Source organism: Lutra lutra, chromosome 2, assembly GCF_902655055.1.
Source record: "Lutra lutra chromosome 2, mLutLut1.2, whole genome shotgun sequence".
Lineage (NCBI taxonomy): Eukaryota > Metazoa > Chordata > Mammalia > Carnivora > Mustelidae > Lutra > Lutra lutra.
This window is the reverse complement of record NC_062279.1, coordinates 54,130,838-54,275,016: the sequence shown is the minus strand read 5'-3', so window position 1 is coordinate 54,275,016 and position 144,179 is coordinate 54,130,838. Positions and strand designations below refer to the sequence as shown.

The window sequence follows — 144,179 nt, the reverse complement described above, 5'->3', positions numbered from 1 at the left end:
AGAACAGGGTGCCTGAAATGATGGTGTGCTAAAGCAGTGGAGCAGAAAAACACTTTATGATAAGCGAGCCCAGGAGGGACTCTCAGTTCTAGTCGCCATAAACCTCCAGCCAGTCTGGTAGGGAGACCACTTTTTGTGGGAGCACTGGAAAACATGTGGGCTGGTTACCATCCACTGGGAAGGACAAAATGTCTCTGCCCATAACTAAGCAGCAGCTCTCAGGGTGGCAGTAACCCCAGAAAGGACACTAGGGCAGCACCCAGCCATGCCTGGGAGCAGTAGAGCAGGGTGTGGTCACAAACTCATGAAGGCTCACAGTCCCAAAGACACAAGCACATAGAGGCATGGATCTTGGAGACTCCCCTGGGGACAACTGTCTAGGGCATGAACCATGGGAGTCTGCGAAGGTTGTTGCATGCAGAAGTTGAGATGCTTTGACCTGGAGAGTTTATTGAAGAGGCGGGAACCACAGTCTTTTGGCTCTGGGCTAGAGATCCAGTCACAGCCATTTTTGCTCTGACCCTCTGAAGAAGCACAGAAAGCCACTAGGGGGAAAAAGCCACATAGAGGACCAGCTTACATTAAGCCCATCCCCGTGACAAGGGGAGGTGAATGACAAGCATATAGATCCTGGGAGACTGTAAAACTCCAGCACCAGGGGAAAATAGTATATTGAGCTAGAGGTGTTTCCTCCGGACTCATTTATTCTTCAGTCTAAAACTTTCCATTTTTTTTCTTTGCTTTTTTCCCATTTCAACCAGATACTTATTTCACCAGTTTGTGTTTTTAAGTCTCTTTTTAACTTTTTTTTTTTTACATCTACATTTTAAAGATACTTGCTTCACTCTAGACCTTTTTCTATTCAATTCTGTTTTTCATATCAATATAAATTTTGCTCTCTTTACAATTTTGGGATGTAGTGTCTTCTAACACACAGATCAAAATTTAATCAGGAACAAGCAGACCACTCTGCTTTGTTCATTCTGTGAAATTATAGTGTCTCACCACTCCCCCCCTTTTTTATATATAGTTATGTTGCATTTGGCTATGTGTGCTTTTATATGATGGCTCTGGTCACTTCAGATTTTTCCAGGATGCATTTGGCTTGGGTTGTGGTTGATATTTTGGATTCAGTTCATTTGCTTACCCATCCTTCCCTATGCAGAATGACTATAAGGAAGAACTCACAACAAAGAAAAGAACCAGAGGCAATCTTCTCTGCCACAGAGCTAATCTATATGGATATATATAAGACGTCAGAGCTGGAATTCAGTATAGCAATTATAAAGTTGATAACTAGATTTGAAAAAAGCATAAATGACAATACACACAACTAGACTTGATTAAAGCATAAGTGAAAATACAGAAAATACAGAATCTCTAAGGGAGATCTAATCATGATGAACTTTAAAATGTTATGAATGAGATGCAGTCTAAATTGCATGCTGTAACAGCAAGAGTCAATGAGGCAGAAGAGAGAATAAGTCCTCTAGAGGACAAGCTAATGGAAAGGAAGGAAATGGAGGAAAAGAGAGAAAGACAACAGATATCCTATGAAGAAAGGCTTTGAGAATTTTATGATGCCTTGAAATGAACCAGTGTCCATATTATCAGGATCCAAGAGGGGGTGGAAAGAGAGAGAGAGAGAGTGAGCTAGAAGGTATATTTGTGCAAATCATGGCTAAGAACTTCCCTAATCTGGGAAAGGAACAAACATGCATGTCCAAGAGGTAGAGAGGACCCTTTTTGAAATCAATTAAAATAGGTTGACACCCTGACATATAATAGTGAAGTTTGCAAATCTTAGAGCCAAAGAAGTTATCCTGAGAGCAGCTAGGGAGAGGGGGTTCCTTATGTATGGAGGGAGGAACATCAGAATAACATCAGACCTATCCACAGAAACCTGGGAAGCCAGAAAAGGCTGTCAAGTAATATTCAGGAAACTAAATGAGAAGAACGTGCAGCTGTGAGTACTTTATCCAGCAAGGCTGTCATTCAGAATGGAAGGAGAGATAAAGAGCTTCCAGGACAGACAGAAACTGAAAGAATATGTGACCTCCAAGCCATCCCTGCAAGAAATATTAATATTACAGAGGGATTCTGTAAGTGAGGAGAGACCCCAAGAATAACATAGACCAGAAAGTTACAGAAACAATCTATAGGAACAGGGACTTTACAATCAATACAATGGCACTAAATTTATATCTTTCAATAGTTACTTTGAATGTAAATGGGCTGAATTCTCCAACCAAAAACACAGGGTATCAGATTGGATAAAAAAGCAAAAGCCATCCATATGCTGTCTACAGGAGACTCAGTTTAGACCTGAAGACACTTCCAGACTGAAAGTGATGGGGTGGAGAAAAATTTACCACACTAACAGACCTCAAAAAAAAAAATCTAAGGCCCCAATTCTCATACCAGACAAATTAGGTTTTAAACCAAAGATTGTAGTAACAGATGAAGAGGGACAGTTTATCATATTTAAAGTGTCTATACAACAAGAAGATCTAATAATTGCCAATATCTATGTCCCCAACATGGGTGAAGCCAATTATATAAACGAATTAATAACCAAGGCAAAGAAACACATTGATGATAATACATTAATGGTAGGGAATTTTAACACCCACTCACAGAAATGGACAGATCATATAAGCAGAAGATAAAAAAGAAACAAGAGCTTTAAATGACACACTGGATCAGATGGACTTCATAGGTACATACAGAACATTCCATCCTAAATCAACAGAATACTCATTCTTCTTGAGTGTACAGGGAACTTTCTCCAGAATAGATCACATATTGCATCACAAATCAGGTCTCAAATGATAACAAAAAATTGAGATTATTCCCTCTATTTTTTCAGATGACAGTGCTTTGAAACTTGAACTCAATCACAAGTGGAAATTTTGAAGTAACTCAAATACTTGGACGTTAAAGAGCATCATACTAAAGAATGAATGAGTCAACCAGGAAATTAAAGAAGAGCCTTAAAAGTTCATGGAAACAAATGAAAATGAAAACACCGCAGTTCAAAACCTCTGGGATAGAGCAAAGTCAGTCCTAAGAGGGAAGTCCATAGCAATACAAGCCTTTCTCAAAAAATTAGAAAAGTCTCAAATATACAAGCTAATCTTACACCTAAAGGACCTGGACAAAGATCACCAAATAAAGCCTAAACCAAGCAGGAGAAAAGAAATAATAAAGATTAGAGCAGAAATCAATGAAATAGAAACCAGAAGAACAGTAGAACAGATCAACGATGTACAAGCTGGTTTGTTGAAAGAATTAATAAGATCCATAAACCTCTGGCCATATTTAACCAAAAGAAAAGAGAAAGGATCCAAATAAATAAAATCATGAGTGAAAAAGGAGAGATCACAACCAACACCAAAGAAATGAAAACAATTATAAGAACATAGTATGAACAACAATATGTGAGCAAATTAGACAGTCTGGAAGAAATGAATGCATTCCTAGCAATGTATAAACTACCAAACTGAACCAGGGAAAATAGAAAAGCTGAACAGAATCATAACCTTCAAGGAAATTGAAGCAGTCATCAAAAAATCTCACAACAAACAAGAAACCAGGGCCAGATAGCTTCCCAGGGGGAATTCTACCAAACATTTAAAGAATAATTAATTCCTATTCTCCTGAAACTGTTTAAAAAAAAAAAAAAGAAATGGAAGTAAAACTCCCCAAACCAGACAAAGACCCCATCAAAAATGAGAATAACAGACCAATATCCCTGATGAGTATGGATGCAAAAACTATCACCAAAATACTAGCCAATGGGATCCAATAGTACATTAAAAGGATTATTCACCATGACAAAGTGGGATTTATTCCTGGACTGCAAAGTTGGTTCAACATCCACAAATCAATCAATGTGATAGAATACATTAATAAAAGAAAGAACAAGAACCATATGATACTGTCAATAGATGTAGAAAAAGCATTTGACAAAGTAGAGCATCTTTTTTTTATTAAAACCCTTCACAGTGCAGAGATTGAGAGTACATAGCTCAATATCATAAAAGCCATCTATGAAAAAAAAATAACAAATATCATTCTCCATGGGGAAAAATGGACAGCTTTTTCCCGAATGTCAGAAACACAGTGGGGATGTCCACTATCTCCACTGCTAGTAAACATAGTACTAGAAGTCCTAGCCTCAGCAATCAGACAACAAAAAGAAATAAAAGCATCTGAATTGGCAAAGAAGAAGCCAGACTCTCACTCTTTGCTGATTGACATGATACTTTATGTGGAAAACCCAAAAGACTCCACCTCAAAACTGCTAGGATTCACACAGGAATTCAGTAAAGTGTCAGGATATAAAATCAATGCACAGAAATCAGTTGCATTTCTATACATCAACAATAAGACAGAAGAGAGAGAAATTAAGGAGTTGATCCCATTCACAATTATACCCCAAACTATAAGATACCTTGGAATAAATCTAACCAAAGAGGCAAAGAATCTGTACTCAGGAAAGTATAGGATACTCATGAAAGAAATTGAGGAAGACACAAAGAAATGGAAAAACATTCCATGCTAATGGACTGGAAGAACAAATTTTATGAAAATGTCCATGCCACCTAGAGCAATCTACACATTTAATACAATCCCTATCAAAATGCCATCAACTTTTTTCACAGAGCTAGAACAAATAATCCTAAAATTAGTATGGAATCAGAAAAGACCTCAAAGAGTTTGGGTTTCTTTTGACATCTAGTTGAATGATAGATGTTTCTCATCCATTCACTTTCAATCTGCAGCTAACTTTAGGTCTGAAATGAGTCTCTTGTGGGCATCATATATATGGGTCTTGTTTTTTTTATACATTCCATCACCCTATATCTTTTGATTGGAGCATTTAGTCCATTTATGTTCAAAGTAATTACTGTTAGATATACATTTATTGTATTTTGTTACTTGTTCTGTGGTCATTTTTGTAGTTTCTCTGATTCCTTTTTCTCTTGCTCTCGTTCATGTTTTATTTTTATTTTTTTATTTTTTGGATCTCTTCAGTGATATACTTGGATTCCTTTCTCTTTATTATTTGCCTATCTGTTATTGATTTTTGATTTGGGGTTACCATTAGGTTTGTATATAACATTTTCTTCATATAGCAGTCTATACGAAGTTGATGGTCACTTAATTTTTAGCCCATTTTTTATTCCCCCTCCTCATCCCCAACACACGTTTTAGGTCTATAGTGTCAATTTTACATTCTTTTATTCTGTGAATCCCTTGACTGACAATTACAGAAATACTTATTATTTTCAAAGATTTTATTTATTCATTTGACAGAGAGAGATCACAAGCAGGCAGAGAGGCAGGCAGAGAGAGAGGAGGAAGCAGGCTCCCCACTGAGCAGAGAGCCTGACGCGGGGCTCGATCCCAGGACCCCGAGATCATGACCTGAGCCGAAGGCAGCGGCTTAACCCACTGAGCCACCCAGGCACCCCAGAAATACTTATTATTATTATTTTTTAATGTTTCCTACTTTTCATACCCTCACTTACAGTCTTTCCATTCCACTCAAAGAGTCCCCTTTAATATTTCCTGTAGTGCTCATTTAGCGGTCATAAACTTTGGTTTTTATTTGTCTGAGAAACTCTATCTTTCCTATTCTGAATTATAGTTCTTCTGGATAGAGTATTATTGGCTGCATATTTTTCCCTTTTAGCACTTTGAATATATCAAGCCACTTTCTTCTGGGCTGCAACATTTCTGATGAAAAATCCACTGATAGCTTAATGGATTTCCCTTGTATGTAACTGTTTTCTTTTCTTTTGCTGCTTTTATTTATTTATTTATTTATTTATTTATTTATTTTCTATAGTGTTACTTCTTGCCATTTTCATTACTATGTGTCTTGGTGAAGATCTCTTTGAATTGATTTTATTAGGGGATCCCTGTGATACTCTGAATCTGGATCTATTTCCTTCCTCAAATTGTGGAAGTTTTCTGCTGTTGTTTCTTCAAATAAATATTCTACCCCATTTTTTCTCTCTTCTCCTTCTGGGATCCATATAATGCAAATTTTCTTATGCCTGATAGAGTCACTGAGTTCCCTAAGCCTTTCCTCATTTTGCACAATTCTTTTTTCTTTCACTTGCTCAGCTTGATTACTTTCTATTACTCTATCTTCTGTGTCATTAATTCATTCCTCTAGCCTATTATTTAGTCCATCAAATATATTTTTAATTTCAATTATTGTGTTCTTCATCTATGATTGGTTCTTTTATTACCTCTGTGTTAAGGATCTCACTGTCTTCCACTCTTTTTGTAAATCCATTGTGTATCTTTATAATCATTCCTTTAATTCTCTATCAGGCATATTATTGTTTCCCTTAGGTCTCTTGCTGTGATTTTGTCCTATTCTTTCATTTGGGATGTATTCTTCTGTCTCCTCATTTTGCCTAACTCTCTGTTTCTCTGTGTTAAAAAATTCAGCTATGTCTCTTGCTCTTGGAAGTAGTGGGTGGGTGCACACTTTTAATAAGATGTCCCTGGCCCTCTTCCCAAAGGATGTACAGCTGTTGCCACCAAACCCAGGTTGGCCTGGGCCACTCCACAAAAAGCATGTGAGTGAGGGTGTGGTACCAAAAGCTGTGCATGCAGGCCCTCTCCCACTGGGGATGTACAGTAACTGGAGAGACTAGGCCAGCCAGGGCCACTCTTATGAACTGTGGGCAAACAAGTCATGGTTGCCATTTTAACGCATACATGCATTCTTTCACAGGAGGTCAAGAGATGCAGTGTTGGCAAGGTTTGCATGGGTCTTCTGGGGAAAAGGATGTGTAGTGCCAGAACTGAGGCAGGCCTGCTGGAGGTGGGTGGGGGGTAGTGTAAGCAAGTTAGGTTGGCAGCTCCCTACAAGCAGCTGTGTGTTCATACTGGGAGATGGGGGACATAAATGGCATCTGCCAACTTCTTTTTCCTGGAGAAATCCATGAAAAAACTATGAGATTAGTAATTATCCCTTTTGTGTACCTTAGGCATTTTTCAAACTGCTCCTTCTAAACTCTATCTCCTTGGGCTGTTTGTTATGCTGTCTCTTTAACGGTGGGGACTCAGCTTTCCGTCACACTTTGGGATCTCTCAGAGCCAAGCCCACTGATTTTTAAAGTTCCAGGCTTTAAGTCCAGTTGCTATAAAACTCATGATTTTAGCCCCTTTGATTTTCAAAGCCAAATGGTGTGGGGATCTGTCTTCTCTGTCCAGGTTCCTTGGTGTGATAATTTTTTCTTATTCCTCCCCACACCCACAACTCCCTCTCTTCAGTGGCCAGGCCCAGGGGGTTAAGATCCCCACCACTCTCTGCCCTTCCTGCTCTCCTTAATGTGGTCCCTTCTCTACATTTATTTGTGGAGTTTGTTCTGTTGTTTGTTCATAAGAAGCAACTCCTCATCTGCTAAAATATTATCCTAAGATTGCAGCAATTTAGTACATCTTCATGGTCCATTTATAATTTTATTTTTATTTCTAGTTCCACCATATCTGTAATTACTTCCTCCACTGAAGTCTTGAACTCTTCAAAGTCATCACCAAGGGTTGATTAACTTCCTCCATAATCCTGTTAATGTTGACGTCTTGATCTTTTCCCATCATTATGAATGTTCTTAATGGTAATCAGATGTGGAATCCTTTCCAGAAGATTTTCAGTTTACTTCATCTCGATCCATCACATTGATCACTATCTATGGTAGCTAGAAGTATATTATATGTATTTCTTAAATAATAAGACTTGAAAGTCAAAATTACTCTTTGGTTTATGGGCTGCAGCATGGGTGCTGAGTTAGCCTGCATGAAAACATTATTCTCCTTGTATATCCTCATCAGAGCTCTTGGATGATCAAGTGCTTTGTGAATGAGTGTTCTTATCTTGAAAGGAATCTTTTTTCTGAGTAGTAAGTCTCAACAGTGGGCTTAAAATATTCAGGTAACTGTGTTATAAAGGGATGTGCAGCCTCCAGACTTTGTTATTCCCATTATAGAGCATAGGTCAAGTAGATTTAGCCCAATCCTTAAAAGACTTATGGTTTTCAGGATGACAAATGAACATTGGTTTCAACTTAGCTTCATGTCCCTTAACAAGAAAGTCAATCTGTCTTCTGCAGTTTTGAAGCCAGGTATTGACTTGTTTCTGTGAAAGTCCTAGATGACATCTTTTTCCAATAGAAGACTGTTTGATATACATTTACGATCTGTTGTTTAATGCAGTCACCTTCTTTTACTATCCGAGCTTGAACTTCTGGATAACTTGCAGCTTCTACATTAGCACTTGCTGTTTCATCATGTACTTTTATGTTATGGAGAAGACTTCTTTCCTTAAACTTCATGCAACCTCTGCTAGCTTCATACTTATTCGGCAGCTTCCTCACTTTTCTCAGCCTTCAAAGAATTGAAAAGAGTCTGGGCTTTACTCTGGATTAGGCTTTGTCTTAAGGGAATATTGTGTCTGGTTTCATCTTTTATCCAGACCACTAAAACTGTCTCCACATCAGCAGTAAGACTCTTTCACTTTCCTTTTTTTTTTTTAAGATTTTATTTATTTGACATAGAGAGAGAGGTCACAAGTAGGCAGAGAGGCAGACAGAGAGAGTAGGAGAAGCAGGCTCTCCGCTGAGCAGAGAGCCTGATGTGGGGCTCAATCTCATGACCCTGAGATCATGACCTGAGCCAAAGACAGAGGCTTAACCCACTAAGGCACCCAGGAGCCCCCTCTTTCACTTTCTTATTTGCATTCATTGGAATAGAACTTTTCATTTCTTTCAAGAACTTTTCTTTGCATTCACAGCTTGGCTAAATGTTTGGTCCAGAGGCCTATCTTTTAGCATATTTTGGCTTTTGACATGCCTTCCTCACTAAGCTCAGTTATTTATAGTTTTTGATTTAAGTGAGAAACGTGTGACTCTTTCTCTTAGTTGAACATTTGCAGGCTATTATAAGATTTTAATTGTCCTAATTTCAGCATTGTTATATCTCAGGGAATAGAGATGCCAAGGAAAATGAGAGAGATGGGGGAATAGCTCATCAATGGAGCAGTCAGAAGGCATATGACATTTATTGATTAACTGTCTTACATAGCTACAAATTATGGCAATCCAAAACAAAAACAATAGTAAAAATTGATGATCATTAATCAGGGATCACTATAATTAATATAATAATAATGAAAATTTTGAATTATTGCAAGAATCACCACAATGTGATACAGAAAAACAAAGTGAGCAATGCTGTTGAAAAAAAAAAAACAACGATGCCAATAGATTTGCTTAACACAAGGTTACCACAATACTTTAATTTGAAAAAAAAAAAAAAAGTATCTGTGAAGAAAAAAAAATGGTAATAAAATGAGATGTGCTCTATTATATTCAAATTGCAGGAAAATAAAGACAAATAGAAAATCTTGAAAGAAGCTGGTGTACAAGGACACCTTACAGAGGAATTAGGTTAAGAAGGACACCCAGTTTCTCTCCTAAAATAGTGTATCACAAAAAGATAGTGAAGTCAAATATTTAATATATTGAAAGAAAAAAATAAATGCTGCCAACCTAGAACTCTACACACAGCAGAATTATCCTTCAAAAATGAAAGAGAAATATCTTCTTACCAAAAAAGAAAAGATGAAAAGATGTTTTGTATCATATGTCATCAGAGAAATACAAATTAAAACAACAATAAGATACCACTGCACATCTATTAGAATGGCCCAAATCCATACCACTAACAATACCAAATGCTGGTGAGGTTGTGAAACAATAGGAACTCTCACTGAGTGTTGATAAAAATGCAAACTGATATAGCCACTTTGGAAGACATTTTGGCAGTTTCTTACAAAACTATACATACATTCACCAAACAATTCAGGAATTATGCTCATTGATATTTACCCTAAATATCTGAGAATTCATGTATGCAAAGTCCAGCATATAGATATTTATAGCAGTTTCATTCATAATTGCCAAAACTCAGAAGCAATCAAGATGTCCTTCAGTAAGTGAATGGATAAATAAACTGCAGTAAATTCCAACAAAGGAATATTATTCATTGTTAAAGGAAATGAGCTATCAAGCCATGGAAAAAAACATGGAGGGACCTTCAAGATTAATTACAAAGAACCTAGTCTGAAAAGTCTATATACTTTAAAATTCCGACTATATGGCATTTTGGAAAACACAAAACCATAGACAGAGTAAAAAATTTAGTAGTTGCCAGGTATTGTGGGGCAGGAAGGATGAGCTGGCAGATCACAGAGGAATTTAAGCCCAGTGAAAGAAACTATTGTGTATGATACCATCATAGTGCATACATGTCATTTTATATCTTTCAAAACCCATATAAAGTATTACTCCAAGGGCAGATCCTAATGTCAACCTTGGACTTTGCATGATAATGCTGTGTCAATGTAGCTTCATCAGTTGTAACAAATGTACCACTCTGTTGGGGAATGTTAATAATGGGGGAGGCTATGCATGTGTAGAGGCAGGGATATAGGGGATATCTGTAGAGTTTTCTCTTAATCTTGTGAACCCCAAATTTCTTTTAAAAAGTCTATGAATTATAAAATACCATTTACAAAACACCCAAAAAAAAGTATTTGGGCATAAATCTAACAAAATATGTGCAGCAATTATTTGTAGAAGTCCACAAAAAGTTGATGACATAAATCAGAGAATATATAAATATATGGAAATATATTTCACATTCACATATCAAAAGACCCAATATTATTAAGCTTTCAGTGTTTTTCAAAAATATGATCTATAGATTTAGTGCAACCCTCATCAAAATCACAGCAGGGGTTTTAGAAGAAAGGTACAAACTAAATCTAATATACAGAAAACAAAAGACCAAAAATAGCCAAAACAAGCCAGAAAAGGAAAAACAAATGTGCAGAACTCACATTAGTTGATTTTAAGAGTTACTATTTTAAATAAGACAGTGATTCTGACAAAAAAATAAATAGATAAAAAGACTCATTGAGCAATGGAACATAATATAGAATTTAAAAGTAGACATACACAAATATTGTCAACTAAGTCTGGCAAAACCACAAAGACAAGTTGATGAAGGAAAATAATGCTGGACCAATTGGACATCAATATGCAATAATAATATTAATGATATTAATAATAATAATAATTCAGAGACTTCTACTTTATACCAAATCTCAAAATGGATCATATACCTATATGTAAAATATAAAGCTGAAAAACTTCTAGGAGAAAATCTGTGATTTTCATGGGTTTGGTGATAAATATTTAGGAGCAACACAAAAAAACACAATGCATGAAAGAAAAATTGATAAAACTATTTAATTTAAAAACTGTTATTATAATGAAGACAATGTTAACAAAAGTTTAAGACTGAGGGGAAAAAAGACACTTGTATATCATATACCTGATAAAAGATACATTGAATTTATACAAAGACCTCTTGCAACTCAACAACAAGAAAACAAACAACTAAAGATCTGAGAAGACACTACACCAAAAAAGAAATACACATTGCAAATAAGAATGGAAAAAGTTGCACACATTAGTTGTATTGGGAATATGCGCATTAAATATACTTTAAATATAGTTTTAACATCTGACCACCAATTATCCTTCTAGGCATTTAGCAAACTAAAAACATATGTCCACATAAAGTGCAAATGCATGTTTATCACAGCTTTGGTCATAATTGCCAAAACCTAAAAGTAACAAAACTGTCTTTCAATAGGTGCCTGGTTAAGCAAACTATGATCCATACATACAATGCAATCCTTTTCGGTGATGAAAGTAATAAACTATCAGTCCATGCAACAATGATGAAACTTAAATTCATAATACTGAGAAATGGAAGTCTCAAAGGGAACACATCACATGGTAGTCTAGTCTAGTTTATGATATTTTGGTAAGTCAAAACCATGCAGATGGAAAACAGGAGTGGCTTAAGAACCCAACTTATGGCTTCGCTTGGGTGGGTGATATTAAAACATGAAAAATAAGGGATTTTTTTTTTTAACACAATGAAACTATTCTGTATGACATTATAATGGAGGATACATGATACTTGAATATATCTCACTCTCATGGAACTTTAATGCACAAAGAGTAAAATTTAAACAACTTTCAAAAATCAATACTAAGTTATGGAATTCTGCAATGGAATGCAGAGAGTAGCAAAAAAAATTGTATTCCAAATATGACATAATTTCATTGAAGTGAGAAGGAAAAAAATGATGATAACTTAAATAACTTTTGAAAAAGGTAAAGAAACTGTAAGACAAACTCTGTGTGGTAAATTGTTTCACATGAGGATAAATGTTATTAATTCTGAAACCATTGCTTATAGAGTGATACTGAGCAAATAAGTAAATAAACAGTGAATGCTATAAGTGAGATCCCTCATCAAGAGGTAAAGACTAGAATAAAACCCATGGTAGTAGAGTAGAATGAAACATATCAGCACATCAGAATGAACTAATTTGTAGTTTAATATAGATTAAGTTAAAATATCTTTATATGTGTGGGTGTGGGGGGAAAAATGAGTGCATCTTATAATATCTGAGTAAGGAAATGCTCATATAAAAAATGACTTTCCTATGGCAAAGGGACAGAGCAACTAACTGAAAATCTTTCAATGGCCAAAGCCAGAACAAATTGAATGACAAAATGTAAAGCAAATATCCTTAAGTCCATACTGATATGGATAAATTACTGAAGAAATAAGTAAAGGGGGAAGGACCAATCTCCTATATACCATAATTCTGAATAATTTATATAGATATTACCCCAAGGAGTTGGAACATGTCTCTTCACCCCACAACTGTAGTCTACATATAGTGATTGCTTTTCAAAGGGTACAGTGCAGAAATAAGGTTAAAGGAAGTAACATCTGTAGCAACCAAAGGCAAATAAAGCAAGATGATTAAGGTTAACACCATCACCGCTAAGTCCTGCTGATAGTAGATACTCTTAATAACATTGTGATGAAAATGAAAGTATACCTCTGTGATCCTGCTCCTTAAAATATAATCCCAGTTGAATAGGAAAAAAAAATCAGACTCAAACCCAAATTGAGAGACTTTCTTTTTTTGATTTTTTAAAAAAATTATTATTAAGTTAACCACTGCATAGTACATCTTTAGTTTTTGAGGTAGTGTTCAGTGATTCATTAGTTACATATAACACTCAGTGCTCATCACAACATGTGCCCTCCTTGATACCCATCACCCTATTACCCCCTCTCTCCACCACCCTCCCCTCTGAAACCCTCAGTTTGTTTCCTGGAGTCCATAGTCTTAATGGTTCATCTCCCTCTCTGATTTCTTCCTCCCAGATTTCCCTCCCTTTCCCTATGCTCCTCCATTCTATTGGTTATGTTCCACATATGAGTGAAACCATATGATAATTGTCATTATCTGTTTGACTTACTTCACTTAGCATAATCCCCTCCAGTTCCATGCATGTCAGTGCAAATAGTGGGTATTCATCCTTTCTGATGGCTGAGGAATATTCCATTGTATATATGGACAACATCTTTATTCATTCATCTGCTGAAGGGCATCTTGGCTCCTTCCACAGTTGGGCTATTGTGGACATTGCTGCTATAAACATTGGTGTGCATGTACAGATATTACATCTGTATCTTTGGGGTAATGTCGTGGCCGGCACGACAAATCTATCAGGAATGTGAGGGTAAGAGGATGGTGAAAAGAAATTAAGAGACAAAGAGATGGGGGCAGGAGGAGCACTGAGGAGGATGTCCAACAGTGCTAAGTTTATTCAAAGCATTAAGGCCATATATATAGTGATATTACAATAGGAGAAGCAATACATCTGTGTCTAGTTAAACAACCACAAGTTCCTCATGGCGCCAAATGGCTGATGCTAGTACAATTGTTCTGTATTGATACAGCAAACTTGAAAGTAATTTACGGGTTGTACTAGGGCAGCAAGGACCAGCCATGAACTTATGACCCTAACCGAATTGTTCTCATTTGTTTAGCAAGCGTGTGGGAAGTCACGTAGGTGAGCGCACAACACATAGCACAGACCCTTTCTCAGTGCTACTCAACTTTTCCCATCCTAAACCTTTTGTTAGGTTATTCGGACTTTAAAGGAGGCACAAGTCAGGGCCTGGTTTGGTCCTCATCTCAAGCCTTATTGTGGCCTCCCACAGGGTAAATACCTAGTAGTACAATTGCTGGGTTGTAGGGTAACTCTATTTTTAACATCTCAAGAAATCGCCATACTGTTTCCCAGACTGGCTGTATCACCTTGCATTTCCACCAACCGTGTAAGAGGGTTTCCCTTTCTCCACATCCTCTTCAACACATGTTGTTTACTGTCTTATTAATTTTGGCCATTCTAATTGGTGTAAGGTGGTAGTTAATTGTGGTTTTGATTTGTATTTCTCTGATGCCAAGTGATGTTGAGCATTTTCTTCATGTGCCTGTTAGCCATTTGTATGTCTTCTTTGGAGAAATTCTGTAACTGGGTTATTTGTTTGTTTGTTTGTTTTTTTGAGTGTTGAGTTTGAGAAGTTCTTTATATATCTTGGATACCAGTCCTTTATCTGTAATGTCATTTGCAAATATCTTCTCCCATTCAGTGGGCCGCCTCTTAGTTTTGTTGACTGTTTTCTTTGCTGTGCAGAAGATTTTATCTTGATGAAGCCCCAAAATTCATTTTTGCTTTTGTTTCACTTGCCTTTGGAGATGTGTCTTAAAAGAAGTTACTGTGGCCGATGTCAAAGAGGTTCTCTTCTAGAATTTTGATGGATTCCTGTCTCCCATTGAGGTTTTTCATCCATTTTGAGATTATCTTTGTGTATGGTTTAAGGGAATGGTCCAGTGTCATTCTTCTATATGTAGCTGTCCAATTTTCCCAACACCACTTATTGAAGAGGTTTTTTCCATTGGATATTTTTTCCTGATTTGTCAAAGATAGTTGATCTGTTCCATTGGTATATGTGTCTGTTTTTGTGCCAATACCGTGCTTTCTTGGTTATCACAGCTTTGTAATAGAGCTTGAAGTCAGGCAGTATGATGCCCCAAGAATTGTTTTTCTTTTTCATCATTCCCTTGGCGATTTGAGGTCTTTTCTGGTTCCATACAAATTTTAGGATTATTTGTTCCAGCCCTTAGAGAAATGCCAGTGGTATTTTATTTTTTTTTATTTTATTTTTTATTTTTTTTATTTTTTTTTAAAGATTTTATTTATTTATTTATTTGACAGACAGAGATCACAAGTAGGCAGAGAGGCAGGCAGAGAGAGAGGAGGAAGCAGGCTCCATGCTGAGCAGAGAGCCCGATGCGGGGCTCGATCCCAGGACCCTGAGATCATGACCTGAGCCGAAGGCAGCGGCTTAACCCACTGAGCCACCCAGGCGCCCCAACCAGTGGTATTTTAATAGAGATGGCAATCAAAGTGTAAATTGCTCTGGGCAGCATAGACATTATAGCAATGTTTATTCTTCCAATCCATGAGCATGGAATGTTTTTCCATCTTTTTGTGTCTCCCTCAATTTCTTTCATAAGTGTTCTATAAATTCTAGAGTATAGATCCTTTACCACTTTGGCTAGGCTTATTCCTAGGTATCTTGTGGTTTTTATTGCTATTGTGAATGGAATTGATTCCTTAATTTCTCTTTCTACAGTTACATTGTTACTGTATAGAAAAGCAACCTATTTCTGTGCATTGATTTTGTATCCTGCTATATTGCTGAATTGCTGTATGAGTTCTAGTAATTTAGGGATAGTCTTTTGGGTTTTCCACATAAAGTATCATGTCATTTGCAAAGAGGGAGGGTTTGACTTCTTTACCAATTTAGATGCCTTTTATTTCTTTTTGTTGTCTGGTGGCCTAGCTGAGGCTAGGACTTCTAGCACTATGTTGAACAATAGTGGTGAGAGTGGGCATCCTAGTTGTGTTTCTGACCTTAAGAGAAAAACTCTCAGCTTTTCCCCATTGATAATGATATTCACTGTGGGTTTTTCATAGATGGTTTTTATATTGAGAAATATTCTTTCTATTGCCATACTGTGAAGAGTTTTAATCAAGAACAGATATTGTATTTTGTCAAATGCTTTTTCTGCATCTGTTGTGAGGATTGTATGCCTCTCGTCTTTTCTTTTATTGATGTGCTCTATCACATTGATTGATTTGCAAATGTTGCAAATTCTTACATCCCAGGAATAAAACACATTTGGTCATGGTGACTAATCCTTTTAATGTACTGTTGGATCCTATTAGCTAGGATATTGTTGAGTATTTTGGTATCCATGTTCATCAGGGATATTGGTCTGTAATTCTTCTTTTTGATGGGGTCTTTGCCTGGTTTTGGGATCAGGGTATTTCTGGCCTCATAGAAGGAGTTTGGAAGTTTTCCTTTTGATTCTTTTTTTTGGAAATCTTCAGTAGAATAGGTATTATTTCTTTTTTAAATGTTTGGTAGAATTCCCCTGTGAAGCCATCTGGCCCTGGACATTTGTTTTTGGAGAGGTTTCTGATTATTGCTTCCATTTTGTTACTGGTTATTGGTCTATTCAGATTGTCTATTTCTTCCTGTTTCAGTCTTGATAGTTTGTAAGTTTCCAGGAAGACATCCGTTTCTTCTAGGTTGCTTAATTTATTGGCATATAGTTGCTGGTAATAATTTCTAATAATTGTTTCTATTGCCTTGGTATTAGTCATGATCTCTCCCCTTTCATTCATAATTTTATTAATTTAGGCCCTATTAATTCAAAGAACAAGCTTCTAGTCTTATTGATCTGCTCTACGGTTTTTCTGGTTTCTATTTCATTGACCTATGTTCTATTCTTTATTATTTCTCTTCTCCTGCTTGGTTTAGGTTTTATTTTCTGTTCTTTCTACAAGTTCTTTAGGTATAAGGTTAGGTTGTGCATTAGGGATTTTTCTAATTTTCTGAGAGAGCTTGGATGGCTATGTATTCCCCTCTCAGGACCACGTTTGCAGTATCCCATAGGTTTTGGACTGAAGTGTTTTTGTTTTCATTAGTTTCCATGAATTGTTTAAGTTCTTTAATTTCCCAGTTGACCCAATCATTCTTTAGCAGGATTCTCTTTAACTTCCAAGTATTTGAGTTCCTTCCAAATTTTTCCTTGTGATTGAGTTCCAGTTTCAAGGCATTGTGGTCTGATAACATGCAGGGAATAACCCCCATCTTTTGGTATTAACTGAGACCAAATTTGTGACCCAGTATATGGTCTATTTTGGGGAAAGTTCCCTGTGCATTTGAGAAGAATGAGTATTCTGTTGTTTTAGTTGGAATGTTCTGTATATATCTCTGAAGTGCATCTGGTCCAATCTGTCTTTCCTTCTTTCTTTTAAAAGATTTATTTATTTATTTATTTATTTGACCACAAGTAGGCAAAGAAGCAGGCAGAGAGAGAGAGAGAGAAGCAGACTCCCTGCTGAGCAGGGAGCCCAATGTGGGGCTCGATGCCAGGACCCTGAGATCATGACCTGAGCTGAAGGCAGAGGCTTAACCCACTGAGCCACCCAGGTGCCCCCAATGTGTCTTTCAAAGCTCTTTTTTCTTTGTTGATCTGTTTACATGTTCTGTCCAGTGCTGAGAACTCAGTGTTAAAATTTCCTACTATTAATGTGTTATTGTCAATCTGATTCTTTATTTTGGTTAACAGCTGGCTTATGTAGTTGGCTGCTTCCATGTTGGGGGCATAGATATTTACAACTGTTAGATTTTCTTGTTGGTACACCCTTTAAGAATGATACAGCATTCCTCTGGATCTCTTATTACTATCTTTGGTTTAAATTATAATTTTTTCTGATATAAGAATTGCTACCCCAGCTTTCTTTTTATGTCTGTTAGCATGAAAAATGGTTCTCCATCCCCTCACTTTCAGTCTGGTTGTGTCTTTAAGTTCAAAACGACTCTCTTGTAGACAACATATGGATGAGTCCTGTATTTACATCCAATCTGCAACACTGTGCCATTTCATGGGAGTATTTAAGGTGATTCACATTGAGGGTTAATGCTGGAAGATATGCATTTATTGTCATATTATTGTCTGTACAGTCTCTGTTCCTTTGGATTGTCTCTGTAAATTTCTGGTATATATTACTCTTGTGGTCTTCTTTTACAGAATCCCCCTTAGTATTTCTTGCAGGGCTGGCTTGGTGGTCACATATTCTTTCAGTTTCTGTCAATCTTAGATACTCTTTATCTCTCCATCTGATTGACAGCCTTGATGAATAAAGTATTCTTGGCTGCATGTTCTTCTCATTTAGTACCCTGAATATGTCTTGCCAGTTCTTTTTGGCTTGCCAGATCTCTTTAGACAAGGTCTGACATTATTCTGATGTCCTCTCTCTACACATAAGGAATCTCTTCCTCCTAGCTGCTCTTTGGATGGCTTCTTTGGTTCTAAGATTTGCAAGTTTTATTATTACATGCCAGAGCATTGGTCTGTTCTACTTGATCTTGGGAGGGGTTCTCTCTGCTTCCAGGACACAAATGCTTATTTCATTCCCCAGATTAAGGAAGTTCTCAGCTATGATTTACTTAAATATACCTTCTAGTCCTCTCTCTCTCCCCACCAGCTCAGGGATCCCAATAATTCTGACACTGGAACATTTCATGGCATTGTTAGTCTCTCTAAGTCTGTTTTCATGGATTTTAAGCTGATTGTCCCAGGCCTCCTTCTGTTCCTTCCTTTCTATCAGTTTATCTTCTAAATCACTAATTCATTCTTCTGCCTCATTTACCCTAGCTGTTAGAGTATCCAGGTTAGACTGCATTTCATTCATAGCATTTTTACATTTGGCCTGATTGGCTCCCATTTCTGTCCTTAGAGATTCTATATTGCCTCTAATCATTTTCTCAAGCCTAGCTATTGACTTCATAATTGCTACCCTGAAGTCTACATGGGCAAGGTAGGGTTTTCATTTTTTCATGGGTGTATTTTGCTCTCTTTGTTAGAGAACACTACTTCCCAGCACTACAGGGAAAATAAAACTGGTGTATATATAAAGGTAATATGGAATAGCTAAAAAAGGACTTCTTTGAAGCTTATATCTATATATAATAAAGATACGTGAAAAAGTGTAAGTTAAACAGCTACTATGAAATATGTTATATTAAACATCTAGTTAAAATGAGAAATAGGTAAAAAGAAAAAGCAGAAAAGAAACATGAGAAAGAATAGGAAAAAAAAAAAAGTTGTCTCTGAGAAATACACAAGCTGGAGGCAACAACCTGGAGCTCAATATACTATTTTCCCCTATTGGGGTTTTACAGTTTTATGGGGACCCTATGGTTTTTGCCCTCTTGTTCTTCCAGCTTGTCTTCAAGGGGAGGGGGCTGCCAGACTGTTTTTCAGGCAATCCTGCTTGGGCATCATTGCCCTGCCCCCATCAGGGGACTGGGCTCTGTGGAAACCAGTTTTTTGGGCTTTTGTTCTCTGGCAGCTTTTGTGTCTCTGGAGGCTTTTCTTGCCTATTCAGAGGATCATAACAAAGGAAAATGTCCACACACAGGCCTCTGCCCCAGGGCAGAGAAGTCACATTCTGCTCTTCTCTGAACTCTCCAGAACACGCAGTCTCCCTTTCTGCAAGTGCCATTGAAAACTGCTGCCTCCCATGGGTTGTGTATGCCCCCAGCGACCCTCTCAGCAGTCCATGCAGGCCCCTGCTTATCTCTACCCTCTGCACTTCTAAAACCTGGGTCCTCACAGCAGCTGAGGCCGGCCCTAGGGTTGCACTCCCCATCAACTCCTGGATCCTGTTATCAGGCCATTCCCATCTAGCCACTACCCTCTGCAAGTTATCACTGGTATCCCCCTCCCCCACTCCAGTGTAGGATGTTTTTGTGCTCAGGTGTTATATCACTTTCCAGGGGCCAGTTTATGGGGGGTGTGTCTCCCCCTTTTTTGCTTTTCCAATATCTGTCTGGAGAATCACAACTCCCTATAAAGTTGCTCCCACCAGTGATGGTAAGAAAAGATGCTACAAGGCAAATGGATCCGAGAGATGAACTTTATTGCAAGCACCCTCCGGCGAGGTTCTGCGACTCACAGAAAGAGAGATAAAGGGGAATAGTGAGTCGGGGAAGTCGCACTGGGAGGGAGTTGGTGGGGCTCTTTTATCGGGTTGAGGTAGGGCATAGCCTTGCACCCATTGGGTATATGGTGATTGGAAGGTATGGGGTGAGGGTGGTCCATGATGGGCAGTTCTCAATCTGGAAGCTCCTGGGTGGAGAGTTTCAGTCTCCTGATGGTGACGTGGAGGCCGCAGTGAGGGTGGCAGGAAAGTCCACCATCTTGGAGAGGGTTGGCGGGAAGATCCGCCATTTTGGAGCCCCAGTTTCCCAGCCAGCCCATCATTCTGACCTCTTTATATTTATATTGGTGTCAAGGGGTGTCGACTTTGCTCTGGCTGCTTCCTGCTGGCAGTGGGACATCCTCGTAGAGGCCACTGTATGTGGGCAGGCAGGAATAGGGCTGTAGGAGGCGTTGGTTGACTGATAGCCTGGTCATTTCCTGCAGGCACTCCTGTAGGCAACGTATAAGGCAGGGAGCGATAGAGATTAACAGGAGGAGTACACAGAGGGGCCCTGCCAAAGGGAGGAGCCAGGTTACCCAGGCTTGGGGGTTTAAGCCCCAATTAGAGTCATCTTGACGCCTTGCTCAGATCCGGTCCCTGAGTTCCTTGACTTTGGAGGTCACTATGTCCGACTGGATGACCAAGTAGCAGCACTTCTCATTCAAGTAGAGGCACATTCCCCCTTTCTCAGTGGTGAGGAGATCCAGGGCCTGTCGGTTTTGCAAGGTGACAGCGGTTAAGCTGGTGACTTGAATCTGTAGGGCGGTGAGGGAGTCTGTGATTCGTTCCATGTCCTCCTTGAGTGCCTGGGAGAGCTTATAATAGAAATTTGGAAGTTCCCAGCCCTACCGCCCCAGTTGTTAGTCCTGCCCCTATTAAGAAGGGGAGGAAGGCAGCCCTCCTCTTCTGAGAGGTAGGGAACAGCTGAGATAAGAGTTGTTCAGATAAATAGATGTTGGTGGTTGGAGACAGAAGGATGAGAGTATAATCCAAGGAATCATTGGTGGTTAGGCAGCGATAGATCCCTTTTGGGCAGGAGAGAAAGATTCCCGAGGGGTGCAGTAGGGGAGAGTGGAGATGTTATGGGTGGTGTGAGGTGTGGAGGAGGTGAGGTTCAGGATCGGTATGGAAGCGCCGATGGGTCTGATGTGGACTGTCTTAATGGAGAAACTGGGTATAGGCCAGGAGTTAGGAATTGGTATCCTGATGATGTTAGTGAGGGAGGAAAAATGAAAACAGATCCAGCAGTCTTGCCCCCCGGAGACATTTTTCCAGAGGATGTAGCTGGAATTTAGGAGGGTTAGGGTGAGCGGTTCGGTGGAGGGTGCCCCCCATAAGGAGTCAAGGTTGATCCCTTTATATTTGGGTTGTGCTTGTACCCGATTTAGAAGTTGTTGTACTTTCTTTTTTTTTTTTTTAAGATTTTATTTATTTATTTGACAGAGAGAGATCACAAGTAGACGGAGAGGCAGGCAGAGAGAGAGAGAGAGAGGGAAGCAGGCTTCTTGCTGAACAGAGAGCCCGATGTGGGACTCGAACCCAGGACCCTGAGATCATGACCTGAGCCGAAGGCAGCGGCTTAACCCACTGAGCCACCCAGGCGCCCCCCCCTTTTTTTTTTTAAGATTTTATTTATTTATTTGACAGAGAGAGATCACAAGTAGACGGAGAGGCAGGCAGAGAGAGAGAGAGAGGGAGTTGTACTTTCTTGAGGGAGTTGTTGCGGGTGGCCTGGTCCTGGAACCACCCCCCCATCAGAGAGTCCTATTTGGGCCAAATAGGTCCAGCAGACTTTTGCAGATTTGGGGTAATTAGTATGGGGGGCAGGAGGTCTGAGAGAGTTCAGAGGTTCAAAAGGTCTTTCCCGGGGCATGGGTCGACGTGCAGAGGGTTGGTGTTTTCCCTGGTAGCAGGACTTGGGCATAGAGGTATAGGCCGAGAAACAGTGTGAGGTAGCTGAGCCTCTCACGCAGTCACATGACTCCGCCTGGATCTGGGGACTCAGGAAGAGTAGGAGAAGGAGCCCTAACCAAGTGGAGTTTGGTGGGGCCCATCATCTGGGAGGTCCACTTACTGTCAGTGGGGGCCCGTTTAAGGTTGTTGATGTGCACCCACGGCTGGTAGCCCAGTAATTTTATTGCCGCATTTGGGGTGGTGAGGATGACAGTGCTGAGTTCCGTCCACCGCGTCTGTAAGGGACCGGGGTTGCGACTCCTAGGGAGAACATGGTCACCCGGGAGTAGTTTCTGAGGGAGGAGTCTCATCATCCTCGGGATCGTTCGGGGCTGGGGTGACTGAGTCAGCATGAGCTCTCAGGAGGGCCTGAAGGAGAGTGAGGTAAGGCAGATACGAGAGAAGGGGTGGAGGAACAGCCGGGAGATTGTGATCTATGAGGAAGGGATGACCGTAGAGGCGTTCCAATTGGCTTAGTCCCGAGGGTCCATGGGGGGCTGCCCTAAGCCTGGTGAGGGCTAGGGGCAAGAGGGTAGGCCAAGAAAGATGGGTTTCCAGGGTAAGTTTGGAGAGTTGGGCTTTAAGTAGGCCGTTGGCCTTTTCTACTTTACCCAATGACTGAGGATGGTAAGGGATGTGTAGTCTCCAGGAGATGTTGAGACTTTCAGCCACTTGCTGGGTTATGCTGGATATGAAGATTGGCCTGTTGTCCGACTGGAGGGTTCGGGGCAGTCCGAAACAGGGAATGATGTGTTCAATAAGGACTGCAGCCATGACGTCTGCCATCTCGTGGGCCATGGGATAGGCCTCTATCCAGCCTGTAAATGTGTCAACCAGGGTCAGTAGGTAGCGGAGGGTTTTATGATGGGGCATGTGGGTGAAGTCCAGTTGCCAGTCTTCTCCCAGCTGGTGGCCCCGCAATTAGTGGTTAGGTCCTGGCCTGCAGATCCCACCTTGTGCATTGACAGCTGAACAGACAGTACATGCCCTGTGAACGGTTTCAATGACCTTGGACAGGGAAGGGTGATAGAAGAGAGGTTGTAAGAACTGAAACAATGCCGTGGGGCCGATATGGAGCGACTGGTGAATTTCTGTGATCAAGGTGTGAGCCAGGTTTTCAGGCATGGCAATGCGGTTCTGGATGTGGATCCATCCTTTGTCCCCCAGTTTGCCCCCCAACTTTTGTAGTGCTAGCGTCTCTTCCTCAGTGTAACAAGGTTGGTGTGCAGTGTTGAGGAAGAGTACAGGGGCAGGAATGGTGCTAAGGGCCGTCTGCCTGGCCACCGTATCAGCCTTGTTGTTGCCTAGGGAGATTGGGTCAGGGGTAGTTTGGTGTCCCCGGCAGTGCACAATGGCGACCTCGGTGGGTAGGTGTAGGGCCTCAAGGAGCCTGGCAATGAGTGGCCCATTTGTGATAGGGGTGCTTTTGGTAGTCAAGAATCCCCTTTCTTGCCAAATAACTGAGTGAGTGTGGGATATGAGGTAAGCATATTTGGAATCAGTGTAAATAGTGACTCGCTGTCCCTTGGACAGGTGGAGCGCCCGGGTTAGAACTATTAGCTCTGCCTTCTGGGAGGTAGTCCCAGGAGGAAGAGGGGCTGCTCTGACAACCGCCTCAGGGGTAACTATGGCATAGGCGGCGCGGTGCTGGCCATCTAGGGTCAGAAGGGAGCTGCCATCCACAAACAGGATGCGGTTAGGGTTAGTCAGGGGCTGATTGGAGAGTCCAGGGTAAGAGGGGGTAAAGTCCTCCAGAAGTTGAGGGCAAGAGTGAGGAGGGTCAGAGGTAGGTGAGGGTGCAGGCAGTAGAGTTGCAGGGTTTAAGCAGGGGGAGACAGACAAAGATATCTGAGGGTTTTCAATGAATAGCAAATGGAACTGCACCTGGGAGGGAGTCAACTGGGCCAGGAAGTCTGTGAGTCGGTGGGGGGAGTAGACTGTAAGAGGCTGTCCTAGGGTCAGTTTTAGGGCCTCCTTAGTGAGGGAGGCCGCGGCAGCCAGAGCCCTGAGACAGGGTTGCCAACCCCGGGTGGTGGGGTCTAACTGTTTGGACAGGTAGAGCTTTGAAAATCCATGCTGGATTGAGGTAGGATCAGTTAAGAGACCCTGGGGGGATTCCTTGGCCACTTGGTATAAAGGCCGGGCCAGGATAGAGAAGTTCGGAATCCAGTGTCTAACAAAACCCACAAGTCCCAGGAAGGAGAGTATCTCATCTGCACCCTGGGGAGCGGGGGGGCGTTGCAGTTCTCAGAGGAGGCGAATATGGTCCCCAGTAAGGGATTTAGAGGTAGGAGTCAGAGAGATCCCTAGATATGTGACTGATGGGGTACATAGCTGGGCCTTAGATGGGGTGACTCTATACCCCCTAGCGCCCAGGAAGTTTAGTAGGGTAGAGGTATGTTCCTGGGAGGTGAGGAGGGAAGGGCTACAGAGAAGCAGGTCATCTACATACTGCAGCAGGGTACTGGTCTCCAGGAGGCATTCCTGGAGGTCCACCACCAGGGCTTGGCCAAAAATGTGGGGGCTGTCTCAAAACCCTTGTGGTAGAACCGTCCAGGTAAGTTACCCAGAAACATGGGTGTCAGGGTCTTCCCAGGTAAAGGCTAACAGGAAATAGGAGTCAGGATGCAGGGGAATAGTAAAGAATGCATCCTTCAGGTCGAGTACAGTGAAATGGGAGGTGCCGGGAGGGATGTGAGACAGCAGGGTGTAGGGGTTGGGGATGACGGGGTGGAGTGGGACGACGGCTTCATTAATGAGCCGTAGGTCCTGTACCAGCCGATAATCCCCTGATGGCTTTTGTACAGGCAGGATAGGGGTATTGCAGGGGGAGTTGGTAGGAATGAGAAGGCCCTGCTGCTTTAGGCGTTCTGTTATAGGTGTGAGACACCGACGATGGATAAGGGAGATGGGGAACTGAGCCCTAGAGGAGTATGTGGAGTTATCCTTTAACCGGATATGAACTGGACTCTGGTGGGAGGCGTTGATGGGTTTGGATGTGTCCCAAACTTGGGGATTAACAGCGGATAGGTTTGTTGGGATGGGAGTTGGAGGAGAGGGAAGGAGTGGCAGTAGGAGGCACTCCGAGGCTGAAGGAGAAGGAGAGAGGCGGATGGTGGCCTGCAGTTTTTGGAGGATATCTCCTCCCAAAAGAGGCACTGGGCAGGTGGGGATTATGAGGAATGAATGAGAGAAAGGGAAACCATCCAGGCTGCAAGTAAGAGGTTGGGTCATCCTAGGGGAAGAGGAGGTACCATTGATTCCCATCACAACGACTGGTGAGGCATGTGTGGGTCCCGAGTAGGATGGCAGGACTGAGTAGGTAGCCCCCGTGTCCAGCAGAAAGGAGATGGACTTACCTGCCACCTGGAGCGTTACCCTGGGCTTGGCTTGGGTGAGGGGGCTATCTGAGTCTGGGCTCCATCAGTCATCCTCCAGCCCGAGTAGCTGGAAAGCAGGACTTCCCAGTTCAGGGTTTCACCCCGCTTAGAGGTGCTGAGGATCCCCTGAGGCTAGGACAGCCAGACTTCCAGTGTACCTTCAGGTGACACTGAGGGCACAGCTTTGTGGGTGCCTTTGGGTTAGGACATTGACGGGCCCAGTGCCCTTCCGCACCACATTTAAAGCATGCCCCGGGAGGGGTACATCCGGTTACCCCCCCCCCCGCCCCGCCCGTTGCTGATTCCTGGAACCAGCTGGCCACAGGGCTGCCAGCAGGGCCTGGGTTTGTAATTGGACCTTCTGCTGGAGTCTGGCTTGCCGTTTGAGTTCGGCTGCCTCCTCTCGGGAGTTAAAAACCTTAAAGGCCATTTTCACCAAGTCAGAGATGGGGGTCTAGGGACCCTCCTCTACCTTTTTAGATTTCTTTCTGATGTCGGGCGCTGATTGGGAAATAAAGTGGGTCGCCAGGACTGTGGCTCCCCCTGGGGAGGCCGCGTCTAATCTGGTGTACTGTGTTAGAGCCTCAGTCAACCGGTTAAAGAACAGGGCGGGTTCTCGTCTGGGGCTTGGATAACTCCCTGATCTATCGTAGTTAACCGCTTTGTTGGAGGCTGCCCTCATGCCGGCGTTAAGGCATTGAACCATGCGGTCTCGCCGCCGGCGGCCATCCCGGCCATTCTGATAGTCCCATCCGGGCTCTACATCGGGGACCACCTGAGCACCCACCGGCATGGTGGCGTCTGTGAGACGGACTTGATTGGCATGTGCTTGAGCAGCGGCCTGGATGCGTTCCCTCTCCTCGGTGGTGAGGGTAGTGGTCTGAACCACGTGTAAGTCATGCCAGGTAAGATCATAGGCTTGGGCCAGGTATTGGAAGTCTTTTATGAAATTGTCCGGGTTGGCCGAGAAGGAACCCAGGCGTTTCTCAATTTGGGAGAGGTCCTGTAGGGAGACGGGCACATGCACTCGGACGACCCCTTCGGCTCCAGCCACCTCCCTTAAGGGGCAAATTAAGCTGAAGGGCGGATCTCGGGAGCGCGTCTGGGCAGAAATGGGAGGGGAGGTTGGGAAGTCCGGCAGAGACTCGGCTTGTGCCGGGGGTGGGGGCTCGACCTCGGAAAAGGCTGTTGGGGCCTGCGGGGGTGTTGGGGTCGCCGATTCCCCGGAGGGCTCAGGGGGCGCCAGAGGTTGAGGAGGGGGCTGATAAGGAGGAGGAGGGGGTAAGGTGGGAGCTCGAGTTGGGGTACAGAAAGGTCTTGGGGCGGTTCAGAGAGAGAGGACTGAAGAGGAGCGTCTGGTTCGCGGGTGCGGTAGGGGATGTGCGCGGAGTGGGGGGAGCGGCGTGAGCAAGGAGGACTTGAGAGGTCGAACAGCAGGAGCACAAGGACGGCCGAGACCGTAGGGTCCAGAAAGCTTGGTCATAGGGAATTTCGGGCCATTTGCCCTGACGCCTGCGTAGGTTGTCGAGATCTGTGAGCGCCTGATAGTTAAATGTGCCCTGGGGAGGCCATTGCGATTGGTTGTCTAATTTGTATTGAGGCCAGGCAACGGGGCAATAATGTATAAGGCGTCGCCTGCGTAAGTCCTGGTCTAACTCCAATGTACGGAGGTTGGCCAGAAGGCAGCCCAGGGGCGTTTTGGAGTCGAATTTGGATTGGGAGGCTCCCATGGTCCCCTTCATCTACCCACTCAGATTACGGAGGAGAGCGTCCCCTCGTCCGTGCACTGGGTCACCAGAGGGACAGCAGTTTCCGCGGAATGAGGACGTCTCCCGATTCCTTGGGACTGGCGGGGCCACCAGGTGGCCGAAGGTCTGCCCAGGCGCCGCCGCGGCTAGGACAGGGTGACCTGGAAGTGGATCAGGGGCCAGGAACACTCACCACAACAGGTTCTGAAGTAAGCCTTCTCGAGGTGGGCGGCGGGAGGTTTCCGTCCGCAGGTGAGGAGGGAGCCTCTGTGCCGGGCAAGGGCTCAACCTCTCTCCCAGGTTTGGACTTCCCACTCACTATCCCCCCTCGCCTCTTTCTGTGCGTCGCGGAACCTCGCCCGAAGGTGCTTTTAATAAAGTTCATCTTTCGGATCCATTTGCCTCCTACCCTCTTTTCTTACCATCGCCGGCGGGAGCAACTTTACACTCCCTAGTTCATATTTGCGACTGCTGATTTTCTGCTTGTAGGGATCCAGCTATATATTCTTACATCTCAGGCTGATTTCGTTGGTGTTCAGAATGGTTTAGTAGGTATCCAGCTAAATTCAGAGGCCCAGTTGAAACGGAGTCCCCTATTCCTCTGCCATCTTGCCCCCTTCCCCCCAAGGGACTTTCTATAAGATACCAGAGACAATGCACCTCAAAAATATCAAGGTCATAAAAAATAAGGAAAGTCTCAGAGAGTCACAGCCAAGGGGAGTCTAAGGAGATACGACCCTAAATTGAAGGTGATATTTCTTACAGGAAGCTGGAACAGAAAAAATAGGTAAAATTAGACTTTCTTTTAATATGGACTTTAATAAATAATATTGTATCAGTGTTTTTAAATTAGTTTTAAAGAATGTACCAAAGTAATGTAAATGATTAGCAATAGGATAAACTCAGCATAAGATTTGGTTTCCAGGAACTCTGAACTATCTTTGCAACATCTTTTGTATCTGAAATTATTATTGAATAATTTATTTAAATAAAGAAACAGAAAATAAAAACAAAGTTTACCTGAGCACTCTCACATAGAAGTAGGGAGTCAGATCACAGTTTTATGTGTCAGTTTTATTCTCAAGACTGCCTTGGGGGAAATAACTGGTAACGTTTGAGTTATCACTTAATGCCATGCATGTTCAGAAATGACACTGCCTTTTAATCTTTCCTTTACATACCCTCCGTGTATGATTTTTGTAGTTTTTAAAAAATCTCCGTGATTATTTTAATTAATTGATTGATTATTTTAAACTAGATTATAATTGTTTTTAAAAATTCAAACTCTCTACTGTATGCTTTTTTGAAATCATAACTATTATAGTTATTAAATTTTAGGATTAAAGAGAAATAATGAAAGTCATGAGATTGATGCTTGCAAAAATAATTAAAGTTTATTAACGAAGTTATTAAATCATACACCACTGTTGCATTATTAAAGGAAATACATGTATCATTTTTACAGACACTGAGTCTATATGACAAAAAGTAAAATATTCACAATTATTTTTCTTTCATTGTTATTAGTGTAACAAACCAATGAAAAAGCTAGATTGATATTTAGGCAGCTATTATATGAGGTAAGCATATTCAGAGGTCAAATAGTGAGACTATCAAATTTTTGTTTCACATTTTGCTTGGTGGTCATGTGTTTGGTACAATTATTCCAAGTACAGTTGACCTTTGAACAACATGGGAGTTAGGGACACTAACCTCTTGTGCAGTAGAAAATACACAAATAACTTCCATTTTTCCAAAAACTTAACTATTAATAGCCTACTGTTGACTGAAAGTCTTACCCATAACATAACTAGTCAATTAGCACATATTTTGTATGTTATATGTACTGTATGCTGTATTCTCACAGAAAGAAAGCTAAAGAAAAGAAAAAGTTGTTAAGAAAATCTTAGGGGCACCTGGGTGGCTTAGTTCGTTAAGTGTCTGCCTTTGTCTCAGTTCATGAGACAGAGGTTCTGGGATGGAGGGCCATGTTGTGTACCCCCCACCAAGGAGCCTGCTTCTTCCTCTCTCCCTGCTTGTCTGTTCTCTCTTTTTTTCTCTGTCAAATTAATAAGTAAAATCTTAAAAAAAAAGAAAATCTTAAGAAAGAAAATCATAAGTACTATATTTATCAAAAAAAATCTGTGTGTAAGTGAACCCATGTAGTTCAAATCCATGTTGTCCAAAGGTCAGCTGTACTATATCCTCTTCTAACTTCTAATTTTCCTGATGAAATTCCCATTATATAACTACATTGCTAAGTTCTTGAATTTAATCATACTATTAATAGTACAAAGAATCCCTTCTGTAAAATTATTGAATTTAGAACAAATAGGATTTATTAATTGCTGGAATAATTTGCAATGATTAATTCCCTATTTAGAAAAAACAAAAATGATTTTAAAATAATTAGACAATTTTTATTTTATAAAGAGTTCCTTTCCCAAGTCAATCTTTGTTTTATTCAAAATATCAGTGGTATTTAATTAATGAATCCTGCTAACTTAAGTCTTTTGTTCTTAATATTCAAAAATTCTCCCCTCTGCACTCTCTAATACAATCCCTATTATATGTTTAAAATTAAATTCACTTTCATTCTATAAAAGGACTTTCCTAAATGATTTTTACCATTTTTCTTTAGTTCTCCCATTTGTTTCTTACATTTTTTATTTTAATAGTTAAAATTATATACTTTATACACACACACATATACAATGGAATAAATGAGGCAAAAATTCCTGCGTACCCTAATGTGATATATGTTTTTGTATTGAAATCACATATTTAGGGTAAAATTTCGACTTTTATTTGTTTCTAAACTAAACAAAGGCAAGAGGTTAGAGCCATTAAGCTTGGCCTTGAAGCAAATAGGACAAGGTTTTCAGGAGATTTTGTTTGAAAACTTAAAAAAAAATCTAAAATATCAAGTGCATTGAATTATTGTTTTTAATTTTTATTAAAATGTAATATGCACTAAAGAATGAATGTATCACAAAGATATAGATCAAAGGATTTTCAGGGTGAAACATGCCTATTTAAGCAATATTGAGCTCCAGAATCCTAAAATTAGTACCACACCAAAGACATCCTTCATATTTCCTCTACTTTTTATCTCTCTTGAAGAGTAGGCCCTGTCTGATTTCCAAGAACATAGAACAGTTTCACTTATTTTGTGACTCATATAAATGGAATCATACAATATGCATTCTCTTGTGGCTGGTTATTTCACTCACTATTTTGTTTGTAAAATTCATATCTTTATATTTTATATCATTCTTTCTCAATCTTGTATATTAATTATCCCAGCATTTGTATATATAGCACAAGTTACTTATCTAGGCTACTGTTGATGTACTTTTGATAGGTTCTAGTTTTTTGACCACCATACTTAGTATTTCTATGAACATTTTATTATGTGTCATTCAATAAAAATATGGAGACATTTCCACTGGGCCTATAAACTTGGATTGAAATTGCTCAATTGGAGTGTGTACAGTCAAGCTTAGTAAATACTTCAAAAGCAGGTTTCTAAGTGGAGACATGCTTACATATCTAACATCAATATATGAGCATTCCAATTAGTCCATATCTTTATTAAACAGATGACCACTCCAAAATTTATTTTAGTCATATTGGTGTAGGTAATATGGTATCAATTGAAGTTTTAATTTCCATTTCTTTAACTATAAAAGTTAAGCACCTTTTCATGTCTATTGGCTATCAAGAAGTGGCTGAGTTATTTGCCCAATATTGGCCAATATTGTATTGGCCATATTGGGTCATCTTACTTTTACATCATTGGTTCAAAGTAGTTCTATATATTATGGATATAAAACCTTTAAAATACATGTTTTGCAAATATATACTCTAATGGCTTGTATTTTCATTGTTTTGATGAAAGTTTTTGATAAAGAGAATCTCTCAACTTCAAAGTGTGATTAAGTTTTTCTTTCAGATTTACAGATTTTCTTTTTATTTGAATAATCTTTGCCATTACGAAGATTATAAAGTTGATCTGTTTTTTTTCCCAATAGCTTAATTTATCTCTGGCATTTAATATGAAATTCATTTGGAATATACAGTGTGAACAGAGAAAAATGTATATCATTTCCATGTGGATATCAAATTGACCCAGAACAAGTTATTGAAAAGACTATTTGGTGTCTCCATTCTCTTTCTTCGACCATTGCCACATTCTCTTAATTTCTATAGTTTTATCATAGTTCAGGATATCTGGTAGTATAATCCCCTGTTTTCTTCTTTTTCAAATTGCCACAGGAGTGAAAGTTTGGATTGTTTGTGTCAGAAGCTCAGTGTACCCTATCACCAGCACACCAACCATGCATCTAGTGAAAGCTTTTTTTATTTTTTTAATAAATTATCTGGAATTTGCCTAGGGAAATATAACAACTGGAGAAAGATTTACCCATAAAACATATTAAATCTTTCAAAGAATGCAATAATCTGTGGCTTTTGAGCTACAATCTCTCACCCTTCTCTCCCAGATTTTGCTTTGTAAATTCTATTCTGAACATGTGTGGCCAAGATGATGGTGCCTACTTTAACTCTCAACTCCAAATCTGGAACTCTGGTTTCATCCACACAAATGCAAGCTACTTATGAAGTATTGTGGAAGCTCTACTCTGGGTGGCCATGGCCCAGCCCAACCATCCAGCTCCCATTCATAGGTTGAGGGTTCTGCTCCAGGTAGGCAGACCTAGGATCTAGAAGATGTGGTTTTCCCTGTCTCAGATTGCTCATGCCAAAATTTCATGCCAGGACTAGCAAGTCGAGAAGACCAGAGTATACTAGGCCCTCTTGTAGAGTGTAAAAGTCACATCAGAAGAAGTAGGCCATTATCCCAAACATCCAAACATCAAGGAATACATGTACTATCCATACTATCCAGGGGAAATTTGGCCATGAGAATAGCTATTCTTGGAGAGACTGACTTAATTTAGAACAAAATGTTTGTGAGTATGGGCATTGTCACAAACAATGGAGATTTGGGTAGCAAGAAATTAAGAGGGAGCTAATAGTTCAGTGAACTGGGTAGCTATAAGCAATGACAGACCAGCCAGAACTTTAGCATAAAGAACCAGAGAAAGAGATAGCAAACAGACTCACCTTGAGAGCACGCTCATCCTTAAGAGTCTGAAGGAGTACATTTATGTAAGGCTTCACCTATTCAGTAGCAATCAGATAATGACTGGTAGAATGGTAGATCTGAAGCCTTTTTAAAGCCACATATGTTTCCATGGATGAGTGTGGCAATGTTTTCACCATCTGAGGAGCAACCAAGAAAAGAACTTTAGTGGTACTGGTCCCTAGAGGAATACAGGACAAAATCATAATTTCCCTGAATTGTGAAAGCAGTTTTCAAATCACACACACATACACACACATACAAACACAATAGTAGAGTGAAAATCTGAATCAAAGGTCTTGAGTACAAGCTATTTTATTTTATTCATTATTATTATTATTATTCTTAATTCCAGTATAGTTAACATGCAGCATTTTATTAGTTTCAGGTATACAATATAGTGATTCAACAATTCTATACAGTGCTCATTACAGTAAGTATACTCTTGGTCCCCTTCACTTATTTCACCCAACCCCCTCTCACCTCCCCTCTGGCAACCACCAGTTGTTTGTTCTCTATATTTAGGAGTCTGTTTTTCTAGTTTGTGTTTTTTTTTTCCTTTTGTTCATTTGTTTTGTTTCTTAAAATCCACATATGAATTAAATCATAGAAGACATACAAATAAGGTAGCAAACACATGGAAACATGTTCAACATTACTAATCATCAGGGAAATGCAAATCAAACCCAAAATGAGATATCACCTCACACCTGTCAGAATAGTTAAATCAAAAACACAACACAACATGTGTTGATGAAGATGTGGAGAAAAGGTAACCCTTGTGCTTTGATGGTAGAAATGCAAACTGGTGCAACCACTGTGAAAATAGTATGGAGACTCCTCAAAAAAATTAAAAAGAGAATTGCCATATTATCCAGTAATTTTGCTACTGGGTATTGTTCAAAGAAAACAAAATACACTAGTTTAAAAAGATATATGCAGCCCTATTTTGTAATGCAACATTATTTACAGTAGCTAAGATGTCCATCTTAACCTAAGTTAGATGAATGGATAAAGAAGATGTGGCATATATATATATATATATATATATATCAGCAATAACAAAGAATGGCATTTTGCTATTTGCAACAACATGGATAGGTCTAGAGAGTTTAATGCTATGTGAAAAAAGTCAGCCAGAGAAAGGAACAAACTATTTTAACTTAACAGCTTATGCTGACTTAGATGCCAGAATTAGCAAAGAATTCAAAACAACTATTATAAATCTGCTCCAAGAACTAAAAGAAACTACTTTTATGAATAGATAAAAATGTAATAAGAACTCATCAAATAGAGAATAGTGATTAAAGATAAGTATTATCAAAAAGAGCTATATGTAAATTCCAGAACTAAAAAGTCAATAAACCCAGTGAAAAATCCCTAGAAGAATGCAACAGTAGATTTGAGTTTGTACAAAAAATTAAGTGAACTTGAATATGTATCAGAAGAGGGTATATAATATGAACAAAAGAAATAATAAAAAATGAAGAAAAATAAATAATGCAACTAAAAAATGTAGGGCACCATGAAATGCCCCAGCATACCATGGTGAGAGCTTCAGAAGCAGATGAGAAAAAGAAAGTTGGGAAAAACAGATATTCAAAGTAATAATGATTGAAAACTCTCCAAATTTTAAGAAAAACATTAATCTACATATACAAGAAATTTAGTGAACGCCACATGAAATAAACACAAAAGATCCATCTGCAGAAACATCATACTAAATGAAAAGTGTATGAAAAAAGTGTATCAAAGTCATACTAAATGATAGTTAAAGATAATAGAGAAAATCTTGAAAGCAACAAGAGAAAAATGATTTATCAGATATAAGGAAAGCACAAGTTTGACAGCAGACTTCTCATCAGAAAAAAATAAAATTCAGAAGGCAGTGAAATGACATATTGAGCATGCTGACAGAAAATAAAAATCAAATAAAAATACTACATCCAGCTAAGATACCCCCTCAAAACCCAAGGATAAACAATGATGTCTCAGATTTAAAAACACCAGACAGCAATTCATTTCCACGTGAAAAAAACAAAAACAAAAACAAAACAAAACACAAAGAATACCACTAAAGGTAATTATTTAGATAATAAAAGATGGTCTAGCTACATATTTTTCCTCCTTTATATTTTGATTTAAAAATCATTTGCATAAAACATTAAATTATAAAGTTCTGTTTTTGAACCAATAACATAGAAATGTAATATATTTGACAATAACAAAACAAAAAAGGAAGGTAGAACAGAAGCTGTATTAGAATGAGGATAGACATCATTTCAAATACACAGGAAAAAAAATGAAGAAATCCAGAAATGGAAATAATAGTTATCAGTCACCTCTGGCATGTGCATTAACATTTTTATGGCCACCAAACTAAAACTTAAGATGTGGGAGGATTTACTGGGTTTGGGCAACTGCCTTCAGCTCAGGTCATGATCCTGGAATTTTGGGATCGAGTCCTGCATCAGGCTCCCAGCTCCATGGGGAGCCCACTTCTCCCTCTAACCTTCTCAGCTCTCATGCTCTCTCTCACTCTCAAATAAATAAATAAAATCTTAAAAAAAAAAAAAAAGGATTTACTGGGTTTATTTTCTGACCTTATAAATTTGTTCTCTTCTTCCTTATAGTACATATGAACTTGTTTGCTTTTCTTCCTCGGGTTATTTTGTTCACTTTTTTAAAATGGAAAATAAACATAAAAATAAAAGAATCAACCAAAATGGCAGCAAGTTTACCTTCTTTTTCAGGGGTTGGTGGGAGGGGGGAAGACAGCTATCAGCCCTAACTCCATTTCCTTTCTTGTCAGTTTAGCAGCATTGACATTTATTGTTTTAGATCCCCCTTGTGTTATAGGTCTGACAATCACTTTTCTAAAAAGGACAAATGGAGCTACATCATATGAATGTAGATGTATTTTGAACCACATTCTGTGCCATCTTTCACTTCATCAATATTAGATATGGTCATACCAAAATGGTAGTCTGTATCCCAGCACTGAAGTGAGTCTAATGAATAGTAGAATGTTCTCTTAAAAAGTGAATTCCTTTTTTTTTTAAATTTCATTCTGAACTCTTCTATATGGGATATCGTAGAGAATACATTTTACATATGTAGAACCATGCATACCACAGTTACTAAAACAATAATTTTGGGTATTTATTTCCTTGTTGCAACTTTAAGTTGTACTTTTTGTCCTTTGACCAAAAATCTCCCTATGTTGTTTATCATGATTATTACATCTCTTTTCATAACAGTAGCCCAACCCGTTCATGGGATCCTGTCCTGCACATACACTTCTTCTGGACACTGATAATATGTCCCATTGCACCACTCTGGAAAGTCACATCCTTTGTCTTCTTTTCTACAATTTCATCTGATGGCATGAACTTTCAGTCTTTGCAACAAAACCCCAAAGCATAATCAGCCTCAGGACTCAGAGGGCAGTTTGAAAGAATACATACCTTTAACACAATGCTCTGAGGATCTGATCTCTCCTTAGAGAGATCTCTTCAGTCTCCTTTCCTTCAATTACACCGTTCCCACTGTGCTGTAGAAAGATGTCCCCTGGATTTTAAGAGTTGTACATACATCCTTTTTATGCAATGGTGTTATAAAATAAACATAACTATTTGCTGAATCTACTGGTCTTTAACTTTGTTTGATACATTATACACACTTTTTACAAATATGTATGCATTTTTTCAACATGTTTCATACCCAAACTATGACTGAGTTCATGAATCACAATGAATGCAAAATCTCTCAAATCGACCCCTCTGATTTTCAAACACACAATCAACTTGATGCTTATATATCCCTGCACACGTTGATACTCAAAGTAACACCAAAATTTTTATTTACAAAAAGATGAGAAACATCAAGATGTAGGAGAATTAAAGCTTATTATCTTTGAAGTGCAAAAATCCTTCAGTAGCTGCTCTTTTTCATCTGTTTACACGGGGTTTTCTTGACTCTAGATCGCAACCCCTAATAAAACCACATCAGTTGCCAGTGAATCAAAATAAGAATCGGCTATACTGATTACAATGCAGATTTCCTCTTGTACCTTTGAAATATTACTTTCTGAATAAAGGAATCAATTGTGGTCCTCCACCACTGTCAGTTTAATAAAATACACGTGGTTCTACCATCCCTCATAAGAACTGTCTCAGAGGGGAATTACCACCCTCATAAAACTTTAATTGTTGTTCTGCTTCTTCTGTTAAGGTATATTTTGGGGGTGGAAAATTTGTCTCCTTACTGTCAATCTTACACTTCAGATGCTTATATGTAGTAAAAAGCCTTTTGGGCTTGATTTCAAAAGCAATATCATTTATCTATAACATTTCTCAAAAGTCACCAATACAGGAGCCAAGGGCAACCAAGGATTTCAGGTCCATCTTCACATAACGACAATAGTAGCATTCATGTTGGACCAAAGGCTGGGCATTGAGACAACCTTGGTCTGTGTAAGTGAGCATGGGGAGGTGTCTAGACAGCAAAATCTTCTTAACTTTCAAATGAAGAATATGTTTCAGGCCCCCAAAACACAGACTATAAGAATGACATCCTAGAGACTTCATGCCTCTACCATTTCTAGTTACCTTCAAGGGAATTATGACTTCTGACTCCCGGAAGGCAGAGGAGGAGAACTTAGAACTTAGTTTTGTCTGGCCCCTGGATAGATACCAAGTCATTCTGAACACCTGGGAACTCAACCAGAGATCTAAGAAAATAATTGATGCAATTCTACAAGTAGAAAAAAGAGGAAAGTTTCACTGAAAGTTACCACTTTCAGAAAGGTAGGAGGTGTGAAGAAGTGAATCCAAGGCAATATATTGGAAGATAAACTGTGGGAGGGAGGAAGCCTCCATAAGCCAGCTACCAGAAAGTGATGTAGTAGCAGAGCATAAAATTGGAACTTTGAGAATTCTGCTCTCATGAGGGACATCTCTGCCTAAAAGGTATTCAGGTGGTAAAACAAGGTGGAATCCTAGGTGGGACAGTGTGGTCTCAGGATCCCTGCAGTCATGGAAAGAACAGGGGTGTCTGAGGGTAGCATAATTCCCAGGCATCAGAGTGGGGAAGCTGGTTGCAATCAGCAAGCCCAGGAGTGGGCTCTTAGCTTGGTGTTGCTATAAACCATAAACCGTGGCATGGTCAGGCAAATGCTCACCAAGCACAGGCCCAGCAATTGGCAGAACCATAGTGAGACTTCCCTTCCTCCATACCCTGGGGGAGTGTGTGAGTGCACACTGCAGGAGTCTGTAGGATTTGAAGACTTGAGATGGGGTCATGTTCCTGAGATAGAAGCACTCTGTCATAGGCTGGGTGAGCACGGAGTGTGGACAGAGATCAGCCAGACAGGAGTGATAGTCTGCTTTACCTTGAGGGTGCACTGAGGAGTGGGGAACATGAGCCTTTGATTCCCGGGCTGGAGATTGAGAGGGTGTCATTTTCATTCTCCTCCTCAAAAGCAGAATGGAAAGCTTTCAGGGAACAAAAGCCACATAGAGCAATCTGGAGCCTGGACCCTGTCAAAAGTGGTGTAGTTCTACCTGGTGTAAAGACACTTAAAACAACACAACAGGCCCCTCCCCTGAAGATCAGCAAGAACATCTTGCTAAGAACAAGTTTACACAGAACCATAATTTCCAGTGCTATGCAAAAATTTATATAGAATTCATGTTTGTTTTTCTCATGAATCTATAGCCTTTCAATTTTAATTTTTTCTCTTTCTTTTTCAACCAATTATTTTACCAACTCTTTTTTTAAGACTTTTAAAATTTTCATTTTTACAGTTATATTCTATCCTTTCATTGTATTTGATCTTATTTTTATACATTTATAAGTTTTTCTTTCTTTATAATTTGGATCCAGTTTTCTAACAAATAGAACAAAATAACACAGGATCCACTGTATTGCTCTGTTCTGTTCATGTGTCTGACTATAGTCTCTCTTTCTCTTTTTAAGAATTTTATTTACTTATTTATTTATTTTGGGTTTAGGTCTCTTCTGGTTTGCTTAGTGTATATTCTAGTATAAATGAGGCAGAAGAGAGAATTAATGATATAGAAGACAAAATGATGGAGTATAAGGAAGCTGAAGAAAAGATAAACAGCTATTGGATCATGGGGAGAGAATTAGAGAGATAAGTGATACTATAAAGCCGAACAACACTAAAATACCTGGGATCCCAGAACAAAAGAAGAGAGGGGAGCAGAAGGTATAGTGGAGAAAATTATAGCGGAGAAGTTCCCTATCTGGGAAAGGAAACAAGCATTCAAATCCAGCATACACAGAGAACCCCACTCAAAATCAATAAAAACAGGTCAATACCTTGACATATAATAGTGAAGCTTGCAAATCTCAGAGACAAAGAGAAAATTCTGAAAGCAGCTTGGGAAAAGAGGTCCATGATACACAAGGAGGGGGATATTAGACTGGCAGCAGACCTACCCACAGAAACCTGGCAGGCCAGAAAGGACTAGAATGATGTACTCAGGGTGCAACAGGAGAAAAATATATGGCCAAGAATACTTAATCCAGCAAGGCTGTCATTCAAAGTAGAAGGAGAGATAAAATGCTTCCAGGACAAACAGAACTAAAAGAATTTGTGATCACAAATTAGCCTTGTAAGAAATATTAAAGGCAATCCATTAAGTGAAGAGAGAGCCCAAAAGTAACATAGACCAGAGAGGAATAGAGACAATATACAGAAACACTGACTTCACAAGTAATACAATGGCACTAAATTCTTATCTTTCAGTAGTTACTCAGAAAGTAAATGGGCTGAATGCTCCAATCCAAAGACACAGAGTATCAAATTGGCTAAAAAGAGCAAGACCTATCCATATGCTGCCTACAAGAGACTCATTTTATACTCAAAAACACCTCCAGAAAACCATTTACCATGGGAATGGACACACACACACACACGCAAAAACTGAGGTGACAATCCTCATTACAAAGAGAATGGTAATTAACTATAGGTTGATAATTACTAAACCTAGAGAATGGACATATATGGTTTCATTATACTGCTCTCTAAATATATAAATATCTGTGAACATTTCCACAACCAATATTTAAAACAAAAAGGTCTTGGGGAAAAAAATGAACATAAATGTTGGCTTTCTGGGGGTATTTCAATTTGTATGTTGACTTGACATAAATATTCATAATTTTTCCATTGAATTTCAAGTGATAAGTTATTTGGTCCCACTCCTCAAGAGATGTATATATGAGAAACAGTCATAAGTTATATCACAAACTCTTTCACGGTAGGTCACACATACTACCCCACAGCACAATTATTGCTTTACTGTTTTTCCCCCTGTTTTTCTCTTCTAATTCTGTCAAACTGCAAAGCATTAATTGCAAGGTCTCAATTATTAGTATCCACTGTAATGCTTGGTTAGTTCAATTAACAATAAACAATGATGGAGTCTGAATGGGAAATATTTTGAGGTGAGAGATATTATCAAACTGTGTTTACAATTGATTTCTTTCCTAAGAAAAATAAAGTATGAAGTCCTGTGGCCATATAAAATATAAAATAAATTAAATGAATTAGGAAATAGTTGGAGATTGAGAGACAAAAAGATGTGGCTTTAGTACTTATGAGGAAATTAATAAATCCAAGAAGGAAAGAGAAAAACTGGGAAAGGTGAGATTATTTTTGTGAGACAAAAGCATTAAACTCTCTACATTTTTAAAGAGATCAACCTTCAAATATATTTACCTCAGATTTGTGAAAATGAAATACCTGTACTAACTAGCACATTAGCTAGAATACTCTTTTGTTACATTCTTTCTTCATTAAAGAATTAATAAAACCACATAATGGTGCAGACAGTACTAAACACTTGGTAAAAATAAATGAATTATGTAGGCCTAAATAAGTTAATGGCCAACAGCCAAATTTGGGTAGAATAGTTGGGATATGAATAGACTTGAAGGGCTTATAAAATTGCATTCCATAATTTACATATAATGTGCCTATTTTATTTTTGTAGAGAGGATCCAATTTCTATTAGGTTATAAAGATATGAGATTATTTAAGGTAATGACAGTAAGCACCTCTGGTCCAGTTAAAAAAAAGGAAACAGAGGAAAGAGAAGTCTGTTATGAGAGATCTAAAACACACTGATCAAATATCCCTTCTTATAGAAGGTAATAAAAATGAAAATGCCTGATTCAGCCCCTATAACCTCCTGAATGCTTTATTAATGTCTGCTTACTTTTTCTACCTTGATTCAGTATGCCTTGACCTCTTTTCTCTCTGGGATAATTTTCCTGTCTCTTTCATAAAAAGCAACACCAACTGCCTTTCTACTCACACTTCTTAATGAAGAACTATTTGTTCTTAATTCTACTTAATTCTACTAAAACTTATATCTCGACAATTTTGAAGACCTGCAGAGGGGAAGATTCTTATTGTCAGAATCCCCATGTGCCAAACAGACTAGATACTTGGTCATAGTTTTCTTTGATTGCCAAATTTGCTTCCAAAAGTCTAAACTTGGTAGCCATTTCATTAAATCACTATTTCCCTTTTTAATATACTTTTACGCCCCTAAGAATTTCATCTCTGATTTATAAATTTCTTTTCCACAATCTTATCCATATTCTTTGTTTAGCAAGCAAGTGGACAACCTATATAACATTTGTTTTATTTTGTTTTTACCTTTACAACTCACCTTGAATCTGCGGCCATGACCTGTATTGCATTATCACTCTTAACCATCCTGGCTCTTCCATCTTAAACAGACCACAATTTTTATTTTTATTTTTATTTTTTTAAAGATTTTATTTATTTATTTGTCAGAGAGAGAGAGAGAGCGAGAGCGAGAGCGAGCACAGGCAGACAGAGTGGCAGGCAGAGTCAGAGGGAGAAGCAGGCTTCCTGCCGAGCAAGGAGCCCGATGTGGGACTCGATTCCAGGACGCTGAGATCATGACCTGAGCCGAAGGCAGCTGCTTAACCAACTAAGCCACCCAGGCGTCCCACAATTTTTATTTTTAATCTAAAATTATTCCTCAAATTCATAGAGGACTCAAATAACTATTCTTTCTATTTTATTCCATTTTTTCAATAACACATTCTTTTCTCTTCCATTCTCATGTAGCCTTGTTCTGAACTCCATTAATCCAACCAATATTTGTCTTGTTTCTCAATCTAAAATGAATGATTCCTCCACTACTACAACAAACTGCTATCACTAATGTGGAAAATGTCATACTCTGTTTAGGAGGATGCTTAAAAGAAAGAAACACAATCAGAATCAGAAGGAGATACCCTGACTTCCCAGTCAAAAGATTGACATGAATAGATGTTTATTTCAAACATTCTTATTTAGTATTATGTCTTTTGTTGTCCACAAGTTTAACTTTCTGAATTTCTTCATTAATGCACAGAGCACTTCACTGAAATTCTACATTATTCTTGTTTTCACAAGGTGTTAGCATTGATTTTCAATCATGGTTGTTTAAACGTTTAAGCCAAGAATTCCTCATTACCCTTATTTAATACAGAATTAAATATTTATATTAAACTTTGCTATCAGGTTGCAGATAGGAAGAAAGGACTTGTTTCAAGCTAAATATTATCCTCATTATTAAGGTGAAAAGAATACATAGTTTATGTAAGCACTGTCCAGGTACTAATGGGTAGGCATGACAGGAAATTTCAAGAAAAATAGAAAATAACTCAAGATCACAATATGAAGCCTCTGAGGATACGCATCTCTAAATTGTAAGTAAAATCCCAATTTGTTCTTTTTGTTTTTATGATATGCAATTGTTCCATACTTGCTAAAGAGTCCTGAACATCATTGTGCTGGAAAAGGATTACTAACAAATAATATTGTATTGTTGTAAAGAAACATAACCTATATAAAATTTTGTCAGAATTTATTCCTTACACCTCAATTTGGGATCAGATAACAAGAGGAGAATAGATGTCAAAGAACCTTCGAGTCAGACTCTTTGTCCTCATTAATTATTGTATTTGATGATTCCAGAAGCCAAAGTTTCTGATAGTGCGTTTTCCTTAATAAGTGTAATATTTCCAACTAATAGTTTAGTGACTTCAGGTTACACTGCCAGACTTCCTATGCAACTTGTATAAATGCCTTTTCCTTCCCAGTCTCTTCAAATTCATCAATATCTGTACCCTCATTACAACCTCCCTCTTATTCTCATTCATAGCCTAAATCACTGTTTTCTAAACGAAAACAACTTCCTAAAACACATTTTTGTGGATCTCAATGAAATAAAGTACAACCAAATAGGCTATATTAAAGGGAATGAATCCTAAACAAGATACGAACACTCGGCTAGAAAGAATCCTATTATATGTGTATATGTGCATGTGCGTGTGGTTTGTGCATAGAGTCATGCATGCACAAACAGTGGGTGCTTCTCTCCTTTACAGCTAAACTTCTTAAATGAATTACTAATAGAAAAATTAGTGAGGTTTTCATGATCCTCTCTAAGTATAGCTCTTAGCTTACAGTTTCTACCGCCACTGCTATGTACATAAAATTTTATTGGCGATCTCACATGACAAAGGGAAATATAAATATATTATCTTGTACCTCTCATTTGATTAAGATCAAGATTTAGCTTCCTAGCAACAAGACTTTCTCAGTTTCACACACCATGGCAGCTTCCTAAAGTCCCTCCCAGCTGTGGCTTCACCACCCGCATCCAAGCTTTACTTCTTTGCAATACGAATAAATCCAACTAGCTTTCTTATCTTCATCTTACTAATATGCTTATTTAAGCATTTCAGCTTCAGTATTTTCACTCATACTGTTCTCCTATTCCAAGATTGTTTCCTTAACAATGAATCATATTATAGAACACTTGAAGGTTTAGAAAGAAGGTTTGCCCCCAGTATCAAAACTTCTCTAAAGAAAACAGACATCAATAATCATCTCTACATCTCTTTTTAATATCAAATATCTCAGAGACTTTAAGTATCTATACACACAAATATGCTTCACTTCTAAGGGAGAACTGTTGAATTGTCAGCAAGAAAAAACAAAAAAAATCAGATGAAAAGAGAGATGAACAAAAAAAGTAGTGCGGGAGTAAATTTAATCAGTAAATGGACTAGCTAGCAGTTAAAAATGATAATCTGGGAAGTCTGTGTTTAGCAGTTTGGTTGGGATAAATCACAGAAACAAACTTAGCTATAATCTTTGAGAGTTCAGCTTTAGGGTAAGGGGGGGATTTTCTCTGATATTGTTTGCCATTATGATTGGACAGTGTCTTTCCTTTACATTTCCATCTCAATAAGTATAGATCTGTTCCTTTTCCTTACTTGGACTTTCTCATTTTTCCACAGCTTTGGTCACAACCCATTCACAAAGGACAAAATTGGACCATGAAGGTTTTAATCTCTTTGGCTTAATTTAATGGCTCTATAGGAACATACAATTACCTAGATATTAGGTGGGTAGGAGTGTTACATGCATGAGAATATCAATATGCACTGTGCAAAAGATTTGGCTCTATCCAATTTTTTATATACTCTATCCTTAATCAGATGGGTAAGACTAAGGGTTAATTTGACTAACTTTATTTAATAACATGGTTTTCTTTTTATAATTGATTGTTTATTTCATCTTGTTTGCAAGCCTTTAACCAAGTATAAGAGAAGTACTAGTTATTTTTTGTTTTGGTGACCAATAAATAGTTGAGAAATATTCACTTATTTAGGATTTTTAAAAAATATTTTATTTTAGGGAGTGTGTGTGAGCAGGGGAAGGGCCAAAAGGGGAGAGAGAAGAAGGGAATCCCAAGCAGACTCAACACTGAGCATGGAGCCGTGGTGGGGCTGGAACTCACAACCCTGAGATCATGACCTTAGCCAACACCAAGAGGTGGATGCTCAACCAACTGAGCCACCCAGGTACCCCAAGCCTATTTAACCATTGATTTAATATGTGTCTCTTCAGTCTCTTCAGTCGTTATAATTTGTTTCATTTTGGTGGGGACAGTCACAGAAATCATGTATCATATATTTTGATCTAGGAACTTTGGACCAGAGTAAAACCTCAATACAGAGAGATAAAATCTAGTGTCTTGGGTCACTCTTGTTAAGTAATTATGTTTGGCTCTTAATAAATGTGAGTTAATGAAAGAGTTATGTAAGTACTTAAAATGACCACCTGTCCATATACAGAACACATTTTTATGTGATAAACACAAGAAGCCCTTTTGAATAGTTAAGGAGTATATTGGAGGAGTTTTATACTGAGGAGGAGATAAAAATGTTTGCTTATGGCCACAATAAGAATAATTACCTATATTTAATAGGTTTGATTATGGAGGAAAAAAATCAATCTGGAGGAAGTTGAATAAATCATGTAATCGTTTTTTATGGTTTCCTAAAAAAAAATTGGGCTCTAATTTCCATAATTAATTTCTTGTCCCTTTATTTTCTGATGTCTTTGGGTTTCTTTGAAGACCATGGAAATTATTAGTCATCAGATAATTTTAGGAACATATAGATATCTATATAGATATAGATATAGATATATATCTACCACCTCTTTATCTATCCATCCATCCACTGATGGACACTTAAGTTATTTACATGTTTAACTTATTGTAATTAATGCTGCAATGAATATGGGAATGCAAATATCTCTTTGACATAGTGTTTTTGTTTCCTTTAGATAAATATAAGTGTGCCTTAGAGATATTCTGGGTTCAGTTTCAAACCATCACAGTAAAGAATATATCACAGTAAATTAAGTCAAATGAATTTTTTGGTTTCCTGGTACCTATGTCTACAATATCTTATAACCTATTTAAAGTGTGCAGTAGCATCATGTCTAAAGAAAATAATGTATATACCTTACTTTGAAAATACTATATTGCTAAAAAAATCTAAGCATCATATGACCTTTCAGTAAGCAGAAATTTTTTTGTTGGCAACCATGTTTAATGTAATATTCTAAGTCCTTTGTTATTCACCAGAATTAGATTCCATCTTAACAAACCAATTTCTTTGCTCATCCATAAGAAGCAATTCTTCATCTCTTAATGTTTTATCATGAGATTACAGCAATTTGAATATTACAGTAATGAAAAAGTTTGAAATATTGTGAACATTTCCACAAATGTGACATAGAGACATGAAGTGAACATATTCTGTTGGAAAATTGGTGCCTATATTCTTGCTTGACTCAGGGCTGTCACAGCTTTAAATTTGTAAAACACACAATATCTACAAAGTTCAATAAAGCAATGTGCACCAAAACAAGTCATACATATACTCAGAAGTGGAATTGCTAGATGAAATAGTAGTTCTATATTAATTTTTTAAAGAACTTTATGATGTTTTCTATGGTAACTGCATCAATTTACATTCCCACCAACAGTCAGGAGGGTTGCCCTTCATACACATTCTTGCCAACAATTTCTTTTCTTTCTGATAATAGTCATTCTAACAGATGTTAAGTTGATACTCATTATGGTTTTGATTTGTGTTTCCCTGATGATTAGTGATATTGAGCACATTTTCATGTGCCTGTTGGCCATCTGTATGTTTTATCTGGAAAAATACTTGCTCTGCTTAATTTTTAAATGATTATTAATTTTTGTAATTGTTTGAGTTCTTTATATATTTTGGATTTTACTCCTTATCAAATACATGATTTGCAAATATATTCTCTCATTTGGTAGCTTGCTTTTTTTTTTATTTTATTGGTTTCCTTTACTGTAGAGAAGCTTCTTAGTTAATTTTATCCCATTTGTTTAATTTGCTTTTGTTGCCTTTGCTTTTGTTGTCCACACCCCCCAAAAAAATCACTGCCAAGACCAATGTCAAAAAGCCTACCCTCATGTTTTTTTCTAAAAATTTTATGGTTACAAGTCTTACATTCCAGTCTTCAATCTATTTTGAATTTATTTTTATGTATGGCATAAAATATTCAGTTTTATTCTTTTGCATGTGACTGTCCCACTTTTGCCAGCATCATTCATTGATGAGATTATCCTTTCTCCATTGTATATTCTTGGCTATTTGTCATTGATTAATTGACCATTTATCTACGGATTTACTTCTGTCCTATTTATTTTGTCCTATTGATCTGTGTATGTTTTAATGACAATATCATATTGTCTTTATTACTATAGTTTTGTAATATGATTTGAAATCAGGAACTGTGATGCCTCCAGGTTTGTTCTTCTTTTTCAAGATTGTTTTGGATATTTGGAGTCTTTTGTGGTTCTATACAAATTTTAGGAATGTTTGTTTCTGTGAAAAATGTCATTCAAATTTTGATAAATATTGTGTTGACTCTGTGGATTGCTTTGGATAGTATGTTAATTTTTTAAAAAGATTTTATTTATTTATTTGACAGACAGAGATCACAAGTAGGCAGAGAGGCAGGTAGAGAGAGAGAGAAGGAAGCAGGCTCCCCACTGAGCAGAAAGACCGGTGCAGGATTCCATCCCAGGACCCTGGGATCATGACCTGAGCCAAACACAGAGGCTTTAACCCACTGAGCCACCCAGGTGCCCTGATAATTTGTTAATTTTAACAATATTAATTCTTCCAATCCATGAGTACAAAATATCTTTCAATTTGTGTCTTCTTCAATTTCTTTCATTGATATTCCATAGTTTTCCATATACAGGTCTTTCACCTTCTTGGCTAAATTTATTTCTAAGTAAAGTTATTTTTATATGGCTCATTTAAAATTTTTCTTCAGATAGCTATTATTTCATTAAAGAAAAATTATTTTTGCATGTTGATTTTGTGTTCTGTAATTTTACTAGTTTATTAGTTTTAATAGTTTTTTAATAAAGTTCTTAACGTTTTCTGCAGATAATGTTATGATATATGCAAATAGAGACAATTTTACTTGTCCTTTTTAAAATTTGAATGCCTTTATTTCTTTTTCTTGGTAAATTGTTCTGACTAGTAGTTCCAGTATTATGTTGAATAGAAATAGTGAGAGTGGGCATTCTTGTCTATTCCTGATGATTGAGGAAGAACTTTCAGCTTTTCCCCATTAACTAGGATATTAGCTGTGGGCTTGCCATACTGTTGAGTTATGTTCCTTTTAAATCCACTTTGTTGAGAGCTTTCATCATGAATGGATGTTGAATTTTATCAGGTTTAATTATTTGCATATATTGAACCATCCTTGCATTCCACGATAATCTCATTTGATCATGGCAATGCCTTTTAATGTGCTATTGAATTCAGTTTGGTAGTATTTTGTTGAGAATTTTTATATTTATGTTCATCAGAGATAGTAGCCTGTAATTTGCTTTTTTGTATGTATGTGATGTCCTTAAATATGATATACCACATTACCAAAATAATGGACAAAATCTTATGATCATCTCAATAGATGCAAACTTTCTGTTTTTTAAATTCAGATTCCTTCACAAAATGAGTTGAGTGGGTGCTGGTTATAGCTTTCATTAGATTGAGTTCACATGCAGTTAGCTCAACTACTAATCTCTTGCAAAGGACTGAATTTATCAACTAATCTCATTGATGTTTGAGTTAGAGGTGGATGGGTTCTGGTTTTAAAATGTTCTTGTTTACTTTGCATTCAACTTCAGCAGAGCCTAGGAATTCAAGCACTGTGGGAATGTGAACTCTCTCCACTTATCAAAAGTGTTTTTTGGCTGCTGATTTCTTAGCAATTTTGGGGGTAGGATGTAGGTCTAAGTCACATATATTTCTGTAACTGGAGTCCTTGTAAACCCGAATCTGTTCCTCTAGCTTGTAGCGTTGGCAAAGTCTCAATTGGTTCCTTTCCTTTTTTTTTTTTTTTTAGATATCATTGACATATAACATTAGTTTAAGATGTACAACATAATGATTTGATATGTATATATTGCAAAATGTTATGTTTGATGCTGCTATAAATGAAACTATTTTTTTATTTCATTTCTTTATCCTTTGTTGCTGATAGCTAGAAATTGAGCATGGAAACTGACCTTTTAAATAAATACTGACCTTTTAAATAAAAACTGACCTCTATTAACTTAATAATTCTAATACTTTGTATTCTTTAGGTATAATTTCTTCCATTCACATCATTTTATCATTTTACTTGTATTTCTCATATTATTCTGTCTAGCACATCCAGTAAGAAATGACGAGGAGGTGCCATTTCTGTTTCCTCATCAATGTCCTTAGAAAGTCTTACCGAATTCCATTACATATGATGTTTCCTATAGGTATTTTTTGGTATTTTTTTTCCTAGAGAAACTTGATTATATTTTTATATAATTTATATAATTTTGTATTTAGAAAAACCCCCTTGGAACCTGCTTCTCCCTCTCCCTTTGCCCCAGCCCCCACTTGAACTCTCTCTAATAAACAAATAAAATCTTAAAAAATATATTAGATTAACTCTTAGAAAATAAATTGCTTTGCCAATTTTCCCAGTCATGTTTGGGAATTAAGATACCCTAAGACTCATAAGGAGGGTTTTGAGCTATTCTTTTTTTCCCTTTAAAGTTCTTATAAAATTAATGGCATATGTTTCTTATGTTTTTGTAATATTTGACTGAAAAAGTTGTCTGGGACTGGCCAATTCTTTGAACACCAGTTCAATCTCTTTCATATTTATTTCTAATGTTGACTTGGTAATTAAGATTGTTCAGTAAATTTATTTATCCAATTCATCAAGTATATTGGCAAAATATTTCCTAAGTTTTCGTTATATATGCTCTTTTGTGAAATCCCCTTTTCATTTCTGCTCATGGTAACCTGTATTTTCTCTATTTTCTTCATGAGTCAAATGAAGGTTTCACAATATTTTAATTCTATGAATCAAATTTTATCTTTGCTAATTTTTTCAATTGTGCATCTGTTTTAATTTCATTGGCTTTTTTTCTCCTAGTTTTATTATAACTTTATAACTACCTTAGGTATAAAGTGATGCTATTTTCCTAGCTGTCTGACATGGAAAGTTAAGTCAGTGCATCTTCAGTCTTTTCATTTTTTTTTTTTTTTTGACATAGGCATATAAGACTACATTTTCCTTAAGACACTGCTTTAGTTGAATATATGTAACTTAATATATTGTAGTTATTAGTATTTCAGTTCAAAAAATTTCTTAATTTTTATTTTTATTCCTCCTTGACTTATAGATTATTAAAAATATATTCTTATATACATATACATATATATATATTCTTTTATTTCCAGCTGTGATATATTATGATTTATAATAAAAATAAATATTTGGCCTTCGTTCTTATTTTTGGCAGAGCTCCTAAACCCTTAAAATTTCCTAAGTGAGGAGACCAGTACAGTTGTCTTTTGGCTATGTTAATGAGGCTACTTTTGGAAATCACATGAGGATGGTGGCTGGCTGCCAATGTAGCCAACAATGTGATTAGAGAGTTAGAACTTTCAGTCTCACCCTGTCCCCCACCACCATTTCTGTGGAGGAAAGAGGAGCTGGAGATTGAATTCAGTTGTCAATGGCCAATGATTTAATTATGTAGGTAATGAAGGCTCCATAAAACTCCAGAACAAGGTTTGGAGAGCTTCTGGGTTGGTGAATACATGGTGAGGCACAGAGAGTTGTGTGCCTGAAGAGGACATTAAAGCCTCTTTCCCCTTCCCACATACCTTACCCTTTGCATCTCCTCCATCTAGCTTTTCCTGTATTATATCATTTTATAATAAAACCAAGATCTAGTAAGTAAAATGTTTCTCTGTAAGCTACTCTAACAAATTAATCAAGCCCAAGGAGGTGCTCATTAGAACCTCCAAACTATAGCTGGTCTGTCAGAAGTACAGATAACAAATTGGGGAACAAGTAGTCTTATAGGCCCGAGCCCTTAATCTGTGTGATCTGGTGCTATCTCCCAGTAGACAGTGTTAGAATTGAGTTGAGCTGTAGAATAGCTAGCTGGTATAATTGGTTGTGATGTAGAGTTCCACTACTGTACAGGAGAATTGGTTGCAAAATCTTAGTTGGTAATCAGATATAGACCAGTGCCAGGATTGTACCAGGCAACTGGAGTTTTTCTAGTTATCTTTAATGAGATTGACTTCTACGTTAAATATATAAGGTTTAGAGAAACTGCTCTTCTTGATTAAAACAATATGAAACTTGTTGGGGCTTTCCTTCTGGCTGCTCTGTAATAGTCTATGTGCAGATGAATCCAATTTAGCCACTTTTGAGTTTAGTATTCCTTTTCTTTATATATATAATGGATCTAGTTTATTATTTATGTATTGAAAATATTATCCTGCAGATTTACTGTCTGTGTTTACTATCACTATTAAGAGAATTGGGTTAAATTCTCCCTCTTGGTGATTGTGGATTGTCTATCTCCATAATATTACTTATATATTTGAAGTTATATTAGTGGATGCTTACATATTTAGGATGTCCTATCTCCCAATGATTTTTTTTTATCATTACAAAATATTCCTCTTTATTTCTTTCTTCCTTTTTTTTTTTTTTTTTGCTTGAACACTTTATTTAAACATATATTTTTATCCCCAGGGGTACAGGTCTGCGAATCGCCAGGTTTACACACTTCACAGCACTCACCATAGCACATGCCCTCCCCAATATCCATAACACCACCCCCCTCTCCGAACCCCCCTCCCCCCATCAACCCTCAGTTTGTTTTGTGAGATTAAGAGTCACTTATGGTTTGTCTCCCTCCCAATCCCATCTTGTTACATTTATTCTTCTCCTACCCCCTTAACCCCCCATGTTGCATCTCCTCTCCCTCATATCAGGGAAATCATATGATAGTCGTCTTTCTCCGATTGATTTATTTTGCTAAGCATGATACCCTTTAGTTCCATCCACGTCGTCGCAAATGGCAAGATTTCATTTCTTTTGATGGCTGCATAGTATTCTATTGTGTATATATACCACTCTTCTTTATCCATTCGTCTGTTGATGGACATCTAGGTTCTTTCCATAGTTTGGCTATTGTAGACATTGCTGCTATAAACATTCGGGTGCACGTGCCCCTTCGGATCACTACGTTTGTATCTTTAGGGTAAATACCCAGCAGTGCAATTGCTGGGTCATAGGGTAGTTCTATTTTCAACATTTTGAGGAACCTCCATGCTGTTTTCCAGAGTGGTTGCACCAGCTTGCATTCCCACCAACAGTGTAGGAGGGTTCCCCTTTCTCCGCATCCTCGCCAGCATCTGTCATTTCCTGACTTGTTCATTTTAGCCATTCTGACTGGTGTGAGGTGATATCTCATTGTGGTTTTGATTTGTATTTCCCTAATGCCGAGTGATATGGAGCACTTTTTCATGTGTCTGTTGGCCATCTGGATGTCTTCTTTGCAGAAATGTCTGTTCATGTCCTCTGCCCATTTCTTGATTGGATTATTTGTTCTTTGGGTGTTGAGTTTGCTAAATTCTTTATAGATTTGGGACACTAGCCCTTTATCTGATATGTCATTTGCAAATACCTTCTCCCATTCTGTCAGTTGTCTTTTGGTTTTGTTCACTGTTTCCTTTGCTGTGCAAAAGCTTTTGATCTTGATAAAATCCCAGTAGTTCATTTTTGCCCTTGCTTCCCTTGCCTTTGGTGATGTTCCTAGGAAGATGTTGCTGCGGCTGACGTCGAAGAGGTTGCTGCCTGTGTTCTCCTCAAGGATTTTGATGGATTCCTTTCTCACATTGAGATCCTTCATCCATTTTGAGTCTATTTTCGTGTGTGGTGTAAGGAAATGATCCAATTTCATTTTTCTGCATGTGGCTGTCCAATTTTTCCAACACCATTTATTGAAGAGGCTTTTTTCCATTGGACATTCTTTCCTGCTTTGTCGAAGATGAGTTGACCATAGAGTTGAGGGTCTATTTCTGGGCTCTCTATTCTGTTCCATTGATCTATGTGTCTGTTTTTGTGCCAGTACCATGCTGTCTTGATGATGACAGCTTTGTAATAGAGCATGAAGTCCGGAATTGTGATGCCACCAACTTTGGCTTTCTTTTTCAATATTCCTTTGGCTATTCGAGGTCTTTTCTGGTTCCATATGAATTTTAGGATTATTTGTTCCATTTCTTTGAAAAAAATGGATGGTACTTTGATAGGAATTGCATTAAATGTGTAGATTGCTTTAGGTAGCATAGACATTTTCACAATATTTATTCTTCCAATCCAGGAGCATGGAACATTTTTCCATTTCTTTGTGTCTTCCTCAATTTCTTTCATGAGGACTTTATAGTTTTCTGAGTATAGATTCTTAGTCTCTTTGGTTAGGTTTATTCCTAGGTATCTTATAGTTTTGGGTGCAATTGTAAATGGGATGGACTCCTTAATTTCTCTTTCTTCTGTCTTGTTGTTGGTGTAGAGAAATGCAACTGATTTCTGTGCATTGATTCTATATCTTGACACTTTACTGAATTCCTGTACATGTTCTAGCAGTTTTGGAGTGGAGTCTTTTGGGTTTTCCACATATAGTATCATATCATCTGCGAAGAGTGATAGTTTGACTTCTTCTTTGCCGATTTAGATGCCTTTAATTTCCTTTTGTTGTCTGATTGCTGAGGCTAGGACTTCTAGTACTATGTTGAATAGCAGTGGTGATAACGGACATCCCTGCCGTGTTCCTGACCTTAGCGGAAAAGCTTTCAGTTTTTCTCCATTGAGAATGATATTTGCAGTGGGTTTTTCATAGATGGCTTTGATAATATTGAGGTATGTGCCGTCTATCCCTACACTTTGAAGAGTTTTGATCAGGAAGGGATGCTGTACTTTGTCAAATGCTTTTTCAGCATCTATGGAGAGTATCATATGGTTCTTGTTCTTTCTTTTATTAATGTGTTGTATCACATTGATTGATTTGCGGATGTTGAACCAACCTTGCAGCCCTGGAATAAATCCCACTTGGTCGTGGTGAATAATCCTTTTAATGTACTGTTGAATCCTATTGGCTAGTATTTTGGCGAGAATTTTTGCATCTGTGTTCATCAAGGATATTGGTCTGTAGTTCTCTTTTTTGATGGGATCTTTGTCTGGTTTTGGGATCAAGGTGATGCTGGCCTCATAAAATGAGTTTGGAAGTTTTCCTTCTATTTCTATTTTTTGGAACAGTTTCAGGAGAATAGGAATTAGTTCTTCTTTAAATGTTTGGTAGAATTCCCCCGGGAAGCCGTCTGGCCCTGGGCTTTTGTTTGTTTGGAGATTTTTGATGACTGTTTCAATCTCCTTACTGGTTATGGGTCTGTTCAGGCTTTCCATTTCTTCCTGGTTCAGTTGTGGTAGTTTATATGTCTCTAGGAATGCATCCATTTCTTCCAGATTGTCAAATTTGTTGGCGTAGAGTTGCTCATAGTATGTTCTTATAATTGTCTGTATTTCTTTGGTGTTCGTTGTGATCTCTCCTCTTTCATTCATGATTTTATTTATTTGGGTCCTTTCTTTTTTCTTTTTGATAAGTCTGGCCAGGGGTTTATCAATCTTATTAATTCTTTCAAAGAACCAGCTCCTAGTTTCGTTGATTTGTTCTATTGTTTTTTTGGTTTCTATTTCATTGATTTCTGCTCTGATCTTTATGATTTCTCTTCTCCTGCTGGGTTTAGGGTTTCTTTCTTGTTCTTTCTCCAGTTCCTTTAGGTGTAGGGTTAGGTTGTGTACCTGAGACCTTTCTTGTTTCTTGAGAAAGGCTTGTACTGCTATATATTTTCCTCTCAGGACTGCCTTTGTTGTGTCCCACAGATTTTGAACCATTGTGTTATCATTATCATTTGTTTCCATAAATTTTTTCAATTCTTTAATTTCCTGATTGACCCATTCATTCTTTAGAAGGATGCTGTTTAGTCTCCATGTATTTGGGTTCTTTCCAAATTTCCTCTTGTTATTGAGTTCTAGCTTTAGAGCATTGTGGTCTGAAAATATGCAGGGAATGATCCCAATCTTTTGATACCGGTTGAGACTTGATTTAGGACCAAGAATGTGATCTATTCTGGAGAATGTTCCATGTGCACTAGAGAAGAATGTGTATTCTGTTGCTTTGGGATGAAATGTTCTGAATATATCTGTGATGTCCATCTGGTCCAGTGTGTCATTTAAGGCCTTTATTTCCCTGTTGATCTTTTGCTTGGATGATCTGTCCATTTCAGTGAGGGGAGTGTTAAAATCCCCTACTATTATTGTATTCTTGTCGATGTGTTTCTTTGATTTTGTTATTAATTGGTTTATATAGTTGGCTGCTCCCATGTTAGGGGCATAGATATTTAAAATTGTTAGATCTTCTTGTTGGACAGTTCCTTTGAGTATGATATAGTGTCCTTCCTCATCTCTTATTATAGTGTTTGGCTTAAAATCTAATTGATCTGATATAACGATTGCCACTCCTGCTTTCTTCTGATGTCCATTCGCATGGTAAATTCTTTTCCACCCCCTCACTTTAAACCTGGAGGTGTCTTCGGGTTTAAGATGAGTTTCTTGTAGGCAACATATAGATGGGTTTTGGTTTTTTATCCATTCTGATACCTTGTGTCTTTTGATTGGGGCATTTAGCCCATTAACATTCAGGGTAAGTATTGAGAGATATGAATTTAGTGCCATTGTATTGCCTGTAAGGTGACTGTTATTGTATATTGTCTCTGTTTCTTTCTGATCTACTACTTTGAGGGTCTCTCTTTGCTTAGAGGACCCCTTTCAATATTTCCTGTAGAGCTGGTTTGGTATTTGCAAATTCTTTCAGTTTTTGTTTGTCCTGGAAGCTTTTAATCTCTCCTTCTATTTTCAATGATAGCCTAGCTGGATATAGTATTCTTGGCTGCATGTTTTTCTCATTTAGTACTCTGAATATATCATGCCAGCTCTTTCTGGCCTTCCAGGTCTCTGTGGATAAGTCTGCTGCCAATCTAATATTTTTACCATTGTATGTTACAGACTTCTTTTCCCGGGTTGCTTTCAGGATCTTCTCTTTGTCACTGAGACTTGTAAATTTTACTATTAGGTGACGGGGTGCGGACCTATTCTTATTGATCTTGAGGGGGGTTCTCTGAACCTCCTGGATTTTGATGCTTGTTCCCTTTGCCATATTGGGGAAATTCTCTCCAATAATTCTCTCCAATATACCTTCTGCTCCCCTCTTTCTTCTTCTTCTGGAATCCCAATTATTCTAATGTTGTTTCATCTTATGGTGTCACTTATCTCTCGAATTCTCCCCTCGTGGTCCAGTAGCTGTTTGTCCCTCATTGGCTCAGCTTCTTTATTCTCTGTCATTTGGTCTTCTATATCGCTAATTCTTTCTTCTGCCTCATTTATCCTAGCAGTGAGAGCCTCCATTTTTTATTGCACCTCATTAATAGCTTTTTTGATTTCAACTTGGTTAGATTTTAGTTCTTTTATTTCTCCAGAAAGGGCTTTTATATCTCCCGAGAGGGTTGCTTTAATATCTTCCATGCCTTTTTCAAGCCTGGCTAGAACCTTGAGAATCATCATTCTGAACTCTATATCTGACATATTACCAATGTCTGTATTGATTAGGTCCCTAGCCTTTGGTATTGCCTCTTGTTCTTTTTTTTTGTTGTGAATTTTTCCTCCTTGTCATTTTGTCCAGATAAGAGTTTATGAAGGAGCAAGTAAAATACTAAAAGGGTGGCAACAACCCCAGGAAAATATGCTTTAGCCAAATCAGAAGAGATCCCAAATCGTGAGGGGGGAGAAAGGGAATTAAAAAGGGGTTCAGAAGAAAAAAAAAAAAAAGAAACTATTTAAAAAAGAAAGCCGATAAAAAATATAAAAAGAAAAAAATATATATATATTAGATAAACTATTTAAAAAACGTTAAAAAAAAGAAAATGGTAAAAGTTAAAAAAATTTAGCAGAAGAAGAGAAAAACAATTGAAAAAGAGAAAAAAAAATTAAATTAACTGCAAGGCTAAAGAATCATGGGGAGAAAGCCATGAGTTCCATGCTTTGCTTTCTCTCCTCTGGAATTCCGCCGCTCTCCTTGGTATTGAAACTGTACTCCTTGGTAGGTGAACTTGGTCCTGGCTGGGTTTCTCATTGATCTTCTGGGGGAGGGGCCTGTTGTAGTGATTCTCAAGCGTCTTTGCCCCAGGCGGAGTTGTAGCGCCCTTACCCGGGGCCGGGCTGAGTAATCCGCTCGGGTTTGCTTTTGGGAGCTTTTGTTCCCTGAGCGCTTTCCGTAGAGTTCCGGAGGACGGGAGTGAAGATGGCGGCCTCCCGGTCTCCGGCCTGGAGGAGCCGAGAGCCCGGGGCCCCACTCCTCAGTGCGCCCTCAGAGAACAGCGCCCAATGACTCCCGTCACCCTGGCCTCTGGCCGCGCTCCGAGCTGACCGAGCCTGCGACCGGTTCAAGGTAACCCCGAGTTTAGAGCTCACTCCTTGGCTCTGTCTCTGTAGCTGGCTTCCCTGTTCTAATACTGGTAAGCTCTGTGACACTCAGACACTTCCAATCCTTCTGTGACCCTGTGGGACCTGAGGCCGTGCTGACCCCGCCTGGGCTTCACCCCAGTTAAGCTTCTGGAGCGATGTCCCTCAGCGGAACAGACTTTTAAAAGTCCCGATTTTGTTGCTCCGCCGCTCGCCGGGAGCCGGCCCCTCCCCCCGCGGTCTATCTTCCCGTCACTTTGGATTCACTTCTCCGCCAGTGCTACCTTGCAAAAAGTGGTTGATTTTCTGTTTCTGGAATTGCTGTTCTTCTTCTCTTCAATCTCCCGTTGGATTTGTAGATGTTTGCAATCTTTAGATAAGCTATCTAGCTGATCTCCCGCTACCTGAAGTAGTCTCAGCCTGCTACTTCTCCGCCATCTTGACTCCTCCTCCTCCTCCTTATTTCTAGCAACACTTTGGACCTCAAAGTTTTCATTATTGGACAATAGGAATTAACACTAAATTAATTTTAATATTGCATAAAATTATTTTCAAATTTTTATATCTCTAGGTCTTTATTTTTAAATTGTTTTTAGAAAAGAGTATTCTACTAGATTTTATACTTCTAGATTTTTACATCATGAAATATGTCAGTCTTTTACTTATTTAATGTAATTTATTTTAAATAGGCCTTATATTTACCATAGTTGTTATTTTTCCCATTTTCACATATCTGCATTGTTTCCCTCACTTTCCTATATCTACAGTAATCAAATAACATTTATTATGCTTTTTTCTTCAATTTCTTATATTTCATAATCTTATCATTTTCATAGTTACCTTAAAAGTGGTGGCATGCATTTTCAATGTCACGTAGCACAATCCATATCATTAATTTACCTCTTCCCAGTACTGCTAGCTGCTTAGACCTGTTAACTTAATTTGCATGCCTTCCAGCTTTTGTGATAAATATGCTTGCATTTTGTTCTGTACATATTTACAATCCATGAGATAGTATTGTTACATTAATTTAAATTATTTTATCCACATATTTAGTGTTTTTTTTTGTGTATTTTATACTCCCCTGCACATTCATGCTTCTTCCTGGTATCATGTTTTTATTGACTGAAAAGAAACATATTTCTTTGTGTGGTAACTGCTGGCAATGATTTGTTTACCAAAAGAAAGTTTTGTTCTTTATTCTTGAAGGTTGTTTTTAAAAACTAAAGAATTCTAATTTGGCAATTATATTTATAGAATAAATATCTTATTCGATTATCTTCTGCATTCAGACTTTTTGTTGAGGTCAGCCAACTATTTAATTGTTATTCCTTTTAAGATATGATATAATATATCTGGCTGCTTTTAAGATTTTTCAGTGTCTCATTTTCAAGTTTGACTATGATATTTTTAGGTGTGTGTTTGTGTTTTTATACTGGTTGAAATTCACTGAGTTATTCGAAGTAATGAGATGATGTGTTTCCATGTTTCTGAGGAATTCTCTGACTTATATTATTTCTATTCTATTATCTTTCTCCTCCTCAACTGGAGACTCTAATGATTTTAGGTTTATTGATATGTTTTACATATTACTTATCTTAATCTTTAATATCTTATCTTAATTACTTATCTTAATCTTTGATATTTTTGTGTAACTGATGTGTGTAACTGATTTTTTTCAATGACTATTCTTCCAGTTAACTGAAAGTTAATTGAACAATGAAATCTATAATTCCAAGTGCTTACCAATTTCCTAAATTTAGATATTTTATTTTTCCAGCTCTAGACTATGTATTTGATAACCTTGAATAGATTCTAATTTCCTGGTGACATGAATCAATCTTCTTTCACATAGTTAATTTGTTTTTCTTTCAGTTTCTTTAAAATAGTAATCATGGTGGGTTTTCGTTCATTATCATCTTTTCCACTCTCTGGATCATCTTTTAGTTAGATGACTTCTAGCTTCTCTTTTATTGCTTTTTTGTTGTTTTCTCTTTATTATTGGCCATAATGACTTCCTCTTCATATATGTGATTTTTTAAAAAAATTTATTTATTTACTTGAGAGAGTGAGAAAAAGAGCATGAGAGGGGAGAGGGTCAGAGGGAGAAGTAGACTCCCTGATGGGCAGGGACCCTGATTCAAGACTGGATCCTTGAGACTCCAGGATCATGACCTGAGCCGAAGGCAGTCACTTAACCAACTGAGCCACATATGTGCCCCAGTGTGATAATTTTTATTGTCTACTACATGTTATATATAAAGAACCATAGGAGTATAAGATAGAGTTAACTTTGACTTCATAAGTTTTAATCTTTCTTATGTTTGGAAAATAGTCTGAGCGATTAATAATTGCAACACAATTAGCAATTGAGTTTGGTCAGAAAATATTGTAGTTTTAGCAAGATACATATATCCTACTGTACTTTCTATTGAGAGCCCATATGCCTCTATTTTCTCAGCTATAAAATCAATTGGTGATTGATTATGTTCTGATACTCAAAACGTCCAAACTCAATTCTCTACCCTATATTCCAATCTCCTTCAAAATCAGGCTAATATTTTAAAGGGAAGGCAGTACATATCATTTAGGAAAATTCCCTTCCACTAGGTCTTTGTCCCCTGAGTACAACAGATTATAGATATTTCTTCCTTTAAAGGCTTCAACCTGTCTCCCTAGCCTCCCACAGAGGACTTAAAATCAGCAGATGTGATGTAGAGAAACTTATTTTGAATTTGATGTCTGTTAAGTGTCAAATCTATCAACCTGTTCTTTTATACACTAGAGTTTTCAGATTTCTCTTTCTTCAACAGAGGTCTTCTAACAGGGATGGCCAAATTGATCTTTACTTTTTATTCAGACTAATCACATTATTGGGAACAGACACTTTTGTTTGAGGGGAAAAAGTATTGACATTTCTCACTGTTTTCCTTTCTTTGTAGTTTTTAAGTCTTTTAGCCTTCATTTCCTTCACAGTTTTCTGATACTTTAAAAATATAATTAAAAAATGTGTTTGGTATTATACAATTGTTTTTATAGTTGTTTTCTGAGGGGGGAAAAAAAAACAAAACACTTATCTCCCAAGACCTACCTAGAATTGAAAGCATTCTCTTTATCTCATTTCATAACCTAAGAAACCCCCAAATTTGAGAGACAACTGTTATTATCATCTTATCCTGTCTTTTTTTGGTTGGAAAATTGCAATAAAAAATTTAAGTAATTTACTCAAGGTGGTAAAGGTCAGTGGTAAAGAAAATCTCAAACAAAAATTTCTGACACTTCCTCACTTTCATTTCCCTCATTATACCAAGATTAGTACTGTCACAGTCAGGAATCGGTCAGAAAAAGTAAAACCACATCAATGATTTTAGAGGGACAGAATTAAGTATAAGAATTGGGTAAACATATATGGAAGAACAGAACAAGTTTAGGGAGACATTGTCCTGCTAACTGGCAAGTGGCCATGAAATATTAACTGTAATTTCATTCAAAGAGTTGAGGAGCAAAGGGAAAAGCTTAGGGGTTACTTAAATCTAAAAGACTGTAGGGCTGACTGCATGGATCTGACACTCAGAACTCTGAGGGTAGGTTCTGCTGAGCTGGTAAAGATTTGGGATATTAGTAGAAAGCTCAAAGATCTGAGACTCAGAACTCTTGAGGATGACACACCAGACAGCTATGCTGGTATTTCTCAGGCTGACAACGAGTTGAACTGGAGAAAATTAAAATATATTTAAATATATATACATAAACAAATGTTTTAGTTATATATATGTATGTATATATATATATAAAATACATAATATATTACATATAATAATATATTATATATGATAATATACATATATATATGAACTAAGTATAGCTGCTAGTGTAAAACCTTATTGAGGCAATATTGACACATGGAAAACAAATAAGATTCCCAGATTTCCAAACTCTCACTCATTCTCCCTGTTGCAGATCTCTATGGGAAGTGGCCTGGTACAGCAGGAATGTGGCCCAAGCAATGCAGTGTACAAAATAGGAAGGGGATTTGAAGCTGAGAAGCAATAACTTAAAAAATTGTACACAACCCATGTGCCATGTTTTCTCCCAGAAAAATTTTTTTTAAAACCCAAATTTTAGGAAAAATTAGTCTTCTAATTTCTTAATATAATGAAGAGTAAGTAGAAATATTCCAGGGATTCCCTTTTTTTAATGCATAATTATTTAGGTGCACTTTTTACGCTTGATGACTTTTGTTTCCCACTTTGACTCTGGCGAACTGATATGCTGGATTGACTCTGAACATTTTGCTGTGGTTTTGCAGTCTGACTCGGAGACTTTGGAGCCTTTTGAGGTGTCTTTTCAGTCCCACTCGGAGCCTTTTGCGCTGGCTTTGCAGTCCCACTCGGAGCCTTTTGCGCTGGCTTTGCAGTCCCACTCGGAGCCTTTTGAGGTGGCTTTGCAGTCCCACTCGGAGCCTTTTGCGCTGGCGTTGCAGTCCCACTCGGAGCCTTTTGCGCTGGCGTTGCAGTCCCACTCGGAGCCTTTTGCGCTGGCGTTGCAGTCCCACTCGGAGCCTTTTGCGCTGGCGTTGCAGTCCCACTCGGAGCCTTTTGCGCTGGCGTTGCAGTCCCACTCGGAGCCTTTTGCGCTGGCGTTGCAGTCCCACTCGGAGCCTTTTGCGCTGGCGTTGCAGTCCCACTCGGAACCTTTTGCTCTGGCTTTGCAGGTTGAGTCGGAACTTTTTCCTCTTTCTTTTTTCTCTTCAGACAAAGGCAAAGAAGACAACATAATAAGAGAAGCAACCAAAAAAGCGAGAACCATAACACATAACTTTTGTTAAACTTGTCTCTCTTAGGGGGTGGGCCACTATCAACGCTACCTCCGTTGCCCCTTACTAGGCAGTTGGGTGGGTCCCACATATAGTTGCAATGGCAGTGATGTCTGTTGTTGCAAATGCCCCTCATGTTGCAGAACTCAGGTGAACAATTACTATCCAAGTGAGATATATGGACACACTTCCTGTCAATGCAGAGGTGTTCTTCACCACACCCTGTGCCATCTTGTACTTCACCAATATCAGGTTTGGGCATCCCAAAGTGGTAGTCGAGACCCCAGCAGGTGACCTCATTGAAGTGATACTGATGCACAGTAGAATGATCCCTCAAAAGGGGAATTTCTCTCACATTCGTACACTGAACTCTCCCACACAGGATGTCTGAGATATTACATTTTACATATGAAGACTGGTTGATACCACAGTTACCAAAACGGTCACCAAGGGTGTTTACATTTTTGTAGCAATTTTGACTTGCACTCTTTGCCTCCGGGCCAAAAATCTGCTTACACAGATCATTGCGGTCATTACATCTCTTCTCATAGCAATAGGCACTTTCATTACAAGGAATTCCATCCTCCACATACACATCATCTGGGCACTGAGGAGATGATCCATCACACCACTCTGGAAGGTCACATTCATTGGCCTCTCTTCTACACATTTCTCCAGATGGTAATAACTGACAGTCTTTGCAACAAAGTCCGTGAGCACAAGTAGACCCATAAGTCATAGTGCAGTTTGATAGACAACAGGCATCTTTTGCACAATTCTGTAAAGGTCCACAGTCACACTCCTCTTCTTCTTCAACAATACCATCCCCACAGCGCTTCTTTGAAAATATATCCTTTGTGTATATCTCGTAGAGCATACATTTTGCTTCGTGTATAGTATATAACCAAAAAAAAGAAAGACTACAATTGCTAAATGTTGTTATTGGTGGGTTTGAAGTATGCATTATACATCTTAAGTGTCCACATGTACAAAAATCACCATCATGAAACATACCCAAATTATGGCCAATATGATGAGCTACTGCAATTCCAACCAAGGTCAAGGATCTGTTTAACATAGTAACAATTGCACAACTATAGCGTGGTTGACACATCCCTCTAACATAACCTAAACCACTCATTCCTCGTACTGGTTTATGCATAAAAAGATGTGCAGTATCATGTGGCAGGCGGGGAGCAAGGTTATCATTTTTCCAAATGCAAAAATATTTCAGAGATCTCCTTATATCATTAACTTCAATGTAGTTTTTTTTAGTCCAGAACTCCATACCAAACAATAACAATCTAATACCTAATATCTCATAAATGGAATCTGCTATATTTATGATAGTATATAGCTCTTCAGTATACTTTGAAATATTCTTTTTTATATGAAGATATAGAGTATGGTCCACCACCACTACTAGTTCAACAATAAAAAAATGGCGCCACCAGCTCCCATAACCAGTTTGCTTCTGAGTGAAATTATTAATCTCTTGAGACTCCAGTTGGGGTAAAATTTCCTCTAGCACAAAGTCAGAGTTCATTTCTGAAAACTGAGACTCCTCACTCTCCATTTTATATATCAAATGTTCAAATTTAGTAGAAAAAGTCATGGGCTTAATTTCATAAGCACTGTCATTTATCTGTAACAATCCTCGGAAGCCACCAAAACAGGAACTGAGGGCAACCAGGGATTCTGGGTCACCCTCCACATAACCGTGATAGTAGCAGTCATGGTGAACAAAGGGTTGGTCCTCAAGGAGAGCACCTTGGTCTGTGTAGGTGAACACTGGGAGGTGCCTGGACAGCAAATACTTCTTGACCTTTATGTGGACAATGTGTCTCTTGCCCCCAAAATGCAGGCTGTAAGAGAGCCAGTCTGAAGGCTTCATGCCTCTGCCAGTGCCAAGTATCTTCAAAGGAATCACCACTTCTGGGGGACTATGGTATCCAGAGTGATCAGCCTCAGTGTGTCCACAAAAGGACAGAAACACCCCAAGCCAGTACAGCAGAAGTATGATACTCATGTCCAGCAGAGCTTTAATCATAGTCATTATAAAATCACCACTATGTAAACACTAGTCCAGAGAAGAAGGCAGGCAAAACTGACAGTCATAGATGCTCTGGCTTCTTAGCCTGAGCTGGTCAGTGTGCAGGGCTAATTACTGAGGATCTGTCTTCTGGCAGAGTTGAACCATTAGAATATCATCCCTGTAAGTAAAGCATGTGGATGAAAGTGGTTATGCCTGGTGGAGAAAAAGAGAGAGGCACAAAATAAAAGTAATTAGTGTTTTGATCAAGGAATGATTCAGGAAACTTCCTAGATTTGTTCTTACATATTGACAGAGCAGAGAGGGGCTGAGGGTATGTAAAAGAATGAAAACTGGCCATAGATTTATAGTTAGTAAACCTAGTGCTTTTGACCAGAACACACACTATCTTGATAATAATAACAATTCAGTGTGTGAACACAATGTGAAAGGAAAATAAGGTTGGGAATGATGATGGGAAAATAAGGATTTATTGTGTTACTATATAAATATGCATATCACGAACATTTCCAAAATAAGTAATTAAAACAAAAGGGTCTTGAGGGTAAAATGATCATATATTGCTGAGATTGTTTCAATTTATACATGTTAAGTTAGCATAAGTAATAATACCTATTCTTTTTTTCAAAATCAAGGGATAACTTACTTATTCCATAGGAGACATTTTTTTTTAAGCACTCTGATGTTATTCTTTCATCTCCTTTATGGTGCTTACCATACATCACCCAAGAGCAAAAATGTTTATCTCAATTTCTTTTTTTTCTTCCCTTATTCTCCTTACTAGGTTTTTCAGACTGGAAATACTCGAGAGCATTATTGTGTCTTTCACAAATGTTAATATCTTCTATAATGTCTGTGTTAATTCTTTATATAACAAAAATGATTGACTTGACTTTTATTGTTCCTTGGAGTGTTACTCAAAAGTGTTTATTACTGGGCGCCTGGGTGGCTCAGTGGGTTAAGCCGCTGCCTTCGGCTCAGGTGATGATCTCAGGGTCCTGGGATCGAGGCCCGCATCGGGCTCTCTGCTCAGCAGGGAGCCTGCTTCCCTCTCTCTCTCTCTCTGCCTGCCTCTCCGTCTACTTGTGATCTCTCTCTGTCAAATAAATAAATAAAATCTTTTAAAAAAAAGTGTTTATTACATTTTCAATGCAAAACATTGTTTGAAAATTGTGGCCAATTAAGTTTGTGGAACAAGATCATATAAACTCAGTTTCCTTGTTTATTGCCTCTAAATTCAACTAAGTACCCTGAAAATAATTCAATGATAAAAAGTAAAACAACCTCTGAAAGCTAAAAATCAAAAGGCAGATTGGCTAGAGACCTCAAGGCTTGAGGAATGATAACCAGGTGAATTCACTGAGTTTTCTTTTAATTCCTCATATATAGACCAAATTGGGTACTGGGGAGGTCTTTAACATAGAACCACAAGCATAGACCAAAAAAACTCAAGAACAGTTTGCTCTTTCTGAATGAATGACAGAGAATGAAAAAAAAAAAAAAACACAATAAAAAGCCAAAAAGGTATTCTAGCACCTGCTCTTGAGCCAAGACACATGTGTGATTCAGAGTGGCAACTTCAAAGACTTATAGGTCAATGCAAAATATAGTCCATAGTCAGTGCACTGGTGGACTGTTTAACCCCCCTACTTTGACAGTATAATAGCCCTGAAAGGCAAGCCTAATCCTCATCAATATCCAGGTAACTTCAGAGGCAGCAACAAAATCCCAGGAATCTGACCCAATTTCAGCTCAAAAACTAAAGCAGAAAATAGGAGTCTCCATTATAAAGCTTGGTATCTCCCACCTCTCCACCAAGAGACATAAAGAGACAGAAATTCTGGCTTCTGTTCCTCCTGTCTCCAGGTCTAAGCATGGCTCAATGACACCAGGTAGTCCACAAAAGGCATCAGACTAGATCAAGCAGAAAAAAAGGATCACTGGACTCCTACAGGTCATGGCTAATTATTTAGTCAAAAGAGAGACAAAGACTGGAAAAGAATGAAGAAAATAAATGACTTGTAGAACACCAGCAAGAAGACCAAGATATATGTGATGGAAGTACCCAAATAAGAAGAGAAAGGACCAGAAAACTCATTCAAAGAAATAATGGCTAAAAATTTCCCAAATCTAAGGAATGAAATGGGCATCCAGATGCACAAAGCCCAAAATATCTCAAATAAGAAGAACCAAAGAAATCCATCCCAAGACTTACTATAATCAAATTACAAAAGGTCAACACAAAAAATTTTGAAAGTGGCAAGAGAGAACAATATGCCACGTTCAAAAGAATCACGATAAGACTATGCATGAAATTTTGGGGCGCCTGGGTGGCTCAGTGGGTTGAGCCGCTGCCTTCGGCTCAGGTCATGATCTCGGGGTCCTGGGATCGAGTCCCGCATCGGGCTCTCTGCTCAGCAGGAAGCCTGCTTCCCTCTCTCTCTCTCTCTGCCTGCCTCTCCGTCTACTTGTGATCTCTCTATGTCAAATAAATAAATAAAATCTTAAAAAAAAAAAAAACTTTAATTCTAAAAAAAAAAAAAAAAGACTATGCATGAAATTTTGAACAGAAGTTTTGCAGATCTGGAGGCAGTGAAATGATGTAGTCAAAATGTTTAAAGGAAAAAAACCACAAACCTGTCAGCCAAGAATACTATATTTGGGAGTTTATCACTATTAAAACTGCCTTATGAGAGATGCTAAAATGAGTTTTTCATGTTGGAAAGAAAAGGATGCTAAATAGCAACATGAGAGGGTAAAGAAATGAAAGACAAATATATGCATTCATATCCATATATAATATATATATTAATATATACATACATATATTCATACATATACATATATATGAATATGATATTACTCTGTAGTGAGTAAAGCACTTTTAACTCTAGTATAAAAGAGATAGAAGTATTCAAAATAATTATAACTCTAAACCATGTCAAAAGATACACAATAAGAATAGATGTAAACTGTGGCAATAAGATAAAATGCAAGCTGAAGGAAAGATAAAGTATAGAATTTTGGTATGTGATTGAGCTTAAGTTATTATAGCTTAACATAGGCCACCTTAACTATAAGATATGTTATATAAGCCCCAAGGTAACCCCCCCAATATACACATTATAGAAATTACAGACAAATAAAGATAAAGAAACCAATGACCATAAATATGCAAACAGAAAATCAACAAAACACAATGGAAAATGAGAGGAAAAGACCAAAAAAAAAGTAAAATTAATAGAAAAGTAACAAAATATCAATATTAAATTGTTCCTTATTGATAATTTAAAATTAAACTCCTCATCAGAAGAGACAAAGTGACTGAACGGATTTGTTTATTCATGACTGAATGGATTTAAAAAATAAGGCTTAATGGCAACCTCCTTGACCTCAGCTGCAGCAACTTCTTCTTAGAAACATCACCAAAGGCAGGGGAGGCAAGGGCAAAAATGAACTATTGAGACTTCATCATGATCAAAAGCTTTGCGCAGCAAAGGAAACAGTTAACAAAACCAAAAGACAACGGACAGAATAGGAAAAGATATGTGCAAATGACATAACAGATAAAGGGGTAGTATCCAAAATCTATAAAGAACTTAACAAACTCAACACCCAAAGAACAAATAATCTAATCAAGAAATGGGCAGAAGACATGAACAGACATTTCTGCAAAGAAGACATCCAGATGGCCAACAGACACATGAAAAATTGCTCAACATCAGCCAGCATCAGGAAGATACAAATCAAAACCACAGTGAGATACCACCTTACACCAGTCAGAATGGCTAAAATTAACAAGTAAGGAGATGACAGGTGTTGGTGAGAATGTGGAGAATGGGGAGTCCTCCTACACTGTTGGTGGGAATGCAAGCTGGTGCAGCCACTCTGTAAAACACTCTGGAGGTTCTTGAAAATTGAAAATAGAGCTACCTATAACCCAGCAATTGCACTACTGGGTATTTACCCTAAAGATACAAATGTAGTGATCTGAAGGGGTGTGTGCACTCCAATATTTATAGCAGCAATGTCTACAACAGCTTCACTATGGAAGGAGCCTAAATGTCCATCAACAGAAGAATGGATAAAGAAGATGTGGTATATTTATACAATGGAATATTATGCAACCATCAAAACCCCCCAAAATCTTGCCATTTGCAATGATGTGGATGGAACTAGAGGGTATTATGCTGAGTGAAATAAGTGAGAGAAAGACAATTATCATAAGATCTCACTGGTATGATGAATTTGAGAAATGAGACAGGGTATCATAGGGGAAGGAAGGGAAAAATGAATGAAACCACAGAGGGAGACAAACCAAACTCTTAATCTCAGGAAACAAAATGAGGGCTGCTAGAGGGGAAGGATGGGGTGGCAGGGTGATGGACATTAGGGAGGGTATGTGCTATATTGAGTTCTGTGAAATTGTGTAAGACTGATGAATCACAGACCTGTACCCTGAAACAAATAATACATTATATGTTAATAAAAAAATAAGGCTCAATATATGCTGTGTAGAAAAAAAAACTCATTTTAAATTAAAAAATAAAACACAAACTAAAAGTAAATATGGATAAAGATATTCTATGTAAATGGTCACCAAAAGAGAGAGAAAATGACTACACTTGTATCTGATAGAAGAGAGTCTAAGTCAAAACTGACATAAGAAATGCATACATATATACATATATATGCATCTAAAGTAAATATTCACAGAACAGAAGGAAAAGTAGATAGTGTTACAATAATAGTAGGACGCTTCAATACCCCACTTTCAATACATGACAGAACCTCTAGACTACATATCAACAAGGAAATAAAGGACTTAAATAGCACCACTAACCAAATCTATCTAAGAGACATATACAGAATATTCTACCCAATAGCAGCAGGATACACATTATTCTCAAGTACCCATGGATATTTCTCCAAAATAGATTACACATTTGGTCACAAAAATAATCTTAACAAATTTAAAATTTTGAAATTACACTAAGGTATATTTTGTAATCATAATGGAATAAAACTAGACATCAAAAGCAAAAGGAAAAGCAGAAAATTCACAAGTGGGTTGAAAAATTAAAACATATTCTGGAACAGCATGGGTCAACAAAGAAATCAGAAAATAAACTAGAAAATACCTTGAGACAAATAAAAATGAAAACACACATACTAAATGTTATGGGATGCAGGAAAAGTTGCAATAGAAGTAAAATTCATAGTGATAGATACCTCAAGAAATAAGGAAAACCTCAAATAACTTAATTATGTACCTCAAGGAACTAGGAAAAGAACAAACAAAACTGAAAGCTGATAGAAGGAGGGAAATAACAAAGGTCTAGAGCAGAAATAAATGAAATAGAGACTTAAAAGATTATAAAAAAGATCACTGAAACTAAGAGCTGGTTCTCTGAAAAAATAGGCAAAGTTGATAATCCTTAAGTTTGACCCAACAAGAAAAAAAAGAAACAGGTTCAAATAAATAAAATAAAAAATGAAAAAGATGTTACAACTGATACTACAGAAATACAAAGGATCATAAGGGACTATTATAAACAATTATGCACCATGATCAAGAGGGATTCGTCCTGGGATACAAGGGTTATTAGCATATAAAAATCAATTACAGTGATACACCAAATTTAAATAATTAGGGATAAAGTCATGATCATCTAAAAAGACCCAGAATAGGTGTTTGACAAAATTCACCATACTTTCATGATAAAAACTCTCAAAAAACTAGGAATAGAGAGTAATTACCTCAGCATAATAAAGGCTGTAAAGTCCCAGAGCCAACATTATATGCAATTTGGGAAAAAGGAAAGATTTTCCTCTAAGATCAGGAGAAAAGCAAGGATGCCCATTCTCATTATCCCTGTTCAACATACTATTGGAAGTCCCAGCTAGAGTAATCAGGCTAGAAAAATAAATAAATAAAAGGCATCCAAATTGTGAAGGAAGGGATAAAATTGTCTTCTCTTTGCAGCCAACATGATCCTATATACAGAAAACCCTAAAAATTCTATTTAAGAAAAAAGCTGTTAAAAATAATATAGGAATTCATTAAAGGTGCAGAACACAAAGTTAACGTGAAAATCAGTTGCATTACCATGCACTGACAATAAATAATCTGAAAGGAAATTAGGGAAACAATCTCATTTATAGTTGCACAAAAGGAATAAATACTTAGGGATAAATTTCAACAGATGAAAGACTTGTACACTGAAAACTATAAAACATATTTACCAATAGTAAATCATGATTTGAAAGAGAAATGACAAAGGATGCCAATATTAAGATAAATCATATGCTAAAATTATCCGACCAGAATTTTAAAGCAGTCATTATAAAAAGAGCTTCAATAAACAGTTACAAATATCTGGAAACAAATAAAAACATTGAAAAATCTCAGCAGAGAAGTAATAATAAAAAAAGAACAACTGAACATCCATGGGTAAATAAAATGAACCTCAACTAAAACATCTTTAACAAACAAACAAAGATCTCAAAATTAATCAAACACTTAAATGTTAAATGAAAAACTATAAAACTTTAAGAACAAAATGTAAGACAAAATCTTCAGGGTGCCTGCCTGGGTGGCTCAGTCAGTTAAGCATCCGACTCTTAATTTTGGTTTAGGTCATGATCTTGGGATCAAATAAGTAAGTAGTAAGTAAGTGAGTAAATAAATAATAAATACATTTCTAGGCCAAAAATTCAGTTAAGGATGAAAAGAGACATTACACACTGGAAGAAAATATTTTTAAATTACATATCTGGAAAAGAAATTACATTTATAATATATAAAGAATTCTCAAAGTCAGTATTATAAAATAAGCAATCTGATTACAAAATGGTCAAAAGGCATAAACATTTTTTCAAAGAGGATATACAGGTGTATAATAAGAACATAAAAATATCATCAACATAATTAGCCAGAAGAAAAATATTAACTCAAACCAACATGAGCTATCATTATACACCTATTAGAATGGCTAACATAAGAAATTCATCTGGACTATTCTGTGATTTCTAGATCCCTCTTTCACAAAAACCAACAATAATATTATTTCTAGTCACACTTTTTTCCTGGAGAATTCCCGGTACATAATGCTTTTATTAAAACTTGGCTCTCAATAGTTTGAAGCCCTCTATCTAGAAGCTTCCCATTTTTAAATCCCCATACACAATATGGTTCAGAGGCTAGAGCGTTATTGCTTGCATTGTTGATGATAATTCCATACCCCTAGTTCAGGAATGATTTGACTAATTGCTTTTGACTTTTATTTCTTACTCTTCAGTAGAGCTTCCAAACCAATCTTACACAAATCTCAATTTGTTTTCTCATCTCAACTTATTTCTCAAAATCATAGGAACTTTAACTGAATACCTTTTTTTAAATTTCATACTGTAATTTTTTCAGTAAGTTACTGGCTTTTACTTCTCTCCCTAAGTAGCCTCATTCCAGACTTCATCAATTCAACCGACTGAATTGGCCAAAATCCTCAACCTGAACTCAACTGATGCTCACACCTGCTTTACCTTACAACAAAATAGCTACCACTGATGGATCAAAAGAAATGACAATGACACAGAGAACATGACATCTAGGTGAAGCTTAAAAGTGTCAGACAAACTGAGAACTGGAGTGTCATAGCCTGAGTTTCCAGACTAACAGATAAACTCATGACATATTTCAAACCTTCTGCTCTTTCAATGCATGTATTTTGTTCTGTTGTACAGTGCCTTCATAACTCTCTGACTTCCAACACTTCCTCATGGTGTCTGTGATTGAAGATCTACATTCTGTTTACTATGGTTGACTTTCAAATTAGTTTATATCACTAAATCAAGGGTTCTTGATTTTACCCTTGTTTAATAAAGAATTTGATATTCACGTTTATGTTTCCTATGTGGATTCATATTAATGGGGAAAGGTACTTCCAGGCTGAACATTTTCTTGGTCATTGAGATTTCAAGAGAGCTGGAATCACCTGAAAGCATTTATAGTTCTAATAAGAAGATAGCTTATTTCACAAAATGCCTGAAGAAAGGGACATCATTAGATGAGATTTCTGAGACAAACATATTTGCATGAGTAAAATCCTAATATTTTTATTTGTTTTCTGTGTCTTTCCTTTATCTATTTAATTTGCTTGAGATACATGTATATATACATATACATATATGTATGTATATATATATATATACATTCACTACACGCTATGGAATATAATTTTCATGAAAGAAAAATTCTGGAAGATATTTCATTATTGATAGAGAACCTAAGCCATGTAAATCTTCATTAAGTTTATTCCTTAGAATTCAGGCTTGAAAAAGATAGTAAGAAGAGCTGGCTGAGGTTATCCACAGGAACAGTAATTACTTATGACTCCTCTAATCTTGGAAGTTAGATGTGGAGCAGAGGAGAGGTTTTCTCTGGGTATGTATCACACCCTCTTGGTGTCTTTCCATTAGACCTTCTATTCTAGTAGTCTAGGTCAGCAGTATTCAGCTCACTGATCTTTCTCTACTTCTCTGACTTTAGTCAAACCACCCAAGTGGAACAAATTTGAATAAGCATTTAATTTTCTTTAACTTTAAATGACTGTGTGATAATATTTTGTTACCAGAATATTAGAAGACTAAAGTAACAAAACACTCACAACTATTATGAGAAAAAAAATTGTATCTGTTTTTTTTTTTAATATTCTAGGCTAGATTAAAGAGTATAATGATGTTTAGTCAATGTGATTAAACAGATGGACTTTTTTTAATGCATTTTTAATATTATTTTTTCTAAGCCTTTTTTTTTTTTTTAAAGATTTTATTTATTTGTCAGAGAGAGAGGAGAGCAAGCAAGCACAGGCAGACAGAATGGCAGGCAGAGGCAGAGGGAGAAGCAGGCTCCCTGCCAAGCAAGGAGCCCGATGTGGGACTCGATCCCAGGACGCTGGGATCATGACCCAAGCCGAAGGCAGCTGCTTAACCAACTGAGCCACCCAGGCGTCCCTATTTTTTCTAAGCCTTTACCCAGGTAGAATATGTGAGTCTTTGTGTTAATTTTGTTTTTATTGAACAGCAAATAGTTTAGAACAGTTCTATTATTTAGTATTGGTTTAGATTTAGAGTTTCTACTTATCTATTAGATATCTAAATTTTAAGTTGTTTTACCTATTTGAAGAGAAATTATATATCACATATTCTAGTTTAGGAACTTTGAAAATATTTGTACACACCAATTGAATTTTATATATTGGGCCACTCCATATTTAACCAATGTGAAACAAAACCAAATAGAATGGTGTTTTAATTATTTTTAAAGATTTTATTTATTTATATGACACAGAGAGAGAGAGAGAGAACACAAGCATGGGGAGTAGGAGAGGGAGAAGCAGGTTTCCTACTGAGCAGGGAGCCCAATGTAGGGCTCCATCCCAGGACCCTGGGATCATTACCTGAGCCAAAGGCAGATGCTTAATGACTAAGCCATCTGGGCACCCCTAAAATGGAGTTTTAAAATGAAATATCAAACCAAATGAAATAAAATAGTTTTTGCTAGGGTAAAGAAACCCTCAAATTTTGTATTTGTTGATTTATCTGTGGTACTGAGGGATTTTTTGTTGTTGTTGTTGTTGTTGGATTCTATTTCTCAGTAAACTCTGAAGCAAGGTTGTCAGGTAAGAGAGTACAGTGGAAAGAATGTGGTAAGTTCAAAGAAGCTATGAAACTTTTATTAGATATGGGTGATTGTCTCTTACACCATAACCTCTCTTATATAGCAATGTTTGCATAAATCTCATTTAAGTAAATAAGTGCAAGCTTATTTAGAGTTATAACCTTATCTCTCAAACTAACTTATATTACTTGAAGTAAAAGACCATGATTTTTATTTAATTCATGTATCCTTTTCCCAGAACTATTATCCCATGCAAAATATCTTACAAAAACAACTGCCTGTATATATGAATGTACTGAGCTGGACTGAGTCATACCTAACATTTACATGTCAGTTTATCTTGTTAATTACTTAATTAGTTGTAATGAATTAAGAAGTTTAAGTTATAAAGCACAGTTTTATTATAATTGATTAATAGATTCTATGTCCTGGACAAGAAATGACTGTCAAAAAGTCTGAAAACTGCCTATCTTCCCAAGAAAATCATAGTATAAAGCCTAAAGGCTTATCTCAAATGAAGAATAAAAGATGGAGAGGTTGCCTTAATACTCTGTGGTTCTTTAATTCTGATCTGAGGGAGACAGTATTTGTATATAGTGTCTGTGTAGAATATATAATGTATAATATATAGATAAGTATAAGAACATATAGGTGTAATATATAAGAAAACCAATACAATTATAGAACTTTTCTTAGAGATAGGGCAATAGTTTCTAAATTCCTTTTCTTTAAAGATTTTATTTATTCATTTGACAGAGAGAGAGAGCGAGCTAGAGAGCACAAGTGAGGGAGGAGAAGCAGGCTCCCTGCCAAGCAGGGAGCCCCACGCAGGGAGCCCCACGCCAGAACCTGGAACCTGGGACCATGACCTGAGCTGAAAGCAAATGCTCGCCTGACTGAGCCACCCAGTTGCTACTATGACAATAGTTTCTATGCATCAATTGGAGCACCCAGAATTAGGGGAGCAGAGGATATCTTCTCTGGCACTTGATGACTCTCAACTAAAGACCGAATAACTATCACTGTCCTAGTTACTAAATACATAAATACGACAAAAATATAATTCTTTTCAAAAAGGTGTATAGTATTTTGTTGGGATTCAAGAATGTATTATTCTGCCAGGGCTGCCATGTTAAAGAACTACACACTGGATGGCTTAAACCACTGAAACTTATTTTCTCATAGTTCTGGAGGCTATAATTCTGAGATCAAGGTGTTGGCAGGATTGATTCTGCTAAGGGACATGAGAGAAGGTTCTGGACCATTTCTTTTCCAAGCCACTTTTAAGCTTTCTTTTCCCTGAATCTTCACATTATGTTCACTCTGTAAATGTCTGTGTCAAATTTCCCCCGGGGCTTTTTTTTTTTTTTTTAAAGATTATTTATTTATTTATTTATTTGAGAGAAAGAGAGAGATCATGAGCAGGAGGAAAGTGCAGAGGGAGAAGCAGACTCCACGCTGAACAGGAAGCCCAGCATGGGACTCAATCCCAGAACCCTGAGATCATGACTCGAGCTGAAGGCAGATGCTTAACTGACTGAATCACCAAGGTGTCCCTAAATTTCCGGTTCTTATAAGAATACCACTCATACTGGATTAAAGTACACCTTAATGATCTCTTTTTAACTTAATTATCTCTTTAAAGGATTTCCAAATGCAGTCACATTGTAAGGTACTTCGGGTTTGGACCTCAACATATGATTTTTTTTTTTAATGGTGCAATTCTTCCTTTAATCGTGTGCATAATTATGCTAAGAACAAGAATGTAAATTCTGAAACAAAAGAGAAAATAAATGGATTGAATTTATATATGCAAATTAACAAGTTATTTGTTACTATTTAGTTATATATGTGTGTGTTTATATGCATATATATAAACATTTGTTACTTGTATACATATAGCATAAGTTGATTTATACCATATAAAACACTTCTTTTTTTTCAACAACACTGTTATTTTCTTTCTGGTATACAGATCTGGAGTAATTTCCAATGAGGTAATTGGAAAATAATCAAAAGAGTATAGATAAAAGTGGGGCACATGGGTGGTTCAGTCAGTTAAGCATCTGCCTTTGGCTCAGGTCATGATCCCAGGGTCTTGGGATAGAGTCCTACTGAGACTCTGTGCTCAGCAAGGAGTCTGCTTCCCCTCTCCCTCTGCCCTTTCCTGCTCCCTGCTGGTGCTCTTTGTCTCTCGCTCACTCTCTCTCTCTCTCTCTCAAATAAATAAATAAAAAGTTTCTTTAAAAAAATGTGGATTAAAGTAAAATTTGTAAAAGAATTATAATTCACTGATTATGCAATGAAAACTTGAGAAATATAGAGAAAAATGAGAAAATACAAATTTAGAACTTCTCCTCATGTTACTTGCAGGGAAAAAAGTGTACTTAATATATAGAAGCAATTTAACATAGAGGGAAATAAAAGGGAAAATAAAAGGTATCTAGTTTGAAAAGGATTAAGTAAAACTGTACAAATGGCGTGATCCTGCACATCAAAAGTACTAAGAAACATATTAAAAACTTAAAATAAGTACAGAAAGGCAACGGGATACAAGATCAATAGTAAAGAAAATCAAATACATTTCTATGTACAATCAATGAACAGTCAAAAATTTATATTAAGAACATGCTTCAAGCAACAGTAGCATAAAAATCATAATACTTAGAAAGAAATTTTACAAAAACAGCAAAACAAAATAAAGTGCAAGATTTGTACACTGAAAAATACAAAGCTTTCCTGAGGGAAACGGAAGAAGATTTAAAGAAATAGACATTCTATATTCAGGGGCTGGAAGATTCATTATTATTAAGATGGAAATCATTCTCAATTAATGTTTAATTTGAATTCAGTTGAGAAGTAGAATTTTGACATTCTATATGGAAGTTGTTTTTGTATTTTGCTTTTAGTTGTGTGGTTTTCTTTAAAATATAATACAATGGTAGTGGGGCATCTGAGTGGCTCAGTCAGTTGAGCATCTGCCTTCCACTCGGGTTATGATGTTGGGTCCTGGGGTGGAGCCAAGCTCCCTGCTCAACCAGTAGTCTGGTTCTCTCTCTCCTTCTGCCCCTACCCCTGCTCATTTTCTCTCTCTCTCAGATAAATAAAATCTTTAAAAGAATAAAAAAAAATAAAATATATAATTATAGTAAAAAAGACAATGATGATGATGTTGAAAGAGATAAAGATGCTAATGATAATTTTTTTTAAGTTAAGTGCTAGAAAATAAGGAGGGTAATTTTTCCAGTGACAGGTCTTTTCATGTGATGGGAAAGTCTTTGTGGCCATTGAATTTTCCAGAGTGCAGCTACTTTCTTCTCCCCACCCTCCTTTTTTCCCCAGAATTATCCCTTGTATCCCAAAATACCAATAGCAACAGTGAGGGAGAAGGACCTTGTGAGCTTCAAATTAGTAAATGAGTTTCATAAAATTTAAGGAACTAGTAAGTTATTTGTAGTTATGAGGTATGAGAATTCTCACATATTTCCCCCCGAGGCATGAGAAATTTATAATGCATGTTTATTTAATGATTCATTACAAGGAAGTAATCACAGTGTCATAGTGGGTCTACTGCTGCTAATATATTTCTTTTTACCACTACAAAGGTCATTTTTGAAAGTTTATGTATTTGATTTTTTTCAAAGCTATTTATATATTCTCCTTTAAGTTTCCTTCTTGTATGGACTCATGACTTAAACTGATATAAAATGAAACATAGGTAATCAGTGTAATTAAAGCAAATCTAAATTATAAGAACAACTCACATTAGTTCTATTGCCTATCTTATGACTCTAATGCACTTGGGAACATTTCATGCTCATTACTGAAAATGAGAAGGATTCTATAACAATCTAGAATTTTAAAAACTAATTTGACTTGTACAGAAATATTTAAACTATTCCTATTTATTATCATTACATTAAATATATTCTATATTTAAAGCAGACATGCCAAAGGGGGAAAAAATACCTAAACTATTTTAAATAAGAAATAAAACAATAATTAGAGAAACAATTATCACTGGGTTTCAAATAAATTAAATGCCAAAACCAATTTTGTTCTGATTCACTTATCATGAAGTAGTTTGATTCAAAGTATTATGATACCCCTGGAAAGTCATATCACATTTTTAAAAAATCTTATCCACTCTATAAAGACGTCACTAGATTCATCTTTCACTAGAACATTTCTCCCTCCAAGTGTCATTGTGACATTCTTCTATTAAGAATGATAGAGGGCACCTGGGTGGCTCAGTGGGTTAAGTGCCTGCCTTCAGCTCAGGTCATGATCTCAGGGTACTGGGATGGGACCAGGCTCCCTGCTCAGCAGGGGTCAGCTTCTCCTTCTGTCCTTCTCCCTTACTCCTGCTCTTTCTCAAATAAATAAGTAAAACCTTTAAAAATATAGGCAAATCATAACAGACTCAATCGCAGGAAACAGAGGTTTGCTAGGGGGTGGGGAGAGAGGAATAAGTTGACTGGGTTATGGACATTGGGGAGGGTATGTGCTATGGTGAGTGCTATGAATTATGTAAGACTGATGATTCACAGGGGTGCCTGGGTGGCTCAATGGGTTAAAGCCTCTGCCTTTGGTTTGGGTCATGGTTCCAGGGTCCTGGGATCAAGCCCCACATCAGGCTCTCTGCTCAGTGGGGAGACTGCTTCCTCCTCTCTCTCTGCCTGCCTCTCTGCCTACTTGTGATCTCTGTCTGTCAAATAAATAAATAAAATCTTTAAAAAAAAAAAAAGACTGATGATTCACAGACCTATACAGACCTGTACCCCTGAAGGAAATAATACATTAATAATACACTATATATATGTATAGTGTATTATTAATATATATATTTACATATATCTATTAATATGTATATATATATATATATATATATAGAGAGAGAGAGAGAGAGAGAGAAGTGTTCAGATGCCTGGCTGATACAGTCCGACTTTAGCATCTGACTCTTGGTTTCAGCTCTGGTCCTGAGATCCAGCCCTGAGTGGGCCTGCCTGTTCAGCACGGGGTCTGCTTGGGATTCTCTCTCCCTCTGCCCTTCTTGTTCATGCTTTCTCTCTCTCTCTCAAATAAATAAATAAATCTTTGGGGGAAAAATGATATGTGGTGCTTTGGTGGTTAATTAAGAGTTTGACTTCAGCTCAGATCTTGATCTCGGGGTCTGGGGATGGAGCCCCATGTCTGGCTCCTGACTCAGTGGGAGGTCTACTTATCCCTTTCCTTCTGCCCCTCCCCTCCTTATGTTTTCTGTTTCTCTCTCAAATAATAAGTAAAATCTTTAGAACAAAAAGAATGATATAGTGTTCAATATGTTTTCCTCTCTATAAATGGTTATTGTATTTTAGATTATATTTTTAGTAGAAAATTTTATAGGTAAATCCTCTGTATGGTAGAAGAAAAGGTGGAAAAATAAACTTTAAAATAACAGAATTAAAAATTCAGTAAGAAATGTAAACATTTTTTCATACCTACTGATTACTTAATTTCATATGTAAAGTTTCTATTTGAAGTTATCAAATTTTGGTGACTCTGGATATGGTGTTGTAAAATAGAAATACATTGAAGTACATTTCTCAGTGTTTCTATTAATTATGGTGTTCTAAGACAGTACAAAACAAGTTAGTGTTAATAATTAAGTCAGTCATCAATCATCAGTGACAGGACATGAAAAATTATTGGGACACTCTACAACTGGAAAAGCAAGAGCTGTTGCCACCTGAATCCATTGATACATTTTAGTATCTCAAAAAAGTGAGACAACCAGTTTATGTGTGTGTGTGTGTGTTTCATGATATAATATGAAGTACACAGGACTATCTATGAAGTACTTTTGCTAAAAGACTGGGCCTGGCTGTAATCAAACCTTTAGAGTAAATTTCATTTTACATGGAAAAAACAGATGAACAGGAAAAATTTCAAATGTACCTGAAAATATGAACAATATATGCAGAATGTGGTATATTCCCTGGGACAACTATATTGGTTTCTTCAATAAATTAATGGCATTAACAACAACAACACTAGAAGTGGGGATGGGAGACAGAACTAAAATACAAGAAACTTAAGAGATACAAGCTAATACAAATGTAATACATGGACCTTCATGGATTCTGATTCACATAAACAGATGGCATATTTTTTGTGACATCAGAAAATCTTGCATGTTAGTTCATATCAAGGAAACACTTGATAATTTTCTTTGAAATAATACCAGTTTTGCTGTTGTGTAAGAATATATACTTTTTCAGAGACTCAGTTGTAAAATGATAATGTGGAGTTTTTTTAGATGCTTTATAGCAAACAAATGGGTATATAAATCACATATAACAAAATCATGATAATTTGGGTAATACATACATTGTACTTATACCACTGTTTCAAATATATTTTTAAAACTATAATGATCTTGTTAAGTGTGATATTTTCAAGACAGAAACAAAATGAAAAACTTGTTTGGGGAAAAATAACAAATATCAGTTTAAACATGATTTGACCTTATTTTTTTTTCCTCTTCAACTACGTTTAGGGATTAAATTAACAGACCATCAGATGGAGGTGGGATGCAATATGTTATTTATTGAATAAATACCAGATACTATTTTTCCCATAAACTATTTGTGTTTAAAAATTAAAGGAATGTGTTATAAATTGAAATTTGTCTTTTCAAAATTCAGATGCTGAAGTTCTAACCCTTGGTATCTTAGAATGTGACTATATTTAAGGGCGCCTGGGTGGCTCAGTGGGTTAAGCCGCTGCCTTTGGCTCAGGTCATGATCTCAGGGTCCTGGGATCGAGTCCTGCCTCAGGCTCTCTGCTCGGCGGGGAGCCTGCTTCCCTCTCTCTCTCTCTCTCTCTGCCTGCCTCTCTGTCTACTTGTGATCTCTCTCTGTCAAATAAATAAATAAAATCTTAAAAAAAAACTGAAGTTATAAAAATAAAAATTTGTCTTTTAAAGAGTTAATTAAATTAAGAGTCTGTATTTTGGTTTGTCTCTCTCTCTCTCTCTTTTTTTTTTCCTTTGTTCAATTGTTTGGCTTCTAAATTCCACATTTGAGTGAAATCACATGGTATTTGTCTTTCTCTGACTCTAGAGGGCAGGTGGGTGGGAAGATGGATGAAACAGAAAGGGACTGAGAGTACACTTATCTTGATGAGCACTGGGAAATATATGGAATTATTAAATCACTATATTGTAACCTGAAACTAACATAACACTATATGTTACCTATACTGGAATTAATTGTGCTTATAAAAAGAAAACAAAATAGGGCATACAGAAAAGCAGGAATGTACACACATAAACAAAATTCCATGTGAGGACACAGTCAAAAGGCAGCCATCAGCAAGTGGAGAAGAAAGCATATGTTCAAAGAAAGAAAGGAAGGAAGGAAGAAAAACGTTCACAGTCAAATAGGTCTATAGTTTGGATCTGCAGAATCTAGAACATCCTGCAGCCTTCCTTTTTTTTTTTTTCTTTTCTCAATTCCCTTCAGTTCAACTCGTAATTTTTCTGCTTCTATAATCTCCTAATCTCTTTATGAAGTGATAACCCAGCCACATTCCTAGTGTTTTCTGAAAATGCTATCTCAAATTTTTGCAATATGTACAGACTGAGGAGTTTTGAAATATTTAAATTCCGGTTTCTTTTTGCTGAACAATCTCTTCTTTCCTTAATAATCTATTTTCTCTTATTTTACTATAGGCCTTCAAGAGAAACCAAGTCACTACTTCAATGCTTAGAAATGCTTAAACTCTCTAGAATATCTAATTTCATCCCTTGCAAATTTCACCTTCCACAAAACACCAAAGCACACAGATAATCCAGCTGAGTTCTTCGCTACTTGATAACAAAATTGCCTACAGTTTTCAATAACATGTTTCTACTTCTGTCTGAGACCTCATCAGAATGGCCTTTAACATTTACAACTATATTTCTAATCAACACACTGCACATGATTATTTATGAATTCTCAAAGAGGTTGGAAACTTTCTCTTTAATGCTATTTATTTATTTATTTACTAATTTTGAGTTCTCACCAGTATCTCTCTTAATGTCCATATTTCTAGCATGGATTTCAAAATTCTTCCAGCCTTTTAATCATTACCCAGTACCAAAGCTACTTCCACATTTTTTGGTAGATTTTAATCACCCCTAACTTCTCAGTACCAAAATCTGTCTTAGCTCAGTCAAATAGGAGAAACTAATTTCTTACAATTCAGAGACTAGGAAGTCCAGGATCAAAGTGCTGACATGATCAACATGGTCAGAACTTTCTTCCTGGTTTGCAGAGGACCATGTTCTCACTGTACATTTACAGGTCCCACCCTCAAGAACTCCTCCAAACCTAATTACCTCCCAAGGCCTTATCTCCATGTATCATCACATTTGGCATTAGGGTTTCAACATATGAATTGGAAGGTCAAAATTCAGCTCAGAGAAACAGCCCTAGCATACTTGTGAGTCTCACTCTAGAGGAAGGGAAATCCCAATGACCTATGATGACATAAGATTGAAAATTAATTCAAAATGGATCAGGTTTTATCTCAATGACCCTGATGTATAATACAAACACATCCTTTTAAAAATTTGGACTTTAAAACTTTGCAATCCTGTAGGTTTTCCCTTTCAAAGCTATTAAGTCAATGTTGTCTATAAACACAGAATGTGTAAATGATAGATGGATATATAAATAAAATAGAAAGTAACAATTATTTTTGTAAATAAAAATAAGCCTTAATAAAGTACACTTTCATGTTTAATACATTAAGGTAACTCTTTTATCTAGAAATAATTAATTATTAATCAAAACCCTTAGTTTTTAAAGCTTTATAATAGACAAAACTTTTTTCTCTTCAGAACTATGTATTTTCTAGTAGATATTGCCAAATATGAATTTGAATATCCCTGATTACTAAATTACCTTTGAATGTATGAGTGAAAGACATAACAGCCACTCCATTTAATAAATAACAATTTTTATAAAGTTATTCTCTAAAAAACACAAACTATTTTCATTTTAAAAAGTTCTATTTCATAGACTCTGAATATCTTCTGTTGTCATTTGAAAGCCTGTATTATAATTACAAAATAATGATAATAATTACAATAACATGTTTCCCTGTTCCTTTCAAAACTCATCATTTTTCCTCCTATACAGTTCTTTTCTATAGAATTATATGAATAGTGTTAATATTTACATGCCACTAGCCAGCTAATTAATTATCTAGGTTATTAGCCTAAAGAAAAGCAGCAACCATATCTTGCTACAATCAGCCTGATAGCCACAAAATTAGAAAATGTCTGGTAGAGATTGATGTTATTTATGCCTGGATTGAATTATATTCTCCAAAATTTTGTTTAATTAGTAATGAAGTATTAAAATTTTTTTTTAAAAAGCCCTTAAGTTTATCTAGATGTGAGGGGCAAGCTCAAAGAGAAAGTACAGCTGCTCAGACTTCTAATTAAAGTGTTACACAAATGAAGTGGGGGGGAAAAAAGCTACACTAGGACAGTGGAAGACTTCCAGAAAAACAAAAACAAAACAAAACAAAAAACTCATGGTAAACCACAGAGAAAAAAATTGATAGTAAATACACGAAAGAAAATGAGAAAGGAATCTAAACATTTCATTGAAAGAAAAAGACACACAAGTAAATGGGCTGGATTCTGCAATGAAAGGACATAGAGTGGCTGAGTGGATATAAATCAAGACCCTTGATGTCTGCAAGAACCTTCAAACCTAAAGACCTTCACAAACTGATCACCAAGACAACATGGTACTGGCACAAAAACAGAAACATAGATCAGTGGAACAGAGTAAAGAACCCAGATATGGGCCCTCAACTTTATGGTCAACTAATCCTCAACAAAGCAGGAAAAAATGTACAGTGGAAAAAAGACAGTCTCTTCAATAAATGTTGCTGGGAAAATTGGACAGCTATGTGTAGAAGAATGAAACTCAACCATTCTCTTACACCATACACAAAGATAAACTTGAAATGGGTAAAAGACCTCAATGTGAGATTCTGAAGGAATCTATTAGAATCCTAGAGGAGAATATAGGCACTAACTAACCTCTTTGATATCGGCCACAGCAACTTCTTTCAAGATATGTCTCCAAAGGCAAGGGAAACAAAAGTGAAGATGAACTTTTGGGACTTCATCAAGATCAAAAGCTTCTGCACAGCAAAGGAAACAGTCAACAAAACAAAAAGGCCACCCATGGAATGAAAGAAGATATTCGCAAATGACAGTACAGACAAAGGCCTGATATCCAAGATCTATAAAGGACTCCTCAAACTCGGCACACACAAAACAGATAATCATGTCCAAAAAATGGGCAGAAGTCATGAACAGACACTTCTCCAATGAAGACATACAAATGGCTAACAGACACATGAAAAAATGTTCATCATCACTAGTCATCAGGGAGATTAATATCAAAACCACATTGAGATACCACCTCACACCAGTTAGAATGGCCAAAATTAACAAGACAGTAAACAACATGTGTTGGAGAGGATGTGGAGAAAGGGGAACCTTCTTACACTGTTGGTGAGAATGCAAGTTGGTGCAGCCACTTTGGAAAAGTGTGGAGATTCCTTAAGAAATTAAAAATAGAGCTTCCCTATGACCCTGCAATTGCACTACTGGGTATTTACCCCAAAGACACATATGTAGTGAAAAGAAGGGCCATCTGTACCCCAACATTCATAGCAACAATGGTCACAGTCGCCAAACTGTGGAAAGAATCAAGATGCCCTTCAGCAGATGAATGGATGTAGTATTATGCCTCTATAAGAAAGGATGAATACCCAACTTTTGTATCAGCATGGATGGGACTTGAAGAGATTATGCTGAGTGAAATAAGTCAAGCAGAAAGAGTCAATTATCATATGGTCTTGCTTATTTGTGGAGCATAAGGAATAACATGGAGGACATTAAGAGATATAGAGGAGAAGGGAGTTGGGGGAAATTGGAGGGGGAGACGAACCACAAGAGACTGGAATCTGAGAAACAGACTGAGGGGTTGGAGGAGAGGAGGATGGGAGTTTGGGTGAGCCTGGTGGTGGGTATTATGGAGGGCAGGTATTGCGTGGAGCACTGGGTGTGATGCATAAACAGTGAATTCTGGAACACTGAAAAGAAATTTAAAAAAATAAATAAAAATTTTAAAAAAGACCTTCACAAACTGAAAGTGAAAGAATAGGAAAAAAGATACACTGTGCAAATGTAAATCAAAAGAAAGCTAGAGTCCTAACTCATTTTCACACACCCCTTTCCCATTAATATAGTATGGATTTGGAGAAATTTATCTGTGGGCACATTTTTTTTTTATTTGGGCCTTATATGTCACAGTAAATAAAATCTCTCTTTAGAGATCTGGAATAAATATTTATGAGGATATTAAACAAGGCCACAAGTTTAAATATATCTTAATGAAATCAAGTTGATTACTAAGTGCAATGTATTTCTTTGTTGAAGAGGCAACCATGAAATGTTGTAGCTGCAGAGAACTGGTAAGGGAAAGAGGGAAAGATGTGTGCTTCAATTTGAATGACAGAATGACTTTTGAAGAATGAGACACTGAATATCAGTAGGCAGGGGATGGAAGAAGGTATCTGGGTGAGAGGAATGACTTCAAGTACAAAGAGGTTACTGAAGAGAATGCTGAGGCTATTCTAAAAGTTAAAATGTGATACTATCTGATGGACTTAAGGAGCAAGAAAAAAAATCTAAAGTAGCAAAAGTTAGTCTTCAGCACATTAGGAAAGAACCTACTGTTTCTAAATAGAGGATATGATTGTCAAGCGCATTTTAAGGGGCTCTGTTAGGTAGAGGGCCTAATTTCAATTATTGAGTTTTGAAAATTAGGGTGACAGTTACTGTGGTATTTTTCTGCATTGTGTGGGAGTTCCCAGATGTGGGGTGACTCGATTGGTGGAAGCCACTTGCCTCTCCACCACCAATAAAGCCATCACCGAAGACAGAACAAAGGAGATGGATGTTTATTGAATACACCACAAGGAGGCAGGTAGGACAGTGAAGGTGAGACTGTCTGCCACGAGATAGTGGTAAGGGCCACAGTTACATGGAGTAAGGAATATGGGAACATATGGAGTTTTCCTTTTTTGGTAACTGTGCCTTGTTGTAAGTAGTCCATTGGTTAGTTAGGGCCAATGGTTATTTAGGGTGGGTCGCTTAATGATCCTATCTCTGTGGGCCCTTCCATTGCTCAAGCCTGCCGCCTGAAAGCAGCCTCTACAGTTATATCTTGAGAACTCAGTGAAGTGGGAGTCACATCCCTGCAGCACGGTTGAATGAGGATCAAGCCATCATGGCTAAGGAAACCACCCCCATTACTCTGTTGGCCAGAAGTGCCAACCGTGAAACTGATATGGAAGCCCTTGAGCTTGAGGATTCTGGACATGCGGTTGGAAGATCTCAGAATGGACTTTGGGGTCATTCTTCCCGTGTTTTAAAGTGTAGCGTATGTTTGTAGCCAAACAGCTTATGATGCGTTAATGTGGGGTCTGAGAAGCCCACAACCTTTCTTAAGACCTTTTGTCCTCTCTCCGCCCTCTTCAGTTTAAATTGGCAGTGTTCCTGCTAAGGTAATTATGTCTAATTCCAAAACAGCTTCCACATTTTAAGGTGTTTTTTATAGCAAATTTTCACTTCCAAGTACCAGTTTTTCTCCAGGTCAGTCTGGGGTGTTGTATAACAAGAACACCATAGACTGGCTAGCTTACACAATAGACATTTATTTCTCCCACAGTTCTGGAGGTTGGGAGGTCTGAGATGAAGTAGCTGACAGATTTGATTCCTGCTTAAAGTCTGCTTCCTGGTTTGTAGACAGTTTCCTTCACATTGTATTACAGGGTATTAGTGTTCACATGGTGGAGAGAGAGAAAACCTTTTTTTCTTCATTGCCTTATAGGGGCTCTAATCCCATCCCCTTATAAGGGCTCCACCCTCATGACCCTCAAGACCTCATCTAGCTCTATCTCCTAAAGTCTCCACATCCATATACTGGCACACTGAGGATTAGGGCTTCAATTTATGAATTTGGGGGAAATGCAGATATTCAGTCTATATGACTCTTGGTGATTTTAAGTAAAAATTAAAATGAAATCAATAGTACATGTAAAATGTAAAGTGAGGTGCTTAGCACTTAGGAAGCATTCCAGTATTACCCAGAATGTGAATTATAACAGGGAATGGGCAAATATAGTCTTATTAATTACTATATTCTAGAAGGGCATATGTATCTTAAGGAAATTTAGTAAGACTATGCAATAAAGTGATTGCACACTAATGATTTTTTATTTGATAGCATGAATATGCTTTTCAAAAATATTGCTAATTATTTCTATTTTTACTCATATCATTTCTGTGTCTCATGCACAATTTTTTTGAAATATATTTTTCTTTAGAATATATACCTTAGCCAGCTATTGGGTTTTTTGAAATATTTTATTTAGTTATTTTAGAGAGAGAGCATACATGGTAGGTTGGGGGTAGTTGGAGAGGGAGAAGCAGACTCCCTGTTGAGCAGACAGCCTGACATGGGGCTTGATGCCAGGACCCAGGGATCATGACTTGAGCTGAAGGCACCCCAGTTAACTACCAGTTTTTAATAGAAATTTTAATATACAAATATTTTAAGACACAATGTCAATTCTGTATGTCATTACTTTTAGAGGAAAGACATTTCATAGCAGCCCTGTGTACCTCCTTCAATTCAGAACACTCTTTTACATGTAAGTAGTTGTGTACATTGAAGTATTCCAACATTTTATAATGCAGAGAGACTTTCATTTTTGGACAAGTTACAGATTCTCCCTATCATTTAGTTTGGATATTGGACTAGAGGCTTTCTAATTTTCACACTACTTCAGTATATTTACTTTTATATGTAAGAAATATATAGTCTTTGTTGTCAAGAAACTCGCACTTTGCTTGAAGAAGTTAACTTTGAAGAGTTTAAATAACATTAGGGCTTTAAAAAATAAACTAACAATCATGATGCAGTATGATCAGGGCCGTGGTGGCTTCAGATTTTCCATATAGGAGAAGCTTAGGTTGGGAAGTGGTGGTTGTGGGGAGTTAGGACACTTGTTTTAAGCTGGATTTCCCCAGTCATTTTGCTGATTTTACTTAGAGTATGTATTTTTGAAATATTTCACGACACTGAGAGAATTTATTAAGACTTACTGACTGCCCCTCCATCAACAAGCCACGTTTTAGATTTAGCATTAACAAGGAAATGTGCCATCATGAAAATAATCTTGATCAGAAAAGGCTTTAGGGATGACTTCAGAGGATATAAACATGACTTGAGTATTGCAGGATAATAGAAGAATCACAAGAAAAACCGTGGTGACTTAATACACAGAATAATATTTGGCACATAGAATGCCATCCCTAACACATTGATTGGATTGATGGGAGAGGAAAAAATAAAAGGAGGGTTGCTCCATGCAGAGATACCATAGTGTAGAAAGTCAGAGATATTTGAGAGAATCTGCCACATATGGGCATCCTATCTTCAGGTTTTACTTTATTGCCCTGTGTAAGGATTTGGAGAGGAATAGAAAGCCAAAATGTGCCTTGTATCTGTTATAAAGTTTATATTTTTAATGTATCATATTACATAAATTTTTTATTTTATTTTATTTATTTATTATTATTTTTTATTTGACAGACAGAGATCACAAGCAGGCAGAGAGGCAGGCAGAGAGAGAGGAGGAAGCAGGCTCCCTGCTGAGCAGAGAGCCCGATGCGGGGCTTGATCCCAGGATCCTGGGATCATGACCTGAGCCGAAAGCAGAGGCTTTAACCCACTGAGCCATTCAGGTGCCCCATAAAGTTTTTATTTTTAAAGTGATGAGGAAAAACCGAGGGATTCTAAGGAGGTGGGTTATATGGCCATTTTACACTTTTACAATGTGTGACTCTAGCTGTAGTGAGGAATAGATTGGGGATATTGAAACCTGAAGCAGAAATTCTGTCAAAGGGTATTACAATGCTTTGGGTGGTAAATGAAAGGCAAAAAACAAGTGATACAGTGAAAATGGGAGCATGGTCCATACAAGTTTTAGGGCTAGCTCAATATGAAAACAAAAGGTGTCTATGTATGTGTGCGTGTGTGTGTGTGCGTGTGCGTGTGTGTGTGTGTGTGTGTATATATATATATATATATTACAGAAATGTGTATGATAACTTTTTGTATTTCTGGCTAAAGGGTTGTTGGGCAAATTCTGTGGCCATTTACTGTAATAGAATATCAAGAGAGAGGTACAGGTTTGGTGAGAAAGTACATTTAATTTTGAGCTTAATAGAAGTATCTCTAGAAAACTCAAGTGGAGAACAATTATGTTAAAAATAAAGTTCTCAAATTCAGAAATGTGTCCTGTTTGAAGACCAAAACATTGGGCATCACCAATATATAGATGAAAAGGTATGGGGTTGAGACAATATATAAAATGATAGGAAAAGAGACTCAGGGTAGAAATATAAGGAATGAAAAAAAAAAAGAAATATAAGGAATGACAATATCTAATACATAATGAATTTAAGGAATGGAGATATCTAATATGTAGTGAATAAACAATGATATTCTCTAGATATAGAAGTATCACAAAGAATGCATGTAAGAGTCACTTAGGGTTATAGTTTGAAATTCACAGTGAAAATTTGGTATTTTAAGCTGCATTTTGTAAAGGAGGAAAAGTTATGTAATGGCAGATAGGAAGAACATGGCAGCTGAGTGACATATAATAAAGATGGGTCTTTAAATATTTCAATTTCCTCTTCATGTAAATCTCATTAACTAAAATAAATGTTTTTGTTATATGTTTAAAAGATATACTGGGGCGCCTGGGTGGCTCAGTGGGTTAAAGCCTGTGCCTTCGGCTCAGGTCATGATCTCAGGGTCCTGGAATCGAGCCCTGCATTGGGCTCTCTGCTCAGCAGGGAGCCTGCTTCCTCCTCTCTCTCTCTCTGCCTGCCTCTCTGCCTACTTGTGATCTCTGTCTGTCAAATAAATAAATAAAATCTTAAAAAAAAAAGAATCATTTCTTGAAAAATAACTGAGACTGAACATATACTCAGCAAAATCTCATCTAGCACAATTAGCCTTCTTTTTTTATTTTTTTTAAAGATTTTATTTATCTGACAGACAGAGATCACAAGCAGACAGAGAGGCAGGCAGAGAGAGAGAGGGAAGCAGGCTCCCTGCCGAGCAGAGAGCCCGATGTGGGACTCGATCTCAGGACCCCGAGATCATGACCTGAGCCGAAGGCAGCGGCTTAACCCACTGAGCCACCCAGGCGCCCCACAATTAGCCTTCTTGATGCAAATTATTTATTTTGAATTGTAACAAATTTAATACTGAACCTAGTTTGCACTCTTTATAAGATTAATCAAGTGAATTTTTTTGAAGCATACAAAAATTTATTTAACTGAAACAAAAATGTTTTGGTTTACCATATATTAGAGATATATGTTAATTACTTATTGAGTACTTACTATGTGCCAGACATTATTTTATGTCTTTAACTTTTAACTTTATATTCCTTTATTTTAAGTACTTTAACTATATGAAGTAATGTTAGTCCACCTTTATTTGGGAGGAAACTAGAATTCAGACAGAATAAATAGCCTGAGGTCACACAGTTATAAACCAGGATAGCCAAGAAGTGAGATCTTATTAACTATTTTATTTATATATATATATATATATACACACACACACACACACACACACACACACACACACACATACACACACACATACACGCACATGTGTGTGTATATATATATATATATATATATATTTATTTATTTATTTATATAAACATTGACTACCAATTCCCAGATCAAAATATGTGGTATTTTTAACAACCTGAAGGCTCCCTCATTCTTCCTCCCAGTGAATATCTAATGCTTCCAAAGATAGTCATAATTTGGACCTCTATTACTATAGATAGGTTTTACCTAAATTTGAAATGCTTATGAATGGAATTATAGAATATGTACTTGTTTTGTTCTGGTTTCTTTCACTCTTTACCATGTCTGTGAGATTCATTTTTGATATTTTAGATGTAGTTCATTCTTTTTGTTGTTGTATATTATTACACTGTGCAAATATTAGAGTTTATCCACCCTAGTAGTAAGAAAAAAAAACATTTTTCAAGTTTGGGGCAATTTTATTTTACTTTATTATTTTATTTTATTTTACTTTATTTTATTTTATTTTATTGTTTTAGAGAGAGAGAGTGAAAGTGTGTGAGTGGGGTAGGGAGGGGTAGAGGGAGAGAAAGAGAGAATTTTAAGTAGGCTTCACACTCAGGGCAGAGCCCTGTGTCAGGCTTGATCTCACAATCCTGACATCTTGACTTGAGCCAAAATCAAGAGTTGGATGCTTTGCTGACTGAGCCATCCAGGTACCCCTGGGGTATTTTTAAATAAAGTTGCTGTAAGCACTTTGTAGTTAGTTTTGGTTAATAAAATCAATCCTTGAACTGTTGAATGCAGCAAATAATAATTTTTTTTTAGAGTTAACATAGTATTCTATATTAATTAGAATTGTTTAAAAAGTTTTCTTCTATTCCTGAATTTATACCATATCTTTATCCATTCATAGACAATGAACATTTGGGCTTTCCATAATTTGGCTATCATAGATAATACTGCTATAAACATTGGCATGCATGTACTCCTTCAAATTGGTATTTTTGTATTTGTATTTTAGGGTTAAATACTTAGTAGTAAGATGGCTGAGTCATAGGGTAGTTCTATTTTTCTTTTTCTTTTTTTTTTTAAAGATTTTATTTATTTATTTGACAGAGAGAGATCACAAGTAGGCAGAGAGGCAGGCAAAGAGAGAGGGGGAAGCAGGCTCCCTGTGAGCAGAGAGCCCGATGCGGGACTCGATCCCAGAACCCTGAGATCATGACCTGAGCCGAAGGTAGAGGCTTAACCCACTGGGCCACCCAGGCGCCCCGGGTAGTTCTATTTTTAACTCTTTTTCCGGAATAGTACCAATTTGCACTTCCACCAATGGTGTAAGAGGGTTCCCCTTTCTCTACAACCTCACCAACACCTGTTGTTTCTTTTGTTGTTAATTTTAGCCATTTGACAGGTGTGAGGTGATATCTCATTGTAATTTTGATTTGTATTTCCCTGATGATGAGCATTGTTGAACATCTCATGTGTCTGTTGGCCATCTTGATGTCTTCTTTGGGGAAATGTCTATTCATGCCTCTGCCCATTTTTGATTGGATTACTTGTTTTGGGGTGTTGAATTTTATAAATTCTTTGCATATTTTAGATACTAACCCTTTATCTGATATGTCATTTGTAAATAATTTCTCCCATTCCAAAGGTTGCCTTTTAGTTTTGTTAATTATTTCCTTTGCTGTGCAGAAGATCTATATTTTGTTGAAGTCCCAGTCATTTATTTTGGCCTTTTTTTCCTTACTGCAGGAAACCTATCTAGTAAGAAGTTGGTATGGCCTATGTCAAAGAAGTTACTGCCTATGTTCTTTTTTAGGATTTTAATGATTTCTCATCTCACATTTCGGTTTTTGATCTATTTTAAATTATTTTTCTGTATGGTATAAGAAAGTGTTCTTTTGATATCTGCAAACTCTTTTGGTCCTCCCCACTACTGCTGTTTTAAACATAGTCTCACATGTCTGTATTTACTGGCATTTTATTTGCATTTGGGAAGGTTTCAGTCTCCCCCTTTGAATTACCATATTTAGGTTGTTCATGTATATATGTGTGTGTATGTGTATTCTGACGACCACACCAAATTTTGAACTTCTTAAGAGTAGAGAAGAAATAAGCATGGGACTTTAGATTCAATCAGTCATTTCAGCAGAAACCAGGAATTGAAAGGAAGCTATCCAGGAAGAATCTGTGGAGAGCCTTTGTGTCTAGTGGTGTGGATTCCCTTAACATTCACCAAAAAAGCCAGTAAGATTTTTAAAATGTTATACCGGCAGGAACACTATTCTCTTGGTCTAAATGGAAGAGTGATTAAATGAAATGAAGAAAAGTTGTCATTCTGTGGATTCTGGGAATCCACAAGAGGAATCAGTCTTCCCAGAGGGTGAGAGCACTGCTGTAGAAGTGACAATAGGATAAAGCCACCTCATCAATATCATAGTTTTTTTTTTTTTTTTTCCAGAATTCCCTCAGTTATTCATCTATTTGTCCTGCCATGGCCATCTAGCAGTCCCAGGTGTGCTAGGCATAGTGCTGTGCTCTTGTTATACAAAGCAAATGATAATAGTACATGCTATTGAATACATAAATACAAATGATATATAATTCCTCACATCAACTTTTGAAATATAAATTTAAACAAATAAGCTATTACACAGAGTCTTTTCTGGGAGAGAAGGTATTCACACTTTGGAAAGTTACATGGAATTTCTCTGTTAAGTAATCAGAAAAGATCATTCTTAAGGGAGAAGTAACAAAATGCTCAAAAGGCAAGAGATGTGGGCACCTGAGTGGCTCAGTCGGTTAAGCGTCTGCCTTCTGCTCAGGTCATGATCTCAGGACCCTGGGATTAATCCCTGCTTCAGGCTCTCTGCTCGTCAGGGAGGCTGCTTCTCCCTATCACTCTCCCTCTGTGGGTTCTCTCACTCTCTCTCAAATAAATAAATGAAATCTTAAAAAAACAAAAGGCAAGAGATGTAAAATAATTAGTATGTGTGGGGAAGGATGTTATTTTGCATCAACACATGTTTTGAAGCAGAGAATGGTAGGAGATGCAGTCTGTGATATAGGTAGGAGTTATGAAAAGCTATCTATTCAAGCAAAATAATTGCCATAAAGACATCTTTGGCAGCTGGATGTAAACATTTTGGGGTATCATGCATTTTAAACAAATTTAACAAACTCAAAAAACACATACTGCAAAATATATGTGTGTGTGATATATAAATCTAGGAGGATACTTGATAATTTATGAATTCTGTTTATAGTATTGTTGTGCAGTGAATGTTTGTGTCTCCCCAAAGTTCACGTGTTGAAATTCTAACTTCTAATGTGATGGTATGAGGAGGTTGGGCCTTGGTGAAGCCCTTATGAACGGGATTATTGCCATTATAAAAGGCCCCAGAGCACTTTTTCTCTTTCTCTTTTTTTTTTCCACTATGTGAAGACACAGTTAAAGGATGAACCTTCTTATGAACCAGAAAGTGGGTCCAACCAAATACTAAATCCTCTAGCATGTTTGATCTTGCACTTCTCAAAAAACAAAACTGCGATAAATGTTTTTGTTTAAGCCAACCAGTCTGTGATATTCTGTTTTAACAGCCTAAATGAACTAAGGCAAAATTGTTACAGAGAAGTGGGAGGTGCTTCTGTGACAAATATCTACAAATGTGGAAACAACTTTGGAAGTGGATTGAATTCATACAGGACTATAACAAACAAAGAAGCAGTTTTTAAGCTGGTTTTGATGGTTAAAGTAAGATAACTCAGTTTAAATACTTAGGTCAATGCCTACCATACTCTATGTATTTAATAAATAAGGGTTATTATTTTTTTAAATAAAACAAATGATTTCTCATATCCCCAGGTTATTCTTCAACAACAAAATATGCTTTCTTTACACTGAACAGGAAAAAAAAATTCTAAATAAATGGATTTGGAGGGAAGTTGAATGGAGTGTTTGTTTGAAACAGTGTTTCTTTGTGTGATCCCATATCTCTAGAAACATGTGGATGGTAACTGTGCTCTCACTTATCTTTCAGCAAGCAAGAAAAAAAGAAAATACACATCATGGATTTCTAGATTTTTTCCCAAAGTCTTTTAAAGTAATTTTTGTCATCAATTTTTATCTAACATTTTATCTTCCATCTGGTTCAATTCTCTGTTTTTCAGGAGCACAAGGTTTTACATAGGAAACTGGATAACCACTTCCTTTTTACTTTGAAATGGATACATTTCCTGACTCCTTAATTTTGGCATTAGTATAAGAGGTATGAAAACTCTTTCAGGATTAATAATGTAAAACAAATTCTGTCAGAGAACGTTTGTATTGAATAGCTTAAAAGGGAAAACTGCATTCCCCTAGCACATTGTAAGATGTCTCCTTTCATCCTATTTTTAACAAAAGAGTCATTTAATTAATTCTATATTTGTTAGCATTCAAGGCATGAATATATGAAAAGGGCAAGGTTGCCATGATAGTTCAATACTTTTTAAAAAATATATCAACTGTTTTTTAAAACAGTTTTAGATTTACAGAAAAAAATTGCGAATACATTGCAGAGTTCCCATATACTCCCATGCCCATTTTTCCCCCTATAAATAACATCTTATATGGTGCATTTTCACAATTAATGAACCAATATGGACACATATTAACTGAAGTTTATATTTTATATGAATTTAAAAATGTCTATCTATTTTTAGTGCCAATATTCCACCCAAGATACCATATTATAATAAGCCACCATGCTTTCTTAGGCTTTTTTGTCTGTGGCATTGTTTTTGATGACAAAAATTCTCTTGTGGAGTTCTGGCAGGTGTTTTGTAGAGTATCCCTAAATTGAAGTTTATCTGATTTTTTTTTCATGATTAGACTGAAATTATACATTTTTGTAAGGAAGGATACGATATTTCTCATGACATCATATCAAGGGTATCTACTTTCTTTCTTTTGGCTTAAACAACAGAAATTTATTTTCTCACATTTTTTTTTTAAATTATGCTACATTAGTCACCATTCAGTAAATCGTTAGTTTTTGATGTAGTGGTTCCATGATTCATTGTTTGCATATAACATCCAGTGCTCCAGGCAATCCATGCCCTTCTTAATACCCATCACTGGGCTAAACCATCTCCCCAGTCCTCTCCCCTCTAAAACTCTCAGTTTGTTTCCCAGAATCCATAGTCTCTCATGGTTCATCTCCCCCTCTCATTTCTCCTCCTTCATTTTTCCCTTCCTTCTCCTAATGCCCTGGAGGGTATTCATTATGTTCCACAAATAAGTGAAACCATATGATAATTGACTTAATCTGTTTGACTTATTTCACTTAGCATAATCTCCTCCAGTACCATCCATGTTGATGCAAAAGTTGGGTATTCAACCTTTCTGATGGCTGAGTAATATTCCATTGTGTATAAGAACCACATCTTCTTTATCCATTCATCTGTCGTAGGGCTTCTTGCCTCTTTCCACAGTTTGGCTATTGTGGACATTGCTGTTATGACCATTGGGGTGCATAGGGCCATTCCTTTCACTACATCTGTATCTTTGAGATATATACCCAGTAGTGCAATTGCTGGGTCATAGGAGAGCTCCATTTTTAATTTGTGGGGGACCTCTATACTGTTTTCCAAAGTGGCTGTACCAACTTGCATTCCCACTAATAGTGTAAGAGGGTTCCCCTTTCTCCACAACCTCTTCAACACTTGTCTCTTGCCTTGTCAATTTTTGCCATTCTAACTGGTCTAAGGAGGTATCTCAGTGTGGTTTTGGTTTGAATTTCCCTGATGGCTAATGATAATGAACGCTTTTTCGTGTGTCTGATAGCCATTTGTATGTCTTCTTTTGAGAAGTGTCTGTTCATGTCTTCTGCCCATTTTTGCCTTGATTATTGAAGAGACTGTCTTTTTTCCATCGGATATTTTTTTCTGCTTTGTTGAAGATTATTTGATCATTGAGTTGAGGGTCCATATCTGGGCTCTTCATTCTGTTCCATGGTCTACGTGTCAGTTTTTGTGCCAGTACCATGCTGTCTTGGTGATCACAGTTTTGTAATATAGCTTGAAAACAGGTAATGTGATTCCCCCAGCTTTGTTTTTCTTTTTCAACATTTCCTTGGCAATTCGGAGTCTTTTCTGGTTCCATACAAATTTTAGGATTGTTTGTTCCAGCACTTTGAAAAATGCCATTGTTATTTTGATTGTAGTGGTGTTGAAAGTATAGATTGCTCTGGATAGCATAGACATTTTAACAACGTTTATTCTTCCAATTCATGAGCATGGACTATTTTTCCATTTTTTTGTGTCTTTGATTTTTTTCATGAGTGTTCCATAGTTAGTAGACTATAGATCCTTTACCTCTTTTGTTAAATTTATTCCAAGGCATCTTGCAGCTTTTGGTGCTATTGTAAATGGAATCAATTCTCTAATTTCTCTTTCTACAGTTACATTGTTAGTGTAATAAGAAAGCAACTGATTTCTGTGCATTGATTTTGTATCCTGCCACATTACTGAATTGCTTATGAGTTCTAGTAATTTGAGGGTGGAGTCTTTTGAGTTTTCCACATAAAGTATCATGTCATCTGCAAAGAGAGAGAGTTTGACTACTTCTTTGCCAATTTGAATACCTTTTATTTCTTTTTGCTGTCTGCTGTTTCTAGGATTTCTATTACTATGTTGAACAATACTGGTGGGAACGAGCATCCTTATCATGTTCCTGATCTTAAGGGAAATGTTTTCAGGCTTTGCCCTTTGAGAATGTATTTGCTGTGGGTTTTTCATAGATGGATTTTATGAAGGGGTACCTACTATAACATGATTTATCATAATTGATGTTGACCTTGATCAAATGGCTTGGTAGCATTTGTCCAATTTCTCCACTGTAAAGTTTTTTATATTGTACTCTTTGGCAGTATGACATTTTGCACAGCCCATATATAAGAATGGGGAAAAATGTACTTCCCCCCAAGTTCCTAACACCCACTAATCCTTGTATTGTCTTAGTACTGCCTTTTCCAGAATCTCATTTAAATGAAATCATTTATAATCTCAATTAAATGAAACCATATACATTGGCTTCTTTCACTTAGCAGTGTGTACTTAAGTTTCATCTATGTCTTTTCATTGGTTAATCTTTTTTTTTTTAATTACTGAATGGTATCCTCCATATTGATATACCACAGTTTGTTTATTCCATTACATATTGAAGGTCATTTTGGTGGCTACTAGTTTTTGGTGATTAAGAATAGATCTGTTGTAAACATTCATCTGATGACATTTATACTGAAAAAGTTTCAAAGTGCATAAATGCTGATGAGTATGATGGATTTTATGATAAAATTATATTTAAATTTTTTAAAAAAAGGAATGAGAGTTACTCTTGGTCTGCATTCTGATCGTGTCAGTTTTTGGATTTTACCTATTCTTAGGGGTATGTGGCAGTATCTTGTTTTGATCTACAACTTTGTAATAACAAATGATGCTGCTTGCTGTCTATTTTTTGTACATGTTCTTTGATGGGAGAATCTGTTCAAATCTTTTCCCCTTTTTAAAATTTGGCTTTTGTATTATTGTTGAGATTTAAATATGAGTTATATATTTTAGATTAGGTCTACTATCATATATGTGTTTTGCATATAATTTCTTTAGGACTATAACACTTTTTCATTCTCTATATGGTATCTTCAACAGAACATATATCTTTAATACTGATAAAATCCAGTGTATCATTTTTTTTTTCTTTTATGGACCATGCTACTGGTGTTTTATCTAAAAAATTGTTGCCAAAGCACCTAGACATTTTTCTGTGTTTTCTGCAGAAAGTGTTACAGTTTCATGTTTCATATTTATGTCTAGAGTTCATTTTAGTGAATATTTGTGGACGTTGTAAAGTTTGTATCTTTTCATGTTTAATATTTCCAGTACCATGTCAAGAAGATGATCTTTTCTACATTGAATTGTGTTTATTGCCTTGGTGAATATCAGGAAACTGCATTTGTGTGGGTCTGTGTTTTGACTTTTCCTTAAAACTTTAAAATCCATTTCCAGTATCTACAAAAAAAGTTTCCTGGATTTTATTGGAATTGTGCTGAATCTATAGACCAATTTGGGAAGAAATTACATTTTTTTTTTTAATTTGACAGACAGATCACAAGCAGGCAGAGAGACAGGCAGAGAGAGAAAGGAGGAGGAGGCAGGCTCCCCGCTGAGCAGAGAGCCCGATGTGGGGCTCGATCCCAGGACCCTGGGATCATGACCTGAGCCGAAGGCAGAGGCTTTAACCACTGAGCCACCCACGCGCCCCAGAAATGACATTTTAAAGGTATTGTTTTCCAATTCATAAACATGGGACTCTCTTTTTATTAAGATATCCTTGGTTTTTTCTTCAGAGTTTGTATTCTTCCACATATAGATTCTGTGCATGTTTTATTATATTTAAACCTAATTTTTTTGGAGCTAGTGGGAAGTTTTTTTTTAAACCCTCCCAATATTTGAGAATTTTTCAGCTTTTTAAAAATTTTTCTTAATTTCCTATGTAATTCTGTAGTGACCTAAGAATATTTTGTATGTTTTATATTCTTTTACATTTATTAGATTGTTTATGACCCAGAACATTCCATGTGAGGTTGAATGAATGTGTATTTTGCTGCTGTTGGTTGGAGTATTCTAAAAATTTCAGCTAGATGCAGTGTATGGAGAGTACTGTTCAAGTCAGCTATATCCTTTCTGATATTGTGCCTACTGGATCTATCAGTTACTACAAAAAGGAGTTAAACTCTCCAATTATAGTAGTAGGTTGTCCGTTTCCCCTTACATTTCTCTTAGTTCTTGCTTTCTATATTTTGACACTCTATTGTGAGATACATGCATATAAAACACTGTTCGGTCTCCTAAGAGTTTTTGTCATTAACTATTTTTATCCCTGATAAATTTCCTTTTCCTGAATTCTGCTTAGTCAATACTCTGACAATTTTATCTTTTAGTTGATGTGTTTAACTAATATATAATTGATATAGTTGGATTAATATCTTTAATATTTGTGACTTTTATACTCATTGCATTTGTCTTTTGTTGTCTTTCTTTTCTACTCCTATTTTTCTGACTTCTCTGGTTTTAATTAAGTATTTTATGACTTCATTTTTGTTCTCTTAGCATATCACTTATACTTCTTTGATAATGTTTTTTAGGTTTTGCTTTATAATTTACACTATACATTTATAACTAACCTACCTAAACAGACCATGTTACATACAGTGCAGGTATAGTAGTTTTCTCAAATTTCTCTTCTCTATGACTATGCAGCCATTTATTTCACATATATATGTGGTATAACTACCCAATATATTGTTATTGTTTTAAATACTAAATGGTTAATATTAGATTACTTACAAATAAGAAAACTAAAGTATTTTACTTTACCTTAATCCTTTTCCAACACTCTTCTTTGATTTTGTATATCTGAGCTTCTGATCTATATAGTTTTTTTTCTCCTCCCTAAACTTTTTTTTTTTTTTTTTTTAACATTTATTGCACTGCAGGTTTGCTGATGATAAATTTCCTCATGGGAAACTTTGTGTTTGAAAAATAATTTCACTGGATGTAGAATTCTTGCTTGGTGAATTTTTTTTTTCCCAACAGTTTAAATATTTCACTCCACTTTATTGTTGCTTTCATGGACTCTGGTTTTTAAGAAGTCCACTGTTATTCTGATCCTTGTTTCTCAATAGATAAGGTGTTTTTCCCTGGGCTTCTTTCAAGTTTTTCTCTCATTCTTGATTTTCCAGAGTTTTAATATGACAAGCCTAGGTGTCGGCTTTTGGTATTTATCTTGGATGGTGTTGGTTGGCTCTGTGTTTTTTTACTTTCATTGATTTTTGACAATTCTCAGCCATTATTACTTTAAATATTTCTCATTTTCCTTTTTCTTTTTTTTTTCTGGTATTCTTATTATATGTATGTTATGATTTTTGTAATTGTTCCACAGTTAATTATTTTTCATTCTTCTTTTCTCTTTTCTCTTAGGTTTTTCAGCTTGGGAAAATTCTAGTGGTACATCTTTCACCTCACTGCTTATTTCCTTGGCTACGACCAGTCTGTTGATGGGCCCATCAAAGGAATTCTTCATTTTTTAAAGTATTTTGTTGTGTTTGTTGTGTTTATTGTTACTAACATTCTAAGACTACTTTCTTGGAGGTTTTTTTTTTTTTCCTAAGATTTCATTTCTTTGACAGAGAGCACAGGCAGGGGCAGTGACAGGCAGAGGGAGAGGGAGAAACAGGCTTCCCATTGAGCAGGGGACCCAATATGAGACTCCATCCCTGAATTGTGGGGTTATGACTTGAGCCAAAGGCAGACACTTAACCAACTGAGCCATCCGGGCACGCCTACTTCCTTAGAGTTTTTATCTCTTTGTTTACACTGCCCACCTGTTTTTGCACGTCATCTGCTGTTTCTAATGAAGACCTTAGCATATTTATACTTAAATTCTCTGATCATTCCAAAATGTATGTCATCTCTGAATTTGGTTGTGATGTGTGCTTTGTCTCTTTAGACTATTTTTTTTTCTGCCTTCAGCTCTAGTTGTAACTTTTTTCTTGAAAGTTGGACATGATGTATCAGATAAGGGGAAAAAAGCTAAATAAGTCTTTGGTTTAAGGTTTTGTTACTTTGCCTTAGACTTAGAATTGGGCTATGTCTAATGTTTGCTATAGCTGTAGGTATCAGAGATGTCAAATTTTTTAGCTTCTTTTTTTTTTTTTTTGCCTCCCCTGTTGCCTTAGGCTTTCTTTTTTTTTTTTAAAGATTTTATTTATTTATTTGATAGACAGAGATCACAAGTAGTCAGAGAGGCAGGCAGAGAGAGAGGGGGAAGCAGGCTCCCCGCTGAGCAGAGAGCCCGATGTGGGGCTCGATCCCAGGACCCTGGGATCATGACCCAAGTTGAAGGCTGAGGCTTTAACCCACTGAGCCACCCAGGCGCCCCACCTTAGGCTTTCTTAATGACTATTCGAAAGAGTCTGCACCTTTTAGCTCTCATAGCTACAATCTACTGCTAATATACTGGAACCCTACTAATGTGGTGTTAAGATATGAGAGAAAGGGAGCATTCTATAACCTTGTGATTAAATTTTAGTTTTTTAGTGGATTTTTTGTCCACGGTATGTGATCTTCACAAGTGTTTTGCAGTTCTCCTTAGATGAGACAGGAAAGCTACAGGTGGTACAATTGGGTAAGTGCCCTACTCTGAAGTGAAATAAAGCTCTGACCAAATAATTTTTTTTTCAAAAGTAGACATTTGTTGTGAAGATTGTTCTGGGACTATTTGAAAATGCTGTCTTTGCCCTACCCCATTCTGGACTTATGAGGATGTCTCTCTGGGCTTCACCATTTGAACTTGATAAAGTTCCTGGAAGTAAAACCCACAAAAGGGTAAAGGGCTTCATTAGGTATCATCTCTTCCAAGGAGTTTTTTGCTCTAATGCTAGCCTACATTCAAAATTACTCTTAAAATGTTCCTACCAGTTTATTGCTTCATTAACTTCTGCTCCAAGTAAACAGACCCCAAGTATGACCCTCTATATTTTCCTGTCTCTAGATATCAGATAATAATTTGTTCTGTGGCTTCAACTTTCTGATGGGTCCCATATAAGTCACTGATTTCAGTTTACCTTTTTAAAATTTTTCTTGTTGAAAATTTTATGTGACAACTTTTAGGTTCTTAAAATGTTAGTTAAAGATAAAATCAGAAGTCAGCCATGATATTTTTAGGACTTTGGCTAATCATGATTGGATCTGTAGGGATATTTCAACTAATTAGTTACAGCAGTCAACAGACTTAAAAGGAAACACTGTGTTTTATTTACATTGTGATTATTAATATTTCCTGGTGACAGTTACATTTAAGTTTTTATTTGAAGTTTAAATATGATCTGAATTTGTCTTCATATTTTGAAATACTTAAGGAATTGTGAAACATATTCACTTCTACCAAACCAAGACCCTAGTGGTTAAAAAGAATAATCATGGACTAATTTAACAGTTGGAAAGTTAATAGAATGTTTCCAGTTTGATCTGATATTCAAATTAATCTTTGCCATAACTGTTTGAGTCTGGCTATCTATGGACTTATTTATTTTTATTTTTAATGTGTATTTAGAACTCCATGTGAAAATTGAAATCCTTTTATTGAAAACTTCCCTTGACTTCTATACTCTTGTAGCTTAGAAGCTATTTTAAAATTTGACCACAGGTGAGCATGCAAGCAAACATACACATAGAAATTATTTCCATATTTTCTACTGTAACAGTTAATAATATGTCTTCCACTGTTTAATAAAGGTTTTTTAAATGCTCAACACATATAAAATACCCACAAAAATATATTAGTATCACATAATTTATAATATATAATACCATGTACTATTTCTTGTCAAATAACAGAATCAAGCTCTGTGCATGTCCAAATCAGATATAAATCTAAATTTAAAGCTCCATTATATTTAAGTATTTGCTTTGTTTACCTTAAAATTATAACTGAAGTTATTTTATTTTTTTATTTTTAAGATTTTATTTATTTGTCACAGAGAGAGGGAGCTCAAGCAGGGGGAGTGGCAGGTAGAAGCAGACTCCCCACTGAGCAGGGAGCCTGAGTGAGGCTGGATCCCAGGATCCTGGGATCATGACCTGAGCCAAAGGCAAACACTTAACTGAGTGAGCTACCCAGGTGTCCATAACTAAGGTTATTTAGATATCAGCTATGTATATCTGATAAATGGTTCTGATGATTACACTCATAAAATGAAGTACAAAATATGACGTGAATGTTATTTATACAGCTACATACAAAATGTCATTCTATCTCTGCCAGGTATAAAATCGTCTACAATTCTACATGCACTCTCTACAGAACTTATATTTTCTATTTGAAAATTAAGTATAATTGGGAAAATTGATAAATATTTCTTATATAATCTCTAATTATAATATACTAGTTTTACATATATTTTAAGAAAAAAATAATTATCCTTGGCAAGAGTTTGAGGGAGGAATATAAACAATCAACTAATTTAAAAATATATAAATTTGTTGTTATAAAAGAAACTTTTTCCGTTGGATGTTTTAATTTCATCATTCACCATTTCATTTTAGATCATAGACTCTACTTAAATGTTATAACAGAGAAACATATTTCTTCAATTATTTTTTCAAAAACCTCTCCATTTATCAGCTTATTTGAAAACCACTATAGTTGTCAGTATTTTAATATATTCAAAATATCAGCAGGAAAATACAATATTGAAATCCTCACATTGTTTTCTGTATAATTTGACTAAAATTTGCCCTATAAGAAATAAATCACAGTATAGATTTTTAGTTTGTAGAAATGACCAATGTGCTTTATCATTTTATTTCTTTAAATACAGAATGCTTGAGAACTTTAGAATGTGACTAACAAAACCAAAAGAACAATTCCAATGAACTGAGAGTATGAGTTTCAATATGTAGAAACACACTTATTTACAATATTGCATTAAAAATTATGTAATAAACTTCCTTTTTATCTGAAGTATATAAATGATTTCATGTTCTAAAACTTACATAGAGAAAATGTGTTGCTATTAAAAACAGATCTTACATTAATAGTAGTTTTATAAGATATGGGGAAAAAAATTATTGGTTGACCTGAGACTAGATTAGATTCTACCAAAATTGTACTAAGTTGGAAAATAAAATTGGCTGAAGTCCAGATATAAACAATGGATGTAAAGCACAGTACTTTCTAAGTAACTCCCATGATTTAAATTGGTAATTAGTTGGAGGACTGGAAAAACAAAAGTGGGGAAGAAAAATTTGGAAGATATTTAATAAAATGTTACCTCATGGTTATGTTGATAACTTCTTTTCTTGAAAGTTTCTCAAGACAGTTCAAACAGATGTCATAGGGAAGAATGGGAGGAGAGATGAGGAAGATTTCCCCACTCTATGAGCAACAAATAACATTTGGTGTGAAATGAGATATGTATAGTACGTAAACAATTGACATGTTTTGAGGTAAGCATTATGTGATATTTTTTCTCCCAAATCCAGCATATAAAAAAAGAGAATAGGAACATATGTTGTGCATGAAGGAAAATGTATACCTTACCAGGCTGGCAGATACATGTGAAGGTTTTGTGAAAGAAATACTGTAAAGTAATTTATTTCTATAGAAATGAGTTTTACAGGGGTGCCTGGGTGGCTCAGTGAATTAAGCCACTGTCTTCAGCTCAGGTCATGATCTCAGGGTCCTGGGATTGAGCCCTGCATTGGGCTCTCTGCTCAGTGGGGAGCCTGCTTCTCTCTCTCTCTCTCTGCCTGCCTCTCCGCCTACTTGTTCTCTCTCTCTCTGTCAAATAAATAAATAATAAATCTTAAAAAAAAGAAAGAAATGAGTTTTACAAAAATAACATTTAAGAGTAAGAGTAATTTCACTATTTCTGTGCTTTTGCTCAGAGCATTAGCTGCATATACACATATCACAGTGGTGTGAAACAAATAATATTTTGTATACTGCACCTCAAAATCCTCTGCTTCTACATTTCAGAAGATCAGATACAGATGATCTGCTTTCAAAGACTATTCCTCTTCTTACTCTATAGAAACTATCTACTACCTTTACCTAATCTTTTACCTTACTTCCTCATTAGTACCTTTTATCTATTATTCTCAGTCTCACACCTTTATTGTTTTTTTCTTATCTACTGCCTTTATGTATGCATTTTTCATTATTTGAAAAACACAGATATTTCCTTTTTTATTTTTAAGATTTATTTTATTTATTTGAGAGAAAGAGCATAAGTCAGGGGGGAGGATCAGAAGGAAAGGATCTCAAACAGACCCCACTAAGCAGGGAACCCCACAGGGGGGCTCAATCTCATAACCCCAAGATCTGACCTGAGCTGAAATCAAGTGTGAGAGGCTTTAATGACTGAGCAACCCAGGTGCCCCCATAGCACAACATCTTTACTGGAAAAACACAGATATTTCTTTCAACTTCTTTCCATCTTGGATAATATTCTCTAAAGAAGTATTTTTCTAAAAACAAAACAAAACAAAAAACAAACAAACAAAAAAAACCTCTCTGTCAAGTAAATAAATAAAATCTTTAAAAAAAGAAGTATTTTCCTACATAGTCAAAATAGCATTAAATCTAACAAAATAAATTATTATTTTTAACACCATCTAATATCTAGTGCATATTTAAATTCCCACTTGTGTTCAAATGTTCTTTAGAACAAGTTTGTCTAAACAAAATCTATCAAAAGTAGTCTTTGTGAAAGGGTCTTAGAACCAAACAAAAGTTTTTTTTATCACAAATCATTCTTTTAATAGTTTTTGGACTTATTAATAACCCTTCCTGGAACAATATTTCATGACATGTGGCAAAATAGTTTTGTTTTTTTTTAATTTTCCATTTCTTTTTACTTTTTCCATACAACATAAGCATGTCCTACAGCATTAAATATTCTTGGGAAACAAATATGTTCATGGCTTCCTAATAGTCCATTGTATGAGGGTGTCATAACTTCCAATTTTCCATTGTTGTATACTTAGTATTTTTCTAATTTTCCATTATTGTAAATTATGTTTTTATTAATGCATGTCTATATTTATGTTTGAATTTTGCCTATTCTCTTAACACTGATTCCTAGAAAGAGAATTGCTCAAATGCTATTAATATTTGTAAAGGTTTTGTTATGCAGAGGGCAATTGGCTTTCAGAAAGTTATTTTCAACACATCGAAAAATTAACTTTTATTAAATAAAATATACTAAGTTCATGCATAGCCTAAACAAACCATTTGAAAATCCAGTATATACTCCCTTCTTACAATATAGATTGTAATCACTCAAATGCATTGTGGATTATTCTGATAATGATCTTCATAACAGTTGTGCTTTCTGTAGCTTTCAAGATAGAAGGTGATTATTTAGTCAGTGCAGGTATATAATATATGACTGTTCAGAGAGGAGTTTATACATGTATCTCTGATACCTGTGAATGCTTCTTTATTTCTATCACATCAACTAATTTTTATGCCTTCTAACTAAGGCTACTATGAAAATATATCAAGATATTTATGGGCTGACTTGTTCTCTCCAATTAGTAAAACACTTCATTTCTAAAATTCAGAATGTTCTCTTTAATGCAAGAAAATAATGTCCTAAACGCCTACTTCATGCTGACTTAAATTCACCACTTTTATAAGGAGAAAGACTGCTTAAAGCACTTAACAAAAAATAACAAAGCTCTACAACTTCTTTTTTTTTTAAGATTTATTTATTTCATAGGAGGGTGGGAGAGGGAGAGGGAAGGAGACTCTCCACTGAGTGCGGAGCCTAATATAGGGCTCAGTCTCCCAACCTGGAGATCACAACCTGAGCCAAAAACAAGAGTCAGATGTTCATCCAACTGAGCCACCTAGGCTCTCCAAAACTCTACAAGTTCTAAGCCAACTTGAAACCCCAAAGGGTAATTTTTTTAAAGATTCATTTATTTATTTGAAAGAGAGAGCGAACACCTAAATAGAGGGAGGGTCAGAGGGAGAGAGAGAATCTTAAGTAGACTCCATGTTAAGCATGGAGTCTCGATCTCAGAACCCTGAGATCATGATCTGAGTTAAAACCAAGGGTTGGATCTTAACCAACTGAGCTATCTAGGCACCTCTAAAATATTTTTTAAAGTATCAAATAGAGTCACAGAGCTGAAGAATACAATAACTGAGTTGAAAAATACACTAGAGGTGTTCAACAGCAAACTGGATGAAACAGAAGAAAGGATCCATTAACCCAGAGCCATTTCAGTGAAACTCATCCAATCACAGAAGAAATAGAGAGAAAGAGAAAGAAAAACAAAAGAAAGAAAGAAAAAAAGAAAGAAAGAAAGAAAGAAAGAAGAAAAGAAGAGAAAAAAAGTGAAGTTAGATTAAAGGACATTTATGGACAACATCAAGAAGACCAATATTTGCATTATAGGGGTGTCCAAAGAAGAGAAAGAAAAATGGGGAAAAAAACTTATTTGAAGAAATAATGGCTAAAAAATTCCCTAAACTGGAGAAGGAAACAGACATCCATCCAGAAAGCCCAAATTACCCCAAATAAGATGAACCCAAAGAAATATACACCAAGACATATTTTATTTAAAATGTCCAAAGTTAAAGACAGGGAGATAATCTTAAACCAGTTGTGGAAAAATACCTTTTTATGTGCAAGGGAAACCCCATAAGGCTAACTTCAGATTTTTCAGCATAAATTTTACAGGTCAGAAGGAGTAGCACAATATACCCAAAGTACTGAGAGGAAAAAACTTCCAGCCAAGATATTCTACCTGGAAAAGTTATCATTTAGAATTGAAGGGAAGATAAAGAACTTTTCAGATAAAGTTAAAGGAGTTCATCACCATTGATGTTAAACAAAATTCTTTAGGCTAAAAAAGAAAAGGTGTTAGCTAGTAACAGGAAAACATTTGAAAGTATAAATCTCACTGATAAAGGTAAATATATAGTAAGGTAGTAAATTAATCACTTAAAAAGCTAGTATTGAGGTTAAAAGACTAAACTAGTAAAAATAACTATAACTACAATGATTAATTAAGGGATACACAAGATAAAAAGTATAAAACATGATGCCAAAAACCAAAAAATGTTGGAGAGAGTAAAAATGTAGAGCTTTAGAATTCATTCAAACTTAAATTATCAATTTAAAATGGACTGTAATAAATGCTATATTTAATCCTCATGATAGTGATGAAGCAAAACCTATAGTAGTTACACAAAAGGTAAACTGCAAGCATACCACTATGGCCATCAAACCACAAAGGAAGAGAACAAGAGAAGAAGAAGAAATGAAGAGGAACTACAATATAGCCAAAAAACAATTAACTAAAAGGCAGTAAGTATACACCTATCAATAATTACTTTAATGTATATGGACTAAATTCTCCAATAAAAAGACAAAGAGCAAATGAATGGCTGGAAGAAAAAAACAAGCATATCTATATACAGGTAGATATAGATAGAGATAGAGATTATATAGATATAGATAGATATATATCCTACAGAAAACTTACTTCAGTTGTAAGGAAACACATGGACTGAAAATGAAGGGATGGAAAAATATATTCTATCCAAATAAAACAAAAAAAAATCTGACAAAGCTATAGTTAGATAAAATAAACTTTAAAAAAAATCTGTACTAAGAGACGAAGAAGGACATTACATACTCATACAGCAGTCAATCCAACAAGAGGTCATAACATTTGTAAATATTTATGCTTTCAACACATAAGCATCTAAATATGTGAATATTAACAGGACTAAAAAAGGAAAAAGATAGCAATACAATGGTAGAATGGGACTTTAATACTCCACTTATATCAATAGAAAGATCTTCCAGACAGATATGCAATAAGGAAACATTACCCTTAATAATATGTTGGACCAGATGGACTTAACAGATATTTATAGAACATTCCATCCAAAAGCAACTAAATACACATTTTTCTCAAGTAGACATGTAACATTCTCCAGGATACATCATAGGTTAGGTCACAGAACAAGTTTTAATAAATTTAAGAATACTGAAATATATTAAGTACCATTTCTTACCACAAGGGAATGATACTAGAAATCAGTTTAAAAAAAGCTGTAAAATCCAAAAATACCTAAAAATCAAATCAAAAGAGAAATAGAAAAGTACCTTGAGATAAATGAAAATGAAAACATACCAAAACTTATAAAATGTAGCAAAAGCAATTCTAAAAGGTATGTTCATAGTGGTAAATGCCTACATCAAGAAACAAGAAAAAAAATCACAAATAAACAATTTAACTTTACATCTAAAGGAACTAGGAAAAGAACAAATGAAGTTAAAAGTTAGTAGAAGGAAGGGATTAAAAAAGATTAGAGCATAAATATATAAAATAGAGACTAAAAATATAATAGATGAGATTAATTAAACTAAAAATTGGTTTTCTAAAATTTTTAGTTAAATTCCAGTGTAGATAACATACAGTGTAAGATTAATTTCAGGTGTACAATATAGTGATTCAGCAACTCCATACATCACTCTGTGCTCAACATGACAAGTGTACTCCTTAATCCCCATTGTCTATTACACATTACCCCCACCCACTTCCTCTCTGGTAATCATCAGTTTGATCTCTATAGCTAGGAGATATACTTCTGTTTCACAGTTTGTCTCTCTATGTCTCTTTCTTTTTCCCTTTGCCTATTTTTGTTTGTTTGTTTCTTAAATTTCACATATGAGTGAAATTATATGGCATTTGTCTTTCCTTCATTTGTTTTGCTTAGCATTATGCTATCTCCAACCATGTCATTGCAAAGGGCAAGGTTTCATTCTTTTTTATGGTTGAATAATAGTTCATTATGTATATATATACATAATATATATATATATTATATATACAATATCTTCTTTATCCATTTATCTATTGAACACTTGGGTTGCATCCATAATTTTGCTATCATAAATAATGTTTCAATAAACAGGAAGGCATGTATCCCTTGAATTAGTGGTTCTGTATTTTAAGATAAATTAGTGCAATTGCTGAATCATAGGGTAACTCTATTCTTAAATTTTTGAGGAACTTATATACTGTTTTCCATAGTGGCTGCACCAGTTTAAATTCCCACCAACAGTGCAAGAGGATTTGTTTTTCTCCACACTCTTGCCAACACTTGTTGTTTTTTCATGTTTTTGATTTTAGCCATTCTGACAGATGTTTTATGGTTCATTATAATTTTAATTTACATTTCCATGATAATGAGTGATGCTGAGCATCTTTTTATGTGTCTGTTGGCCAACAGGATGTCTTTATTGAAGAAATGTCTGATCATTTCTTCTGCACATGTTTTAAGAAATTGAAGATGATATAAAGAAATGAAAAGACATCCCATGCTCATGCATAGAGAGAACAAACATTGTTAAAATATCTATACTACCAAAGCAATCTATAGATTTAATGCAATCCTTATCAAAATACCAAGAGCATTTTTCACAGAACTAGAACAACAACAACAACAAAAATCTTAAAATGTACATGGAACCACAAAGAGCTCTAATAGCCAAAGTGATTTTGAAGAAGAAAGGCAAAACTGGAGGTATCACAATTCCAGACTTTAAGTCATATTACGAACCTATAGTAATCAAAACTATATGGTACTGGTACATAAACAAGTATATCAATAGAATAGAAAATCCAGAAATAAACCCACAATTATGTACTCAGTTAATCTTTGACATATTCAAAAGACAGTCTCTTCAAAATGGTGCTGAGAAAACTGGGCAGCTACATACAAGAGAATGAAATTGAACCACTTTCTTACATCGTACACAGAAATAAATTCAAAATGGATTAAAGATCTAAATGTGAGATCTAAAACTATAAAAATCCTAGAAAAGAGCACAGGCAGTAATTTCTCTGACACTGGCCATAGCAACATTTTTTCTAGATATGTCCCCTGAGGCAAGGGAAATAAAAGCAAAAATAAACTATTGGGACTACATCAAAATAAAAAGCTTCTGCACAATGAAAGAAGCAGCAAAATTAAAAGGCAACCTACTGAATGAGAGAAGATGTGTGTAAATGACATATCTGATAAAGATTAATATCCAAAATATGTAAAGAATTTGTACAATTTAACACCCCAGAAGCAAATAATCCAACTAAAAGCTGTTTTTTTTAAGTGTATAAACAATACTGACAGAGTCAGAGAGTTTAAAGAGCTAGACTCACCAAGAAAGAGAGAGGAGATTTAAATAAATAAGCTCAAGAATCGGAGAGTTGCCTCTATAAGTGATACCACAGCAATGCAGAGGATCATAAGAAAACAATATAATAACTATTTGTCAACATATATGAGTACCTGGAAGAAAAACACAAATTTTTAGAAACATACAATCTACCAAGACTGAATCATGAAGAAATATAAAATCTGAACATACCAGTTATTAGTAAGGAGATTGAAGCAGTAATCAAAAACCTCCCAAGAAACAAAGGACCAGGACTAGATGACTTTACTACCAATTTATAACAGTAAATTCTACCAAACATTTACAGAAAGATTAGTACTAATCCTTCTCAGCTCTTTAGGAGAAAAAATAATGAAAAAGAAGAAGAGGAGGAGGAAAGAATTACAAACCCACTTATGAGGCCAGCATTAACCTGAAGCCATAATCAGAGAAGAATGGAACACAAAAAAGATTATAGGCCAATATCCCTGATGAATACATATATAATAATGTTCAACAAAATATTAACAAATCCAATTCTATAATACATTAAAAGGATCATATACAATGATTAAGTGGACTTTATTCCAGGGATGCAGAACAATAAATAATGAAGTAACGTGATATGCCATATTAATAAAGTGAAGAATAAAAGTCATGATTTTCTTAATAGATGCAGAAAAATACATTTAACAAAACTCAATATCTATTCATGATAAAAACTCTTAAAAAACTATATATCAAGTGTATCTCAAAGCATAAAGTCTATATATCACAAGCCATCATCTAATATACTCAATAGTGAAAAGATGAAAGCTTTTCTTCTAAGATCAGGAATGAGAGTGCGCATTTTTGCCACTTTTATTTAACATGGTATTGGAATTCCTAGCCAGCACAATTAATTTAAAAAAGGAAATAAAAGGTAACCAAATTGGAGAGGAAAAAGTGAAACTGTCACTATTTGCAGATGACATGGCACTATATATAGAAAATTCTAAAGGCTCCACCAAAAAACTATATTAGAAATAATGAATAAATTTAGTAATGTTGCATAACACAAAATCCATATACATAAATGTGTTGTCTCTATACACTAATAACTATCAGAAAGACATATTAAGAAAATACTTCCTTTCACAATTTTATCAAAAAGTTAAAATACTTAGCAATAAATGTAACCAAGGGGGTGAAAGACCTGTACATTGAAAACTATAAGACATTTGATAAAAGAATTTGAAGACAAATGAATAGAAAGATATTCCATTGTCATGGATTGGAAGTACTAATGTCATTAAAATGTCCATACTACCCAAAGCAATCTACAGATTCAATAAATCCATATCAAAATTCCCATGGCATTTTTCACAAAAATAGAACAAACCATAGTAAAATCCGTATGCCCACAAAAGTCCCCAAATAGCCAAAACAATCTTGAAAAAGAAGACTAAAGCTAGAGGCATCACACTCCTTGATTTCAAACTATACCACAAATCCACAGAATCAAAACAGTATGGAACTGGCATAAAAATAGGTACATAAAGGGGCCTGTGGATGGCTCAGTTGGTTCAGCATCTGCCTTCAGCTCATGTCTTCATTTCCGGGTCTTGGGATTGAGCCCTGCATCTCTCTCTCTCTCTCTTTCAGATAAATAAATAAAATCTTAAACAAAATAGGCACATATATCAATTGAACAGAACAGAATTGAGAAATAAATCCATGAATATACGGGCAATTAATTTATAACAAAAGAGTCAAGAAGATACAATGAGAAAGGGGCAGTTTCTTCAACAAATGATGTCAGGAGAACTGGGCAGCCACATGAAAAAGAATGAAACTGTACCTCTATCTTAAACATACACAAATAATTAATTCAAGATGGGTTAATGATTTGGGTGTATATTTCAAAATCATAAAATTCCTAGAGAAAAACATTGGCAGTGACATCAGTATTGGTCGTGATTTTTTTGGATCTAACTCCAAAAGTAAAGGCAACAAAACCAAAAATAAACAAGTGAGACTAAATAAAACTAAAAATCTTCTGCACAGAGAAAGAAAACAACAAAATGAAAAGGAAACCTGTGAAATAGGAGAAAGTATGTATAAATTATATATTTGACAAGGAGTTAATATGTAAAATATATAAAGAATTCCTATAACTCAATCACAAAAAACAAACAATCAGATCAAAAAATATTTCAAAGATGACATATGGATGGATGGCCAACAGGTATATGAAAAGGTGCTCAAAATCACTAATTATCAGGGCAATGCAAATCAAACCCACAATGAAATATTACCTCATGCCTATTATAGTGGCTATTATCAAAATGACAAGAAATAAAAAGTTATTGGCAAGGGTGTGGAGAAAAGGGAAGCCTTAGGCACTGTGGGTAGGAATGTAAACTGGGGAAACCACTATAGAAAAAAAAATGTGAAGTTTTCTAAAAAAAAAAATTAAAAATAGAATTTCCTTATAATCTAGCAATTCCACTTCTGGGTTTTTAATCTAAAGAGAGCAAAACACTAACTTAAAAAGATGTATTCACTCTTATGTTCATTGTAGCATTATTTACAATAGCCAAGATATGGAAAAACCTAAGTGTCCATCAATGGATGAATGGATAAAGAAATTATATATATATATATATATATATATATATAAAATTATTTTCAACAATATGGATAGACCTTGACAGCATTATGCTGAGTAAAATGAATCAGACAGAGATAAAGACTATATTATCTCACTTGTATATGGAATATAAAAAAATCGCAACAATAAAAGTTTAAAAATCAAAAAACCAAGCTCATAGTTACATACAACAAATGGTAGTTGCCAGAGTTGAAGGGTGGGTGAAATGGATGAAGTGGGTCAAAAGATGCAAACCTTCAGTTACAGATCAGTAAGTCATGAGGATATAATGTACAGCATGATCACTATAGTTTATAATACTGTACTACCTATATGAAAGTTGCTAAGAAAGTAGATCTTAAAAATTCTCATCACACACACACACACACATTTAAAACTATGTATGGTGACAGATGTTAACTAGATTTATTGTGGTGATTCTTTTGCAATAACAAATCATCATGTTGTACACCTGAAACTAACATAATGTTACATGCCATTATACCCCAATTTTAAAAAATGAAGAAATTTTGCTACATTTGAAAACATAAGAATAAGAAATTGGAAATATTTGAGTATGGCAATAACAAAACGTGTGTGCTGAGCATAAAGAGAGTTGGTACTGGTGAATGAGGCAAAGATACACTTAGGAATGGCCCTGGTTGTTCTATGGCCCACATTAGTTGCTAATAAATAATTATTAAAAGCACCACAGATAAAAAAAAAAGAATAAATAAATAAAACACAGCTACTCCTGCAAGAAAATGCATGTAATTATTATATAAATAGAAATTTCTATAACTCTCCTTTTTGATGTCATTCAGTATGTATCTTTTAGTACTCTGTGGAAAAGCACTACTTAACATTTTTATCTTTTGTTATATGAAATGTGAAAAAGATATAGTTAAGTGTATGATCATATAACATTATGTAAAGTGAATTTTAAGAACTATTAACCATTTCTCTTTAAAGTGGCTTCTGGGTGCTAAAAATCCTGTGTGAAATGATCTCATTATCAAATATGCATTTTTTACTCATATTTTGACCTTCATCTTCATATTTCCATTTTAAACAATGCTATACTTTAAACTTTATAATCATCCCTATTGTGAAAAAGATGTTTCCTTCCAAAGCACTCTCATGCATAAATTTTGTCTTCATAGAAAATACTTAATTTCTGCATTTTATTCACTTATACTATTGGAAATTATCCAAACATTAAGGCCAATTTATTAAATTGGTTTTCAAACAAAATTTTCATAATATAATTATTTTGTATACTTTTTGAAGATGAAGAAAAAGCATTTTATTTCACATGTATGGAAAGACAGAGATTGCTTTGATTTTTATGTAATTTACATATATCTTTTTAAATTGACAACTATTTTTTCTTTTTTAAAATTTTATTTATTTATTCATGAAGGACAGAGAGAGAGAGAGAGAGAGAGGGAAACAGACACAGAGGGAAAAGCAGGCTCTCTGCACAGCAGGGAGCTGGCTGTAGGACTCAATCCCAGAACACTACGATCATGACCCCAGCCAAAGTCAGCTGCTTAACCAACTGACCCACCCAAGCACCCGACTAAATATTTTCTTGAAACATTATCAAGTATCTCTGCAAATATATTTGGATATCTAAATCATAATTACATTTTAATTATCTTTAAAGTAAAAAAAAAAGTAACTCAAGGATACATGCTCATTTTTAAATAATTCAGACTTCTATAGAATAAGAAATGAAAACTCCTTTTTTATCCTTAATCTCATGCTTCTTTCCAAAAGTAACAGTTATTAACAGGTGGGTGTGTATCTTTTCAGTTATTGTCTCATAGATTTATATTTGTATAGAACTTGTTTTGTGTGTTTTCATACCTTTCAAAGATTAAATATCAATCTTAAGTTAACAAGGAGTATACAGTTAGAATATGCAACACTCAAACATAGAATTTGTATCTCACCAATTATTCAGTGATACATATCTTTATTTTATTCTCATATCCTGTGAGTAACATTCATTTTAATGTGAGATGAATGTTCTCCTATTACATATCTGTAATGTAAACACAAAGTTTAGGTGCCAATGTCTTTTTATAATTGAAGAGAATGTTACATATTAATGTGTATGGATATTTTTGTCTATGTATTTTCTGAGAGCAATCTATAGACATGCATTCTATATATACATAATTATATACTGCTCTTATTATGCAACCTCTGTTCCACACCTCTCATTCAATGACCCATTAAAACATCTTTGCTTAACTCAATAACACTTTTGGATACTCTGTTTTATTTCCAAAGGACCATGTCAAGTATATATACTATATACCCCAGAAGTTATTTTCGTGAAAACTAGCAGCATGGTTTACACTTTTTAGAACATTTCTTTTTAGGCTCACTGTTAGGTTCTAAGAATATAGACATGGATTACTGTGTTATTTGTAATTGCTTATGTCTGACTTGTCCAAGCTGACAAAGTTATCTATTGCCCTCCTCACTTTTAACTTAATACATGATAAAACACTGAGTTGTTGTTGATTTTGTTGGAGTGTAAGGGCAATAATGATTGTCTTCTGTGGAAAAAAAAATTGTTATCTTTATAAAGCAGTGATTCTCACTTTAGTATGGCTAACAGTCCCCTGTTAAACTTGTTTAAACACACAAAATTATTGGCACTACCACAGGAAATGTTAGCTTTTTCAACAATGGTTCTTTAAATCTGATCTACTATTACTCTTAAGTTGAGTGGTTACAAGAGCATTTTGGCAAATACATTCCTGGAGCAGGATCTAAGGTATTGCTGAATTTCTTGCTTATGAACAAACAATTGTGTCATCATCAGTATGCAACTAATCACCTTATTTTTTCCTAATCCAAAGAGTCTGCAGAAGCAATATGGGAGTTTTAGCCAAAATATTCAATTTAATGATTCCTTGTTCCCCAATAATAGTAATAGTAAATACAGTAAATGGTAATATTAATAGTAATATATAAAGTTACAGAGAAACTTGTAGGGAATGCAAGCACAATAGTCTTTTCTTAAAATCACATACATTCACCCTCAAAAATCAACATTATATCTAAAATGACTCTATTCTGAACTAATTGCTTCCTGTTCAATTAAGCAATATTTTTGGCCAAGAGTTTTGACATTGTCTAGTTTCCCCTAGCTAGCCTTTGAATTATGGTATGTACAATCCACCCTATTTCAGATTTTTTTATTAAAAAATGAAGAGGCTTGAGTAGAGAGCAAAAAAATCCAGAATTCCCTTTGGATGGTTAAGATTTAGGTCCTAAGATTAAGGTCCAGCTTATCTCATTCATTAAGAGTTGTTTATTTATTTGAGAGAGAGAGAGAGAGAGAATCTCAAGCAGACTGTGTGCCAAATGAGGAGCCTGACCGGGGGCTCTTGCGATCCTGAGATCATGACCTAAGCCAAATCCAAGAGTCCAATGCTTAAACAATTTAGTCAACCACGTACCCTAGTTTATCCCATTCTTGAATTCACTTAACTCTTCTGAGAGTTAAAAGTGATGGGCCAAAATGGATAGCAAGAGATGTCCTCAGCTACTAATCTTAATGTAAAAATCCATTTAACAAGAAAGTGCATACCAGTCCAGGTTTTGGATAATAGCCAGTAAGCCTTTGTATTGCCAGTTGAATAGCAGTTATTAGGGACTGCCCAATGATCTGGTTTGGGTCCAAATTTCTGCATAGTTTTATCAAATAGTATTATACATTTTTGGCACCATCATTAACAGATAATGAAGTTTGTTTCTTCACTAATGTTGAGTACACTGTCCAATTTGTCCTAAATGTGCAGGTAATGACATATAAAGTCTTTTCAAGATTTCATTTGCAGTCACAGGCAGCCATTCTTAAGTGTGAAAGGGATTATTTCCATGTAATAAATGCCGTTTTCTAACTCTGGAACAAAAGGGTGGTATTGTATAATATTTCATAATATTCTCTTTGAATTTCTGCAAAGACATGGTTTGTTGTCTTTTGTTTTTTTGTGAGAAGTGGGATTTTGATTAGGTATAATGTTTGGCATATTGATCAACCAGGGCATTTCCTTCTGCTTTGAAATCTTTTTGAATTCCTTGTTCTTTCTTGAAAATAGCCAACTTATTAAAAGCCATTAGAGGAGCGCCTGGGTGGCTCAGTGGGTTAAAGCCTCTGCCATTGGCTCAGGTCGTGATCCTGGGGTCCTGGGATTGAGTCCCGCATCAGGGTCTGTGCTCAGCAGGGAGCCTACTTCCTTCTCTCTCTCTGCCTGCCTCTCTGCCTACTTGTGATCTCTGTCTGTCAAATAAATAAATAAAATCTTAAAAAAAAAAACCAACATTAGAGCTATTAAATGCCCATCTGCTAACCATTCTAAATTAGGGTTCCTTCTTAGGTTAAGCATTTCTATATTTTATAAAGCTTTCTGAAATAATAGACTATCCCAAAAGGATTTCCACTATTAGTGTATATATAAACCCCTTCTTTTCACTTAGACAGGAAGTTTTTGGGACCACAACAAATTCAGTTATCTGGACATACTTTTGCCTCTAGGAAGGAGTCATATTCTAGAGTGAGTTGAGATCTGTTACAGGGTATCTTGCCTGATGTTTTTCTGATTTTATTCTTAAGATATAATCAACAAACCAACATGATTAAACCTAGATTTCTAGGCATGTTGTAATAAACTTATTAAGGGGTATTTTAATAAATCTATTAGACATTTAAGAAACAGTGTTTAGGGTGCCTGGGTGGCTCAGTGGGTTAAGCCGCTGCCTTCGGCTCAGGTCATGATCTCAGGGTCCTGGGATCGAGTCCCGCATCGGGCTCTCTGCTCAGCAGGGAGCCTGCTTCCCTTCCTCTCTCTCTGCCTGCCTCTCTGCCTGCTTGTGATCTCTGTCTGTCAAATAAATAAATAAAATCTTAAAAAAAAAAAAAGAAACAGTGTTTAGAGTCATGGGTTTCCATTCTATGGGAGAAGAAAAGTAGGATTTATTTTTTTAAGTTTATTTTTTTGTAGACTGAATTTCTTTAAATTTTATTTTAATTTTTATTGTGTTATATTAGTCACCATACAATACATCATTAGTTTTTGATGTAGTGTTCGAAGATTCATTGTTTATGTATAACACCTAGTGCTCCAAACAATACGTGCCCTCCTTAATACCAACTACCAGGCTTACCCATCCTCCATCCCCTTCCCTCTAAAACCCTTGATTTGTTTTTCAGAGTCCACAGTCTCTCATGGTTCATCTTCCCCTCCGACTCCCCCCCCTTCACTTTTCCTTTCCTTCTCCTAATGCCCTCCATGTTATTCCTTAAGCTTCTCAAGTAAGTGAAATCATATAATTGACTTGCTCTGCTTATTTAGCTCGGCATAATCTCCCAACTTTTGAAAAGTAGAATTTAAAGCTGCCAGTGGATAGCCCCAGCTTTTAAAACCTAAGTACCTTAATGCTATAACCACAAGGACCTAAATTCTATCAATAACCTAATAAGCTTGGAGAAGGACCTCAAACTCCAGAAGAGAACTACAAGGTAGCTAATGCCTTGATTTCAGATCGCAAGGCCCTTAGCAAAGAGCCCATCTATGCCTCATCTGGACTTCAGACCCCCAGACATGGTGACATAATAGGTGTATGTTGTTTTAAGTACCTAAGTTTGTGCTAGTTTGTTGTGCAGCAATAGGAAATTAATACATTTGGAACCCATAGCCTTCCAGTGAGCCTTAGGAATCATCCGTGTGATCTCTTAGTTAGTAACCTGGGAAATTTCTGAAGTGTTACAATTTTTTCAGGAGTGAAACATACCTCTCCTTGGAATAAATTATGTTCCAAGAAATAATCTTTAACAAAATTTTTACTTCTCTTCAGAAAGTGTATAGCCTATTAGAGATAAAACATTAAGTAGATAGAATCAGTTCCAGAGTCAAACTGTATTTTAGAGTAGAACAAAAGATGACCAATATATGAGATAAAAAACAAAATATAGGAAAGTATAAGACTCTTGAAGTTCTGATTGAGGACTTTCATTTTCCCAGGAGGAAGCAAAGAAATGGCTCTTTGGGTAAAAAAGAACAAAAAACAGATTTACAGCTATGAAATACACAGCTTTGTGGTACACAAAAGATAAAAGATACTTGGATTTGTTACTACAGATAAATAGGAAGTGATTATTATATTTATGTTGCTGAGATTCTGAACAAATCTATATCTTGGCTGTTTGGGGTTTTTTTAACCTAAAGAATAAAATCATTATAAGGAAAAGCACAGGGATTAAGGACTCATTTATCTTTTAGATTTTTATCATTTTGATTTTGGTACCCTTTTGGTTATGGTTTTAGAGTATGATGCAAATCTTGGTGGATGTTTGGATGGTGCAATCTGAAATTGATAGATTCAGTCCAAATAATATTGGAAAAGTAACACCCTTTGTGCCCAGAAGTGTGATTACTTCTTAGACCTTCAATTTCTACTAAGAATATAGATAAATCATTGTTTAAATTATCTATGACCTGATTTTGAGAGTCCTCAGGAATGTCCAGGAATAGGCCATCAGGAGAGCATCTGTTTTACAGTAAATCCCTCATACCACCCCATTTATTTAGTGGATGTGATGTCACAAAGGAGGAAAGAATGTTGCTCAGTTAAAGGTCTGATGGTAACAGTTGGACTGGGACATAGAAAGTGTTTGATGGCTGCTGAAGGTCCCTGGCCCATGATAGTCATTGACTCCCAGGGAGAGGTTTAATAACAGTGTCAGGATATATGACAGATGTCATAGGGCATATCAATCAAAAACTTGCAAGATTTTCCTTTAATATTTAGAGAAATTGGACTTTATGATATAGCAGGATATTGGTCACTTGATTCCCCCTTGGAGAAACTTCATTAATTGCCCACTTTATTCTTTTCCCTATTGTTTCTTAGTTAAGAGAATACAATTATTTATCTAATAACTTTTCTGTTCAAAGTATGTAAAATTGGGGAATTAAGAAAAGAGTCAATAATAAATATTTTGTAGGGATAGTCTTTTGCCTTTATTAAGCAGGATTTAATAGTTTCACTGTCAGTTCTAGCTATATTCTTTTTCTATATGAAATTTCATATTTATTCTCCACTCTGTGCTGCTCACCAGAATGGGTGTCTCCCTTACATCTTTCTCCAGTAAATTCTACTTTTATTTTTACTCAAATCATGGCAGTATAGTGGTCAGGAGCTAGAGAGGTAGGGTCACTCTCAAGTTCTCGTTAAGCTGCCGTCCTAGTTAGGTACTTGAAACATGTTCTAGATATGGTGTCTTTACAAATATCCCTTCCCCTCTTCCAGAGGTAATGTTAAGCTGAGTATGCAGTCTACCCTTCTTTGGAGCAAGGGGGTGGGGGACGGAGTTAACGTTTTATTCTCTCACAACTACACTGGGTTCTCACCTGTACCTTCAGGCAATAGAGTCTAATGACCTTGCTTATTAGGGCTCTGTTTCCATATACAGATGATGACACTGGGTAGAAAATTAGCCAGTGGATGTTGTTTCATTCTCCAAATCGCACCATTGGGCAAGTTTTCTTAAGAAAAAAGAATCAAATATATATCTCTAATCTTCTCTGTAAATACCTGGTGGGGTTCATGAAAGAAAAGCTTGTAAAGGAGTATGAACATAGTTGTCCCATATGGCTTCCAGCTTTCATGCTCTCCCATACTCAGAGATTATATATTAGATATTATATATATTATATATAATATACATATATTATATATATCTCCCATACTCAGCTGATTCAGCAATCAGCTAAAATCTAGTTGATTCTTCTCACGAGCTTATGCACCATTCAATATTTTCTGTCTCAAGTAAGCAAATTCCTGGGTCTTGTTTCTCCCTGAGAGTGCTTCTGACATTCCTGATTTTACTTTAATATTTTCCCATTGCAGCTTTCATGATTTAATTGGAAAATCATAAACTTGCAGCTTTTCGAGTTTTTTTCTTATTGTAAAGGCAGGGGAACTATCTAATTCTCCACATCTCTGAAATGACATCAGAACCCAGTAGCTTTTTTTTTTTAAGATTTTATTTATTTGCTAGACAGAGATCACAAGTAGGCAGAGAGGCAGGCAGAGAGAGAGAGAGGACTCGATCCCAGGATCCTGGGATCATGACCTGAGCCAAAGGCAAAGGCTTTAAGCCACTGAGCCACCCAGGTGCCCCAGTAGCTATTTTTTAATGCAATTTTCCAACTATTTTGGCTGAAGTAAATTTAAAGCGTTTTCCAATACTATGTCTGAAACACAGTCACTTTCTTTCGAAAGTCAGTTGACCATTAGCTGCATAGAATAGTTGGGAGATTATAATAAATCATAGAGTAAATTAGAAAATAATGTTAAATGCTAAGTTCCTATTTCCATTTTTGCATGATTGTTTAATCAATTTTTACGAACAGTATGCTTATAAGTCAAAACAATAACTCATTTGTTTTTTTACTATATGACTCAACACTAATTTCAAAAGCAATGAATTTGTTTAGATGGAACTAGCAATAATAATTTTATATATTTTAATTTTGTATTCCATAATTGGTGTGGGTAATTTTTCAACAGCAGTCCCATTTATCAGAATATCAGGCCATATAATAAATTAACTTTTAAAATTAATAGTGCTGTGAAACTAAGAGTTTGACTGAAATCCCGATCTCAATAATATATATTAATATCAGAGAAGAAAATGTCATTTCAGATTAAAATCATTGGCAAGACCCTGAAAGATATTCCCACTGATCCCACAGTGAATTATATTTATATATATCTGTATCCATATATAAATATCTACAGACCTATAAGTCAATCTCTAGTTTATTTTTGGAGGGAGGTTATTCTCAGGTTAAACACATAGTAATCCAAATAGGTTTAGATTTCCTTTTTCTTATATAGTTTGAAGTGAGCCACCTGGGTGGCTCAGTTGGTAAAGTGACTCTTGAACTCAGTTCAGGTCTTGATCTCACAGTGGTGAGTTCGAGCCCTTACAACTTAAAAACAACAACAACAACAAAGTCCAACATGTAAGAAGCAGTTCTCAAAGAAACTAAATTCTTTCATTTTACTTCTCAAACTTGACCCACCCAGAAGATTATACGAAAAGTCAAAAGAAAACAAAAGTGGGATATGGGTGTGTATGTGTGCACAGACGTGTGTGTGATCACCTTTCCTAAACTATCAAATCATGTCCATTATGTCCAATGTTTGTTTTGTGAGGCCAGGGAATGTTTAAGAGGGCAAATATCATTTTGTTTAATAATGTTATGGTATTACATAATATGGATTATACAAAATTCCTTCTTTGTTATAATACATGGCCCAGAGTAACACAGTATAGTGAGAAGTACAATTTATTTAAATGCGTATGTTGTATTACCAACTTAATTAAAACAAATTCTAATTTAAATTCCAGATGAGGGATGCCTGGGTGACTCAGTCGGTTAAGCATCTGACTCTTGGTTTTGGCTCAGGTCATGATCTCAGGGTTCCTGAGATTGAGCCTCCTGTTGGGCTCTGTATTCAGTGTGTAGTCTGCTTGAGATTCTCTCCCTCTTACTTCCCCCTGTGCTTTCTCTCTCAAGTGAATAAATAAATAAATAAATAAATAAAATCTTTTAAAAATACATAAAATTATATATTAAATGTGCTGTGTTAAATAATTTTTATGTTAAAATTCACAAATATTTATCTTACAGGAAAACAAAACTTCATAGAAATACAATTTTTGTCACAATACAATTAATGCATCAGTGCTCAGGTATCATTGACCTAACAAATACAAAAACAAAAACAAAAACACCACAAAAGCCTATTCTCTTCCTGTTACTGAAAGTCATCCTAAATATTGAAAATATTCATATCCCTCAAAAAATAAAAGCAAGAATGCCCAGCATCATCACAAGCAGAATGACAAGGCCTACAATGAATTGTACATCTCTTATTCAAAAGCAACTCCAACAATTAATTTCCATGACCCAATTTTACATTCATTCCATCTCTGTCTCTTCCTCCCAATTGATTTTCACTACCTAATTCACGATTTTATTATTTAGCAGGGTCGTTTCTCATAGTTCAACTCAGATCTTACTTTATGGAGAAATAAGTTTGTATAGCAACAATTATTATTCAGATGTTTTGCTTTCAAACTGTTTTTGAACCCTAGAAAGAAAGCCTCTCAACTGGGCAAGGAAGAAGAGGAAATTAAAACTCAGAGGACATATTGCCTGGCTTAAGTGGCTCTGGGAACAAAAAAGCTTGTTTAGTATCCAGGACTTGCCAAGTTCTAAGTACATTTATTGTTGAAGACCAATCAAAATGTGGTGGTCAAGACACTCTCTTATACACTCTAACCAGCCAATTGAAAAGCATCCTGCTTTGTTTAGGCAGGGTGGCCATATATGAATTATTCTTCCTTTTTATCTTAAAGTGTATGTTTTTATAAAAACAACTTTCTTGGGGCTCCTGGGTGGCTCAGTCATCAAGTGGCTGCCTTCTGTGCAGGTCTTGATCCCAGGGTCCTGGGATTGAGCCCCGCATCGGGCTCCTTGCTCAGCGGGAAGCCTGCTTTTCCCTCTCCACTCCTCTTGCTTGTGTTCCTTCTCTCGCTGTCTCTCTCTCTGTCAAATAAATAAATAAAATCTTTAAAAACTTTCTGCATATTGACCATAGATCATTTAATGTAACAATTTTCACCTCTTTCCTATGTTGACAACTCCACATGAATAGCTGAAATAATAAAGCTCATAACTCTTAGGTACCAGAGAACAGTGCTTTGACCCAGGCAGATAAGTGGGAATAAAAATAAGCTGCAACATGACTTGACATTACTAAGTTATTTGTGATTAAGTCAGTATCTTGGCAATTATTGTACACATATATATTCACCTCTACAGATGTATATATGTGATCATATGTTTGAAATAGCAAAAATATTTTGGTGTTTGTAATAGAAGTTCTCAATAAGTATTTCATGAACAATAGGTAATTTATCAAAATTGTGCTACCATGAAAACTACAGTAATTATCATTATACAGAGTAAAATACTTTTCATCTGTAGTGATAAAAGAAAAAATTACAAAAGTTAAAGATTTTTTAAAAAGATTTTATTTATTTATTTATTTGTGTGTGTGAGAGAGAGAGCATGAGAGGGGAGGGGTCAGAGGGAGAAGCCAACTCCCTGCCAAGCAGAGAGCCCAATATGGGACGCAATCCAGGGACTCCAGGATCATGACCTGAGCTGAAGGCAGTTGCTTAACCAACTGAGCCACCCAGGTGCCCCTAAAAGTTTAAGATTTTTATAGTGAAGTTGAATAATTATAAATTTGTAATATGAAAGAGTAACAATTATTGATATTTTATAATCTATTTTTAAAGTTGCTTACTTTTAATTCACTTATTGTAGCTGTTCAATACTTCTGAAGTATTACAGAGTAGTAACTTACAACATCTAGAATAATTTTAAAGGGCACACAAAGATAAATAAACTTTTGATTTATAAAGTGAGCTTACAAAACATGTAGAGAAATGTAAAACATTTAAGTTTTATTATTTTATTTCTGTCACCATTAGTAATTATTTACAAAGTCCAATTCAAACAAGGCTTATGTTATAACGATGCTTTCTAATCTATGGGAATTTTTAATGAAGAATCATTTCTTTTTTTTAAGATTTTATTTATTTATTTTTTAGAGAGATAGCACAAGCAGGGGGTGCTGCAGGCAGAGGGAGAAGCAGGCTCCCCACTGAGCAGGTAGCTGGATGAGGGACTCGATCCCAGGACCCTGGAATCATGACCTAAGTCGAAGGCAGAATTTTAACTGACTGAGCCACCCAGGTAACACAGTAAAGAATCATTTCTTAAACACACTTTGAATAAACTGAGTTTTATCATATGTCAAGAAAGTACAGCCTTATTATTAACTTAAAGCTCTTATTTTAAGTTTTTGAAAGTTCTTAACATAATTTCTCTAAATAAGTACCCCATTATTTCAATTACTTATTTAAATAACCCCCATTATTTCAATATTTGCTCATTAATATTGTGGTAACATAGCATCATATAAATATACTTTATTCTCTAAAAAAAAAAATGCCTCTAAAATAACCAGGAATAACTGTCATTGCAGGAATGGTGTAATGTCCTAAACAACATCATTTATTCATTTGAAAAGCATATTCACAATAGTATTGAGTAACTAAAAGAGCCAAAAGTGGCTGTGAGTGTGTGGAACAGGACAGTAAATGAAGTAAATAAATTACATATAGAGAGGACAAACTTGTGGAAAATAAATGAATTAAAAGATTTCCATTAAACATAAGTGGAAAGAAATGCTACAAAGATAATACACATAATTACATATTTCATATAAAATGTCCTGGAACTGAGTAGTTGTACTAGTTAAAACTGAGTGCCCAGTAAAGGCTACTATTGCATTTGAACCAATACTTGAATACAAAAGAGAAATCTGTAAAGCAAAGATCTTCGTGAAGAACATTTTGCACAAGAGAAAAAAGAAGTAATATGTCACTATGTTGGGAAGTAATATACTCTGAAAACCGAAAAGAAAAAAAAGTCATTTTGACCAAAGTAGAGTGAACAAGAGGACATTTACAAAGTAAACCTTGAAATAAGAAGAGATCAGATTTAGTAGGATCTGGTAGGCCGTAGTAAAAGGAATTAATTTTATTGTAAGTAATGTTGGATGTTTTATGTTGTTTCTTTTAGGAAGCAGTGTGAGATTACTACATTTATATTTTTAGAAAATCTCTCTGTCATTCTTATGATATATTTTCTTCTCATTCTATCATTATTCATTATTCTGGAGAGACTAGGTAACGCTGTTATTACATGAGAGCGGCGGACCAGTCAAAAGGCTATTATAATGTTCTAGATGAGAACAATAGACCATGTGGTATTTGTAGAGATGGTGATGGAATTTGGAATTACATGAGAGTGGGCAGACCAGTTAAAGGCTATTATAATGTTCTAGATGAGAACTATAGACCATGTAGTATTTGTAGAGATGGTGATGGAATTTGGAATATACTGAAAGTAAAATTAACTAAATTTACTAATGGGTCTTATGTTGGGTTCAAAAGAAAGAAAACTAGAAATGTTTGGAGTATATGACTGTGCCATTGTCTGAAAAGTGAAGGATCAAGAGAAGAAGCAGTTGGCAGAGATGAGGAAGGTAATTAAGAGTTGTGTTTCTGATCTTGTTAGTTTTTGTTTTGTTTTGCTTTTAATATCCAAAATATATCTAAGAGGACATGCCAAGGAGTCAGTCAAAATATGATTCTAGAGCTCAGGTGGAGAGCAGACCTGAAAACAATTTGAAAGTCTTAAGTGTACTAGGTGACATCACACAAAGACTGGGTGGTTAGTGGAGAAGGGTGTTTCATTAGGAATCCTGAGGAATTCCAACACAAAGAAGTCAAACAGAAGAGGAAATTTAGCAACAGATGGGGAAAAGCAACAATGGGTAGAAAGGAAATCAGCTACGTCTTGTGTCACTAGAGTCAGGAGTGTTTCAAGAGGAGAGATATGGGAACTATATCACATTTTCTGAGAAGTAGAGTAGTGTAAAAAATGCTGCAACCACTCTATCAGAATGATAGGAATTTAAACTAATTACGAAGGACTGGGAACAGACTACAAATGAAAGGAAAGAAAAAGCACTTTATATCTTTCATGAGTTTTGCAACATTTTATTATACCCATTATTGGAATTTTTTAAATTAAAATAAATAAATAAATAAATAAGATGTTTGTCTATTCTTAAACCACAGCTACTTTTTTCTATCCCTTAAAAAGTTTTTTAAATTTTATTTAAAAAATTTAAATTTATTCAAAAAATTCTATTTGTTTATTTATTCATTTATTTATATGTGTTCATTCAAATAAATTTATGTATTTATTTAAATTTATTTATTTAAATAAACATGTATCTAAATAAATTTATTTATTTATTTAAAAAATTTAAAAATTTAAATTTTATTTTTAAAAATTTTTAAATTTTTAAAAATTTTATCCTTTTTTAAATTTTAAATTTTAAATTTTTTTTTTTCAGTGTCACTAAATGGACTTAGGATCTGTTATCAGAGTTCCACATACAATTCCAGGTTGGGGCTTGGTGTTTTTTACCACCACAATGTGATTAATTGTGCCATTTTTGGTTGAATGACTCACTCTGGCCGGAATCTCTGGCCCATGATCTACAACCGCACAACTCCTATTGGGTCACATTGCTCAAAGACTCTCTTCAACAGTATAGAATATTTTAAAAATTGTGGTTTTTTTTTTAATCTAAATGCAGTTTTTTGAAGTTACTGAAACTCATCTGTCACTTTGTTGCTCACTAACACTCTCTTTCTGTGATCTTTCCCATTGATTGACATTTTGCTATGGAAGAAGCCTTAATGCTGGGTGAAAACTTTTAGAGAGCACTGTGTACTAGCAATAAACATTTTGTAGACATTCATCTATTCATCTGTTGATGTGTAGCAAGGATGTATTTGTCTTTGTAACTAACCAAAAAAAGTTCTGTTGAATCCTGAATTCTCTGATAAAGGTAAAGACAGAGAGTAATGGAAATATTCTGAACATTAAAACTGTGTCATTTGTTCCAGTTTACACAGTGGGAAAAAAGTGAACTTATGGTTTGCAATATCAGTGTGCTTTTTTAAACATTGATTATGATTTTATTTTATAATTCTTAAGAAACAATCCTTAACAATTGCTTTATTGTTGTTTAATCTCTAAGAGCTTTCACTGCTGCCTGTTAACTTCTTTTTGTCTCTTCTCTGAGGGGCTCTCCTTTTGCTTCCTTTCTTTGTCACATCTTGGTTACTTAGAAGCAAGACTAGTGTGATACTCTTAACATGACTATGTGACATTTCTAGCTACTTCTTAATTTTTCTAAAAGTATCCTAAATATTTTATAACTTAAATTACAAAATTAGATTAATAAATAAAAAGTCATTTGTTTCTCTGAAATGTAGTTACTCATCCACTGAAGGGAAACTAAACCATGTTTGGTACATATTGAATTCATTCACAGGTGTTAATTGAGCATCTATTATATGTCAAAAATGCTGTCAAGTGGGGAGCCTAGTTGGCTCAGTCATTAAGTATCTGCCTTCTGTTCAGGTCATGATCCTAGGGTCCTGGGATAGAGCTTCACATTGGGCTCTCTGATCTGTGGGAAGCCTACTTCTTTCTTTCCCACTCCCCCTGCTTTGTGTTTCCTCTCTTGTTGTGTCTCCTCTGTCAAATAAATAAATCTTAAAAAAAAAAAAAAAACAACGAAAAATAATGCTGTCAAATGGTGAAGATAGACTTGGAGAAGCTATTTCCTCCTATTGGGCTAACAACTGGGTGAGGGGGTCGGACTTTAATCAAAAAATCACAATGTGTTTTTCCTGGTTAGTACAAATTGTTTTGTGTTATAAAAATACTGTGTTAATTACTGTTGATTCTACTCAGCTCTGATATGTTTGCCACCTTACAAGAGTTTTATGAATTAATATCTTTACTAAGAGCAGTTAGATGAGCTTTGAAGTTCTTCCTAATTTCAGCACACAATATAAGAAAAGTTTTCTAAATTTTTTTAGATATCTCAACACATTTAAGAATAAGTAACTTAGGGGTGCCTGGGTGGCTCAGTGAGTTAAGTCTCTGCTTTCAGTTCAGGTCATGATCTCAGGATCCTGGGATCGAGCCCCGCGTCAGGCTCTCTGCTCAGTGGTGAGCTTGCTTCCCCCTCTCTCTCTGCCTGCCTCTCTGCCTACTTGTGATCTCTGTCTGTCAAATAAATAAATAAATAATCTTTACCCCCCCCCCGCCCAAAAAAAGAGAATCAGTAACTTAAAAAAAGAATAAGTAATTATTTACTTATGGGATATAGAGTAATACCTAAAGAAACACAGTTATTTTAGCTTAAAATCTATATTAAGAACAATATCCCAGCTGACTATTGAACGAAATAAACAGGCTTCAGTAGTTATAATGCAATTAATATATAAAGGAAGTTGTTCCTTTTGAATTCTGTTTGAAAAATATTTATTAAAACAGCAAACTCTCTTCAAAAGCTAAAACATACTAGCCATCTCAAATTGTCTCATGATGGTGTTTGATGCTGCCCAATAACCTTCTGTAATACACACGGAGCATTACAGATAATATGCAAAGTTACATCATTACTTGGTTCAAACATAACAAATACTTTATGACAAAATTTTACTAAAACAGCATGGTTACCTAATCCAGTTTTAGCTCTAATTTTTATAACTCAGATAAGATCCAGTAAGATAAAGCTCTAAACTGTTAAGTGATCTAAGTAAAAGTTTATAAATCAAATTTTCAGCAATAACTATGGTTTATGATATGTCTACTTAAAAAAAATCCTTTTGCAACCTGAAAATGAAAAGTTACAATAAATTAAGTTAAATAGGGGGTAGGAGAAGAGTAAATGAAACAAGATGGGGTTGGGAGGGAGACAAACCATAAGTGACTCTTAATCTCACAAAACAAACTGAGGGTTGATGGGGGGAGGGGAGTTGGGGGGGTGGGGTTATGGACATTGGGGAGGGTATGTGCTATGGTGAGTGCTGTGAAGTGTGTAAACCTGGCGATTCACAGACCTGTACCCCTGGGGATAAAAATATATTATATGTTTATAAAAAATAAAATTAAAAAAATTAAGTTAAATAATGAGTATTTATTAAATATCAATCATTTTCAAATAAAATAAAATGTCGAAACAATGAATTCAAGTTTATCTAGCTTTGGCTTCTTATTACAAAGAAACTAAAGATATTTCGGTCTATCATTAAACACGTCTTGTGCCACAGGGATAAATTTACTAAGAGGAAAGATGTATTTCTACAAGTTATGAAATGCATTCATAAATCTGCAAGTCCACTGAATTCTAGTGTAACAGGCAGTTCAAAATTTCTTACTTCTTAGTTTTCAGTAGAAATTAAGTTTTTTAAGGGTTACTAATCCTAATCAATATATGTAATTAAAGCTTGTTGAAATAATAAGGCCAAAAGAAATCTGTATATGGAAGTAGGTAAGGAAAGGAAAACGTGTTTTTTGGTTAAAGACAAATATGAAGGACATATTTTTGTTAAAGGAAAAAGACTACTTCTGTCCTAATGTAGAATGACTGTTTATTTGTTTTTCAGAATGTGAAAGAGGAAAAATATAAGAAAAAACCTGAGTAATTATTTTTAAAAGTTGAGGTTTATGGAAAAGGAATTTCGGAAAAGGAATTTCATGTATGCTCAAGTTGACTAGATTGAAATGGATTTATTAAAGTTTTTAAATAATGAGGCAATATTGAAAGTACACTGGTATAAAATTAGAATTTGGTTTTTCTCCCTTCTAAAAGAACAAAGTTTTCTTGAACTATTTTGATGTGCTTTTGATAAGAGATATAAAAAGCTTTTCTTTATCTTTCAGGTAATCTTTCCAGAAAAAAAAAAAAGACTTTAAGTCATCATAATAATTTCTTATGCTTTATGTTGTCTTTATCAGGTCTTTAATTGCTTGGAAAAACTGAATTTTCTCAATATTAAAAGAGTTAAGTTTTGTTCACAATTATGTAACCTTCTAATTGCCTTTAACATCTTTTATTGTCATTTTGATTAAATAGATTATTAAGTATTATTTCATAATGATCTGTGGTTCAATTTAGTCAAATGTTCAAACCTTTCTGATGTGTTTGACAACTACCTAAAATCAATTTCTAAATGGGTTTTTTTTTTTTTTTAACCTCAAACTAACTGGAAATTTCCCAGATGATCCTTGGAAAATTACAGAGAATTTGTCTCTCACCTTGTAAAAGAGAAGTGCGAAATTAATTAGGTTTATTTAATACATTAAATTACATGGGAAGCATTGTCAACAAGAAGTAATGATAAACCTTAAGTTGTATGTATACACATATACACTACCAAATAGATATTTCAGAAATTGTTTGAAGTTGGGGCGCCTGGGTGGCTCAGTGGGTTGGGCCGCTGCCTTCGGCTCAGGTCATGATCCCAGGTCTTGGGTTCGAGCCCCGCATCGGGCTTTCTGCTCAGCGGGGAGCCTGCTTCCTCCTCTCTCTCTGCCTGCCTCTCTGCTTACTTGTGATTTCTCTCTATCAAATAAATAAATAAAATCTTAAAAAAAAAAAAAAAAGAAATCGTTTGAAGTTCATAGAAATTTGCCAATACTCTCATGACCCAATTGTTACAAATATGCTACAGAAATAATGGCATTTCCTTACTGAATAAAGTGTCATCAGATCTTTAATCATATCTGTTTTTTAGCCTTCTTGTCATTTATGGACAGTTACTGTTTTACTCAGATACTTTTGCAAAGGTGTTCATCTTTAGAGAGATTTATGGAAAGAACTCTGACAAGTACTCTAGAAAATAGGTTTCTGATAACTATAAGATATATCGCTGAAATAGGTAGGAATCTTGAGAACAAGTGGAAGAACTGAATTCAAGCAGAATAAGAATTAATAATATGGGACTGAATAAACTGATAAGCATGATTATAAATTTTCTTAACTTTTTCTTTGAAACATTCCTAGTGCCTTACTGTTTTGTTTTCCCAGATTTAAGGAAATGTTTTCTTTTTTCTTAAGCTATCTATGACTTGCAGCAATTTGGCAAGTATACCTTTGTAAATAGAATTGAAACATTTAATTTTTCTTTCTACCTGATCCCTCTAGAATTTGGAAACTTACTGAGTTGCCTTATTTTTTTAGCAATATTATTATTTGCATAAGTTCAATAAGAATTTGTTCTCCTGATAACAGGACACAATTGGAAACCAAGGCTCTAAATGGAATGTCGTATTTGGGAATATGCATAAAATCAGATATAACAACACAGTTAAAAAAAAAAGATGACTTTACAGAGTCAATGAAGCCTCTTGTTAAAAATAAAAATAAAGAATAAAAATTTAAAAAAAAAAAAAAAACTGGTACCTTGTTTATAGGGTGCCTGGCAGCCTCACCAAGTAAATAAGGGAAGTTACTTCCTGGCAGGTCCAGAAAACTCAAGATATCTTGAAGACCTCAAGATAAAAGGAATTAACCCAAAACTCTGGGCATTATGGATGAAGTCTGATGGTAAGTCTTTGACATGACTTCTCAGTCTGGAGAGGCTTTTAAGTCCAATCTAACATTGCTTTTGAAAAGTTCCAGCAAAGGAGATTTATAAAGAGCCTATATAGTCAATCACTATTTTTGCTGCATTTATATAAATCATCAGACCAAGTTCAATGAGACTAGACTTTTTTTTTTTGCCAAGAAATTAGTTTTACTATAATTATATTTGCTAGAAATGAGATCTGGATGCTAAATTCTACCAGTTTTCTCAAATATCTGGTTATGACACTCTAAACAATACTCCTAATTTTCTCCCACCTTTCTGATTTGGAATCTTCATGTACAAAAACTGTCTTTGGACTTTCTGGGAAGGGGCTTTCCCAGGACTTTCTCACTACCAGATAGCTGTCAAATTTCAGGGACTTGAAGCTAGGATCTACATCTTTCAATTTAAAAGGGTTCTTCCAGACTCTTGGAACTGCCTGCCACTTAGATATCTAAAATTAAAATTGACCCCAGTCTTTTCCTAGAAGTAGATGGCATCTTGAGGTGAATAGCTATCCCAAGATCATGGATCGAAATCTTCATCTCCAATATAAAATCTTTACTCCTTTTGCTTTTTCACAACATGGTTTTTCTCTCTGTTCATGCATGGGAAGACAATGTTCCTTAACCCTGGCAACTACCATTGCATACACTGCTAAGGCTGTAACTGTACAACAAAAGTTCCTGGCCTTCCTTGCTTTGGTAGTTTTAGATAACAGAATTGCTTTAGATAACTTATTGGCTAAATGAGGAGTCTGTGCCATAGCAAATACCACCTCTCCTGCCTGACTCAACACTAGTACTGCAACGAATAAAAGAAATTAACATATGATAATTGACTCGCTCTGCTTGACTTATTTCACTCAGCATAATCTCTTCCAGTCCCGTCCATGTTGCTACAAAAGTTGGGTATTCATCCTTTCTGATGGAGGCATAATACTCCATAGTGTATATGGACCACATCTTCCTTATCCATTCGTCCATTTCACTTATTTGTGGAGCATAACAAATAGCATGGAGGACAAGGGGAGTTTTAGAGAGGAGAAGGGAGTTGAGGGAAATTGGAAGGGGAGGTGAACCATGAGAGACTATGGACTCTGAAAAACAATCTGAGGGTTTTGAAGGGGCAGAGGATGGGAGGTTGGGGGAACCAGGTGGTGGGTACTGGAGAGGGCACGGATTGCATGGAGCACTGGGTGTGGTGCAAAAACAGTGAATACTGTTATGCTGAAAATTAAAAAAAGAAAAAAAAAGAAAGAAATTAACAAAGAAGTCACTTGGCTCAAACAGGTTGGTGAGCCTTCAGAGTCATTCTTTGATTTATTTGATATCAACTGGTTTGGTTCATGGGGGCACTGGCTAAGGAGAATACTAAAGTATCAGTATGATCCTCCTACTAGGCATTAGTGTAGTCTTTCTGGTGTGTTGTGTACTCTTAAGACTCAAGATGTTCACATTCATAAGCATGTTAAATGCATACTTACAGAATAGGCAGTACCCCAGGTGGTCTCATTGTGCTTGGAGAAACAGAAACAAGATGAACAAGATGGTATGATGAACATCATACCTATAAGTTTTATGATGAAACAAGAATAATTGAAATCTGATAGTGAACAAGAGTAGTGCTAATATCATTATTAAATTAATTAAACAAGGAAGCCATTAGACTGAGGTTTCTCAAATGCTATGGTAGAAAATTAAATCTAAGCTGGCAAACAGCTCAAAGTTAAAAAAATCAAAACCTAAGGACCACCAATCACAAACAACTAACTATGCATTAAGTTGTCAAATAATCAGATAATTCTTTGCTTTTGTACCTCTTCTGTATGGGTCATTCTTCTTTCTCTTGTTGGTGAAACACTCTTTTTTGTTGTTGTTGTTGTTGTTGTTGTTATTGGTGAAACACTCTTAACTACTGATTTGGGACTGCCCAAGAAGAATTTATTTTTGCTCAAATAAACTCTTCAAATTTTTAATGTGCCTCAGTTTATCTTTTAATGCAGCTTTATATGTAATAGTCATAAGCTGGAATCAATCCAGATGCCCTTCAACAGCAGAATGGTTAAAAAAAAGCTCTGGTCCATACATTTTAGAGAATCCTACTCATCAATAAAAAGTGTAAACACGGGGCACCTGAGTGGCTCAGTGGGTTAAGCCTCTGCTTTTGGCTCGGGTCATGATCTCAGGGTCCTGGGATCGAGCTCCGCAACGGGCTTTTTGCTCAGCTGGGAGCCTGCTTCCTCCTCTCTCTCTGCCTGCCTCTCTGCCTACTCATGATCTCTGTCTGTCAAATAAATAAAATCTTTAAAAAAAAAAGTGTAAACACAACAAATTCAGGGACTCTTCAGGGAATTATGCTAAGTGAAAAAAGCCAATCTACAAAATGTGCATACTGTGTGACACCATTTATTTAACATTTTTGGGTTGGGGAACAATGGGAGAGGGTGGAGGGGAAGTGGGTAGGCATGCTTACAAAAGAGCAACATGAAAGAACTCATGAGGCTTGAGCTGTTAAGTATCTTGACTGGGTTAGTAGACACACGAGCCTACACATGTGATAAACTTGTGGCAAACTAAATGCACCCACATGCACATGCGCACACACAAATGGGTATAAGCAAAATGAGAAATTTGAGTAAAATGGTTGGATTGTATCAATGTTAATATCCTGGTCGTGATGTAATATTGCAGTTCAGCAAACTATTACCATGGTAAGGGGGAGGTGAGAAGGACTAAATAAATAATAGAAAAACATCTATTATTTAACATTTAGAAAACTAATTACTTGTTAATGAAATAGAAATAACCTCCAAAAAAATTTTTTTATAAACTGTAGCATTCACATTTCTGAAGTTTATTCAGCATTTAATTGAATATTTATTAATGTTTAAAGTTCCATAAGACTTTTAGCAAACACAATTTAACTATTAGTAAATGTTCTGGAAATGGACTTCATATGAATTTATAATAGGAAATCATTCAAATATCAAAGTACAAAATAGCTATTAATAGAAAAATTTAATGTCCATTACCTGTGCTTTTATATTGTTTGTTTTTATTCTTTTATATACATGTACATATGTTATGTGTTATATGATATACATGTACACACATGTTATTCTTTATATGTATGTACATACATGTATATGTAATGTGTATGTGCCTATATATACATATATGTACGTGTGTGTATATATAAACACACACACATATACATACACAAAACTGAAATGTACCTTAATGCAGTGATAAATTATTTTTATTTATAAGATGACCAATAATGTTAACATAATTCAGTATCTTATTGAGTTGTTACCTGTTAAACTTGCAGGGTTTTAGCCTAACATCTTATACCACAAAATATTTTATTCATAAGCAATGTGATCACTGTTTCACTGAGATGATTTAAAACAGCAATATTTAGAAAGATTTCTTTATTTTTAAACCAAAGTCTTTGAAAGATAAATCCAATCAAATGATTTGACACTGTTAGTTCCCCCAATAATGGGTCCGTGATTAAAGGAGCAAGACTGATACAAAGTGAAGGTCAAGCAAAGCTTTATTTCGTGCCAAGCATCAAGAATCAAACCGAACTTTGGGGCCTGCACCTCTTACAGAGAGGGTGACCTCTCTCTGCTTCACAGACTAGCTTTTAAGGGCAAAGGCCATGTGGTTGGGCCTGGCCACACACAGGTGGCCATTGAAATTGTAACACACAGAGAAAGCTGCACAGTCATGCTACATCACACATAAGTGACCAATTGAATTATAATTTGCCCTAGTAGATATTTGAACCAGCCTATCACCTTGGTCAGAATTGGTGCCCAAAAGGTGCCCAAAGGGCAAGGCCCATACTCCTTGGTAACTAGGGAGACAGTATGCGCCCCCCCACTGATCAGATATCTCCACCTGGCCTGACCCACCCTTGTATTTGGGCTTTGTTACCTGGGACTGGTTTCCTGGACTTGTTTTTAGTAAGTCCCCTGGGGGAAGGGGAGCAGGGACAGCTTAAGTTTTAAACAACAAAGTTATTGTTTAACCAGATGGCTAAATAAATCCTTACAACATTAGCAAATTTCTTCATTTTGAAGAAATGTCCAAGTTAACATACTTCCAACTATAATACTTAATACTGACAGTGTTTGGTGTTCAGTGACATTAATTCCATGATGATTTTTTGTTTATTTCTCAATTTGTTTTTTTATAGACTTTCATGGGAACAAGGGAAGTGGTTGAATGTGGCTATTTCAGCTCTTCAGTGAGTTTTTGTCTGAACAAATGCATTGATATCAAAGTCATGCAACTAAAGGAAAGCACTGAGAGATTACCAAGCAAAATATTTGATAATCTAACCAAAATAAAAAGCAATTTTGGATATAAAAAACAATGTTTCACTTATGATATTCAATATTATTTTGTAGGGTTCCATTATGTAATAATAGCAACTGTGGTGTTTTTTCCAAATTAATAAGAATATGTTTGAATTAAAGTTATAAAATATAAATAATAGACAAAAACAGAAAATTGCATTGTATAAAAAGAACATTAATCAAATAATTAGAAAAAATATAAAAATATTAAACATGTTTCATTTGTTTGAAAAAGACATTTCAGAATAAAACCTACAAAATTCACAGAAGAATAGAAAACCAACCAATGAATGACTTATAATTTTAAAAACTAACTTCTCCTGAGTTCTTAAATTCTAAAGAATATATAAAAGTGTTAAAAAGTAACAATTAAAAATACATCAGATTTCTTCAATCTTTCATCAGTATGTGCTATGCTTGAAGTGAGATGTATAATATATTCTGTGTTTTTATAGGAAAACCGTCATCAGAAATCCATGGAATTAAACACACTGTATTTAGCAAGACTCCAAATACACAGTAAATGTTCGTTAAATGGTAGATAATAATTACCACAATAATGATCATACTATTTGAATAATAACCCTGCCTGATATATGTTTATAGGATACATTTAAATGCTAATTTAAATGCATTTAAATTTGAAAGTACAAACTTCCTGTTTCAGGTGAAATATTGCCTTAGCAGTTGCTCATTAGTGAGACTTTAATGAAGAGAACAGGCTTAGGCTATGATTAAATCCTTGTTTTGTACTAAGCAGAGTTTAGTGTTACTACCAAAACACTGTTACATAATAGGAACACTTTTCAGAAATTATCTTAACTTCCAAGTGCCTGTAAACTTGCAGAGCCCTCAATGTTTCTCTTTATTGTTTATCAAAAATGTGAGATAACTTTCAAATATGGACATACACAAATATATTAACAGCATTTGTATGTTTGGTATAAAGAAGATTAAACAACTATGTAAGCATCTTCGTTTTTGGTATTTGTTTTTTCCTGATATTTTATATCACTTAAATCTAGTGATTATAAATTGTTGCTAAAGAGACTGAGGTCACTGTCTTTATCTATGCATATTCGAGGTACCTTTGAGCAAGGGTGAAATAATGGTAAACCTGATCAGTACCATGAGGTTTGGTATAATTATGTTTCCTTTCTTTATAGTATCTTAATGAAAACTTACTATTGTCTGTATAATTACTATGACACATTTCACAGATTTGGCTAATTTCATGCTGAGTTATTTCAAATGTGATGACTTTTTCCAAAATCATATATCATACCAAATTTCATATCAATATCTTTCTTTGAAGTTGATATGGTGATTGTTACATTATGTGGTATACTAAATATAAAAGAAGTGAATTTATTTGTTTTCATTTAATACATCTTAATATGTGTTAAAAAGCAAAAATTTAACTGAGTAAATTTGAAAATCTATTGGCTTTGTCGAATGATTAATGAATCAGGCAGCATCCCATCTCAGAAATAGAAATGAGGTCCAAAGAACTAAGAAAAGGAAAGGTTTTTAAAATCTGGAAATGGAAATTATAAATGAAAAAAAAAAAATTTTAGGTCCAGGCAACCTACCTATGGTAGGAGACCGTGTGGGCAGATTACATCATTAATGTTAACCAGAAAGTTCCAAACTGACCAGTTAAGACTATATTCCTGGAGAAGAGTGTAACTGCAGTTAAGTTAGGTATTAAGTCATCATGGGTTTAGGACAAGTGACTTCATTTGGGGCCTAATTATTCTTTTTCTTTTTTTTAATTTAAATTTAATTAGCCAACAAACAGTACATCATTAGTTTTTGATGTTGTGTTCATTGATTCATTAGTTGCATGTAACACTCAGTACTCATCACATCATGTGTTATTTCTTTTTTTAACAATCCCCCCCTTTTGATCAGACTCTCAGCATAATTGAAAGATGTAATCAAAATTGAAGACATTAGCACCACTCTCAACTACTGTTCTGCTGTTCTCACAGTTCTGTTGTTCCTTTGTGTGGCATCTGTAAGTTAGGGTGTTTTTACTTAACCCCTGTGAGGTTAACAAGGTCATAGCTTCAGGTTCACAATCTTTAATTTGGTCATTCTCTTCATTTCTCTAACGTTCCAGTCCTAAGGATACCATTTGCTTCATGGTTAGTGGCTGCATACATGAGTTTGAAGCTTTTTTTTAATTTAATTTTATTTTATATAAACATATAATATATTTTTATCCCCATGGGTACAGGTCTGTGAGTCGACAGGTTTACACACTTCACAGCACTCACCATAGCACATACCCTCCCCAATGTCCATAACCCCACCCCCCTGCTCCCAACCCCCCTCTCCCCAGCAACCCTCAGTTTGTTTTGTGAGATTAAGAGTCACTTATGGTTTGTCTCCCTCCCAATCCCATCTTGTTTCATTTATTCTTCTCCTACCCCCTTCACCCCCCATGTTGCATCTCCACTTCCTCATATCAGGGAGATCATATGACAGTTGTCTTTCTCTGATAGACTTATTTCGCTAAGCATGATACCCTCTAGTTCCATCCACACCGTCGCAAATGGCAAGATTTCATTTCTTTTGATGGCTGCATAGTAGCATAGTATTCCATTGTGTATATATACCACTTCTTCTTTATCCATTCATCTGTTGATGGACATCTAGGTTCTTTCCATAGTTTGGCTATTGTAGACATTGCTCATTGCTGCTATAAACATTTGGGTGCACGTGCCCCTTCGGATCACTACGTTTGTATCTTTAGGGTAAATACCCAGCAGTGCAATTGCTGGGTCATAGGGTAGTTCTATTTTCAACATTTTGAGGAACCTTCCAGAGTGGTTGCACCAGCTTGCATTCCCAACAACAGTGTAGGAGGGTTCCCCTTTCTCCGCATCCTCGCCAGCATCTGTCATTTTCTGACTTGTTAATTTTAGCCATTCTGACTGGTGTGAGGTGATATCTCATGGTGGTTTTGATTTGTATTTCCCTGATGCCGAGTGATATGGAGCACTTTTTCATGTGTCTGTTGGCCATCTGGATGTCTTCTTTGCAGAAATGTCTGTTCATGTCCTCTGCCCATTTCTTGATTGGATTATTTGTTCTTTGGGTGTTGAGTTTGCTAAGTTCTTTATAGATTTGGGACACTAGCCCTTTATCTGATATGTCATTTGCAAATATCTTCTCCCATTCCGTCAGTTGTCTTTTGGTTTTGTTCACTGTTTCCTTTGCTGTGCAAAAGCTTTTGATCTTGATAAAATCCCAAAAGTTCATTTTTGCCCTTGCTTCCCTTGCCTTTGGTGATGTTCCTAGGAAGATGCTGCTGCGGCTGAGGTCGAAGAGGTTGCTGCCTGTGTTCTCCTCAAGGATTTTGATGGATTCCTTTCTCACACTGAGGTCCTTCATCCATTTTGAGTCTATTTTCGTGTGTGGTGTAAGGAAATGATCCAATTTCATTTTTCTGCATGTGGCTGTCTAATTTTCCCAACACCATTTGTTGAAGAGGCTGTCTTTTTTCCATTGGACATTCTTTCCTGCTTTGTCAAAGATTAGTTGGCCATAGAGTTGAGGGTCTATTTCTGGGCTCTCTATTCTGTTCCATTGATCTATGTGTCTGTTTTTGTGCCACTACCATGCTGACTTGATGATGACAGCTTTGTAATAGAGCTTGAAGTCCGGAATTGTGATGCCACCAACTGGCTTTCTTTTTCAATATTCCTTGGCTATTCGAGGTCTTTTCTGGTTCCATGTAAATTTTAGGGTTATTTGTTCCATTTCTTTGAAAAAAATGGATGGTACTTTGATAGGAATTGCATTAAATGTGTAGATTGCTTTAGGTAGCATAGACATTTTCACAATATTTATTCTTCCAATCCAGGAGCATGGAACATTTTTCCATTTCTTTGTGTCTTCCTCAATTTCTTTCATGAGTACTTTATAGTTTTCTGTGTATAGATTCTTAGCCTCTTTGGTTAGGTTTATTCCTAGGTATCTTATAGTTTTGGGTGCAACTATAAATGGGAATGACTTCTTAATTTCTCTTTCTTCTGTCTTGTTGTTGGTGTAGAGAAATGCAACTGATTTCTGTGCATTGATTTTATATCCTGACACTTTACTGAATTCCTGTACAAGTTCTAGCAGTTTTGGAGTGGAGTCTTTTGGGTTTTCCACATATAGTATTATATCTGTGAAGAGTGATAATTTGACTTCTTCCTTGCCAATTTGGATGCCTTTAATATCTTTTTGTTGTCTGATTGCTGAAGCTAGGACTTCTAGTACTATGTTGAATAGCAGTGGTGATAACGGACATCCCTGCCATGTTCCTGACCTTAGCGGAAAAGCTTTCAGTTTTTCTCCATTGAGAATGATATTTGCGGTGGGTTTTTCATAGATGGCTTTGATAATATTGAGGTATGTGCCGTCTATCCCTACACTTTGAAGAGTTTTGATCAGGAAGGGATGCTGTACTTTGTCAAATGCTTTTTCAGCATCTATGGAGAGTATCATATGGTTCTTGTTCTTTCTTTTATTAATGTGTTGTATCACATTGATTGATTTGCAGATGTTGAACCAACCTTGCAGCCCTGGAATAAATCCCACTTGGTCGTGGTGAATAATCCTTTTAATGTACTGTTGAATCCTATTGGGTAGTATTTTGGTGAGAGTTTTCGCATCTGTGTTCATCAAGGATATTGGTCTGTAGTTCTTTTTTTTGAGGGGATCCTTGTCTGGTTTTGGGATCAAGGTGTTGCTGGCCTTATAAAATGACTTTGGAAGTTTTCCTTCCATTTCTATTTTTTGGAACAGTTTTAGGAGAATAGGAATTAGTTCTTCTTTAAATGTTTGGTAGAATTCCACGGGAAGCCATCTGGCCCTGGGCTTTTGTTTGTTTGGAGATTTTTGATGACTGTTTCAATCTCCTTACTGGTTATGGGTCTGTTCAGGTTTTCTATTTCTTCCTGGTTCAGTTGTGGTAGTTTATATGTCTCTAGGAATGCATCCATTTCTTCCAGATTGTTAAATTTGTTGGCGTAGAGTTATTCATAGTACGTTCTTATAATTGTCTGTATTTCTTTGGTGTTAGTTGTGATCTCTCCTCTTTCATTCATGATTTTATTTATTTGGGTCCTTTCTCTTTTCTTTTTGATAAGTCTGGCCAGGGGGTTAGCAATCTTATTAATTCTTTCAAAGAACCAGCTCCTAGTTTCGTTGATTTGTTCTCTTGTTTTTTTGTTTTTTTTTTTTTTTTTTTTTGGTTTCTATTTCATTGATTTCTGCTCTGATCTTTATGATTTCTCTTCTCCTGCTGGGTTTAGGGTTTCTTTCTTGTTCTTTCTCCAGCTCCCTTAGGTGTAGGGTTAGGTTGTGTACCTGAGACCTTTCTTGTTTCTTGAGAAAGGCTTGTACCGCTATATATTTTCCTTTCAGGACTGCCTTTGTTGTGTCCCACAGATTTTGAACCGTTGTGTTTTCATTATCATTTGTTTCCATGAATTTTTTCAATTCTTCTTTAATTTCCTGGTTGACCCATTCATTCTTTAGAAGGAAGCCATTTAGTCTCCATGTATTTGGGTTCTTTCCAAATTTCCTCTTGTGACTGAGTTCTAGCTTCAGAGCATTGTGGTCTGAAAATATGCAGGGAATGATCCCAATCTTTTGATACCAGTTGAGACCTGATTTAGGACCCAGGATATGATCTATTCTGGAGAATGTTCCATGTGCACTAGAGAAGAATGTGTCTTCTGTTGCTTTGGGATGAAATGTTCTGAATATATCTGTGATGTCCATCTGGTCCAGTGTGTCATTTAAGGCCTTTATTTCCTTGTTGATCTTTTGCTTGGATGATCTGTCCATTTCAGTGAGGGGAGTGTTAAAGTCCCCTACTATTATTGTGTTATTGTCGATGTGTTTCTTTGATTTTGTTATTAATTGGTTTATATAGTTGGCTGCTCCCACGTTAGGGGCATAGATATTTAAAATTGTTAGATCTTCTTGTTGGACAGATCCTTTGAGTATGATATAGTGTCCTTCCTCATCTCTTATTATAGTCTTTGGCTTAAAATCTAATTGATCTGATATAAGGATTGCCACTCCTGCTTTCTTCTGATGTCCATTAGCATGGTAAATTCTTTTCCACCCCCTCACTTTAAATCTGGAGGGTCTTCGGGTTTAAAACGAGTTTCTTGTAGGCAACATATAGATGGGTTTTGGTTTTTTATCCATTCTGATACCCTGTGTCTTTTGATTGGGGCATTTAGCCCATTAACATTCAGGGTAACTATTGAGAGATATGAATTTAGTGCCATTATATTGCCTGTAAGGTGACTGTTACTGTATATTGTCTCTGTTCCTTTATGATCTACTACTTTTAGGGTCTCTCTTTGCTTAGAGGACCCCTTTCAATATTTCCTGTAGAGCTGGTTTGGTGTTTGCAAATTCTTTCAGTTTTTGTTTGTCCTGGAAGCTTTTTATCTCTCCTTCAATTTTCAATGATAGCCTAGCTGGATATAGTATTCTTGGCTGCATGTTTTTCTCATTTATTGCTCTGAATAGATCATGCCAGCTCTTTCTGGCCTGCCAGGTCTCTGTGGATAAGTCTGCTGCCAATCTAATATTTTTACCATTGTATGTTACAGACTTCTTTTCCCGGGCTGCTTTCAGGATTTTCTCTTTGTCACTGAGACTTGTAAATTTTACTATTAGGTGACGGGGTGTGGACCTATTCTTATTGATCTTGAGGGGGCTTCTCTGAACCTCCTGGATTTTGATGCTTGTTCCCTTTGCCATATTGGGGAAATTCTCTCCAATAATTCTCTCCAATATACCTTCTGCTCCCCTCTCTCTTTCTTCTTCTTCTGGAATCCCAATTGTTCTAATGTTGTTTCGTCTCAAATTCTGCCCTCGTGGTCCAGTAGCTGTTTGTCCCTCTTTTGCTCAGATTCTTTATTCTCTGTCATTTGGTCTTCTATATCGCTAATTCTTTCTTCTGCCTCATTTATCCTAGCAGTAAGAGCCTCCCTTTTTTATTGCACCTCATTAATAGCTTTTTTGATTTCAACTTGGTTCGTTTTTAGTTCTTTTATTTCTCCAGAAAGGGCTTTTATCTCTCCCGAGAGGGTTTCTCTAATATCTTTCATGCCTTTTTCTAGCCCGGCTAGAACCTTGAGAATCGTCATTTTGAACTCTAGATCTGACATATTGCCAATGTCTGTATTGATTAGGTCCCAAGCCTTT

The 144,179-nt window shown here is 36.0% G+C and overlaps 2 protein-coding genes across 3 annotated transcripts; both read right to left on the bottom strand.

Moving 5' to 3' along the window:
* Positions 1 to 20,683: 20,683 nt before the first annotated feature.
* LOC125094055 (syncytin-1-like) lies at positions 20,684 to 21,972 on the bottom strand. Its single transcript, XM_047719811.1, is given in 4 exon segments — positions 20,684 to 20,930; positions 20,932 to 21,151; positions 21,154 to 21,471; positions 21,804 to 21,972. Coding segments are annotated over 4 exon segments (954 nt in total).
* Positions 21,973 to 60,567: 38,595 nt separating this feature from the next.
* ADAM29 (ADAM metallopeptidase domain 29) lies at positions 60,568 to 119,971 on the bottom strand. Of its 2 annotated transcripts, XM_047719790.1 has the most exons (3): positions 119,913 to 119,959; positions 103,845 to 103,948; positions 60,568 to 63,733 (listed from the first exon to the last, which is right to left on the bottom strand). In XM_047719790.1, the coding sequence occupies exon 3, from the start codon at positions 63,539 to 63,541 to the stop codon at positions 60,875 to 60,877; it is 2,667 nt and encodes an 888-aa protein (XP_047575746.1). In that variant the 5' UTR covers positions 63,542 to 63,733; positions 103,845 to 103,948; positions 119,913 to 119,959; the 3' UTR covers positions 60,568 to 60,874. The 2 variants fall into 2 exon arrangements, with proteins under 2 accessions (XP_047575746.1, XP_047575747.1); XM_047719791.1 differs by lacking the exon at positions 103,845 to 103,948 and having other exon boundaries at positions 119,913 to 119,971.
* Positions 119,972 to 144,179: the final 24,208 nt, after the last annotated feature.

What these genes read in the sequence shown, in the direction of transcription:
- ADAM29 (XM_047719791.1), bottom strand. Translation starts at nt 63,541, where the DNA reads ATGACTATGATTAAAGCTCTGCTGGACATGAGTATCATACTTCTGCTG.